This window comes from Athene noctua, chromosome Z, assembly GCF_965140245.1.
Source record: "Athene noctua chromosome Z, bAthNoc1.hap1.1, whole genome shotgun sequence".
Classification (NCBI taxonomy): Eukaryota; Metazoa; Chordata; class Aves; order Strigiformes; family Strigidae; genus Athene; species Athene noctua.
Window position 1 is genome coordinate 72,319,712 of NC_134077.1, and position 121,896 is coordinate 72,441,607.

General features: G+C 39.1%; 1 protein-coding gene across 3 annotated transcripts; it reads left to right on the forward strand.

The window, feature by feature from the left end:
• The first annotated feature begins 31,985 nt into the window (after nucleotides 1–31,985).
• TNPO1 (transportin 1) lies at nucleotides 31,986–120,451 on the forward strand. 3 transcript variants are annotated; one of them, XM_074933103.1, is made up of 27 exons: nucleotides 31,986–32,282; nucleotides 60,948–60,968; nucleotides 63,019–63,169; nucleotides 63,391–63,504; nucleotides 67,013–67,088; nucleotides 82,296–82,445; nucleotides 87,984–88,090; nucleotides 89,561–89,694; nucleotides 92,033–92,114; nucleotides 92,834–92,956; nucleotides 96,215–96,333; nucleotides 98,676–98,736; nucleotides 99,380–99,548; nucleotides 101,651–101,803; nucleotides 102,938–103,163; nucleotides 105,825–105,996; nucleotides 107,204–107,290; nucleotides 108,089–108,196; nucleotides 108,400–108,558; nucleotides 108,647–108,734; nucleotides 109,592–109,690; nucleotides 109,901–109,996; nucleotides 112,837–112,912; nucleotides 113,698–113,797; nucleotides 115,187–115,261; nucleotides 117,201–117,343; nucleotides 118,854–120,451. In XM_074933103.1, the coding sequence occupies exons 4-26, from the start codon at nucleotides 63,400–63,402 to the stop codon at nucleotides 117,306–117,308; spliced, it is 2,673 nt and encodes an 890-aa protein (XP_074789204.1). In that variant the 5' UTR covers nucleotides 31,986–32,282; nucleotides 60,948–60,968; nucleotides 63,019–63,169; nucleotides 63,391–63,399; the 3' UTR covers nucleotides 117,309–117,343; nucleotides 118,854–120,451. The 3 variants fall into 3 exon arrangements, with proteins under 3 accessions (XP_074789204.1, XP_074789202.1, XP_074789203.1); XM_074933101.1 differs by lacking the exon at nucleotides 60,948–60,968; XM_074933102.1 differs by lacking the exons at nucleotides 31,986–32,282; nucleotides 60,948–60,968 and adding an exon at nucleotides 45,725–45,852.
• The last annotated feature ends 1,445 nt before the right edge of the window (nucleotides 120,452–121,896 follow it).

Sequence of the window (121,896 nt, forward strand, 5' to 3'; positions counted from 1 at the left end):
TTCCTCTTCCCTGAGGGACTAGTTGTGATTATATTTATTATTTATAAAGTAGCTAAAGTATCTGAAGCATCTCTCAGAGACATAGTTTCTCCTATCAGGAATTCACAGTCTAAATAATGAAGCCTTGGGGCCAAATCCGTTGCGGACACAGGCAGGCACTGTTCCACTGCGTTCAGCTAAATTGCACTTGCATATTCTAGCACCAAATACTTAATCTTGTGTTTGCAAAATCATATGTTGCTACTGAAAATAATTTTGATTTAGTGAGTTTGATTAAGTGATTTTACAGCAAGAGGAAAAGATTGCTTTGCTCTGTAAGTGTCCTTGTTTATTTGAATGGGGTTTGATTATTAACATATGAAACTATTTTAAAAGCCAAACAATTACTTTTTTCATCAGCAGCATGTAACTTAAAAAGCAAATTATCTACATTGTACTCCTCTTTAAGGTGAAAAGCAAGGGTTAAAGATGTACAAGGTAAAAGAAAATGAAGTTAAAACAGCATAGTCTATGGCTCCAAGAGCACATTCTGTGATGAGTTGAAACTTTCATTTCTCCTGAATGGCTCCAGCCATCTTGACCTGTCTTTTAGCATATCCTTCTGCTATTAACCTGATAGAAGCAAAAAGACTTTCTGTCCCTTATATCCCATTTGTAACTGTTACACCCTTAGTATTGCAAGTATAAGCACTAAACTTTGAAATGTGTTGACAGTTGTGGGAATTAATCTCTTCTCGGCATGCATACCACAGATATTTCTTACTTGTGGTGAAAATACATAACCATAACTTTCAGGACTGATGCCTTCATGAGAGAAAGAGTAGAATGAAGACTATATATTTTTCAGATCAAATCTTCACTCTTTGACAGCTTTGGACAGTTAGGTCCTCAGTTTATTTAGTAAGTATTGTCTTTTTCTGGATAGGAGAACATATTTTCTTTGTTTCTTTTTATCCAGTTTTGTACTGAATTTCTAAGCAGTGGTGTAAAAGGACATCTAAGCCAAACTCTGAGAAACTATGAAGTAAGTGTTAAAGGAGAGCTATCAACATCTACCTTATTCTAGTGTAGTGGCTTTGGCTGGCTGAAGAGGTATTTGGGAAATCAGAAACAGTGAGGGGATCCAGGGTAAGATGGGGGAATGGGGACAGACCAAGTCTGGGACAGGGTGGGGGCTTGGTTCAGGGCCATGTCCAGGCATGGGCAGGGCAGCAGGGATGGAGCAACCCCTGAGGCCAGGGTTGCCATGCCAAACATGGACCCATGTTCCACATTCAAATCTGCTGTTGGGGAAACATGGTCAGGGCCCTGACAGCAAGAACCATCCATATCTGTGTTCAGTACTACCAAGTGCCTCAAGGTGAAGTAGTTTAGGAAATCCTGGAAGACATTATGGATGATATTTCACAGAGCAATTTCCCCATCTTTTCTTTTTCTCTTCGCTGTGAAGAGCAAGAAGGATCCAACATGCAGCCCAACCTGCAGAAGAGCCCACTGAGGATATGGCTGAATTGTCAGGAGGTACTGCCACAGCAAGACAGTTCCATGGGGAGCAGCTAGCTGATGCTCTGAACAAAGGAAAGGAGACTTACATAAATCTAATTTTCTCATTTTTAGCGCACTTAGAATAACTCTCATAGAATAACAGTGGATTCAAAACCACATAGCTTTTTCTCTGGTAATCGGTGTCCAAATGATGGGGACTTCTACTTCTAAGCCCTGAACTGACAAATTTAGTGCTTATATACACTGTGTATATTTTCGGCCACTTCTCAGATTGTCAATAAACTCACCATATGGATATTGGGTCTTTTTTTCTACAGCCATACATTAAATCAAGAGTGACAAGCCTAATCCCCAAATTATTTCAGATTCTTCTATCATTCCCACCCCCACTAGTTTTATTAATTTCTTTACTGAGCATTGAAGTAGGACATTAATTATGTAATGCTGCAAAACTTACTAAATGAAATTAAAAACACTAGTAACAAAGATTTTTCTAACTCTTTTTTAATTACAAAAAGTGTAAATTTATTGTCCTGAGATCTACCATGCATATTTATGTTCTGCCAGCTGCTTTTATTGGAGGCTTAAATAGACCATAACTTCTGGACCTCTCTCCCAGTCTGTGCTGTGCTGTGGGGTATGCCTTCCCTCAGGCCCGATCACCAGAAAGGTGCTCTGTCCGTAAGGCTGGTTCCAGCATGGATCTCCTACTTTATCCATCAAATATATTGAGATGCCAGTGTCCTAAATGGACATTATTCAACACAAGTGAGATCAGCAAAACCTGGCTCTGAATCAACTTAGTCTTTCTAACAAGTATACTCACCAAGGACCTTTCTGCATCTCTGGGGACAAAGTCCCCCTTGGTGCAACTCCATCCATTTAAATCAGTCCTGCACTTCCTCATGCCCAGCCTGAACTTGGCCTATGGTCAGGTTAGTACTTTACCATAAAGCCATGACCAGATTTCTACTTCTGCAACTGTGTGCAGACTCTGTCCCACGGGTTGGTGAAATCATCACATTCCAGACAAGTTTTTAGATCATCTCTCTTCAAGAGTTTAACATACTTGGCACCTCAGCTACGATTTTTTTTTTTTTTAATTAACAACGAATTTGGAGATTAGTCAATACTACTATTTGGCCAGCATGTTGTCATTTAGACCAGAATCTGATCTACTGCATCACAAAGTTTCCAGAGTAATGAGCTCAAAGAGGTTTGGAATTGAGCAACAAACATGTATATGTAAGCATATTTATACATATTCTGATCAACAAGTGTTTAAATCATATTTGAATTCAGTTCTCCTGTTTGTATTCTTAATGTGACTGGTAGATACATTATGTTACTAAATTTCATTTCAGGTTGTGCTTTGATCTATACATGACTTCTCCTGCAAATTAGATCAAAGCCTACAGGATCAGAAACAAATCTGAAAAAAAGTAGAAAAAGTGGACTGTTTTTGTTAACATTTTTTCCATTATTATTTCTACAGTCAATTTATTTGATGAGGTAGGGAGAGGTGTTATGCGTACACAAACAACGTATACATACAACTTACTCATAACTAATTGGGGGTAGAATCTGACTCACAAAGCTCAGGAAAAACAGCAACATGTAAGGTCTCCTCTTACTTATGCGTAACATGTTGTACTTTCTGTTAACTCCTAAAGAAAACAAATACCATTTTCCTGTAGAAATCTTGATGGACTGGAAAAACAATGGAGGGATGAACAGAAAAGAAAACAAATTCCACCAAGTGGATGTTGATTTTACCTCTCTCTGAACTGTGTCCAGGAATTACATAACTGAACCGTGATGTTATAGCAAGTAGCTGGAACGTCTTAGACCTAAATATAATCAAATTTGTGTCCATGTGTTTTCTAACCTACAGACAAAAATGTAATTGAATGAATAGAAGTAAACTCTCACAGAAACATATTTGAGTTTTTCTTTCTAGCAACACTTTCAATCCATGACCTGTTAATCCTCAGGACTGGTGGGCTATTGCTACACTTTCTGAGAAAAGAAGTTAAGGATGGTGGCTCTGCAGTCAATAGGCTTATATTCACTCAAATTCCCTGGGAAATTTTTAGGTATCCTGAACCTGCACCCACTGGAACCATAATTTTCCACTTTATGCTACTTCAGAATTAAGGTATCTCATAAGAGCCACCAGAAATTTTCCAGTGAAATCATTCAAAGGTTGAGGTTTTGAGCACTGGAGGTCCATTTTTTAAGCAACAACGCTTGGATCAGCATGTTCACCCCTAGGGCAGGTTTGTACAGTGGTACAAAAATCCAAAATCCCCACATAACCCCTGTGTGCTGCCCTCCTGCTTGCAGGCAGCAGGATGCATACTCCTGCGTGTATGGCAGGGTCCTCTGCCAGTGGGCAGGGTGCAGCTTGGGGGCTTTTGCAGGTCCCCTGTTCCTTTCTCAGGGCCTCATGTCCCTTTTGCAACCATCTCTGCTAGGGCTCCATCCCAGCCAGGTTTCCTCTGACCTCTCATGTCCTTCCCTTGCCAGCACAGGAGAATAGAAGGTTTCAGCCTGTTGGATATTGAACTGGGAGTTAATGCACTAAAATGATGGTAGGTTAATCAAGATTCAGTTCTCTCTCTGTGCGGTACAGGGACACCAGCTGTGAAGGCCTCTCATACTGAGTGTGTCTGCAGCATGTGATTTTTGTATTCCACTTCATCTTGGACCTGTGAGGCCTGGCCAAATATCAGAGTAGAGAGTACACAAACAAATGTACAGATAAATTTTTTTCTCTTGTATGTCAGAGCTATAACAGCTGTGTTCATGTTTGCCCAGCATACCTGTGACTGTATTGCAATGATTAGACAGTTTGGGAGGGTGGTTCTTTTTTTCTTTCTTTTTTTTTTTCTTTTTTTTTTTTTTTTAAATAAAAAGGAAAGAACAGCTTTAACTTCCCCTAGGAACACAGGAGCCCTTCTACACTCCTGTTGACCATGCATCACTGCTAGATTTTTTTAAGATTCTTGAAGCACATAATCAGATTTCTAAAAACAGAGCATTATTAAATCTTACACACTTTTCCAAAACACAGGGGGAGTTCCCAGTGTCAAGGAATGGCATCAGTGACTAGAAAATGTGACATTTTTAGAGTAATTGTTTTTAATATGGAAAGAAAACATGCTGCTGTACACAGAAGGATCTATGTAATGCTTATGCACTGATGCTGTAACTTCATGGATAATATTTTTCAATTACTTGGTTGTTATACTCTGTTATTTTTTAATGTTGAAAGGGAAAGAGAAATCCATGTTACTCACTTTCTGACACAGAGTAATAATAAGCTATATGCTCCTTCCCAAAGGTCTTGTTTTTTTATGTTGCTTACTTTTAGTGTATTGGTACTAATACACTAAAGAGAGGCTCACAAATCATCTGTTACCCAAGAAAACTGGTAGCACTGACAATTAAATTAGCCTTTTCATGGTAAACCTCAGTTTCTGCAAAGGACAGTGCTGTGGAACACTTCAGCTCAGACTTCTGAGCTGTGTGGAAAGCCATCCCTGTGAAAGCAAGATAAAATTGAACTGATTCAGGGGTGTATCCCCTCCCTTCTCATCACCTCTGCATCCTCTTCAGAGACAAACAAGATTTTTGTGTGTTGAGCTCCTTCATGAGAACAATGCAGCCAGCACTAATCTTCTGAGAGTGTTTTTTACCCACTGCCCATAGAGGAAAGATTGTAGAGTACACCTATTTTTCTTTTTAAAATTGTGACCTAGACTGAACTCCAGCTCTCTTATGTTACCAAAGCATTCTCATTAATACTCTTTCAGCCTACGTTTACTTAGTTGGTAATAACTTATTAATTTGAGTGCATGTTCAGATCAGATATTTGATCCTAGCTAAGAATTAAGTTCAGGAAGACCTAGGCAGGCAAGAATAATTAGCATGTGTGAATAATTATCAGTTCCTAGAGTGCTTCTTTGAAATAGAAGTTCTGTTGTTCTAGTAATTTTAATATATTTTTTTTAAATTATAGTCACTGTGAATCTCTACTTATGTGTTAGAAGCATTTGTCCAAGGCATTTTTATCCAAAACAGTTTAAAAAAAATGTTAAATACTATTGAAAGAAAACTTTGTCAGCATTTAAAAATAGTATCACATTACGCATATTATTGACTACATGGTAAGTGAATGACATAAAAACAGTAGCATGAGATTCTTGTATTCATTGCAGCACCTGGAAGTACTGACTGGCTTTGTCCTCTGCATTTTACATAGCATTAGTACCATTGAAGGACGAATGTTCATAATTTAACCTAATCTAATGGAAGTGAGATTAATCTCATAGGTATTTTTAAAAATATTTAATTCACAGAAATACACGCAAGACCACACACAGAGGAATATTTCTGACATAAGATCCATTAGATCACATTATAGAGATTACTTTTTTAGCTCCTATTATTAAAAAATAGTAAATTTATTATTCTGTGTGGGAAAAAAAAAATCACTGAAAATTTGAGTTTTCATTAAAGACCAAAAACCAAAAAGTGTTTCAAATAGATGAGCAAAAATTCAATTTTCTGTTTATATGTGCAGAGGAAAATTGCTATATTTTGAAGGAAGCTGATTATCTCATGAAAAATAATGGTTGCAAAAATAACAAAAAAAATGACTAGAAAGTAGTGATGAATTTCTTTAAAGGAGAGCTACAGTAATTGAGTTAAGATAGTGATTTACAAGATGAAAGTAATTGCTGATATGTTGTGATATTCCAGAAAATGTGGATAACAGAATGACCCTTAATAAACTATCACATAGCACAATTTAGGATGGTTTTGAGTTCTAGCAACTATTTTTGTGAAATTTTTTTCTTTTTAGATTTTAGGCTTATATATTATCAAGAAGTTTATACTGAATTTCTGTGCAAGTGATCTGTGTTGCCAGTAAGACTCTACTGAAAAGCACTTTCAACCTTAAATTTCCAAATAATTTTATTTGTGAATCTTCTTTTAGACTATGAAGTCCATTGACAAAATGTACAGCCTGGCTAATCTATTAAACACTAATCTACAAGGGAAATGCTTCCTCCCGTTGCCCATGTTACAGGTTTTATCTGGTAATGTTAGCTAGGATCTCCATGCTCTCCACCTTCTGTGCTTCATACAGAGCTTGTCCAGAAGATTTACTAGTCTTGAGAAGACACTCTGCTTTTCTCGTCCCCTTTGGCAGAGTAAATTAAACCACACAAAGGCACCCTTGATGCAGCATAAATGTGACCACAAGAGGAGCCAGAGCACAGAAACTGTTCCACTACACCTATTCTGGACTGTTTTCTCTATCAAGGTGCCAGACTGAGCCTTGAAGTTGCACAAGCCAAGGCAGAGAATAACCAAGGGGAAATCAGCAGGGTTCTGCACGATGGGGTTTTGCAGAGCTGAAAGCATTCCCAAGGATGAGAGGAGTAATGTGATCTGCGAGTTGAGGAGAGGGACTTAAAATCCCCGTCACCTGAGGACACTTTTGAAAGCGGTGTGGCCTTGAACCTGGTGGCTCAGTTATGTTCCAGTCTACCTATTTTTGTGATGCACGGGGCTATGGCATTGTATCATTCCTATTAGGATCGTTGTCTAATGTGTTGTGCTGATAAGGCCCCAAGACTCAAGTGATAGGGTTCTAGGTTGTTCATCTGCTTCTGTGACAAATTTGTGTAACCCTACAGCCCATGATGAATTTAACATGGTCGCTACTGGAGTATTGATGAACAGCAGTGGAGCTGTTGGAGGACCCAGGGTTCGTGGGAATATGAAGACGACTCAGTAGCAGTTTTCTCAGGGCTGCTTCAGAAGTTCGTATCACTGTTTCTCCTCTTCAGCTGGGGAAGAGCTTTCACAATTAAAGCACTTCATTTTGCCCTGCTAGTGTAGTCAGCCTAGCAGAGATTCCTTCATAACACTCAGATGATTTACAGCAGCAGCAGCCTTGACTGAACTGGACTAAATCCAGAAAACAACTCTTAAACCACTTTGTGTAATGGCAGCCAAATTCCACATAGCAGTTAGAAAATTCACACAACATAGTGATCATCCAAGTGCCTGACTGTTCTGATACTGACAAATATATTCAGTTATTCCATTTTAATTTGCTGCAGAGTCTTGGCAGAGCTTAAAATATATTCATTTCCAGACTCAGAGTCACTACAACATGGGGTAGGCAGCAGATAAGGCTTCTTTCACAGGATACCTTTCAACACCATCTATATTTTTCTTTGAGTTGTGTTGCATTTAGGGTGAGAATAAATTTGGTAAGAGATAAATCCCCTTGCGTTCTAGTCAGTCCTCAGAGATTAGAGGGGCTAGGGGCAGCTGGACTTATCTCAAATAGGTATGCCAGTTGGAGCCGTAACTATAGGTCTGACCCAGATGCCCGAACAGCCGGTATGCTGCAGGTCCGGTTGCATTCAAAAGAAGCTGTCAGATTCACAAATAGTGTGGATTAGTGGCTGTCACTATAGGTCTGACCCAGACCAAACAGCCCAAACAGCCCATATACTGTAAGTCTGGTTGCATTCAAGAGAAGCAGTCAGATTCATGAATAGTACAGTTTATTTTTATGCAACTTCTACAGATTCTTTAAAATTCACTACGATAAATGCACAAACTGAAAGTGAGCTATATAGCACTACACAAAAGAAAAACAATTGCAATCCCACACACACAGTTCCCTGGTAATCACTTGGCATAGCTGAGGAAATCTTACCAAATGGTGTCCCTTGGGGGGGCGGGGCGGGGGCAAGAGCACAAAGCCATCGATCTATCCCTCACGACTTGATGTCAAATTATTGTCCCTCCAAACAACTTGGTAAAAACTTGGGGTACTATTTATCTTGGTTTGTATGTGTGAGTGGCTGGGACTGTAGTCAAGCCATTATCTTTTGAGTAGACACAGCACATTCCTTGGTGCCAGGGGTACAGCTGGTTTTTTGGGGAAAAAAGGGAGGACGAGAGGCAAACTTGGCTCGATGCGAGGGTGCAGCTGGGTTTTTGTGAGAAAAAAGGGACGGTGAGGAACAAGGCCGGCAAGCTACTGCCAAATTCATCCCTTGAGAAGAAAAAAGTAGAGCAGGAGATAAATCTGTCCTTGAAATGAGTGGAAGAATGGGACCACACGGCCTCCACCTTGCTTTGCATTCTTCCTTGGCACCACAACAAACACAAATCACTGGACCTCCATCCCATCCTGTGCTTGTTCTGGGCACCCTGTGTCAAGGAAATGTGTGTTTTACGGATTTCTCACTGTTTTGCTTTTCTCAGCTTCTAACACCTAATAGGTTGTTAAGATTTAACTTGACTATAGACTGAGGATTGCCTGTTGTCTTTAAGTTTTAATGGGCTATTTATTATGTGAGGAGTAGGACAGATTCTCTGCTCTCATTTCACTGCTATCATAACTTAGAAAGATGTGCTGCTGATACAAATATACCTTCATCAGAATTTCACTTTACACAAAAACTGAACTTTTAATTCATGGATTTCCTGACAATTTTGTTAGACTAGAAGCACAAGATGTATCTTGTGAAATGCTCGTATCTTGCCGTTACAAAGAACTCTGACACTGTGATATGCACCAGTTGTTTTGAAGGAGCTGTTCGGGACCTGAGTGTTCACTTTTCATTACTAAAAAGGCCTTTTTTATTATTTCCATGTCTTATTGCCCATACAATACAATCTCTGACTTAATGTTCAAAGTGCTATTCATTTCAAATCAGCTCTGCACATTAGGCTATTTTTAAAAAGAAATAATTTCAGTCAAACCATTATAATGTAACAGCTTTAGTATCCCAGCCAACACAAAGGCCCCATTACATCATTGTACTTGTTAGGACAGGAGGAGAAAACTCTGCTATGAAACTTGGGAACCAACATGTTTAAATATTAACTCAGATGTAACCATTTAACTATGCAGTTAACACAAACACAACATAAACACAAACACTTTTTTACTATGCAGCTAATGGGGACTGTCCAGTTAGGTAGATTTACAAGTCTCATTTAAGAAGAACCCTGTGTGGTACAGTGGCACAGGAGTCACATATTAAGGGCCATGTCAGATGTGACACAATGGCAGGTTGTGATTGCAGGGCCTATTATATTACAATAAATATGGGCAATGTTACTTATAGTTATATATATACTTACATGGTGTTGTATATATATATGTAATCATGGTTGCAAAGAAAAATGTCATCTTCTTAAGTTCTTGATAAGAAACACATGACCATTGAAGTTAAGGCAGGCCGCTGACAGGGAAAGGATTTGCCAAGATATCAAGCAGCTTCCTGATTTGGTTTCCTAAATGGTAACAATCTTATGCTGAGCTATTTTGAAAATTGAGCCCCATTACATAATATCTACACTTAGAGTCTGTAGGAGCCTTTGCAGGTTTACTCAGCACAACAAACGACAACCAATAAATGCTGGCATTTATTTCCCAAGTCATGCAATTCCCTTCAGAGTTGTGAAAGCCAACAGACCTTTGCTGAGTCACAAAATGATTGAGATTGGAAGAGGCCTCCTGCTCAAAACAGGGTCACTGATATCAGGCTGCTCAGGGTCACAGAGTTGTGTTTTGAATATCACCGAAGATGGAAACTCCACAACCTACCTGGGCAACCTGTTCACTGACCTGTGTATCCTATAGAGTTTGTTATCCAAAGTAGAGGTTTCACTTAAGTCCCTAGTTTATTTACTTCTAGTCCCCATTGATCTGAGATGGGAAAATATTCTGACAGCAATTGATCTGAGATAGTGAACAGCCAGCTAGAAAAATGGCATTGTCCCCAGGCATATATATTACTAACAAAACATAGGAACTGATTGGCAATATTAAGTGCTTATTATTAGAAAGGTTTTTTTAAGAGGCTGGGTGGGAAGGAGCTATAATACATAAATGCAAAATATATGATTACTATCATCTCATTTGACTGATGATACATGGCACCAGCTTTAACCTTTTAGTTTATGATATTCTGTGTCTTTTCAGAGCTGTTTTATTCCCAGTCCAGTCAGTTTTTGATTAGAGATCTGCAAGGAAAAACTTAACTGTTTTCTACTAAAAAGTATGTAATATGATGGCTAAACCCTCAGTCTGTTTCCAAATCTTCAATGTTTCAGCTTTTACAGTTATCATAGCAATCTTCTGGACAGTACAAGCAGGAGTGGTTTAAACACTCTGTCCTTAAAAGCTTTTCAAAACCAATTTTTCTCTATTATCATTGTCCTGGAATTTGATAGTGCTTTGCAACAACAGCAACAAAACTCAACTCGTATTTCTCAGCCCTAGGAAGGAAGGCTTTGTAGACTGTTGCTATAGCTCCTGATAGCGAGAGCTTAGTAGAAAATACCAGCTTTCGCTCTAGATATGTAGTGCTTATTTATTTAAAAGCTACTGATTTTTAAGTGTCATTTGTTTGAGGTTTTAATGTCATTGCTAGTTATAGCCCGTTCCAGAAAAAAGTACTTTTGATATAGCTATTTTTTAATTAAATTTAAACAAAATAAGCCATAACACACTATGTATGACCAGAAAGGAATCCTTTCATAGTAAAATGGATTTTTTTCTCATGAATCAGAAAAAAGGGAGGTTTTTGCATTAAAATCACAAGTGAAAGTTTGCTAATATTTTCTGATGAAAGAATTTTTATGTAAATTTCTCAGATTGCCAAGCTGGTTAAAATTTCCTGCTAGTGTTTTCTAAATCTGCAAAGAGAATGACAGCATAAGAGATGGAAACTTTCCTTTTCAATCACAAGATGTAAAAATGGTATCTAAATCCATTTCAACCGGAGATATACCTGAACATAAATACCTGTATCTGGATCACTGTTCCCAGTACAAATGTCTTTCTACAGTAAGCAAACAACTTATACATGAAAGGTTTTCAATTGCATTAAAAAGAGGATCAACACTATGTCTGTCTTCTGCTGCAGACTGTAACAGCCCCCTGTAAAATGGCTGCTGATCTCTGCAGAGCAGACCTCAGAAACAGAAAGCAGCAGCATACTAAAGCAGAAGCAATCATTGTGACATAAATCACACTTGCTAAATCCAAATAGGAGGAGTTTCAATACAATTATATTTTAGTTCTAATTTCCAGCCCTCGAGGAGTAAATCCAAAGTTTTGGAGCATGTGTTTATGTGGGCATGATATTTAAACTCAGCTTTTACATCTGAAGTTTCAGTGCTCGTGTCCAGTGTAATCATTTATGGCCATTTGCTACTGCTTGAAAAAGCCTTGCGGTTCTTCTTTTTTTTTTTTTTTTTTTTTTTTTTTTCAGCTTCAGAATACGGTGAGGTGTGAAACCTAATTTTTCTCACAGCTCCTGCATGCCAGTAGTTTGCCACTAGAAGAGCTATCGAACTGAATCATTATGCTATTTCCATCATCAAAATGAAAAAAAATGCTGTAGGGGTTCCTCTTCTTTGAACAGATGGCAAATGTTTCTGAGAAATGCAGAACAGAGTGGTTCAGTAGCATAGGGTACTACAGAGTTTCATGGTCATTGTTATGTTTTGTGCTAGCAGTTGTACTTTATGGTAGTTACTCACAAAATCTATCAAAATTTAAAGTCCTGTTGGAAATAAATAGGTGCTTCATTTGGACATGACCTCAATTTGTAAATTATATGTAAAATTCTGTAAGCAATTTTGGCAGTGTTGGCTACTTTATTGTTAGTGCTTTCATCTGAACAGTGGTACTTCAAAGTTTCAGATGGTGGAGAGCCACAGCAACAGTAAGAATTCACGAAAAAAATGTTCTTTGTGTGTGTACATGAGTATATGCACACATTAGTGTGCATGCGCATGTGCAAGCAATCGGAGCGCCCTATAGCATGAGTCTGCTGAGAGGTGGTTTGGTGTCTGCTCCCACAGGTTTTGGCCAGACCTGGGCCAGCTCTGTCACAGCCTGGTGAATTATGTCATTGATGGTAGCTAAAGCTGGCATACCCGGTGGTGACCCATGCAAACCCACATCCATTCTGCTGGCACTGTGGATGGCAAGCCTCCAGCACGGAGGGACAGGGTTGGACAGCTGGGGGAAGAAACACCTGAGATTTTTCTGGAGGTTATTGTGGTAGACCACATCTGCCAGAATCCTGCTTGCAGATATCCCTTTGGAAAACGAAAAAAGTTGTCAAGGTTTTACAGAGAAGAGTAACACCTCTAAAAATACAGGCCCTGCATCTCACCTCAAGGACATGCTACTAGGAAAAACACTGTTAAAGACAGTCCTTGGTGATATAGGGGTTATATTAGTCATTGGAAGTTAAGTAAATACTTAAGAAACATGCTATTGAATGGTAAAATGCACATCCTCCATAGCTAAGAGAGTTTGTGCACTTTCAACTCATTAGTATCTGTGTAGGCTCTTCAAAACTAGTACATACAAATTCACCTTTGCTCAAGATCAGGGGAAGAGTGAGGGGCAGAGAGAGAAGTTGAGATGAGACAGAGCAGCTGGAAGGGGATCAAGAACATTATTACCTATTTGTAGACACATTTTAGGTTCCTGGTTAGTGACCTCAGAAAAAACCAAGATCCCAAAACCACAATCCCAGAAGTGAGAGAGAGCCTCCAACTCCTTCTCAGATGACCCTCCTGTATATACTAAGCATGACGTTACATGGTATGGAATATTTCCTTGTCTAATTTGGGTCAGGTGCTGTGGTTGTGCTCCCTTCCAGTACCTTGTACACCTGCACACAAGCAGAACATGGGCAGCTGGAAGGTCCTGGATCTCTTAGAAACAGATGAAAACACCAGCGTATTATCAACATTCTTCTCATACCAAATCCCATACTGAATCCAAAGCACTGCACTATCCTAGCTACTAAGAAGAAAACTTAACTCTATCCCAACTGAAATCAGGACAATCAGTATGAACAACGAACAATGTTTAATTTGGCTCCAACACTATAAATTCATCTGCATTAAAAAAAAAAAAAAAAAAGAAAGAAGGTGTAAAATAGTTTCCCTGTCACCACATACCAAACAGATCTCCAGTGATAAACAGCCAAAATTAAGGATTTCATAAGTTCCTGTATCAGGACAGATAAGAAGGGAAAAGTTTCTATCCTGATTGTCCCAATTATAGTTTTTAAAACACTATTTTTAAAACACTAGGCATTGTTTCTCTCCTGTAACTAACTACATATATAAATTGTCAAATTTTTTTATAACTACATTGATTATGCATTGCATTTTATGTATAACAGAAATTATGTATGATATCTCATGATCATATTTTTAAGGTATGTGTTGTCCAAACATGCAAATAGATACCTAATTTAGTAACCATTTTCAGAGGTACTAACACAGTAGTTTACATACTCACTTGCCTGTGCATCTCGGCAAGGGCAGTGATACAACGTCTATGTGTGTAAATAACTGCAATATAGTGGCCTGAGACTCTGTAAAATTGATGAAAAATATATAGACAGATGTAAGACAAAGATCATGCAGCTGTGGGGTGGTACCAAGCTTGCTCTTTAAGTGCTACAGTTTCAAGTGTTTTTTACTTCAGTATTTTGCAGACAACAGAAAGACAAGTGAAGTTACTGCAGCAGAAAATAAGAAATAGGAAGGTTAAGAATGTGCCACAACTTATCCTGAAAGGAAATATTCAATATGTTTCTGTTTCATGAGAAAGTCAAAGCTTATGGGCAAAGAATCTCATTTACAAAAGAGTAACATGCGTCTGCATACCCACACTTAGATACATACATACACAGACACACACACATACAATCTACACACAGAGGCTGTTTCATGTGATAAGACGTTAACTTAATCTGCTTACCCTGATGAGATAACGTGGTGTGGTAGATGAACTCATAGAAGAGAATTTGGAAGAACTGCCTTCTCATTCCTGGCCCTGATACAAGGCATTTTGAAAGTCATTGCGGTTTCCTTTTACTCTTTGTTTTCTATTTAGATAATAATGTAAATCCTAAGATCTTGACAGAGCCTTCTGCATATCTGCAGAATGCTTTACTCTGTAGGATCCCAAACTACTTGAAATTTCTTGGCTTTGACATAATAATAACAGATATACACATCATATAATTTTCATAAATGCAAGTACATTTTCAAGACCTCAGTGTCACACTTTCCTGGATGTTTTGCAGATGAGCTGTGGTATATCACCCGAATTTAACCTTATCTCAAATTATGGATCCTTGCAGGACTGCTCTGGAACCACAAAAGGTTGGACCAGAACTTTTGAGATCCCTTCTGAACAATGCTGTTCTATGATTCCATGATTTATCAAAGGAAATTTGAACCACTGTATGGCAAGTGACTGCAAAGATTGAACCAGCTGGCCAAGTTTATCCCTCAGGTGGTGGATTTCAGTGGAACTGTAGAGCAAGTTATTTGGTCCAACATATTTGGGTCTTACATTTGCTATGTTATTTTGGAAAATGTTCAGTGGAATCAACAAGAGGACTTTACAGAGTAATGTATCACTTAGAGCAACAACGTGAAGCAGAATGGGGACCATCATACAAGGCGAAATATTTAACAAAACACAACTTCTCTAATCAATGGTATTTTTCCATTGAGCTTAATAAGTGCAGTGATAAAGGTAAAATTTAAACCCTGAACAAATTTGTGTGACTTCAGCATTTCACTCTCTGAATAATGAATTGTGGTTTGCTTTTTGTCTTTTGCTTTTTGTCTCTTTGCTTATTGCCCCTTAACAAGGGGCTTGGAGAGCTAAACAAGGCAATGTGATTAAATTGAAGACTCAGTAAAAAGGAATAAAATAAAGTTGGAACTGATGGAATGAGGGAGAAATGAGAAACATTCTTCTGCACCTGAATCTTACACACTCTGAGCCTAAAAGGAGATAAAGGTGGTAAATCTTTAATAGCTCTCATACAGCATCCTCAAAATCTTGAGCAGCTGGTGAAAAGCACTGTAAAGGAGACATTCAATACTTTCAAACCCAGACTGTTTGAAAACAAAATCCAGATGTGCAGCTTAGTAACTCAACAAACTAATTGTCTTGTTTTTCAGATGCACAGATAAATTACCATAACCTTTCACAAGAGTTAGCAGCCATGATAGTTTCAAAAATATTCTTATGTTTAAGTGAAGGTATCTTCATCAGTGAAGTCGTTATATTAACCAGGTTTAACATGTTATCTGCAAATCAGATAGGATTTAAACAGTTTGTGTTTTCATCGCCTCTTTGTATGGGTTTTCTCTGTGAGAAAAAAAACGTATCACAAAATGTTTAAGACAGCTTTAATTTATGGGTTTGCGATTTGAGTGAGTGCTTGGAAAGCCAAGAATGCCAGACTTCCTCAGACAGAAATGCATTTTCACAGGCAATGCAAATGACTACATTTTCAGAAGAAAGAGAAAGGAGTATCAGAGGAAATTGTTCCATATGCTGTCTTTAATGCAAGACCTCTCTCATGTCACCTCTCTTTTGTCATTAGGCAAAACCAAAAGTTATCATCACTGCACCTAACAGCTTGACCACTATTTCTTCTTCATCTTTGCCACTAATACCACATCTGGCTGCAGACGTCAGGAGAGAAAGGTCTTCCTTGCCACACATGATCCATGGCACACATGGCCTCTATGTTACTTAGTAAGCTACACTTGTTTCATTCACAATTTGAAATAATGCAGGACACAAGTCTGTCTGCTGGTGAAGACCAGGGCAGCGTTGAGAGCAGCTTCTGTCTGCAGACAGATATCTAGGCAGGACTGTGGCCTCCAAACAGGACACTGAGCATGTGCCACTGCCTGAATGTGAGGGATCTGATGCTGCTCCACTTGGTGTTTTTCTGCAAGGGTTATCCTCCAGAAGCACTGTGCTGCAAGGTATGCCTTACCTGGTGGCTTTGAGCACACAGAGCTCAAGCACAAGAAAGGTACTCTGTATGCACAGCTGGTTTACAGCATGCTTTCTTTGCAAGGCTCACCTACATTATCCACTGAATTGCATGAGATGGAAGTACCCTAAGCAGATGTCATCTGCTGCTCCATAAAGCTCAGGGCAAGAGTTAGTCTAATTGATACATAAATCTCCAGGTCTCAGCCATGTTCAGAGATCCTGAGTAAATGTGCAGCTAGGCGTTTGGAAACACCAGGCACAGGGATTTAAATTTAGACTAGGTGAGCAAGGAATTAAGGTAAATTCAGACAAGGCAAGAATGGCCAACTTTTCCTGTATTTTCAAAAATTGAACATGGCTGTTGTCTGTACCAGTGATGGAATTAAACTGAGATGATTTGTGGGTTTCGGTAATTTGATGCTAGTTGTAATGATGCTAGCAACACTGCCACTGCGGTATTAGATAATTGACTTGTCATTTAGGCTATGAGCAACTGGCTTTTTGAGTTGTTCATTCAAGTGGGCAGAAAGCCAGTTGCTTTGATAAGCATGTTGTAGTCCCTGACTCTAGATCAGTATGCCACTCTATGAGCCTATAGCTGGAATATGACAAGATAATCTGCTTTAAATTAGCCCCAATTACAGATTACTTTCTGTTAAATTTTAATATGCAACTTGTAGAAGGTTGCCACTCTACGGCACTTTGTTTGGTACAGGAGTCTTTCAGCAGGCACAAACTACATACTGAGGCAAAGATTAAAATGAAGAATTAGGCAAAGCTGTATGCTACTAGGTTGTGTGTTTTCTTCATTTGCTGCTGTTGGCAGGGCTTGGTGTTTGCAACAGCATAGGCCACTGTAAATGCCAAGGCTGCAAGCCGATTATGATGTTGGAGCTGTTGAACAGTTTCCAGCAAAGCTATGTCTGCAACTGTTGCACTATTGCACACCTGTTTGGGATTGTCTAGACAAACTGTTCATTCTTTTACTCACGTGTTACTTAGACTAAGCAGCAGTTTATTCTTCAAGTGCTCCTAATGTTTTCATGGGGCTACTCAAGGAGTAAATACTACCCAGGATGATTAACAGCAGTACAGTTTGGTCTTCTGTGCTCAGTGGTATTTTGCAGCTTTAGAAATGTCTTCTATTAAAATTATGCAGACACTGCCTAGCCAGCTTTAGCGTGACTTGATTGTGTATTAAAGAATTCAAAATTAATGTGACAATATTGAAAATTCTCCACTAACACTGTGACTATGTACGAACTCTATTCAACTCAAACCTAGAATTTTTTAGAATACTCCCCAAAGATGTTTGAAAAATTCATCTTTAGAAAGTCTTACCATGTATGTTTGGTGAGTTACTTTATGTAGCTGCTTTTTGTACTAGTTTTGACAGACATATAATGAAATTTGTATTTCTGCCCAGAATGCAAAATAAGTCCCAGTTCTCAAACTGGCTTTCTCTCATTCCGTTAAGTTTTTTCTCTTCATGATTACTGTTACAGTACTCTGCCATAACTTTCATGTGAATCTACCGTATATCATAAGGAAAGTTTCAAACCAATTGTAATTACATTATTGGTCTGCTTTAACAGAAATTCTACTATTAGAGGGTCTTTCATATATTCTTTTGATCTCAAAAATTGGCTCATTGATTCCTGACATTATGTTCCTGGACCGTTCTCTATAGCTCCACATAAAATGCTACTTCTGTAAATTTCATTATATTTAATTTAAGAGATGCCACAGAAGGAAAATATGGGAGCTGTGACAGAGAGGGCAGTTGTTTTCTTGTTGAACTATAAGCGGAGCCACAGAACTTTCTTACCACTTACAAATAGCCCTCTAGCAGATGATTTATTTCACAGAACTTAATTTCTGCATGTAAAATAACCACATTACACATTTTTAGATAATTAACTTCACCCAAAAGATGTTATACTCTGACCTGCTGTTGACATAACTGCAGGAAATCAGATTTTAAAAGCAACATTAACAAAACAATTAACAAGTAAAATAGAAGTTGGGAAACTGCAGCATTTACTCACATTGACAAATTCAAATTACTTTCTGTTTTAGCAGGGAGACTTGAGGTACAAAAATGCAAAACTGATGACAATTTGTATGAAGTCATACTCTTCCATTCTTTTTACTGAAGACTTATTGCTGCATAATTTTTCTTTTTGCTGAAGACATGTACACTAGTAAAACATTCTGGCCCATTCAAAATACCAAGGCCAGATATTGGTTCATCTTGTATACATTCTTGCCAAATAATAGTTTATATATAGAGGCTTTTATATTTCTATTTTGGTCTTTGTAGATAATGCCCTGAAATAATTCTTACCAAAGTGAATTCAGCTGGGGAAATTCTGCTAAACAAAGGGACTGAGGCATATAGTCCAGTGCACAATGCACGGAGAAACCCAATTTCTATGCCAAAACTATCACTGACTTGCTGGTTATGAGCAGAGACTATTCGGTTGAGCCACTAAGCATCGCAGCAATACAAATAGACAAGATTAGCAGCTGGCTCTATCTGTTCTCGCTATGTGTTTCAGGAACACGATATTCAGTAAGCTTTTCTGTGCTAGCCAGATACCTTATTGTATCTAGATTCAGGATGAAAAACTTGTTTATCAGTAACCCAGATAAAATAATCAAATCATGGCCACAGAGGGTCAGTTTAACTTTTCTGCTAGATGAAGTTAGAAACAAGGAGGAACTTTCCCTGGAGCGTTCTCAATCTCTTCTGCCTCATTCTGACACTTGAGTTTCAAAAACCATAAATCATAGTCAGAGCTTCGAGGGTATTCTCCTTTTGAAGAGTCTCACTTAAAACCTTGTAAAATTTTGAATGAATCTTCAGTCTAGGCAGTGAGCCAAGAAATGATTACCAGACAATACTGCAGTCCAGTTCAAGACCCCAAATACAATTCCAGTGGATCGCTAGACTATGCTGGTACAGACGCAATAGGATGGCTGGGTGTGCAGACACAGCTCAGCCAGGGCACTAAGCAGATGTCTGGGAGCCAGGAGTCCTTCCCCGGAAGAAGGGACAGAGTACCTTCTTGAACATGTACACAAATTCACAGTACATGACTGAACAACAACCCAGGAGGCAGATTTCCCAGGGACATTAATAACTTCTGGTGTTTCCTGCACAGGCATACTTCCCTTTATATTCATATGGGAAAATTGTTCTAAATAACCAAATTATTTCTCTTTTGTTTACGCCACTTGTGTCACATATATTATACCATCCTAGAGATAAATCTTAGCTTTGAATTAACTTTCTAATGCATTGGGTTTTTTTTCAAACTAAATCTGAATATTCCATTTAAATGTATTCAGCCCCATCTCAGATCACATTTGATACTCCCTACACTCAACATGGAGTTGTCAAAGGCACTGGTGTGGCTGACTCTTATTGCCTTCTGCAGTTTTCTGTCTCACTGTCTCCGTCCATGTTGCCTTCTTGCCTTCCTTCTATTTAGATCTTTTCCAGAGACCCATATTATCTGTGATCTCACAGACACATTAATCAGCTGTATTCACCACCCACATGTTTAAGATTAAGAAAGTGAAAAGAAAAATGGTGACATTTTCTACGTGAGTGTCAGAACATCCTACTTTGTCTGCATTTATTTCCTGAGTAGTTCAGACATAGACACCTGGGTTTGGGTTTCTTGTATACAGCAGTAACTTAACAAATACAAGTAACAATAACTGAATTACTACCTAGTTCAGAACAGCCTAAAAATGTGTCAGTTGTATGCAGCATGCATGTTACATTCATATATGTTGCATAAAATACATATTCTTTTCTATGCTGTGAATATATAAAGGAATGCTTGTCATGAAACTCCCTGCCTCTGAGAGCTTGTAGTGTGAGGCCTGTGGACACTTGCTTCCTGTTATTTCTTTATTGATAAATATAAAAATCCATGGCTTTAACACCAGCCTAACAAGGTTTTTCTGGGAAATAGGATATGCTGAGCCAGCTGAGTCAGTGGAGACTTCCTCACCAAAGCACTTGAAGAGTCTGAGAACCTCTGGGCATTCAAAGCCTGCGAATCAATGTATCTCTCTTCAGTAAAAGAGGGCATAACTTTCCTCTTGGAGAGAACATTATCACAGTTTCTAAGGACCTGATGGGAATATTACTATCAGTAAGTATACGTGGTGGTGGTACTGAGCATATGTTTGTGGGACATTCTGCACCTCCCTGCAGCTTTATTTCATTGCTTCGTCAGGCTCAAGCAGCACCCTGTTTTCCTACTTGCTGGAGATGGCACCAGCGCTAGGTGTTTCTGCTGACAGCATGGACGACCATTCGTTTGTAACACCTCCGGCTGCAGCAACCCCCGTCATGGCTGCAAAGACAAGGCACCCAAAGCAGCTGTGCATCAAAACCTTAAAACACAAAGTTGATAGTACTGTAACTTACTTGGAAAGTTCTTTCTCCTATGGCAACAACACAATGTGCTATTCTGGGAGATGGATGTTTTCCCAAAGTGTTCTTGTTTGCCTAATGCATTTGCTGAAAGGACATTATCTGCCTACGCATAAAATGCAGGAGCGGTGTTATTTCTCCAATCTGCATTATTCATCCAGAACGAGAAAGCTTTTCTTGTCAAGAGGAAGCTTGTTGAGCTGGCTCTGCCTCTTATTAATAAATAACTGAAACATCATTCTAGTCATTTAAACATAGAACAATTCATTTTATTTGTTTAAAAGCTGGAGCCAGGCAAATAACCAAAAGTTAATTTTAATAAAAAAGAATACAGTAAATTCTAGAGGGTTGAGGTTTTTGCAACATGCTTTTACCTGTAGAAAGGCAAGGAAAAAATGAAAGAAGAAATGAAGGAGGAAAACAGAGCTCTGACAGTTTAGGGTGCCAAATCACTGGTTTTGGAAAATGCCCTTTGTGAAAACAGCAGGCCACGAAATGCAGACAAGAGAAGGCCAGGATCAAGCCAGAACATGAACAGAGCCAGGAAATGGATTGCAGAAAGGGCTCTCAAGTGTTCATTGTTACATCCTCTCATGTTGGACTCTAGCAGCAGCTGGATCCCCAGAAGTTCAATACATCTCATTGGGCTGTGACATCTGGCTCTGATGGGCTTAACATGCAAAGTATGATTTCCACATTGTAGAGAAACATGAATTTGATATCCCTCAGCCTGCCACAGAAACTAACTGCATAGAATTTAAATGTTTCTCTTTTTGGTGTACTATATTTTAACATCATTCTACTATTCTGCTTTACCTAATTAATTCAGTGTCAGGGCTTGAAGGTGTGGGAAGAAACATTCAAAACCACAAAATGCAACCCTTCTCCAACATTATTTAAGTGTGGCTTTGCTGGCAGTCAAGAGAGACCAGCAAGGCTTTTGTTCCCCTAGTTGTACCCATTCATGTAGTGGTGCAACCTCCCCAGCACCGCTGCAGCAGTCATATCCATAGCACAAACTTCTCAAAGTATGGGAAGAACAGAACTATTTCTATCTGTGGTGACAATGATTGGTGACACTTTGGACAGTTCAGCCTAAATCTATCTGTCTGCCAGTTTCCCTTCACTAGTGTTGAAAAAAATCTTTGTGAAAGTGTTTGATATTTTAAAAGGTAAGAGAATTATATGAAGTATTTGTAATTATTATTTGATACTACACATGCAAGTTTAGGATAAACTATGTTGGCTAAGCATTTTGTTCCTAACATGTTTGCCTTCTGTATTTCCTACAATCTGGGTACATATATGCTTTTGTAGTTACGGTTGTAGTGATATATTGCAGTGACATTATGCCTGTTCACAAGTTGTTGTGCCAGTTTTGCATGACACACATGACAGCAAATGATTGGATAGATGCACAGTCTGCCTAAGCCTACTTGCGCCAGCTTTCCAGTGGGAAGTCCCTTCTGTTTGGTATTAATGTCACCGTGATGTACTGTGGCTTTGACTGTAGCTATGAATATTCATGTGCTATTATGTATCTGTACTTTGGAAGGTGCTGAACTCATGGACTACAGATGATTACAGATGACTACAGTTTGTTTCTTTGGAAAATCTGGGAAATCTATTAAGAGAAACATCAAAATCAAAAGAAACATCTCAAAAAAAGAGAAACATACATAGAAATTCTGCAGAGTATGGCAAATCTAAGCAAGGGTAAAAAAAAACAAAACTCAGCTCAAGTGCATAAATCCATGAGTTACACATTCACCTTAAAAACTAAATATACACATTTCCCATAACTTGGCATTTGATATTTAATACTTTTTAATGAGATGTTAAAAATGGTATTTTTATATTATGCCTACAGCACACACATTTTTTAATGCCTTGAGTGGAAATAAATACATTTTTATTTTAAGAAAACAACGGAAAAGGGTACAGTGCAAACATGTTACAGTCTGTATGTTCAAACACATATAGTGGCTGATGACTGTAGTGGCAAGTCTAACTTTAAAGTGCACATAGGTCATTACTTCTTAGTGGAAAATGGGTAATGTAAGCAGGGGTATGTCAGAAGTCATTCTCACAACAAAGTACAGGTAAGTTTTTTTGTTTCAGCAGAGGAAACATCTGTGTGGGGTCAGTTACCATGGCATCCTTCTGGAGTGGTGTGGTGGTGCAATTCCTACCCCTCCCTGCCGTCCTTGTTGGGCTGCTTGGTGCCAGGTGTGATTCCATCCACATTTCCCCAAGCCATACACCAATCTATGGAGATAAGGACTGAATAACCTTGAGGAGCCTGGCTCCTGCCCCCCCCAGTTGCTCGGAAAAGGTTATAATGGCCCATCATCTCCTGATGGCCTGACACACCTGTGCCTGGGATGTGGTCAGATGGAACAATAACAGGGTTGCATGTTATTCAAATTCTTGTGCAACTGCCGGAAGGCACCAGATAGTATTTGACAAAAGTCAGTTATCTTGGATCCTATAAACTGCGACCACCAGAGAGACCCTTTGAGCTCTCCTGGATCGCAACGGCCTGTGACCAGCATCTCCCCTGAGCTGGGACGCCTCTCAGGTACCAAAACACTTAAGGTGTTGTCTGCTCCAGACGGAAGGCCAGGGTGAAGTCTACCCACTCGAGTCTCAATTATCACCCATTGAGGAATGCCAAGGCATTGTGAGTATTTGCTCTAAACTCGAGAGGGAAATTTTCTTTGAGCTAGCTTCTATTTCACCTGTTTATTGGTGTGTGTGTGTGTGTGGGTACGTACCCTTACCCTTGTTCCTGTGTGTTTGTCCCTTTTGTGTTCATTTTACCGAATCCAAACCCCTTTGTTTCTGTATGTATATGTCTGGTTTGTGTATGCACATGTACATATGTGTATAAATTAAGGTACTGTTAAGTAAGTTAGAGTGAATATTGTCATTTTAGAACCTGAATAAGTCGCTTTTCTTTCTGAATTATTTTGTATTGACAAATAGCTGTTAGTTATTAATAAATCTAGATTATTTTTCTAAATCATTACCGTGTCAATACTTTCATCCGCGACAAGTGGCCTACCTTCCAGCTGGTAATATCAGGGGACTAGAGCACAGTTACTCCAGGGAAGACTCACTGCTCACCAGAGGCAAGTCACCACAGACTCCTTCTAATCTGTTGGGGTTTTTTTTCATATGGCAGGAAAGATTTCTTCAATGTCCCCACCCCAAAAATTCATCCATACTGTCCATGTTTTAGACAGAGATTCACTTTTTTGTATGAATCTTGAGTGAGTATATTTCCTCATTGCCACCATCCTTACAGTTATACTTTCCATGCCAAATTTCATTAAAAAAAAAATGTTTTTTAGATTCTAACTACCATTTCAAAGTTGTGTCGGGATGTACCATTCCTGTACATTGATTTTTTTGTTAACTACATATTAATTCATCTGCCTGGGCAACTGGAAGCCTAACTACAACTGCTTTCTATGGTAAGACCTGAAAACCCAGACATGGCTGAAGAGAAACAAAATGCTGGCCATGAACCTGATGCTGTTCTCCCCCATCACTGTGTGTCTTTCGGGTATTGCTGATCTTTTGCTTCCTTTTACTATTTTATCAGTGTTGGTGTCTCCTTCTGCTTGCCTGACTTCATTGCTGTCTTTCCCTTCATCCTGGAGTCTCTTTTGCACGTGACCTTTGTAGCTACTTGACCTTCATCCTTGCCTCTGACCACAGCTCCTGAACTTCTTGGAAAGGTGCAAGTTTCTCCACTTCCTTACCAGGAATCACCCTGATTTATCTAGTGGCTTCTGGAGATCTGTCTTGTCCTAGCATGTTCCTTATCATTGTCTGCATCTGTGCATATCTAAATAAATCTTGTCCTGCAACAGGAAGAAAGTAATGGTGTTACATCTGCCATGCTGAAAATGCTGTAGTGAGTGTTTTCCCTTGTTCCTTTTTCTTACATAAACTTCCAGCTCAATGTAGCTAAAGGAGTTAGCTGTTGGAGCACCAGGTACAATATGGAGTGAAATGTGACTGTTGACAGGCCAGGGAATTGTCTGAACGTTTTTTTTAACACACCTCCATACTCTTCAAGGCAGAGTGGGAGTTGAGATGCCTTTCATCACCGTGAAAGTCCAAAAAAGGTAGTAGAAACAGACTTTCTCACTGCAGCAGCTTTATTACCCTTCACTGGCTCTTCTACTCTTTCAGACATTTTTGATGGGAGATTAACAGAGAGAGGAAAGAAATGAACAGAGGATGGTCTTTCTGGCACCAGATGATCAAGAGGCTTTCACTTTGCTATGAAACCTTAGCAGGGTCTCTAGAACAGAATTAGCTTCCGAGAAGTTTCTGAAGCAACCTTGCATCTCAAAGGATTGATCCTCTCATTTACTTCCTTCCTGCTCCCCCTCACTCAGTTGCACAGATCTTTGTCCATCAAGCAGCAGCTTCTCAAAGCAGGGGGCTGGCTGGCGTGATAAAGTACAGCGGAGATACCTATCGCAACATTTCATTACAGTGAGTGTAACAGAGCAGAGCCCTATGAATTTAGTTTTCACTGAGTACCCAAATCTCTCTTCAAAAGAGCACAGCAAGTCCATGTCAGAATTTCTGCAGTCAGAATCACATTTCCCACCACGGACCGGATTTGCTTGACTAATGAGATAAGCAGCTAGAGCAAGGGTTAGGCTGAACTTTTCTTTCTTTTTTGAAATAGATAAGAGGCATCTTGTAAACACTCAAGGCACTCTGTCAGACTGAAAGAGGTCCTCTGACTTATTAACAGAGTCTAACCAAGGCAATTTAGTGATGAGAAAGGAGTGAAGGCTGCAAATTGAGAAGTCTTCCTTTCCTGCTCATCTTGTGTAATACGACCATATGTATATGAAGGAGGAAAGAATTCACACTGTCTGGCAATTTGATACATCATCGATGTGTCATTGTTTGTTGATAACCCCAGAGAAAGAATTTTGCTAGCCTGGGTGTGTCAGCAGTAAGGAAATAAAATTTGGACTTGCTATTCTGCTTATTACAAAGAGAGATTTTACTATCAGAAGCTAGCCTCCCAAATACTCATCATTTAAACTAGCACTTTCATTTCTTTCACAAACCAGACCTTTTCCTGCTGTTCAGCACTCCTGTTTGTGATTTCTTTGGACATCATAGGAGGCAGATATTTTGGGAACTCTTTTGGAAGATAGTTTCCGAGTGTTTTGCTGCATACTGCTGACTCAGAATTGTCATCGTGAAGTTCCAAAAGACAGGGAGAATATAGGACATACACGGAGAAGGTAGAAAGAGGGTAGATGAGTATGGGACAAAGGAAAAGAATCTGAAATAACTTTTTAGGTATTTAACTAGACCTGTAGCCTTAGTCAGCAGCTGGTGGCTCATTCTCCCAGTAAAGCAAATATGTATATTATTGTTTTGTTGAGTCTAGGTAATTATGTACACCCATCACAGTCTGTCTAATTTGTTTCCAACCATACCTTTTCAGATGGAACTTTCCACAGTTGAATGGTTTATAACTTTAAAATTTTCACTCTGGTTCCATTCAAAACCTCATCAGCTCATCTTTGATTGCCCCAGAGGCTCAATTAATCCTTTAGCACAGGGCCAATGCAAACTTTATAAGTAAAGTAACTTAAAAAAAAAAAAAGCAATTTGTCTAAAACTGCTTTTTCATTCTTATGCTCCAGAGAAGCTTCTGCAGATGATGCTACATCATCATTTTAATAATTAACCAGTCATTTTAGTAGACAGACTTGCTTTGGTTGCCACATTAATAACCATATAGCTATAAAATAGGAAAAAAAATTGCTCTTATCAGCATTTAGAATTTCAGCAAGCACTTCATGATATCACCACTGCAATTTTCTATCCCAAAATTAATAATGGGAATTATACATTATTGTATGTCACAGAATTATGGGTAAACTGTATCCTGCTTTTTTATTATATTTTCCATGATACCACTTTCCAAAATACATCTAGACATTTGCAGATCTAAACACTGTTTTAAGTTTCTCAGGTGCCTGTTGGAAGAATGTTTTTGAGAAAATAGTTGAACTGTTCATCCAAGAAACAAACCACAGAATCAATCTGTCAGAGCTGATGAGATAATATGGATATTAACACAACTAGCAGGAAAACAGCAAACCACTTAAAAAGATAAATTGGTTATTTAATTGTAATCTCTTTATCAATAAAATAATGCAAATCTCTTGTAATAACAAAATGGTGATTCTACTCTTACTTAACATTTTTGAATGTGTTAATGTTTCTAAATCTGCCTCTAAAGTTAGTTTTAAAAAGTAAATGTCAGCCGTTTTAATCTTAGGAGCTAAATGGTATCCAAAACATTAGGCTAATGTGTTTGTGTTGGTCTAAATGAATATTTTAAAAAATGAAGTTGTTTCTTATCCTATTGCCAAACATTCTCTTCACCTACTCACAGAGTAAAAGAACTAGTAAGTAGCAAAAAAATATGCTGTATAAGTATGGCATTCTTCAACAGAGGAAACGGGACGAGGGGTCCCATTATAAATAAAAGACAATACAGTTGTGTTGCTGTCATCTGGCCTTCCTGATGGGCTACTTTCAGCCTTTATTTCATTAATTCATTATTAGTATAAATCTATTTTTTTTTACAGTTGGGATGGGGAGCTGTGCCTTTTTATTTATAGTAAAGACCGTTTTCTTGAACTAGTTAAAAATAGCTTAATCAATGGACAGGAATGCAGAATACAACACAGTGCAGTCTGGGTTAGGGTCATCAACAGATTAACTTCAGATTATCTGGATTATGCGATTACTCCTGTGAAATGTAGGTGTGCTACAAATTTAAAATTAATCAGATTTCAAAAAAAACTATTATTAAGTCAAGATAACAACTGTTGGCCTAGATGTATTTAAATCATGATACATTTTAGTGTGGATTTCATCATAAATAGAGCAAAGTGTGAAAAGATTAGTAAAACTCAAATTCTTCAACTAGTTTAAAAAGATCTTGTGATGACTGTACCAAGTACTCCTGGTGTAGGGGTTTTGCTGTTGTTACCCTGTCCACTCCCAAATGAATTTCAAATATGTCTTTATCTTGACCATTTTCCCCTCCTCCAACATTCCTCCAACAACTTTAACAAAGCCAACTTCATTTTCACTTGGCAAGTTGGAGCCTTAATGCCTCCTGGAATATACTGCAGGAAAAGGCCCATGAATTTTATCAGCTATACAAAATTTAGTGTAATGGGTCAAAACTGTACCGAAGGGAAAGAACTGGTCTGAATTTCCTCTTGCAAACCAAAATTCCCCTTCTACAAGATCTCTCTCATGGTCCAACCAGAGGAAGCAAGTCCATGCCAAGTGATTCTTCAAGGAAGTCTGACACATAAAATAGCCCTACTCACCAGCAGCCAACTGCAAAATCCACAAATCCCTCTCCATTTCTTGGAAAGAAATATCTTTATGAAATCATAGTGAAGGCACAGTCCTGCACTGTGCACATATCTTAAAATCTGTATACACAGGCATTGAAATCCTTCCTGCATGTATCATATAACAGAAGTTACCCTTTGACTGGGGGCCTGGAAAATAAATCAAAACACACATTCAAAATTAAGTGAAATTTGCTTGCACTCTTCACCAGGTACACCGTCCACATCACGATGGCATTGTTAATATCAATTTGAAAAGGATATGTACAGGAAAATATAAGCACAGAAATGGCTAGTGCTGCTCTGAATGCGTGCTGTAGGACCCTAGCCCACTAGAGGAACTAAATTAAAATGCTGACTTAGAAATGAAGGGTCAAATTTAGTTCAATCAAATTCACATTAAAACAAGTGTGAAATCAATACAATCACTCAGAAAATAAAGTTGAATGAGATGCAAACTATATGAAAATAGTATCTTTCTGTTCTTAATCATTAAATACACCATGTGAATGGAACTGTATTTCTCCTGCCCAAATAATGGCCACCCATAATCTGTAGGTTAGCAAGGTTAATACAGAAACACACTAATGGATCATGAGGGAGACAATTTGAAAGCTCTTCCATGCATGCCTAATAACTACTTGCTATTTGTAACACCTATGTGTGATACAATATTTCATTATTTGTAATGCAATCTAATTACCAGTTACATATCTGCCATTGAATAATCTTTCTATTATGTGTTTTAATTTCCATGCTACCTATTTTTTTTTTTTTGTCAACATAACTTCTATCACTCAGATGTGATGATTAGGAAGTACTCTGTCAAAGACAACAGCCATCAGAGCAACCTCAGAAATCCTAGGAGACACCAAGAGGGTCACAGGTGGTTCAGGATGGATTTGCACCTGTAACATCCTGGTAATTAGAATTATTTGTCCATTATTATGTGCAGTCCTGAAAACCATGTCCTCAGTGTATTTTGACTCATGGTCTTGCAAAAAGCAGGCTGCAACTTTCTAGTTATTTAAGACTGGAAGTCTTCTGTAGATTTTAATGAGTTAGGAGCCTTCAATCTGCAGTGTCATAAGCTGTCTTGAGATGTTCAAGCATATACAACCAGCTGTTATACACTTCTATGGAATTTGAGAATGCCAGCATATTACTGGATATATGCAGAATCTTTCATGTCTGCCTCTTTGTGCATAAAAAGCCTAAGGGCCTGGACTTTATTGGCATATTTTTTACGTTTTAGCTTTAACAGAAAGAAAGGCAGTTATATATTTCACCATTATAAAATATTAATAACTGGAAATAAAACATCACTTTTATATAAAAATTTCTATCATCTCTTAATGTTGCTTTCATGATTAGGTTTTTTTACTAAAAGGAAAAATACTGGTAGACTTCTTCTGTGATTCTTTAATTGCAACTGTGGATAGGATTACTGATACCATTTCACGGCACCAGCATATATGTCTACAGGATTTATTACTCAGTTCATGTCTGCTCTTTTATGGATTTCATCCAAGAGATGCTTGAACACCGAGCTCTTGAAATGTCTCCCTTGTGGTGGTTCAACTGCACTAAGCTGCATCAGCAAATAGCATTGACACTCACGAAGGCAGCAACTGTTACATTCCAACAGAGTTTGATTTACTGTAGAATTTTTATAGATGTATTCTGCTGTAACCCTTTTCTATCCATTACTTGATGCAAGACAGGTCTAAAAATCAGTTTAATGGAGTTTAAAAGACTCTGGTATTCCTCTGAATTTTTATCTTGCAAATATGATAAATACCAGTACAGATATGCTCCATCATGTGAAGAAAAATCCAAACACATAGTTGTTGAGGTTTTTTTAAGTCATGCTTAACCACTAACAGAAAAATAGTTAAAGAAAATAATCGTATTTATCAAAATATTTTTAAAAAATACTTCAAAATATGTAAAATCAAAGATTACTTCTGGAAGGTGAAGCATGGGTTCTCTACACAGCTAGCACCTATGTCCACATATTCAGTTTCAGTGGTGGACTATGGAAATCAAATAATTTTCAGTAAGCCTGCTGCATGTATAAAGGTACTTATGAGTGAAAAATTGGATGTGGGATTATGGAAATACCATTAAATATTTGTCTCTAAGCTTTGCACTGCTCTGTCAACTTGCAGTGAATATAAAGCAGGTTAAAGGAAGAGGTCAGTACACTCCTAGTTCACTAATCAGCCACTGGCCTCTTACCAGAAACAGCACTCAAATCTCATTAAACTGCTCTTTATCTAAGTGGGGGAAGAATGTACATCAGCTGCCCCACTGAAGGACAAATGGCATACAAGTGTTAAGGCTCTTACTGCTCTCAGTTATGAAGGGGAAGAACAAAAATGTAAACACAAGTAGTATCTGCCAGGTGTTATACTGTGATTGTTAAATACTGGGCAACTCTAGAAGAAGAAAGGACAATGGTTGAAACCTGGTGACAAATAAGAATGAGGAGTCCACAGTTTTGTGATTATAAAGGACAGGTCTCAGAGATGGTAGATTAAAGTGAGTCTGGTAGCTGTCCCAAAGAACTCCTGGGTGATGCTGCCAAGTTACCTAGGCACTCATTTTCAAAATTTTTCATTTAGACAAGCTTGAAACAAACAGAAGATAGAAATTAACAGCAACTCAGAATATCTTGCCCTAATTCTCTCAAAAAAGGCCCCCAATACAGGTAGACTCCAATGCACTAAAGGTTAATGGACACCAGGTAGAATCTCTATTACTTGAGGTTCCCCACCTGTAAAATGGAAGCAACTTCAAGTTAATAAACATGAGTCAACAAACATCACTGGGACTGTCTTCACTGTCTATTGCCATGACATCATTCTACTTGATCTGTATAATTTCGATTTATACTGCTTGACTTCCTTAGAAATATTTATCAAAACCCCAAACAGACACATTTTTGGTAGCATCCTTCCCTTGTAAACTCTCCTCCCTTCTGACAACAACACTGCAGAGAGTCATGGATGAAATGAACAGAGAACTGATGCTCCTCTTGGTTCATTACAATTGTGTAACCTCCTCACTTTCTGTGCTAGCTTGTCTTAATAGAATTGCAACTAAAAGCACAACTTGCATTTGTAAAATTGACCCAGAGGAGTGAGAATATGCAAGACTGTGCCCTTAGAAGTCCACTACCTGTATGAACACCCAAGAGCATGCTACTCCATCTCTGTTTTCTTCAACACCCTCCCATGGCACAGATTTCCAAAGCATTATATAAATATAAAGGCAACATTTCAATGTGCTTCTTAGTAATAATTCATTCATGAACTCTGTTCTGGGAAATTACTAGTTGTGTTGAACTACAAAGCTAATGCACTAGACGTGGGGTATTATTTGGAAATTATCTCAAATTATGTACTTTGGGTTAAATAATGAAGTAGATCTTGTCATGGTTGATTTTAGAAAAATCACTGCCATCACATTGTTGTTGAGAAAAGCACAGCAATATCAAAAGGAACATCTTAAACATTGAAAAAAAAGGTATTTTTCTACAAAAAAGTCCCTAATAAATACCGTGCAAGAAAACAGTTTGTTATTTAGAGCCCTTGCTGCAAAGGCTAATGTATCCTGGGCTGGATTAGAGGAGTATTGCCAGCAGGTCAAGAGAGGTGATCCTTCTCCTCTACTCAGCACTGGTGAGGCTACACTTCAAGTAGTATGTCCAGCTGCTGGCTGTCCATTGCAAGAGGGACATGAACATACTGGAGAGAGCCCCATGAAGGACCACAAAGATGATGAAGGGACTGAAGCATCTCTCCCATGAGGAAAGGCTGAGACAGGTGGGACTCTTCAGTCTGGAGAAGAGAAGTCTCAGGGAGGATCTTATATATAGATATAAATACCTGAAGGGAGGGTACATAGAAGACAGAGCCAATCTCTTTCCAGTGGTCCCCAGTGATAGGACCAGAGACAGGAACACAGAAAGTTCCTCCTGAAGGTAAGAAAACACTCTTTTTTTTTTTTTTTTAACTGTGACAGTGACTGAGCACTGGCAGAGGTTGCCCAGAGAGGTGGTGAAGTCTCTGTCCTTGCAGATCAAAAGACATCTGGACCTCGTCCTGGGCAACCAGATCAATGTGGTCCTGCTTGAGCAGGAAGGTTAGACCAGATGACCTCCAGAGGTCCCTTCCAACCTCAACCTTTCTGTATATGGATACATTATGATTTGAAAAATATCTCCAAAAGAAAATAAAGCAAATTATTAAGTTTATACGGAATTATATTCTGTTGAGTTCAGAAATTAGATTTTTCTCACCTAGAGCTGCCATATGCTTCTGTCCTTGACAGCAAATGTATTGTCCATCAGTTCTAAAATCTGGCATACCAAAGGAATGAACAAAACTATTATATTGGCTTATTGTACCTAAACACATTTTCTGTTTCATAAATATTTTTTTTTTTAAATTTATATGTTTTGGGTTTTTTTATTTTTCCGAAGGGATATAGCACAGTGACAAACACAGTAAATCAGTCTTGAAGAATTATATCTATAAAGAAATCATTAGCATAGCTTTTACAGATACAAAAAGAAACACTTCTCCAACCAGCAATAATATAAGTATTTTGCGGGAGGAAACTTCAGTAATTTTTTTTTTTTTAATTGCTAGGGAAGTTAAGATGTTTGATGAATATAAATGTTATTTAAAGATGACAGACAGAAAGGATGCTCACCTCCCTGTACAGAATTGGGAAACAAATAGGTTCATTAATATGCAATATTTCTTATGGAATAGGCATGTTGGTTGTCGAGCTCTGCTACTAGCTGCCGTCTAGGGAAATTATTTCCAAACTGAAACTACTAATGATCCATGTGATTTCGATACTTGGTCATAGGCTTATAGGGAGCAAGATAAACCAGCAAAACCCAAAATGTGGCATTTAAAAATTTAATGTTAAACTGTGAAAAAAAGGCTACAAGAAAATTTGAAGGTTGGCAGAAGTCTGCCAGATCAAGGCTGTGGGAAAGAGTTTTCAGTAATGGCAGGAAATTGATACAGAGTCTAAGGTCTACAAAATTATTACAAGCTCCAAAGTAATCTGATGTCCCTTCATGACAAAAGGAGCTACATATAAACTAAATACACAGTCTGAACATGACAGATCATGGGGCACTTAAAGAATTTCTCCATGTAGAACCTTCTGGGACTAGTGACCATCTGTTAAGAACTTGGAGAATTGAAATAGGGTTTTACAGCCATGAAAGTATTCATACTAGAAATTTTAGTGTCTAAGTTTTTCATGCTTGTATTAATTTTTTAATAGAAAAAAATCCAGAATGATAAAATTTTGCCAACTGTGGCTGTCTGTTTTTCCTTTCACCAACACTAGAAAATAGCACTGGATGAAGATCATGGGAGGCTTTTATTGTAGGCCAATGAAAGAGAGCCACAGACTCTGTATAAAAATAGATTAAGCGTAATAACGCAGTGCTGCTAAGACTGAAAGAAATAAACAGCTGACTTTCATCCCTTATGGGGCACATTCCTTTTCTCAGCTCCCACATCTCCAAGGGGAATGTCCCTGGTGCAGTACAAAGTACCTCTCTGAAAGCCTCTGTGTGCCTTCCTGGAAGTACCCTTTCCAATGCCCAGGCTTGGAGAGGCAGAAGGGAGAGAACCACAGCTATCATGTCCTCGCCATTCCTCCACGTTTGAGATGGAAGTGAGAACTGACAATATTCCATGCCCGGAGATACACTAAAGGAATAAAATGACATCAGGTAGCCTCCACCCATCCTTTTATATCTGCAATAAGACACAATTTGGTCACAAGCAGTGAAATTATTACCGCTTTCAAAACTGCAACAGTGAATACAAGAAAGGTTGTGCAACAAATGCCTTCAGTAATCTCCAGGATGACTCTGGCCAGCAGTCAGAATGCCTCCAGGGATCATGAAGAAATACATGCCAAAGCAAGAGCTCTGCTGCCATTCAAACAAACTTAATGCCTCAAAGACTGTTAATTAACTTAGCTCAGTTAATGACTGTTTAGAACAGTGAGATTTTTTGAGGCTCATCTCTGATATTTTATAGGGGAATATTTTGTCCGGGAAAGGTCAGTTAATGTCTTTTGAAACATGTTTCCTTAGCAAGAATGTTTACAGCTTGTACAGGAACACTTTCCAGGGATCTTAGTCCTTTGATAAATTTCCAATATCTAAGTAAACACAAGTCCAGTTACTCATTCTTTCTTTCAGGGACTTAAGGAGAGAGAGTAACTTTTTCTCTCATGCCTAACATGTTCATCATTCTCCTTTTTTTAAAAAAAATAGCTTTGACTTTATTGTTTCAACAGCCATTTTTACTGTGAAGGAAAAAAAAAGAGTGATGCTTTTTAAAATATAGTGATGATGCCTTGCTCAAGAGATGCTATTAGATTTTTCAAAGGTGGCTATCACAGAAGTACTGTAATCAGCCAGAGTTCCTTTGGAATAATTTCTTTAAGTTAAACATAAGCATTTTACTAAATATTTGACCTCATGATAATGTAAGTGGATATTCCCATATTTTAAATGTTGGTGCCCTTGAGAAATACGGGTCTTTGGCCTTTTGGTCTCCATTGGGCAGTAAGTGAAATCCTAGCACCACATAAGAATTCTGCCAATGCTTTTGATGAAGTCAGAGTTAGAGACAATGTCATAATTTTATATTTACTATACAAATTTCCTGGTTATCTAGACCTGGATATGACTTGGATGTTGTAATATATTTTAAGCTGTAACCATGAAATATATACAATTTCTTATTTATACTCTATACCTGTAAGCATAACAAAAAAAATTAAAGCAGAAGAGAAAAGCAACCTAACCTTGTTTGTAATACTGAGATGTTTCATAATATAGTTCTTAGACTTCTTGCAATTTACATTTGTCATGTCATCATTTTGGCTTTTAGTATCAAGTTACTTACAAATATGACTTGCTGGAATGTGAGCAACCAATTTCTCTATTTTTATGTCATCATGGCTGAGCACTTTGAGATCATGTATCCTAATGCATCAGTAATTGTATTTCTTCTTAAGCATACAGTATAAGAAGACACACAGAAATCACAGCTGTGTCAAAGCTAGCACAAATCTAGCTAACCTGATTACAGATGGAATTTCGTGTTTTCTCATTCACTAGATGAGGATTCGTTGCCATCTCTTTAAGCAGACATTTAAGAAATAATGAAATTATTATATTATTTGGGCAAAATACCGCAATATATATTTTTATCAGAACATTTTGGGACACATACAGGTGTGTCTTTGGGTCTCCTTTGTATCCAGACCTTTGAAACTTCTCCTGATTCCTTTTTAAAGGATTTGGTAATCACTCTGGATGCCACAGACAGTGCACTCTTTGTGCATGGGACTTCCAACGATCACACAAACAAAAAATAACCCCTGCAACATCTAGGCCAGCCTTTCACAAAGTCTTTTCACCAAAGACACTCTGAAAAATTAGCAGTAGATCACAAAGTGCTTATTCAGTCTCACATGCCTGTCATCACCTCACCTTTGCCCTGCCAGCCGTACCGCTGGTGCTGGCAGAACTCTCACCCAACCAGGCTCACCGGGCAGGCAGGCCCCTGCATCAGCACTGCAGCCAGCTCTGCCCTGGCTCCTCAGCACACTCGTCCCAGGAGCAACAACACCCAGGCTGCTTCTGCAGGGCCAAGACAGCTTCACCAGGTACACTCCACACCTCACCATTTGGAAAGTGGTGCTTTAGGATATAACAATTTATAAAAATATCTAAAATTTGTATAAATATAAATTTATAAAAATATAAAAACAAATCAAGGAGCAACAAAGTAAGTTATACAACATTTTATTCTAAGAAAGAACTTGGTAAATTAAAAGGAGGAGGAGAAAGCTGGAAACCCTCCTTCTCTTCCCATTCTCTGAGTCCTTTTTATTTCCAGCTCCACTGCTCACATACCTTGGATACCTACCTGATACCCTCACTATCTTTTTCTCTCTTTTATAACCCTTCTCTTTCTTCCAGTGCTCTGTCTTTCTCTAGTTCTTCTTCACAAAGTTTTTTTCATCTTTCCCAACTTGGCCAATCTCTAACCTCTCATAGTATTTTTTTTCTTTTGAACTCCTCCGTCACCACTGTCTGGGAGATAAATCACATACAGACTTTCAGAGCTGGTTAATGTAGTCACCAGCACTGCCCCTGAAAAGAAGAGGGGCTTTCACCACTTCTTTGCTGCTGTTGCCTTCACTCTCTGTAAAGACAGAAGTAAGTGGTCTATGCCTGTGTCTCTACAACACTCTTTGTAAATCTTTTCATCCCCAGGTAATAAATCTTTGCCTGGTAGGCACTTAGATCTTTTCTGCTGGTTCTACTACTGTCACTTCTCCACTCAGAAGAAAGGAATTGAAAACTTCTGTAAAACACAGTGCTAATGGCTGTAGATAACATTCCCAGTGCAGCTTACTCAACTCCTTCAGATGATCTCCAATGATTTTTCTGCCTATGAATTCCCATTGTTTCCAGATGGACAACAAATAGCTTTATGAAACAGGAGTCAAACAGGATCCAGTGTTCAGTAAAAAAACTTGGGTGGGCAACCAAGAACATGAAGATGACAGAAAATGTTCATGAAGATTTTTTCTGTTAAAAATGGTACTTGGACAGATGATGAATTTTTTTCTTATGTCTGCAAGTGACACCAGCCTTGGTTTACATGTTGATGGCCTGCTTCACACATGTTCCCCATTCATTTATTTAACATACCAGCTTTTAACCTTCCTGACCTTCAGCCTTCCCAGTGAAATTAGATCCTTAAAGTTTATCTTTCATTTGTTTTAGTTTAAACACACTATAATCAATACACTTCTACCTTTACTACAGTGCATTTATATTTTAAATTCCACTAAAATGTGTTTGGCATTCTATGACTAATCTCAGAGGAATGGCTGGTGTAGATTGCTTGAGGCAATAACAGCTTTAGTTGCTACTGCTAAGTTTATCTTCAATTGTGAATCAAAACCTTTAGGAAGGCAGTTTATTCCTTTGTTGTGATATGAAATAGAAACTTACTTGAGATAGATCTCAACAGCTAACACTAAACACCATCTTGACTGTATGTAGTTGAAAAAAATATTTTCAGTTTAGAAAAATGTGGATCAAATTCTCACAAGCAGTAACCCAAATATAAGAAGTTCATATGTAATTTCTTTTAACAGTGAGTTCTTTCAGTACCCAGCTTAAGAGAGATTGTTCATAACTTCACTAAAAAGAAATACTCTTTAGATAGGTAAAATGGCAGTGGTATTTTTATGTTCTTGTAGACCAGGAAATAGTTAAGTCAGTAATTTTGCACATACTGAAGGTCAATGGAAAATTTTGTTTATGAAATTAATTAATCTTCTCTATTAAATGAAGTGATCTGTGATATTTTTGTCTGAGCAGCACACCCAGTTAATCGTGTGTTTCTCACAGTTACTGACCAGGTCTTCGCCAAGTTATTCATCTTACTTTGTTCTCACATCTAATGCTTCCAAAAGATATAAACTGCATATTGTTGAAAAAATCCTGCTATATTTTACTACAGTAATTAACTGTACACCAGTATACATTTCATTAACTACTTAAACCTTCCTTCCTTCTGTCTGCCCATCGATCCATCCATCCATCCATCCATCCATCCATCCATCCATCCATCTTATTCTTCTTACTGCCTTAAAAATAATGTATTAATGCAAATATATTTGCAATTTCTTCTCCCTTTTTAGAACAGCAGCTTTCTGTCAGAGGCTCATTTTTTCCTAGGTTTCTTCATCTCAGCCATTTCTTGTCTAGGGACCACAGTAACTGCTAATACTCTAACAAATCTACCAACATTAAGCAAGAATAAACATCACAGGTACTAGATGATGGAGAATCACAGTTTTGGGTTTCCCCTGACTTTGATAGTAATATTAACATTTAAATATGGTCCATGACCACCTAAGTTGACATCTCACTGCTATAAATCAGACAGTAACTGTTCTTCCACCTATTGTTTTGAAATGTCAAACTCAGACAAATATCACAACAGCTTTACATTAATTTTAAGGTTTTATTCAATTATAACTTTATACTTACTGTCCTGGTTTAGCTAGGTGTTTTGTTTTTTTTTTAGTAGAGAGAGAGGGGGAAGGGATCTCCAGCCGGGTTATTCATACCATGCTGACGTCAGGTCCAGGGGGGGAGCCTTTTTACTTTCGCTTCTGGTTTTGGGGGTCGCTTACACGTGGCGGGCTTGCTCCTTGATCACCTAGCGGTATTTCTCTGTATATCTTTTATCTGGTTCACTGTTATTGCTGTTCATTGTTATTATCATTGCTACTGTTGTTGTTCAGATTGTTCTATCACTCTGTTGTATTAAATTCCTTGTTACTTTAGCCCGGGTCTGTGCCTAACTTCCAGCTCGACCGGCCGCGGGTAGGGGAGGGGCAACGGCAACGTGCTCTCCAATCCTGGCAGGAGCTAAACCTGCACAACTTACTTACAAAGAGAAGACAAAAAAACCTGGAGCAATCACAGGACACATTACCACCATCCATAGAACACCTTATGTTTTTTCCTATTTCTCTATTCAACAAACCAAAATTCACTTAAGTGATTGTTTGCAAGTTTGCAAACATGGAGGTTTGAATTCAGTCGGCAGCCAGAGTCCACGTGTCTGGCTGTTCACCTCCCCCTCCTCCCTCTGGTAAGATAGGGGAGGGACAAAAGAAGAGAATTCATGGGTTGAGTAAAAAGAAAGAATTTACTAAATATAACAAGAGAACAACAGTAACAATAATGAGTTCAAAAAGAAAATGGGTAAAACGCAACAGTGGCTTACTGGGAGCGGCAACCACCCCCCACAGCAACAACACTGCCTGATGAGCACATGGCGCACATGAAAAACCCCCAGCAAAAAGCCAAGAGAGAGAGAGAGAGAAAGAGAGAGAGAGAGAGAGCAGCTACCTGGGCATGACATCACATGGTGTGAAATACTCCAATTAAAATTAACTCCATCCTGGTCGAAACCAGGACAGTATCCACCTCTTATTCCATACCATTGACGTTATGCTCAGGTTTCCAAATACATTTTAAGGAATAACCACACTTTTTTTTTTTTTTTTTTTTTTTTTCAGGTCTCACAGATATCATTCCCTTAGTCTATGAGCCATCCTTTCACAATGTTTTCTGAGTTCATTTAGTCCATAACTTTGGGTTCCATCTGTTATGACAGTCTATAAGGCTGAGGAATGAGGCAGAGTTGGCTCAGTCAGTGGAGCAGGAGGCTTTGGATGTGGCACGGGGATGTTGCGAGGCACCAATTGCAATAACAGGGTTATTTGATAGTCCAGTTCATTGGCTATTCTCATCTAAAATCAAATCTCCCTGAGGCACACATCGGACTTCTCCGTCCTTCTGCATCACCCACCAAGTGCACTCAGGTCCTTGGGCAAAAGTAATCCCACACACGGGTTTACCTTTACCTGGTACAGGAGTAACCCAGACAGTCTTCCCTGACATATTCCTAATGCTCAGTATGGGGGCTTCATCCCTAACCCAGAATGTAGGAGGTTAGATTGAGCAGGGCCAGCTTGCTTGGCACGTCATCTGGGACTGACTAACCAGGTGGCTTTTGCTAAATGCACGTCCCAGTATTTGAGAGTTCCACCACCCATTGCTCTCAGTGTAGTTTCTATTTAGCTACTCATTGTATCTCTCAATTTTCCCAGAGGCTGGTGCATGGTAGGGAATGTGATATATCCACTCCATGCCATGTTCTTTGGCCCAGGTGTCTATGAGGTTGTTTTGGAAATGTGTCCCATTATCTGACTCAATCTTTCTGGCGTGCCATGCTGCCATTAGACTTTCTCCTCAAGGCCTACAGTGGTGTTCTGGGCAGTGGCATGGGACATGGCATGAGTTTCCAACCATCCAGTGGCTGCTTCCACCATTGTAAGCACATAGTGTTTGCCTTGCTGAGTTTGTGGGAGCGTGATATAATCAATCTGCCAGGCCTCCCCTTATTTATATTTTGACCATCATCTTCCATACCACATGGGTTTTAACCGTTTGGCTTGCTTGATCGTAGCACATGTCTCACATACCTGGATTACCTGTGCAATAGCATCCATGGTTAAGTCCACTCCTCAGTCACGAGCCCATCTGTATGTCACATCTTTTCCCTGATGGCCTGAGGAGTCATGGGTCCAGGGAGACAGAAATTGTTCACCCTTATGTTGCCAGTCCAGATCTGCTTGAGCCACCTTAATCTTGGCAGCCTGATCCGCCTGTTGGTTGTCCTGATGTTCTTCAGTGGCCCGGCTCTTGGGTACATGAGTGTCTACATGGTGTACTTTCACAACCAGATTCTCTACCCGAGCAGCAATATCTTGCCATAATTCAGCAGCCCAGATGGGTTTGCGTCTGCACTGCCAGTTGCTCCGCTTCCACTGTGTAATCACCCACACAGGGCATTTGCCACCATCCATGAGTCAGTGCAGAGGTAGAGCACCAGCCACTTCTCTCACTCAGCGATATCCAAGGCCAACAGGACAGATTTCACCTCTGTGAACTGACTTGATTCACCTTCTCCTTCAGCAGCTTCAGAAACCCATCGTGTGGGGCTCCACACAGCTGCATTACACCTTCTCTGTTTCCCCACAATGCGACAGGACCCGTCGGTAAACAGGGCATATCGCTTCTCGTTATCCAGTAGTTTATTATATGGTGGGGCCTCTTCAGCATGTGCTACCTCTTCCTCTGGATCCATTCCAAAATCTTTGCTTTCTGGCCAATCTGTGATCACTTCCAATATTCCCAGATGGCTGGGGCTCCCTATTCGACCCCTTGTGTGATTAATGTGACCCATTTACTCCACGAGGCATCAGTTGCACGGTGTGTAGAGGGGACACTCCCTCTGAACACCCAGCCCAGCACTGGCAGTCGGGGTGCCAGGAGGAGCTGTGCTTCAGTCCCAATCTCCTCTGAAGCAGCTCGAACCCCTCCATATGCTGCCAGTATCTCCTTTGCAGTTGGAGTGTGGCAGTCTTGTGATCCTCTGTATCCCTGACCCCAAATCCCAGGGCTCGACCCCGAGTCTCCCCTGGTGCTCTCTGCCAGACACTCCAGGTAGGGCCATTCTTCCCTGCTGCAGCGTAAAGCACATTTTTAACATCTTGTCCTGCCCAGACTAGGCTGAGGGCTACTTCATGAACTATTTCTTACTTAATTTGTTCAAAAGCCTGTCGCTGCTCTGGGCCCCATACAAAATCATTCTTTTTCTGAGTCACTTGATAGAGAGGGCTGACAGTCTGACTGTAATTTGGAATGTGCCAGTCTCCAGAAATCCACAACACCCAAGAAAGCTTGTGGTTTTTTTCTGTTAGTTTTTGGGGACATAGCTGTTATTTTATTAATCACCTCCATTGGAATCTGATGATGTCCATCTTACTCCTAATGACGTCCATTTTACTCCTAAGAACTGCATCTCTTGTGCAGGTCCCTTGACTTTACTGCGCTTTATGGCAAAACCGGCTCTCAGAAGGATTTGGATTATTTTCTCCCCCTTCTTAAAAACTTATTCTGCTGTATTACCCCATATAATGATGCCATCAGTGTATTGTAAATGTTCTGGGGCTTCACCTTGTTCCAGTGCAGCATGGATCAGTCCATGGCAAATGGTGGGGCAAATGTGTTTCCACCCCTGGGGCAGTCGATTCCAGGTGTATTGGACACCCCTCCAGGTAAAAGCAAACTGTGGCCTGAACTCTGCTGCCAGAGGGATGGAGAAAAATGCGTTGGCAATATCAATCGTGGCAGACCACTTGGCCACCTTCGACTCCAGTTCATATGCAGTTCCAACATGTCTGGCACAGCAGCACTCAGCAGTGGCGTGACTTCATTCAGGCCACGATAGTCCACTGTCAATCTCCACTCTCCATTAGACTTTCACACTGGCCCTATGGGGCTCTTAGAAGGGGAGCATGTCTTGCTTATGACTCCTTGGCTCTCTAGCTGACAAATCAGTTTATAGATAGGGATTACATGCACCATAACTTGGGTATTTTTAGTTCCCCCCCCCCTGTACCCACTAAACCCTCTGTGTCACCATGAACTTCTTCACACATCTTTGGACCAACAGCGGGACCAGAAACTGTATTATAAGTCTCATTTTAAATTACATATTTGGGATGGACTAGCCAACAAGTTGGTACTGATAAACTGGCAGGATAACAAACATACTGTCATAGGATACTATGCCTTCTTTCTACACCTTCCAACATTTCCTTGTTAGTACAGTTCATCTCCCCTACCTGGCTCCCTGTTGTTTGTTGCAAGATGTGAACTTCATTATCTTTTGGAGACCTCCACCTGTCAGATCTGACTGCAGCTGACCGACAGGCTGAAAACTGTTAGGAAAAGAATAGCAGAGGACTGGCCATTTGGGCAAACATCAGAATCACACAGCATTGTGTCAGGAGGAAAGCAGGCCAGCATTCAGCTGATGCCATAGGAAATTCAGATAGGTATCTTTTGTGAATGAAGTATAGAAGCATGAAAGCTGTGGTTCCCTGGATTCAAAGTAGCTGCTGTATTTGCAGTGTCTATTTAGATTTCTATCTCGGGTTTTGTGCATTAAATGTGGAAAGTGAAAAAGTTAAATGGGTCCATTTCTCTTACACCTTGTAAACGTTTGCCATCTATCACCATATAAAGCATACAGTTTATAATGTGCAAATATACTGTAAACGCATTTTTATTGCCATACTGTTTAAACTCTTTTTGATTTAAATATTTGTTCTGCTTTTTTTTTTTAATATAATAAAATATTATTAAACAATTTAAAAAATTTCTATCAGCAGCTTTTACTCTGACCTGTCAAGTTTCATGTTTTCAATACAAGACTTAAGAATTTGGCTCTTAAGTCCTTTTTCCCAGCCACAACAACTGCAGCTAACACATCTGTACCCTAATGTTATGGCATCTTGCCTTCTGTAGCTATGGTTGGTATGTAGACCCCCAAAGCCAGAGGTAAGTTATAGAACTTAGGTCTCTCTTCTAGTGAAGGCTGAACTGGAAGACATAGCTCCACGTACCTACTTTCATGTTAGCTGAGAGGCTGGGTTTTATTGTGAGGTTATGGATATACAGTGATTATTGCAAGGTATAAGTATTAAGCTATAAATCAGTGTAACAGAACTAAATGCAGTCTAGAACTACAATGCAATCTGCTCTGAACGTTATGCAGTAAAATAACACGGGAAAAATAACAGGTATTTTATTGGATTGTGTGGGTAGGCCTTTTAATACGGGGAAGCAGCCTTTTAAATGGGCATATATAGATCTTTCAGCACAAGGAGATTTAGATACAGTACTGAAGCATTAGTAGTTGCAAGATCATCAGACGGGCCCCATGAAAATCAAATTGGCATAACTGTTGGAATAATAGATGACAGACTTGTTATGGGTATAAACTTCATTCAGTCCAGTCGTGTTTTCAAGTTTTCCTCTGCAACAAAGAGGATTAGAAAATAACCTTTAAAACATATTATAATGATGTTTTAAAAAAGTGGTAGCAGCCTGGTGCAATGCTAGAGCTGATGTAACACAGCAACATTATGGTGCTTAGACAAGTGGCTGTGAAAACATTCTCTTTATGGAAGACAGTGTCAATGAATTTCGATTATTGTGAAATCATGGTAGTATGCAGGGGGATGGGAGGGGGATGTGCATGCCTAAGAGGCAGACATAGAGGATTGTCTGGGTGAAGAAAGTGCCCAGGTTACCAAGTTTGTCTCAAGACTGTGCTTTTCTAAATGCTCTGTAAACTTTAGAAATTGGGTGAAAATGTTTAGCTTTCTTTGTTTAATAAAAAAATACCTAATGCTTGCTGTCGAAGAGTTAGGATTGCAGTGCAAGTACAGGTCATTGCTGTAAGTTGTTGGGGTACCTGCAGCCATGAATGAATGTGCAGTGGTCTTCTTGCCAGGACAGCTGGCCACATAAGTCATAGAAACATAGAACCACTGAATGGTTTGGATTGGAAGGGATCTTTAAGGATCAACAAGTGTAACCCCCCTGCCATGGGCAGGAATATCTTCCACTAGATCTGGTTGCTCAAACCTCTGTCCAAGCTGACCTTAAACACTTGTAGTGATGGGGCATCCACAGCTTCTCCGGGCAACTTGTTCTACCCTCACCATACAAAATTTCTTCCTTATATCTAACCTAATCCTCCTTTCTTTCAGTTTAAAACCATTGTCCCTTGTTCTGTCACTATCAGGTCTGGTAAAAAGTCTGTCTCCATCTTTCCTGTAAGCCACTTTAACTATTGAAAGGCCTCAATAAGGTCTCCCCAGAGTCTTCTCCTGGCTCAACAACCTCAATCCCAGCCTCTCTCCATAGGAGAGGTGTTCCATCCCTCTGATAAATTTTGTGGCTGTCCTCTGGATCTGCTTAAACAGGTCCGTGACTTTCCTGTGCTGGGGACCCCAGAGCTGGACTCAGTACTCCAAGAGGTGTCTCATGAGACCTGCGTAGAGGGGAGAGTCAACCTGCTGGCCACCTTTTTTTTGGTGCAACCCAGGAGATGGTTGCCTTTCTGGGATTCAAGTGCACATTGTCAGCTCATGTCGAATTTTTCATCCACCAGTAGCCCCAAGTCCTTCTCCACAGGGCTGCTCTCAATCCGTTCACTCCTAGAGAATTCTGTGAAGAACCTGGCTATGCATGTGTGTTGCCTACTCAAGATGCACCCCAGGGTGCTGTATCTCTGTTGCCTAGCCCTTAGGCTCATTTTTCATTTTTATGGTTTTTGACATGTGTGTCAGCCACCTCCTGTGAAGACACTGCAGCTCCCATTGGAGTGCGTGGGGGAGAGCAGCCTGGCTTGGGGAGTCTGGCGGGTCCCAGAGGGAAGGGGACCTGTGAGGGGCAGGTTTGTGCTGCGTGGCAGAGGGACAGGTACTGCTGGGGAGTGAAAAGCACTCCCTATGGCGAGGGTGGGTGCTGTCCGAAGGGCTGGCGGCCTTTTGAGCCCCTCTGAGGGATGTGGTGGCGGGTCGGGAGAAAAGGCGCATCCGAGGAGGGCAAATGTCCCCGCAAGTCCTCAGGGGGATCACTGTGGGAGGCGGTGCCCGGGCAGCGGAGAGCCGCGCGAGAGCAGGGACCCGGCAGGGACAAGCGCGCCTCCGGGTGCGAGCCCGGGACAGGCGGAGGGCGGGGGCCGGGACGGCGGCTGAGGTCCGGGTGGGGCCGGGCGGCCATCTCACTGCCGGCTCCATCACACCCGCGGCCGCGGGCCGCAGCCACCGTTACCAGGGTGACCGGCCAGTGGCGCCCCCGCCCTCCTCCGCGCGCCGAGCCCCGCCCCCCGGCCAATCGGAGGGGCGGTGGCGGCCGAGCGAGGGTCCCTTTGTTCGGCCATTTCAGGGGCCGGCGCGGGCTCGGGCGCGGAGCCGCGGAGGGAGAGGACGGGCGGCTCCCTCGCCACTCCCCTGCCGCCGGGTCTGGGATGGTGTGGGTAGGTGTCCGGGCTGCGAGGGGCGGGCTGGCATGTCCCATCCCCGGCAGCCGCGGCCTGCCCGGGGCGTTAGCTGGGGCCGGCCGGTGTCAGGGCCCTCCGCGCCGCCGCAGGGAGGTGAGCCGTGAGGGCCCGGCCGCGGGCTGCAGCTTCCCCTGCCGCCGTCGCCGTGGGCTCTGCCGCCGCGTGCCGGTGGGTCGGTGGGTGGTGAAGGGCGGGCGAGACGGGTGACGGCGTTGGCCTGAGGGGCGGCCGGGGCCTGAGGGCCCACGGCCTGAGGGCCAGGCCCACACGCGCCCTCCATCCCCACGGGGCTGCGCATGGTGCCGTCTCCGCAGGCGTCCCGCAAACTCTGGCACTGCAGCGAGCCGGAAAGTGAAAGTCGCCTCGGGATATAGGAACGTGGCCATATTTCTTGCGTTCTTTTCTGGAGTGCGTGGGGTCTCTGCTGTACAGTTTTGGCAAGGTGGGATATAAAAAATTTTTTCCCCTCCAAAATATGAGAGGAGACAAATGTCTGTCTTGTACTTTTGTTTGCTTGCTTAGGGAGGTTGTTAATTTAGGTACTCAGTGGAAATAGCCAGTGGAACTTGGAAAGCTTTTGTGGAGTGTGACATTACAAAGGGCAGGAACGTTTTTAGGGTTGGTATAAACGGCTTGATTAGTCTGTGAGTTATTTATCTTCCTGCTCTGAGGGTAATAATTACCCTCACTTGAATTTCTGCGCAGGACCTGAGAGATCCTCCTGCTGTGAGGATTGTTCTGCAATGTGTTCTGGCCAACACTGCTTCATAACTTGTTTGCCTTCTTGAATGTTTAAGTAGTCTTCACAGATGTTGTTCAATCCTTACAACACTCATTGAACAATAACTTGATTTGTGTATCATCTATACATGAGTAATTGAACAGAAAAAAATAATCACATACCTAGGATCATATAAGGAGCCTTTGGTAGAACTGGAAACAGCCCATATTACTAATCCGGAGTCTCAGCTATGTTTGAAAATGACAGTACATGGTCTGTTTCTAAAAGCCCTCATTCTGCATCTGCTGTGTGAACTATAGTTATTTTTGAGTTTTATGTGGGAGGATGGAGGAAAGGAGGAAAATTGGGAAGAATAGTTTCTATATGTTCAGAATTATTTTAGAATGCATTTCTTGAAAATCTAGTTACCTTGTACTCAAAGCAGCATAATACAAAAGGATAATTATAATCCTGCAAAAAACAGAGCTAAAAAAGCAGTTTATTGTCTGTCTTAAAGGAGGAAAGCTTTCATTAGAATTAATATTGACTAAGGATCATGTTTACTGTTGGATACAGGCAGTGACACATATTTCATTGACCTCAGAAACTGATAACAGATGTAAGCATAGCTGCTAAATTGAGGTAAGCATAAGCATGTCTTGTGACAGGAAGGTGAAAACAACACTAATGATGGGTTTATGAATGTAGGTTTTTATTGGATTCTCTGACATACTTATCGTATTTATTTAGAATCCAGTTGAAGGATCCTTGTATGTGGATGTTCAAGAGAACAATAGATATGTGTGCTTAATTTTAGGTTCAAAGTGGCAACCCCAGAGATGGAGCTACCTTATCAGGTGATACGTATGCACAGAGCTGTCCAGCAGGCTGGCAGAGCTGGAGTAGTGTATAATTCAATCAAGTTTCCCTCCTGTTCCCGCTTTAGGCACACTTAGATGCTGTGGCTGCAGAGGAGGGTGGCAGAAGGCCAAGTATAATCCTCCTTCATTGAAGCTGGTATTCAGAATCTGAACAGTTTGAAGATCGGGGCTGAAATCAAGACAGAGATTTTTATCTTTGAAATGTCTCATTGGTAGAGATCTGCTTTTGTAGACCCAGTGTCGTCACATAAAAAAATTTGTACCACAGATTCATGAAATTGGTACGCACTGATCCATGCATTATTGTCAATGAAGTTGTGCCAGTGACATGCAACAGGGGGGATGATTTTTCTCTTTGCTTTGTTTTTGAAAGGGTAGGACTGTTTTTCCATTATTTTCACGCCTTAATTATGTGGCAACTTTGATTAGTTTTGGCCACAGAAGTTAATTTTACCAGTTAATTCAGTTCCAGGTCATATGAACATTTGAATGCATGTAACAATAGTATGTTTTGACTACCAGTTCAACTTCTTTGCACTGTTTTATAGTATTAATTTGGATGGTTTGGGTAGGTTTTCTACATATATTTATAGATTATATATGTATATAAAATATGTATTTTATATGTGTATTAATAGACATAATATATAAAATTATACATAATATACAAAAAGATGTTCATATAGGTATAATACGCAATTAATACTAAAATTTTATTTTTTATAATCGATTTTTAATAGATATATATATACTTGTGTAGGCCCAGTGTTGTCAGGTTTATGTATGTGATCTATCATATACATGATAAAACAGTGTACATAATAATGTTTATGTGTGTACACATGGGTGCCATGGAATACGGCATCCTTTATGCTAGATTGTGAAATAAACTTCCAAGTGTCACTTTTAGCCTCTAGAAGGTTTTCCTTTCCAAACCAGACTCCAGAGTGAAATTTAAACATTTAACAAAATTCCCTGTTGATTTCCTGTGTACTGAACACTTTTGAAATTTTGCGTTTGTACGTATGTGTGTATATGTGAGTCAAATATGAAATAAGGTATAAAATCAAATAAAGTTTTTGTTTAAAGAAAACTTACAGTTTTTAAACCTTGAAAATTGAATAGAAAGTTACTCTTAAATTATTCTAATAAGTAATTTAATTTCGTAGTGCATTTTCTACAAGCCATTGTGAGATACCCTTAAACATTCAAAATGTGCTGCTCATGACAAGCTTGTCATTAAGTGTATTAATTTAAATACTAGATCAATGCTAAAGATAAAAGCAGAGGGGAAAAGAAAATGGTTTTGACGGAGAATAGAAAATATATATATATAGTAGGTGAGTAGGTACAAAGGTGCAAGAAAACTGTTATTATATCAGAACCCAGAAAGGACACACTTGCAGAAATGATGGTGAGGTAGCACAGACTAGACGTATCCAAACCTAGCTAGTGGTATATGATCATCATCCATGACTTCTGACATCAAGGGTCACATGCTTTTTTTAACAATGCAAAACCAGAGGCTCATCTGTGGCTCTTCTCCCAGATTTCCTGCTGCATGTTTCTGTTTTCCAAGATGGCATTGCAGTCCGATGCTCACACTTAACCTTCCCTATCCCTTCATGCACCCACAGAAGTTTACTCTCATTTCAGATTTCAGCCACATCCAAAAAGAGAAGTCCTGCACACAATCAAATCATGAGCCTTCACTTCCAGTGGAGACAAAGCAGAACCTTGGCTTTCCGTGTGTGCATGCTATCTCCCTAATCCTTTTCTTCTTCACCATGTCTTTGTTGTCTTTCTGTATCCTGAACCAGAAGTGCGGGTATGCCTGGGGGCAGCAAAGCTATTAGTTATTGTTGAATGCAAGTGGTGGCTGCAGTAGTTCCTAACTGTGCTTACACAGGTTTTGCAGTACCTAGGAGGCAGTTACTGTACTGCCTGTATAAGAGCAGTGAGACCTAGAAGCTGTGGCTCAGTTCAGTATTGAGCAGAGCATGGACGCAGACTTGAGTGACACGTGCACTACAGCTTGGTCACCTCTTACAGAGAAACAAGGAAGGTCAGTAGCAGACAGGTGTGGGGAAGTGAGTCTTAATTCTCATCAGAGACTGAAAAGCACAGGTCTGCTTTTTATACCAAATAAGCTAAATCAATGCAAAAGTCCAAACAGATACCTCGGTTTATGTCTGTTGAGCTTGAGTCAGTTCCTCGGGGGAGGGGGGAAAAAAACAAAAACATGTCAACTTTCAATTAAAATAAATTGTTTTACACAGGATTTTCCAAATTGAGGTACAGGCAAGTTTAAGCAAAATTGGTCTAACTTTCTTGTGCGGGCAAGCCCTGAGCTCTGTAGCTGGAAATCAGGAGTGACTTCATTGCACTCCATTAGGTGTAATGTAAGAAAATGGAGTTGGCGTAAGAAGTGAAAGTTTCAGTTGTTGAATGTGGCCTGTAAGAAGTAGTTAAAAACAAACAAGATGAGGTTTGAATGGAGCTTTTGAACAAATGGGAACCAACGGCATTAAGAACACAAGAGTCGTTACATTCCTCACTTGCTTGTGGGAAACTAGTCATCAACTAGGTTGAAAGCACTGGAGTCTGAAGCACAGATGCTTTTGGAGCCTCTTGGGAAAGGAATTAAAGTAGGCCAACTGATAAGAAGAAATGGATGGTTTAAAAAAATTTTAAAATGTATCGTAATTTCATGATTCTTACACAGAAGTGTATACGCTAATGTGCGTATGTGTGTGTCTGTGTATCACATCTTTGGATATCTGCTTATCTTAAAATGCTTTAACCTTTTATATTTAAAAATCCGCATTGGTGGATTTTTTGGTCACATTACCAAATTACTTAAGACACCTTCCTTTCCAAAATCATCCTCCAGTTTGTAGAAGACTTTCTAGTCTTCCTCTGTTTCTCCACTAAAAACTGGGTAACGCACTATAATTTCACACTGTTCTGAGAAATACCCTATTCTCCCAGAAGAAAACCCTATTGATTCTCTGAGTCAATGAGTACTGGTGATATATCTTACAATTTATGATGAAAATGTCTCTCAGTTTAGCAAGGAAACCCATTTTAGTTAGGCACTGTCCGTTCTAGTGATTCTCTTAATTTCTCCATGATTGCACAGAATCAAAATAGCAAACAAAAATTAAATAAAGCACAATTGGCAGTATTCACAGCTTTCCTGATTTGCAGTGTACATTTCAAGTTATGCTCTGTTTTGTTTGCTAAATCCATTTGTAATCTCTTAAACTGTGCGTTCGAAAAGATACTGATAAAGGAATTCTACAAGAAAGAGGTTAATCTTGCATGTAACCACCACAGAGTTCAGTCTGGTATTTTTATTAATTGTTGTACAATGTGTTTGAAAGATGAGATAGGTTTCTTTTAGATAAGAAGAAAATTAATAGAATATATGAAGCTGAATGCTTTAATATTTTCTCTTTTTAGAATATGGATTTTTATATCAGCGCATGAGATTGAGAATCAGCAGACGCTGACATTACTGCCCTTGCTTTGTTTCTTTTATGCTAGGTAACAGGGCTAATGGACCATAGTGGGGTTTTGATAATCTCAGCTCTGCTGTGTGTCGTGTCCCCCCTTCTTTTTTGAAACATAAATAAATAAATAGGATTAGCAGAGGCTGCATTTGAGGATCTCCTTGTAGGTCTTGCTTTGAATAAATGTATTTCAGAATGTTTGTAAATTCAGGAGTAATGCAGATTTAATTGGATGTCATGGTAATTTAAAACTTCTTTACCACCCTTATTCTTAAAGCTTTGGAGAAAGAGAATATTCTTGAAAACAAATAACTATCCTAAATTATCTGAGATCATATGAGTTGGGCTTATACTTTGATAGAAATTTAAAAAGTTGACCTGTGAGTTATTAGTAATCTGAGTAGCTGTTTTCACAAATAAAACATGATACTTGAAATATTTGGTTCTAATGTAAAATTCTATAGGTAGGAAGAACAATAATATAAAATAACATTTAAATTTTTCATCCAGTTTTCTTGATGCTCTTGTTTTACAGAGGTAATAGCAGAAATCATAAGGAAGTGTTAGAATTGAGAGATCTAGTGACAAATAAGGTATTAATTTCGGAAGTTACCCACTAAAGGAGAATTTGCTATCTGTGATAAAACACTACATCTGTCAGTAAGAATTCTAGAAAAAGTGCTATAGTATGTGCTTTTGAGCTCTGCAACATTCTTTACACCATATTCTGTAGAGTTTAGAAGAGGTACCTCAAGTTCAAAGGAAATTCAACAAAGTGGTCACATGGAGTGTCACGTTTTCATTGCAATTTAATCCTTAGGTCCTTCAGAAGATTATGTCAATTTAAGATAACAAAATTCTTGACACTGTTGTGACAGTATTGTATGGATTAATTACTTCAGCCTTGCATCTGCAAAGACTTGAATGGAGGCAAGCAAATGTATCTTTTTACTTGAGTGAAGTTTAGCTGTTCTGTCAACACTTTCCATAAGTGTATGTGAGAGGAGACTGTTTATTATGCAGATGTCCTTTAAGATTGTGCTAATTTAGTCATAATTGTATTTGGGACTGAACTCTACATTCCTCACTTTTAAGTTCAATTTTGATATCTATAGAAGATACTTCAGTGTTGGTCTTACCCATGCTGAGCAACTTTATTGTCACTGGTATGCTGTGATGTAGGACCAAGTTTTACAGATGTATTTTTTAATTTTATGTGAGACACCATTTTAAAGTTGATACATTGTCAAATACTCAATTTTGTTATTGAAAATAATTTGAAAGAAATTTATTTTAAAAAAGAAACAAAAAACTAAAAGAAAAAATTGGCTGCCATGTCATGCAGAAAATGGCCCAAATCTTTTTGCAATTGAATGTAATATTTTGTAGCTAGTATTAGAGTTACCCAGGAGCTCCAAATATGAATTAAGGCTCTAACATGTTAAGCAAGTGTAACAAAACAGTGGTCTTTTCTGCATATGGCTTACAACTGCATTATGAAAGAAAAATGTTCTACAATAGGCAGATACAGGGAGAGCGAGAAGTATGAGAGAGACTTAACACACCGGTGAATACTGCACCAAAGAGAGAATTTCCACATAAAATGTGAGAAAGGGCAGAATGTATCTTGTAACGCCTTTCACCTTTTGCATTTCATTTTTTTTAAGGGCATGGAGAAGTCATGAGAAAGCATGCAGCAGGTCAGTAAATTGAGCCTCAAGATGAAGGCCGTAAAATGACTAGCTGGTGTATAGGACTGCAATATTAACTTACTCTCTTGTCTGTAGACAGTTGGACTGTGGCTTCAACTCTTCATAACTTTACAGTTCATCTAGTGATTAGATTATTATTTTAAGACATGGGTGGTATGTAGAATGCCAGTAAATTTATGTAGTAGAGTTGGTGAGGCTATTTGCAACAGGTTTTTATTAAAAGTGTATTAAGATGGCCTTAAAGTTACTAAATGACCTGTGCATGTAAGGTAAATTGAATTATTCTAAATCACAGTTTCTCCACTAGATAAATTTCCTTTACCTTTGGACAAGGGAAAAAGAAAAACAAACCTTTAAAAACCTTGAAATACTTGTTTTGTATTGGTTGTATTATTAACAGCATTTTAAGGGAATTACTTTATATATGTAGCTGTTTAGACTAACAACTATTCACAGCCATCAGTCTCTGATTCGAATACCATTCTGATACCAACACTGATACAAACCAACATTAAATTATTTAAATGCGTAAAATATTGAAAACTTAAAACTCAAGTAAGAGTGACAATGAAACTCTTCATCAAATTACATTTTTACATGTTCAGATTCCTTTAGTCTATTTGGCTTTTCTAATCTGAATGTGTAATGTACTTCTAATTTAATTTTTCATTTCTAATGTTTCTTCTTTTGGCATGAAATACTGTGTTTGAACTAGAAAGAGGTAAACTGATTACTAAAGGAATTGGTAGCACTTTTGATATCTATAATTTTTGGCTAAGGCTGCATTAACTCTCCCAAGGAATTTTACCTGATCATTCATCTACACAGTCTCCATCTGTGTAGAAACAGTAATGTAGCCACTTCAGTGCACAAGCGTTAGCTTAGGTGCATTGCATGCAATCAGACTTGGCTTGCAATTTGTTTTACACTGGTTCAATAATGCTTCAAAGCTGGTCTTACAGATACAGTTGTGAGAATGCTGTGTGAAAAAACAAGGGTAGAAATGAGACCATACAGTAACAATTAGACCATTATACATTACTTTTTTAATTACTTCCTGTATTTATGCCTTTTTTTAGCCACACAGTGTAAGCTCACCTGTCTACCTGGAATTATTCAGCGATCTCTTAATACTTGTTGCTGGAAAGAGCCATGAAGGTCCGTGTAGAAAACTATATAGGCTTTCTTCTGTGATGTCTGTTGGCTTCAATCTGTAGCAACTTAAATATCTTTAGTTGAAAGTCCAGGACTTCTCTTAAATCTCATCTTCACATGTCGTGTCCAAGAGTATTTAGAATATGACTGAATATGCTTAAACTAAAAAATTTGAGGCATTCTTCTATTGGAATGTTTGTTTGTATTAGATATTCAGTGTGCATCTATTAATTGAAATAGTCCTCACTGCTAAGATTATGCTGTTTTCCTTACCGGATTATCCAGTGAGTTTTGTTGCTCTGGTCAGGTGAAAACTGAAAATTTTCTAAAGGAGTTTTTAATATTGTTTTAATTTTAATTTATTCTTTTATATTTGTCTCAGATAATTCCTGCTGAGTGAATGTTGAAGCACTTGAATCATACTGGGTTTTTTATTAAACAATAATAAATTCAACTCGTTATTTGCCATCTAAAAATACTGATAATTCAGAGGAGGTAAAAACATTGTTTTTAACGTGTCTGCAAATTCCACTGTGGATGTATATGTATGAGCAATTTGGGGGTGGCAGGGAGATGTCTGTACTTCTACCTTTACCCCTTCATTCTTTTTTACTCTCTTCTTCATCTGAGGCTTGCAAGACGAGGAATGTCTGCAATCATTCCTTACTGGGCTCAGTAAGATCAATTAAGTCCTGTTTGGTTATTTACCTTAAGAGTTTTGCTCCTTTTATTGAGGTGGTTAGGGCATCACTTTTGTTTATGTGTGTGGTTGGAACAGTTAGTTCCCCTCACTGATGATCACATGCATGGCTTTGTCTCTCCTGGAGGGAGCTCCATTGCAGATCAGTAATTATAATATTTGCACACTCTTTTCCAGGAAGATGTAATTTCAGAAAATTTATCTGACATTAGTGTTTAGAGAAGGCCAAACAACTGTAATCAGACTCACAGGATAAAAGATTGAGTTCCAGTTTCTGTCTGAAGCTTAAGTCTTTCATTCATATACCAATTCATATATGACTCCCATTAGTCCCTATGCAGGGCAGATACCAGTGTGCTGGAGTGACACAGGAACTAATATAAACCCAAATACTGTCAGTTCCTTGAGGCAACATCTTAAGGACCTTAGATAAGCCACTTACTGCAGTAAAGAAATTGATAAGCCATCTAGGGAACAATAGACTAACCTGTTACTATGACCAGTGGTGATGGTTTAGCCTACAGTATTGCAAGTATCAGAAAAGCACCAGTGTTGCCACCACAAACAGATCTGATGGTGGCATGGTCACTGGCAGTTGCATGTCTTAATGCATGTTCTGTGTGTGAATGTTTAATACACATTCAGTATTCAGAAAAAAACAGGGAGGAAAGTAGATGAGTGTGTGATTCTGAATTCTGTGCCTCCTGGATGCAAGATACTTTGCCAAGAAGTAAAAATAAAACCTCATCCTGATTAATCAGTTCTTAGTGCTCCCAGTATCATTTTTGCCTTGACCCCTATAATAAATTCCTAATAATGCCTGGTGAGTTTTGACCAGAGGAGACTCCTCAGTTTTTTTGTACTCATTTCTTTACAGCTGGTGCTGGCGCATACTGTGGAAGGACAGTGGTCTGATTTAAACAGTGTAAAGTAACTAATTTAACTCAGAAGGCAAAAAAGTTTAATTTTGTGTACTTGGTTTTAATTTTCTTTACATTTGTAGCTTTTTTTTTCCTCAATAGATCACACACATTTATTTGTCAAAACATACTTGCAAATAAATACACCATTTGCTTTGTATTTGTTACTTCTTTCTACTAGCAAAAGGGCCCTAGTACCTTTACATTTCTTATTTAATGAGATTGGTATATTTTACATTAAAATGCAAAAATTAGGAAAGTTGTTTCTACTGCATAATTATTTATTATTTTTAAGATGGTGTTGTACACAAAAGCATTTACACTGGTGTACTGTTTTGTGGGGTATAAATAAGTGATTTATACATATTTTGCATTAAAATTGGTTTATTAAATATGTATTGACTACAGTTAGAGAAATGATGATGTATTTTTGTTCATCGTGGTGCAGATTTTTCAAAATCAGTTTAAAAACAGATCACCACTTATTTAGATTGTTTTTTTAAATAACCATAAATAACTTAATTTTAAAGAAGCAATGCACTCTTTGCAGGGCCAAGAACTTCTGCAAATTTGGCACTACACCATGATGAGGTGCTTCCCTTTGCATTTGCTGTGGTGTACTTCTTGTTGTCAGAGCAGGAGATGGCTTCCTCTCTGAACATGTTTGAAAAAGAGAGATGGAAGAGGCACCATGGAGTCTCTCATTCTATGACTTTCCTTGCAAGGTTTGCAAGGGCTAGAACCCCTTTCTCAAACATGCAGTAAGTGGAGAGATAGGAATCTCATTTCTGTTTCTTTGTTTTTACTGTGCTCTTTAGTTGTTAAGTATGAGCACATTACTGAACAAAAGTAAATCCTGTAATTTCAGGGACTGCATCTCTTTTCTTGCAGCCTGATACCATTCTCATCCGTAGATGTGGCTTTTTTCACCCATAACTTCATTTTTAAATTATATCTATAACTGTTCTCAGGTATGTTCAAAAGTCTCAGTTCAGATCTATTAATGAAGAACAGGTTCAAAAGCTGTGCATCATTTTGGTTTTATCTCTTTCTTGGAGCAGCCTTGAATCATCAGTTACAGAAACTTAAGTTCAACCAAAATCCCACAGCAGATGCATCTGCTTTCATCCTACAGCTAAGAGAAATATACTTAAATAGGAAGTTGAATAGGATTCTTATACACCTAATGCTAATCTTGCTTTAAAGATTTTTTAATCTCGCAAAAGACACATGCTGAATTACAGACATGAAATTTGACAGTAGAGTTTTAAATAAGAGTTAAATAAATCTGGACCCTCAAGAATGACTCCTGCCTTTGCATACGCACTTACCCCCTCAGAACAGATTTAGCCTGTTACAGTAATGAGTGGGGCTTTTTACCCAGGGCAGAGCATTCCGCTTTCACCTTGCAATCCATAGTTAATCTTGTATTTTCCATGCCTTCAAAAATCTCCTTAGGCAGTTACAGAGTTTTGTATGTTCATGTAGGAGAGCTAAGTGCTCTAGAATTTGGAGAAAGAAGCTTGTATCCTGGAGGGGGGGAGGTTTTACTATTTTAGACTTCAGCTGATAGATCTGATATCTTCTGTCACAAATTCAGGAGGTGATGATTTTCCCAAACAGCCCTCCATTCAGTTTCAGTTTGTTTTATGACTGCCAGCATTAAGAACATGTACTGCCATTTTAATATCCAGTATGTGTGATTACACTGAGGCAGATCATTAGCAACACAATATTCTACCAGTTGGTATCTCTAGCTGTGGAAATGAAATAACAGCAAGTTTGAAGAGATGATGCTTCCAAACATATCCTTGTCCAGAAGATTAGTTGATCAAAGGCATTTTAAATTCAGAGATCTTTGTGGTTTTGCACTATGTCTACCACTTTTTCAGTCGTCTGGACTTTAATGAATTATGAGAATGGTGTTTCATCCTGTCAAATTAGAATTCAAAGCACTTCTGATTTCGAAATTGGTGAAAGCTTAATGGGTTTTTGTCTTTGCAGCTGACAATGTCAGGTACCTGTTTGAACCCAACAACATCAATAGATTTGATTTTCAGTTCTGGCATGTACGTAAGCCTGTGGTACGTGTTGATGTTTGTAAACACTGAGTTTTAATTTTTCTACGAAACATCAAATATTAGTGTATGCTCTGGACTGTCATCCATTTTATCTGCTATGGTGTGGTGGTTTTGCACCTTTGTATATATGGAAACTATATTGCTGTACTCCTTTCCTCTATGCTCATTGGATACATGAGGAGCAGAGGTATTCATTACATAAAGAAGGAACATACTTCTGTCAGAAGAGTGGAATTACAGGCTGCCAGGTTATCACACATAATATTTTATCTGCTCAATGAGATTCCACAGTGCAGTCTTTTACAGACATTATCTGCAAAAAGAAATGCTGCTCTTCACCTTTGGGAAAAGAAACCATGAAACTGTGAAAAGTGATGCCACAACAATGATGAGCCAGAACGGCTCTCCCTTTCTCACAGGCAAGTGTAGCTGATTTCCAGAGCAGGTGCATTATTACATTTGTAGGTACTCTTAGAAAAAGTCCATCCTCAAGCTCATATTCCATGGAGAGCAAATAGCATTACAGATTTATTTGCCTCCAATATTGAAATGTCCCGTGTTCCAGGAAGTTTCAGTTCAGCATCATTACGAGGTGTCGTACTATGGGATCAGTTGTACACGTGCACAATTTCTAGTATGATACGCAACATAAGACAAAACGAATTATAGCTAGAATTGTCTCAAGAGGGTAGGAAGCTAGCATAATTTCTCTTAGTTTCTTCAGCTTCCTGTTCTGCTCCTAGACCTACCAGCCACAGGGAATGAATGGATGACAGCAGGAAATGAAGGTAAATTAACTGTACCCAAATCTGAAATTATATTATCTGAAAGCCTGTAAGTTTGCTGCTTTGAATGCTGCTATCAAATTGCTCCTTACATATAAGAAATTCTATGCCTAGATAGAAGAAAAAAAGTTCAAGATAATCTTAACCCTACCAATGAAGCAAATTAGTTTGGTACATTCACATAACTTTTTACTTTAGTCCAAGGCTTACCATTGTACGTTGGATCATGTTGGATTTGTCTTATCTTCTGTTACGTGGATTTCCTGTTGGTACTATCTTAGTCAGCCCTTTGTCATCCTCTGACATCTATGAACTCTTTAAAAATGTTTTTTTTTGTATCCTTAGTTACCAGAAAGAGATTCTACTCCTGTATCTGGGAACTTAATACCATTTGTGCAGATCTTACCATTAAGCCCTGTGTTCAACATAATTGTGCTTGTAACAGTGAAATTAGTTGCTATTGCATTAGCCAGAAAGTAGTGATCCTATAGCCTCTTCTGGCTAATGTTTTTCTGAGACTCTCCACAAATACAGATTAATGTTGAGATCCCATCTTAAAAATAATTTTCTAAAGTTTCTTCAAACTTCTGTTTAAAACAAATCCTTCTATCATAATAACCAATCAGCTCTGGAAAAGTAGAAAATTAATTTCATAGACATTTCCATCATGGACAGAAAATCATTTCAGATTGTCTTTTTATCTGTCCCCTCAGTAACCTCTCTGGTGCTTCACAGGGTCAAACTACCTTCTTCTAAAGACTATTCAAATAAATCATTGTGTAATAAATATTAATCTTGTGTCATATGGCTGAACTCAGGAAGACTGCACTAAATGTTTTAGAATGCATTTTCCTTTGCTATGCTGGATGTGATGACTGCCAGTATTTTTTTAACTGAAAGCTTAGGGCATGTCTCCAGGCAGAAGGCATTGTAAAATAATGTAGGAGTAGCTATTCTGCATGAGTTCTTTTGCATAGACACATTTATTCTGTGTTACGAGAGCTTTTTTTCTGTTTAGCTTAATCCACATTGCTCTTAGCCTGAAATAAGAGGGTTTACACAGGAAGCTGTTATGGAATATTGGTTATTTCCTCTGTGCATACAAACCCTCTATATATAGAGAGACACTATAAACAGTCTGCATGCAAACTTGGAAGCCTGGGTTTTAGCAATGGATTGAATGATTGATTCCCATTATTAAATACCAGTTTTACAGGTAGCATTACCTGAATTTTGTGAGAAGAAAGTAACTCATTAGAATTATCTCTAAAACGAAACAAAACAAATCCAGTAATGCCAATGTAGTAAAACTAAAGACTGGGAAAATTTTTCTGAATGGTCAAGTGGCTGAAACAGGCTAACAATTCTGAATTTAGGACATTTATTATAATTCATTTTGATAAGAGAATAATTATTTGAAACTAGTTTCAAAATGACTAGCAATGAGAAGTTGTACTTCCCAAAAGTACAGCTTAGAGGGCAGGGCATTTGAGGGACATTTTCGTAGTAGTGCAGATCTTTTTCTGGGTGGTTGTTGGGAGGGTTTTGTACCAGTCTCCTCTTTCTCTTTTCAGTGCACTGAGACTGCTGGAGGCGTGGGGAGGGTATTCTGTTATGAATCTCCTGTTTGTGCTGTCTACATTTGTCTCTTAAGTATTAACTGCCAATTAATATATGGGTTGCTGAATAGAAGATGGTTCCTAAGCCAAGTTATTGTTAATATCTGTTTATGGCATAATGGAAAGTAACAGGAGAGATTAAAAGACCTAGCATCAAGTGCAGTCTAATGTGATGGTAAGGACACTTTCCAGAAGAAAGATTTGAGTTCATCACCCTAGGAAGAAGCAAGAATTGAAGTTTGCCTCATGCATTCAGAGCTACTACTCTAGCTACTGGATTTTGAATGAGTTGGCACCGCTACATAATGTAGCTATTCCTTTTGTTTCCTTGTATGACAAATACCAGTTATGACTCATTTTAGCTTGACCTAATGGGACATTCTGAGAGAAAAAGGGGAGAGAGTATTGGCAACAAAGCCAAAGATAAATTTACTTCTGGGCTTTTTGTGGATACTTGAGTAGAACATCTTGTCTTGTGGAGACAGAAATGAATTAAAGATACAGATTAGTGTTTGGTTGGGGGGTTGGTTTTTTTTTTAATATTACACATTGTTGTGATACCAGCGTATTCTGGCTAGTGTATGACATCTGAAGCTTGTATAATAGAGAAGTCAAAGGTTAGTTTCAGCATTTGTGCAAGGCTCCTATCTTCAGTGAACTTTTGTCTTCTTAATATGAAGGTGAAGTGTTTCAAATTTATTTCTGGTGCATTCTACTGATTGAGTGGGATGAACCAGGCCATATTATGTTTTGAATGGTACCTTTCATGCTTCTGCCTCGTACTTTGTTTAACATCGATTCTGAATTTCTTTCTACACGAGAAGATTCTTGCTTGAGGGAAACAAGTAGTAGAAAACAAAAGAGGCAATGGATGGAGAAAGAAAGAATTTTCTCATTTTTTTCTGTGATGCTCTTTGCTTTCAATATGAAGTTTTTTTCTTGACTCAATTAAATTATTTTCTCCTCTTCTGCTTCCTTACAGAATTTAAAAGATGAGAGATAGGTAAGAATAACTTAGAGGTAATGATCTGGAAGAAAAGGTATCCAGCAAGGTGAGGTATCTGCTTTGATTTCTGTATATGCTGAGTAGTTCCCCAGTGGCAAAGGATCCTGTATAGAACCTTAGAAGGAACCTATCTTGGAAGATGGTTGTCTAAAGCATTGAGATGTCCCCACTAATTGCAGAGACTCACATTTATACTCTGATTTGTAGGCCTTTTTCTCTCATTTTCACTGCAGGAAGATCTTACCAGGATTTAATTCTGGTCACATGGAAAGGGAGCCTGTGTTTTTCATAGTTACGGATCCATGGCATTCTTTTCCTGCTTTTTCCTGTTCTGTCTGGCAACCTTCCTTTCTGGTCTTTTCCATAATTTCCCATATTTAGTGTTCTTTTTGTCTAGCGCACTTGGTTTCCCGATAAAATTAGACAAATGTAATCCTTGTGTGGTAACTTCTGAATAGTAGCTTCTGAAGCTTTAATTAATTTCAAATAAACTTGATACTGGGCCAGATGTCTCAAAGATAATCAAGCTTCTATAACCTTCCTGGTAAGGCAGCAGTTAGGGGAATGAGGCCCAAATTAACACTTTCTTGATTTGTTGGACCTCAGCTTTCATCTGCTCCAGCTGTGCAAGCATCACTATAGAGAGCTCTCCTGCCCATACAGTGTGAGCCATGAACGTCCGTTTTAATGGCCTGGGTTCACATCCTTCATTCTGACATTTTCTTGTACTAGAGGGAAACTAGTGGAGATTTGCCCTGATCACAAAAATCTCGTATAAACCTTGTGCCCATCCTTTCCTAGTAACTGTCGGCACGTCTTTATGCACCTACCTTACTGACTCCATCTTGTAGACATTTCAGTGTGATAATCTCTCAAGAGATAAAGCACTGCTTCAGTAGTTTGGCTCCCAAACAACCCTGTGATAACTACGATTGTTGCTTAAATAGAAGAGTTTAAGAAACATGTCCCATTTCTTGCTTTTTTTATAAGCTGTTTTTGTTCCCATTGGTTTTGTCCTCTTGTGTGCTGTGCTGCGCTGCGTACTTCTCTGCTGTTCAGCTGCTCCCTGCTTCTAATTCCAGTGTGCATGCTTTCCTGATTCAAGTACCCTCATTCACTGTTCTCATTATCCAGATATGTAGATATTATGATTATACTACCTCTTACTTGTTGCCTGTGATGGTTCCTTTTGGTGTTTTGCTGGAGACTGTGCAGTACTCTGTCTCCTCCTTCAAGAATGGTGGTTCATAGTGATAGAAGCAAAGTTAGTACCTGAGGCTGGACAGCGGACTGTCAAGGGTTGGGGCAATGAGACAAGAGCCGCACAGCCAATACCTGGGATGCATCGTTAGGAATTGCTAATGTTCCCTGTCCTCAATGCCTCTGAACACTTGCTAGGCCTGTGATGTGTGGCACTCACTGAGTTCTGTACTGCACAGAAGCAGCAGAAAGTGAAACTACTTTTCATGTAGTCAAGCAAGATGCTTACAAACACACTGACTAAAAGTAAGATCGTAAAAAGCCAAGGAATTACTGGTTTTCATTTTCATATTTTAGATCAGTTTTAAGCAGCATATGTATGTAATGTGTATGTATTTTTAATATATATATATATATACATATGTATATATGTATCTAAATTGCTAATTTTAACGTGAGGTCTCCCCTGATGTATTTTGAGGCTAAGATACAGTAGGTATTCCAAGCAGTTTGAGTTACTCCCCCCGTCCTTCTTGTGTAGTTGGTCCTGTTCCCTCTTTACACGTGGAACGGGGAATTGCTGAGATGTGCTCAGCACTCCACCAAATCAGGTAGAAGTACAGCAGACAGCAACGCAGGTACTGACTCCTGGGTCTGCTTTGGCACCCACGCCTCCCCTCCGTGGGCAGCAGCCTTCCCGCTGCCTGCCGGGCGCTGGGAGTGCGCGGCCGGGGCCGGGGCGCCGCTTTGCCCCGCGGCTGCCGCAGGCTTCTCTCCGTTCTCGGGTGGGTGGCGGTGGCGGAGGCGGCCGGCCGGCACTGAGGGGCTCGCGTTTTGTCGCCCCCAGGCTCCTGGCGGCGTGGGACGCACCGGGGGAAGGCTGACGGCGGCCGGGGGCGTGTCCGGCTCCAGGAGGACGAGGGGCGGGCCGTCGGGCCGCATTACGTTCGCCGTGACTCAGTCTGCTCGGCGCGGAGCGCAGCGGGCGGCGGGAGCAGGTCGGTGTCGGCCGTGCGTGCGGCGGCGGGGAGCGGGCCGAGCGGTTGGTGGGGGGTGCCCGGCGGGGTGCGCGCCGCGGGGGTGAGAGCCGGAGCGGGCCGGGCGCCGCCGTCCCCCCCCGCTCCCTCCGGCCTGCCTTCCTTTCCGCCCTCCGCCGGTCTGGGCCCTGCCGCGCCGCGTTGGTTCTAACCGCGGCCGCCTGTTGTCTGGTGTTTTCCAGCGAGCCAAGATGGAGTACGAGTGGAAGCCCGACGAGCAGGGGCTCCAGCAGATCCTGCAGCTGCTCAAGGAGTCCCAGTCCCCGGACACCACCACGCAGAGAGCCGTGCAACAAGTATCCTTGGCGAGGCCTGCGCCGCGCGGGTGGGGCGGGCGGAGCGGGGCCGCGGCGGGCCCGGGCGGGCGCTGGGGAGGCCGGGGGCGGCGGGCGCGGGGAGCGCGGCCTGCGCGGCAGCAGGCCGGCGCTGCGGCAGGCGGCGTCGGCCGGGCCGGGCCGGGCCTGCTCTGCGCTGCCCGGGAAGCCGGCACAGCGCGGTGGGCCGAGCCTCCGCCGGAGCGGGTGGCTGTGGCGCGGCGTTTGAACCGCCGAGGCGGTCCGGGGGCCGCCTCCACCCCGGCGGGGTACCCGGCACCTGTCGCAAGCCCGGAACCGGGGGAGGCTGGGGTTTTTTGGGTGGGGCATTTTTCGGTTTGGCTTTTTTTTTTTTTTTTTTTTCCTTCCCCCTTTTTAAAGCTCGGGCTCTGGTGCGGCTCCTCGGGTTCCTGCCGCTTTCCCGGGTTCCACGCTGGGCCGGCGTGCGGCCCTCGCCCCGGCGGATCCCGCCGAGGGGGCCGAGATGCCCCGCGGCCCGCCGCCGCCGCAAGGGGTGCCCGTCGCCCCTGCGGCAAAGCCAGGGCGGTCAGGGGCCTCCTGAGGTAATCCGGCACCGAGATTCAAGGCGAAAGCCATATCTGCTGGGGGGAGTGCCCCTGGTGGAGCCGCTGCCTGCGCGCCCTCGTTGGCCTGCCGGCTCTGACACTGCGCATTCTGCTGCGTTGTGAGGATGTTTCTGCTTACCGAGATTAAGTAATTATTAATTATTATTAGCCTGAAATACTGCTCGTTGCACCCCTTAAAATTTACGGAAAGGGGGAAATCTACTGTGTGTGGCTTCGTGTGCTGCTCTGCAGTGCGTTTGCTGTTTGTCTTAGGGGAGTAAAAAACACAACAATCCACAAGTCTCACTTGATTGTAGAAGTGATGAAATAGCCAGGTTTTAAGGAACAAAGATCGAGAGAGTAAAATTGTAAATTAAGACTAGCAGAAGCATAGGTCTTGAAAAATAAATCTCTCCTCTACTGTCCCCCTGCCCCTTGAACTAGCCACGTAAGTGCTTTAAAATATCTAGAACTCCTGAAACTCTATGAAGAATATGAGTTTTATCATTTTGATCCCTTTTTATTAGAGGCATTTGCTTGAAGGTCTTCACAGAAGGCAGCAGAATTTAAATTGGTAAAAACATACATATGTGTATATACATTTACATTATTTTAAGAGTTTAGCTTGAAGCCAAATTTGCTTTATTTCTAGTCTTTCGGAACAGATGTGGTCAACCTTAGGAAGGCTTCTGCTCTTTATCTGAAAGGTGAAGGTAGTTTTCATCTTGATCATCCTGTTCTTGCAGCTGTGCTTCAGATTTTTAAGATGCTGTTTCTTCCTTTGAAAAATCCGGCAGTGTCCAATCAAGTAAAGTGTTATGATAATACCCCAGATGTAAACTGATGTTCTTCAGTATTTAACATACGAGAGTGTTTATAGCAACAGTGTTTACAGTGTAGCTTTAATTTAAAATTACATTTTAAAGCTCTGCTTCAGATAACAGCATCTGGGTTTTTTTTATTGAAAAACAGCACTGTATAAGTGGGATGAGCAATATCGCTGATGCTGTCTGTCTTGAAGATGAGTAGAAATAGTCTGAACAAAAGTGCTGTTAAGTGATGTTTGAAATTCTTTTTAAGTAGTAGTGGTGACTCCCTGCTCTGCTGAGATACCTGTGCTTTCAAGGAGGTCCTCATATGTTAGCCTGTGAAGTTTAGAGAAGTGGTACATTTTTACCATTGTATTATACGTCATTTTGGGAAAACGTTCTAATACAACTTGACAGGACATGTCCTATAATTAAAAAAAATGTAAAATACATATGTATATATATGTCCTTTGAGATTGTTTCCACAAAAAATTTCTGATGGCTGTTGTATTGTAGGATGTGACTTTGTAGCACGTCCAAGCAGAGTGGTGTTTAGTGATTTCAAATGTAAAGTACTGTCAGTCCATAATTTTTTGTAAGATTATCAGTGTGTTGATTCTGTCACGGTCTTTCTTTATGACACTGTTTTGGCACATTTGGGTGCTTAAAACTCGGATATAACAAAGTGGGGAGTATAGGTTAGCCAAAAACCTTTGTTAACAGTTATGAATTGGTAAGGCTTCAGATATTTTTTAAATGAACGTGTTAGATGTTTCTTTGAGTAAAAAAAAAAAAAGTGGGTGAAGAAGTTAAGCAAATACGGCTATAAACTATTCTTTGATTCCTAGACCAGATAATCTCATGAAGTCTCTATTAAATACCGCTGTTCAGTTTTTTCTGCTCACTGCTGGCTCCTTCTTGTTTGATCCAATGAAATTCACAGTTGTTACTAATGTTCAACTGACTGTTCTGGTGATTATGCTGTTGAAGCTTGGAGAACAAAATATTTTGCAACACGCTACCCTCTTCTTGGCTGTTCCTGAAAGAGCTCTTTGGCTTGGCACCTTTGACAACAGTCTTTGGGTGTGTGGTTTTTAATTTCTAGTCTATTTAGAGGCCATTATTTTCACTTGCCCTGACCATCCTCCTGCTTACATTCCATCTTCTGTGTGTTTCACAGCAAAGGAGCTTGTGGCTGTGATAGGTATGCTTTACTGTTTTGCTAAGTGGAAAAAGGGCAGGCTTGTCTATCGAAGTTACTACTTGAGATAAACAGCCTGACATGGAGTTTCTTGAGTTTGTAATTGAGACACTGGCTGTTGGTCACTGGAAGGAAATGGATCCTTTAGAACTTTACTGGGCCATCAAGTCCTAACATACATGTGTTTAGCTAAGATTTAGCTACTTCAAATGTTTAGAGATTTAGCTAAATGTCAAGTAAAGTAAATGTCTAAGGAGCAAATAATCTTACTTCTTCTAAAAATCGTTCTTTGTTAAATGTCTTGTTTGGCATACTGATGGTATCTAGTAGGTGTAGTAATTTAGAGGTGACACTACACTGACTTAAAATAGGTTTTCATTGATGAAAGCTCAGGCTGTGCCTAGTTAGCATCACAAACAAGTATATGTCCAATATTAAAATGAGTAGCTTATCAAAATCATAGCTGTTGCATTATGCTGAAATGCTTTTATGTATTTTGGAGGGGGTAAAAAAAGCTACATTATGGGATTGTGTCTCAGTGTACTCCTTGGGTTTGGTGGGCTTCTCAGTGTAGATATTGAAATCTGAAATGATACAGAGGAAGGTTTTTTTTTTTTTATTGGCTTCACAAATATTTTTAAGGATCTGTAACTTTCTGTCCCTGGATTATTTTTTTTTTTCGGATGTTCCCATAACTAAAAGTTATTGCTTCAGTAAGAAAATTGTAGAAACTTGGTTTTAGAAACTGTTTTTAGATTGCTCATACTCTATGTATTGTGAGCTTATAGTAGCTTATAGTAACAGCTGCTTGAAATGATGCAGCAGTACATAACTCATTTAATAATCTTTGTATCCGGAAAGCTATAAATGCTGTGTGTGAAGATTCGACTTTCCTTAACAGTTTCTTTCTTCAGAAACTAGAACAACTCAATCAGTATCCAGATTTCAACAACTACCTGATTTTTGTTCTTACAAAGTTGAAGTCTGAAGGTAAGTTCTTGAGATATTGACTGTTTTATTTTCCCTTTAAAAAAAAAAAATTAGATTGAAATAGGAAGCTTATGCCTGTAGTCAGTTTGCTGGTTGGTTGAGCTCCATAGTCATGTAGAATTCTTTTATCCTCCCAGGAGTCTTTGTGGAAGAAAAATCTGATAAATTATTGATGTGTAGTTTCAGCCTTGGAAGAGATTCCATTCTAAATGTCCTATGAAATATTCCCAGAAATGTTGGAGCATCATACTTTTATCAGAGTGCAGTGAAATTGTGGAATAACTTTGATGAATTATGACTCTACAGATTATAAAACATGCTGCTAAATTCAGTTATAATAATGATCTCCCTAGTAATGAGACTCTTGAATATTTTGAAGATCACATACTAGAGATGTCCGAAGATGATGTCTGTCAGAATCTGAATTTTGAAGTCTTATTTATAGTAAAATGCAGAAATCAGCTGACTACTTACTATTCTCATGGACTTCACTACAAACTGTGTATGGTGTAACCTATACTAGTTGGTAAATTCAGACAATTCCTTAGTAATGACGATGGTGTGTGAAAGATCGTACAGTGGGTGGTGAGCAGTTGTATTGTGCATGGCTTGTTTTGTATATTCTTATTACTATTTTCCCTTTTCTGTCCTGTTAAGTGGTTTTTATCTCAACCCATGAGTTTCAGGTTTTTTTACTGATCTCTCCCACTGTGGAGGGGAGAGTGAGCAAGCAGCTGTGTGGTGTTTAATCACCAGCTGAGGTTAAACCACTACAATTGAGTCTCATGTGAGACTGCTGAGAAGCAGCTGTTACTTCAGGGATACTCTTGCCATGCATCAGTGACATTTTCAGTCATCATCTTTTGTCCAAAACAACTATTTTTTAATTTAGTATTCCTAATTTTGGAAACTTGCAGAATGTTGAAGGTGCCATAACTGAGTCTTGTATTGGTGCTTTTCATACTATTTGCCAGATTCTAACTATCCTGTTACTTTGCTTGGGCAGGACTAATGAAGGATGGTGAAAGACTGTTGGTTGGATTTGAGTCAAATCCAACCAGCAGTCGTCCGTCATCCCTCGTTAGTTCTGCTCAAGCAAGGCAAGGAGTCTGTCAGAACTGCTGTTCAGTAGCTACGAGACTTTCACATCCTGTTTTGGACCAGTGATGGACATTACAGCTGAGAAAGACTTCTTTCCTTTCCCCTCCTGAAGAGGATTCTGTTGGCAGTCTGTCCTACAGCCTTGCCAAGTTAGTTGACTAGAGGAAAGAACTAGAGTGCTTTACACCGTGGATCAAAGCATACTGTTGGAAGTTCATGCTTTTGTTATGGCCATACCATCCTGGCAGAAGGAGGCATGGAAATAAGTTTCAAACATCACTGACAAGCTTATTCAGTAAAAATTAAGGTGTTTTGATAGTGCATGAGAAGAAGAGCTTGGTTTGATAGTAGATGGGACTAACCTGTGGTTCAGTTTTTGCTGCTGTTAAAACCACTGCTGAAAAAGCTGTGCTTAAGGATACATTTAGGTGACAGCTCCTGAACGTGGAAATTCTGTACTGGTTGATTGATATGTGTGTTAAATAGCCTCATTTTACTGCAGTAGAGGTTGTACCAAATTATTTTTGGCCTTGCTCTTACGCCTCTGAAGGCAAATAACTTTGCAAGCAGACTTCTTTATTTGCAAGCAAATAACTTTGCTTGCAAAGCTGGCTGTTTCACTGAGGCCTGTCTCTAAGATACTTGGGTAAACCTTATGTGTAGGCAATTTGCTTTGTTTTCGCACCCGAGGTGTTACTTTTCAGTTGCAAAAAGTGTAACTTTTTTCCATCCACTGTTAGCTTCATCAGACTTGTGTGTCTGAATGATTTTGATGTACTGGTTTTAGGTCTATTGTGATGTTCCTACACATATGTAGTGGGTTTTTTGTTTTTAAATTCTGTGGTCCTTGTTAAACTGTCAAAGCTCATTAAATCTGGGTCTTCCTGGAAGGAGGTGTTGCCCTGCCCTTCCCATTTCATTAGGGAAAAATACATTGCCTGGCTTTCAGCTGTGGCATACATGCTCTAGCTTTAAGTACTTGCTTTTTCTTTTTTTCCTTTTATCTAGTGTGCATTTCTAAGGACAACATTGTGAATCTGGGCAAACCCCAATGTTACAAATACCACAGAATATAAAAAAATGTCTAAGAAACTGCATTCAGTCCTGGAAGTAAGACAGTAGACAGGGTGATGGGACAAAATACAATCCTAAACTGTTAAAGACTGAGGTATAGGTCTCTAGAATGTACTTCCCCAGAGGTGTGGTGCTGGGTGAGGTGGAGTCCAGATTAACTGAAAAATGTCTGAATGAAAGAAGTTTAGTTTCACTAATTTATCTGTAAATTAAATTATTACTCAGATGCTGTTAGTGTAACTGTTCCTTCTTGATTTGGCATGTATAAAACCTCATAGATAATGTAGTGTCACTGCCCTGACTTAGTGTTGGTTTTGTGGGTTTGTTTTTTTTATCTGGTGTCCCCCAAGCTGAGCTCAGAATCCTGTAGGCTTCTGTATTCTGTTAATGAGTTGTTTTCTGGAGTCTGTACATGTTGCTGCTGTTTCTCGGATCGCTTTCTGTATTTTATGTGCAGTTGACTGAAAGAGTCCAGTGCTGCAAGGAAGTACCAGCTTTGCCTTTGTTGTTGCTCTCTTTGCTTACCTGCAGCTTCCCTTCTCTGTTCCAAGTCATGTATCTAAATTTTATGTTCCTTTTCTGGCATTTTTGCTTCCTTAGTCCAAGTCTGTTCCCATGAAGGAAAATATTAGAAAGTATTGTTATAATTTAAGCCTCCTTTCTGTCTTGCCAAGACCAGTTCTATCCTCTAGTTAAGGGAAGCTGTCTTTATATGGGGTCAGAATTATTGTGGTGTTCTACTTGGCTTAATATGGCCTTCATGTTGGTGGATGTTTTGGATAAAAATTGCAAGAACAACAATGTTAGGTAAGATTTGACATACCTAATGCCACTTCATGTGGTGGAAAAAGAACAGAACTACTGATGTGATACCTATTCTAGTTAAGATTCAGACTGTCCATCCTTACTGCCAAAACACATGTCCTTTCTCAGATCTACCTTTTACCCTTCTTAGACAAGAGACAAAGGGCGCGATTAATTTGTGTGCCATTTCTGTAACTTTGGCCTCCCTCTGACTTGTCTGCTGGGCCCTTGGCAGGACCTAGGCTAGTGGGAAGATACTGAGACAAATGCGTGCTGTTCCTAGTAGCTTGTTTTAGTGGCTGACTCTTCACTCCAACCTAATGTGGGAACTCTGTAGTCTTTGTTCTCAACAGTATTATCTCAGTGGATTGATCATGGCCTGATGTAAGGCTATCACAGTCAAGGATCAGAGTCCTTGAGATGAATTTTTAGTCTGAAGGTGAATTAGCTGGGATTGACAACACTGCTTTAGTATACTGCCTTTGTCATAGGCTTCAAGGATGGTCTTTTAAGCTAAATGCTTTGGAATTCTGTAAACCAGTTTAAGATAGAGCAGTGTCTGCAGCTCTTGATCTTGTTTGTGTCATGACTTAGCCATTCATAGTACCTTACTTTGGCATGGAACAGTACCATGGAGGAAGGTCCTGTCCCCACCTCCCCCAAGTTCTTGTTTCAACAGAAATCTGCAGAGATGCTAATTTGTTTTCTGGTAATAATGAAACTAGTAACTCATACAGCTCTGTGAGAAGAATTTGAAATGGCTTTTTATAAACTGTTACTGGGATGCAGAGAGGTCTTGTGGGTTTGATGTGAACGTTTTCTGATGAGTGTTGGAATTTAAACTTGATCTGGACAGCAGTTTTCAAGAGTCCATTCCGTTGTGAACTTTCTTGACATGTTGGTATTGAAAGATCTTTGAAGCTGAGCAAGAAAAAGACCATTGTCTGAGGTCAGGTTCTAATTCATGAGCTATCAGTTTCACAAAGGTATTGCTGAGCAGGATTAATCTAGAAAAGTTTCAGCAGCTTTAACTGTTTAATTAAAACAGGTGCCCCAGATTAAAACAGAGCAGCATGGTCACGTATCAGAGTTCTTTAGGTGGTACTCTAACTAGCAGAGAATTGGTTCATAGTTAGAACTGTTGTATAGCCAAATAGTAGAAAACATTTAAGTTTCTAAAATAATAGAAGATGGTGCTGTAAAGGCAGCCTATACATGTGTGCCACCACATAACCTTCTGTTAAGCTATACCTATATGATATAGACAGATGGAGAAATAGTAAAAGCTTCCACAGCACAGTACCCTATACAACACCAGTGTTGGTGAGTGTCCTGTATTTTATGCTCCCAGTACTCACTCAGTAGTCTAAACAGCATGCTGAATTATTTAATTTGATAACACAGCCTTACTTTACTCATCTGATTAATTCTTCTGTTCCAACGGCTATTTTTAGGATATTGTCATGTTTTAATATATAGCATTCACCTTTGATAATTCAGAGAGTGAAAAAAGATCTATTCATAGGACCAAGTAATTTCTTCAGATAGATTAATGACTCTAAATCCTAATTCATTCACTGCCGAATGCTGTCTAAGGAACTTCTGTTGGGAAGCTCATAATTTATTTTCCGCATGCACTTAGTGCAAAGGTACTTGTTGCCTGGCCTCCACAACAGTGAAATGCCAGAGAGATGACACTACTTTTTAGATGTTCTCAAACTGCAACAGTATCATGAGATTGTTACATAGTTTGGGATCTTGTAGTGAATCATACTCTCATCACACTGAATTTCCATTTCTTAAGGATTCTTTTTCTCTTTATAATAAGGGTTCTAGCACTGATTTAACTACAGGATTAGGAGGTGATCCATAAAATGGCATTAGAGAGGAAAGGTGCTGAGACAACCAGTTTGAGGTGGTGTGATAGAAAAGCTGAAAGTAGCAGTGAAACCAGAGGATTAGTTCTTAAAACTTTTTGATGTTTTTGCAAGCTTGTAGAGATGTACAGATTTTAGCATTCTAATTGACCTGTGGTCATTATTAGTTAGAATACTGAAACTTCCATAACTAACCAACAAGCTAATTATTGGTCAGCAGTTCAACACCCTTCCCATATTGTCCATGTCTTAGTTTTATTTACACCACCATCTTCAGAAATACAGCTGTTTCTATTTACTGTTCAATGAATACGCAACACTCAGGGTCAGTGGCACATTTCCAGCTTTGTTTTGGTGTCTTGCAGACATTCCTAAACTTAGGCAGTTGTGTCAGATTGTTTTCCATGACTCACGAGTCAATTGAGCACTGATTAATTTCAGACTAACCACTACATTTCACGGTCATTTATGTATTCAGATTCACTGAGCATTTTGAAACATTGTTAGTCCTGCTTCTGATATGATAGTAAAACATACCAGTTTAAGCCAAAAGTGTTATATTTCAGGTTACTTAAAAGTTCAGGATAAAAAAAAAAAAAAAAAAAGTAGGATCTTTTTCTGCTAGGAAGCTCATTAAGGGGTCTCTGTATTGTATTCTTATTCATTAGGACAGAAAAAATTATTCCTCTTCTGCTTCCCATATGACACTGCTCTGGTGGGATCATTATTTTTGGTTTAGCTCTTTTGAGATACTCAGTCTCTCATTAATGGATTAGAAATCTTCATGCACAACAGTGACTCCCCCACTCTCAGACCCGACAGGCTGGAAGCAGGCACAAACCGTGAGGCTGAAATAAGAAGAGATTTAATACAACAGTGTGATAAATAACAATCTGAAGAACAACAGTAGCAATAATAACAACAACGAACAGTAATAACAGTAAACAAGACAAAAGATACACAGAGAAATTCCGCAGTGGTTACAGACAGGCCATTCGGTGTGCTTCCCACGACCAAAGCCACAAAGGAAAGCTTCCTGCACTGTCTCCTGACCTGACCTCAGCATGGTATGAATAACCCAGCTGGAGATCCCTTCCCCCTCTCTCCTGGGGAAACTTAACCCTATCCTAGCTGAACCAGGACATAATCCACCCCTTTATTCTATACCATCTGTGGCATGTCCAGCTGCCATTTAGCAGTTAACAATAACAAAATAACAATTTACACAGGCACAGCATAATTCATGGCATGTTCTCACCCAGAATCAAGTCCCCCTGTGGTACACATCAGACCTCTCCATTGTCCTGCATCACCCACCAGGTACACCCAGGTCCTTGAGCAAAAGCAGTCCCGTGGATGGGTTTGCCTTTGCCTTTGCCTGGCGCAGGACTAAACCAGACCATTTTTCCCAATACATTCCTCATGCGCACCACAGGGACTTTATCCCCATCTACAGCACGTGGAGGTTTTGACTGAGCCGGGCCAGCTCGACGGGCAGATCCTCTTGTGTTGACTAGCCAGGTGGCCTTTGCTAGATGCATGTCCCAGTCTTTGAAGGTCCCACCTCCCAGTGCTTTCAGTGTGGTTTTTAACAGTCCATTGTAGCGCTCGATCTTCCCAGAGGCTGGTGCGTGGTAGGGGATATGGCAGACCCACTCGATGCCGTGTTCTTCTGCCCAGGCATTTATGAGGTTGTTTCGGAAGTGGGTCCCGTTGTCTGACTCAGTTCTCTCTGGGGTGCCGTGTCACCACAGGACTTGGGTTTCAAGGCCCAGGATGGTGTTCCGGGTGGTGGCGTGGGGCGCTGGGTAAGCTTCCAGCCATCCTGTGGTTACTTCCACCATTGTGAGCACGTGGCGCTTCCTGTGGCGGGTCTGTGGCAGTGTGATGTAGTCGATCTGCCAGGCCTCTCCATATCTGTATTTCAGCCATCACTCTCCATTTCGCTGGGGCTTCACCCGCTTGGCATGTTTGATTGCAGCACACGTCTCACATCCGTGGATGACCTCTGCAATGGTGTCAATGGTGAGGTCCACCCCTCGATCTCAAGCCCACCTGTATGTTGCATCTCTACCTTGCTGGCCGGAGGTCTCGTGGGCCCACCGGGCTATGAACAGTTCACCTTTGCGCTGCCAGTCCAAGTCCACCCGAGCCACTCTGATCTTAGCAGCTTGTTCTGCCTGCTGGTTGTGTCGATGTTCATCAGTGGCCTGACTCTTGGGTACATGGGCATCCACATGGCACACCTTCACAACGAGGTTTTCCACACGGGCTGCAATGTCCTGCCATACTTCAGCAGCCCAGACGGTTTTACCCTTACATTGCCAGTTGTTCTGCTTCCATTGCTGCAGCCATTTCCACAGGGTATTCGCCACTGCCCACGAGTCGGTGTAGAGGTAGAGCCTTGGCCACTTTTCCCGCTCAGCAATATCCAAAGCAAGCTGGATGGCTTTCACCTCTGTGAACTGGCTCGATTCATCCTGTCCCTCAGCAGCTTCAGTGACCCGTCGTGTGGGACTCCACACAGCAGCCTTCCACCGTCGATGTTTTCCCACAATGCGACAAGACCCATCAGTGAACAGGGCATATCGCTTCTCCTCATCCGGCAGCTCGTTATATGGTGGGGCCTCCTTAGCACGTGTCACATCCTGTTCTGGTGACATCCCGGAATCTTTGCTCTCTGGCCAGTTCGTAATCATCTCTAGTATCCCTGGGCGGCTGGGGTTCCCTATTCGAGCCCGTTGTGTTATCAACACAACCCATTTACTCCATGTGGCATCGGTTGCATGATGTGTGGAGGAGGCCTTTCCTTTGAACATCCACCCCAGCACCGGCAGTCGGGGTGCCAGGAGGAGCTGTGTTTCAGTGCCGACCACTTCTGAGGCAGCCCGAACTCCTTCCTACGCTGCCAGTATCTCCTTCTCAGTTGGTGTGTAATTACCTTCAGAGCCTTTGTATCCCCGGCTCCAAAAGCCTGGAGGTCGGCCTCGGGTTTCCCCAGGTGCTCTCTGCCAGAGGCTCCAGGTAGGGCCGTTCTCCCTGGCTGTGGTGTAGAGCATCTTCTTAACCTCCTGCCCTTCCCGGACTGGCCCCAGGGCTCCTGCTTGGGCACTCTCCCGCTTAATTTGTTCAAAGGATTGTTGTTGCTCAGGGCCCCATTCAAAATCGTTCTTCTTACGGGTTACGTGGTAGAGAGGGCTCCCAGTCAGGCTGTAGTTGGGGATGTGCATCCTCCAGAACCCCACAGCGCCCAGGAAAGACTGAGTCTCCTTTTTAGAGGTTGGTGGGGCCATGGCTGTTATCTTGTTTATCACCTCCATTGGGATGTGGCGACGCACATCTTGCCATTTTATCCCTAGGAACTGAATTTCTCTTGCAGGCCCCTTAACTTTCTTTTGCTTAATGTCAAAGCTGGCCTTCAGGAGGATTTCAATTATCTTCTTCTCTTTCTCAAAGACTTCCTCGGCTGTGTTCCCCCATACAATGATGTCATCAATGTGCTGCAGGTGTTCTGGAGCCCCACCTTTCTCCAGTGCAGTATGGACCAGTCCATGGCAAATGGTGGAGCTGTGGTTCCACCCCTGGGGCAATCGATTCCAGGTGTACTGGATGCCTCTCCAAGTGAAGGCAAACTGTGGCCTGCACTCTGGCGCTATCGGAATGGAGAAGAACGCGTTAGCAGTGTCAATCGTGGCGTACCACTTGGCTGCCTTCGACTCCAGTTCATACTGGAGCTCCAGCATGTCCGGCACTGCAGCACTCATTGCTGGCGTAACTCCATTCAGGCCACGGTAGTCCACAGTCAGCCTCCATTCGCCATTAGGCTTTCTCACTGGCCATATAGGGCTGTTGAAGGGTGAGTGAGTTTTGCTGATCACCTTCTGGCTTTCTAGTTGACAGATCAGCTGATGGATGGGACCAGGGAATCTCGGTTGGTGCGGTACTGCCGCCGGTGCACCGTCCTGGTAGCAATCGGCACTCGCTGCTCCTCAACCTTAAGCCGCCCCACCACTGAGGATCCTCTGAGAGGCCGGGTGAGGTGGACAACTGTTCAACCTCCTCCAGGGCGCCTACACCAAAAGCCCACTGGTACCCTTTTGGGTCTCTGAAGTACCCTCTCCTGAGATAGTCTATGCCCAGGGTGCACGGGGCATCTGGGCCAGTCACAATGGGGTGCTTGTGCCAGTCCTTCCCAGTCAGGCTCGCTTCAGCTTCCAGTAGGGTCAGCTGTTGGGATCCCCCTGTCACTCCGGAGATGCAGATGGATTCAACCCCACTGTAGCTCGATGGCATCAGGGTGCACTGTGCGCCAGTGTCCACCAAAGCCTTATCCTCTTGTGGGTCTGATGTGCCAGGCCATCGGATCCACACTGTCCAGTAAATCCCATTATCCCTTTCCTCTACCTGGCTGGAGGCAGGGCCCCTCTAATCCTGCTCATCATCACTCACTTCTTGTAAGAATGATTTACTGGTCCCCTCCAGAGGGTCAGACATAACGTTGGCCATTCTGTTCTGTCTGGGGGATTTCTGACTGGACACTGGAGCTGCGCTTTTCTTGGAGGACTCCCCTTTTGTGATGGTCTTCCCTTTCAGCTGCTCTACTCGTGCAGCTAGGGCAGCAGTGGGCTGCCCATCCCACCTCCTCATGTTTTCTCCATGGTCACGGAGGAAAAACCACAGGGTGCCTCGTGGTGTGTACCTTCTGCTGCCTTTCCCTTGGGTGGGGAAACGTTTACTTCTAATGGCTGAGACATCGGCCCATGCAGGTGGAATGTAGGACATGTCCTCTTCCACTTTCTGGACCCTCTGAGACAGTTCCTCCACAGCTGAAACCAGGGAATGTTGAGATGAAGGGAGATTTCCCTCATATTGCCGGAGCTTGCCAACCACTCCATCCACTGTTAGAGTGTGGGTGTCTGTCCACCAGGACACTATTGCCAATGCTTTCGAGTGTGCTTCTGGTGCGCTCTGCAGGAACTTTCGCCAGGTGTGTGCAAGGGGCCTGATCTGGGTCCATGGGTGACTGCTCATCATTCAGATCACCACAGATCATCTCAAACACAGCCAGTTCCCTGAGGTTCTGGATGCCTTTCTCAATGCTGGTCCATTGGCTTAGCTGACATAGGATATCATCCTTGTAGGGGTGCCTCTCCCTTACACTGAGCAGGAGTCGCCTCCAAAGGCTGAGGGTTTGAGTCTGTTTCCCTATTTCCCTATCAATGCCAGCATCCTTGGCCAAAGATCCCAGCTGCTTGGCCTCTCTCCCCTCCATCTCAAAAGCACTGGCTCCATTCTCCCAGCATCGGAGCAGCCAGGTGCAAATCTGCTCGCCTCCCAGGCGGCCGAAATCTCTCCGCATATCTCACAACTCAGTCGGGGATAGAGATCAGATGATCACCTCTGGCCCTTCCTCCTGTTCCTGTGATGGGCCTGGCTCATCCCCATCCCCCACTTTGCGAACTGTCTTTCTGGTATATTTGGTTTTCTGTATCGGGGCGACTGATACCGGCACTGGCTGGCTCTGGCTCAGCTGCTGTGCTGGTGGAGGCGACTGAGACTGGTTCTGCCTGTTCCCCCGGCCCAGCTGCTGTACCAGTAAGTTCACTCTCAGATCCTGCAGCCCTTTCTCCCCCTTGAGGGCAGTGGGTGGTATTAAGAGGACACGGTAGGCATGGGCAAGTCCCCAACACATTGCAGCGATTTGTGTCTCCTGGGTTTTGCCCGCTTGGTAACACACCCTTTCTAAGCACTCCATCAGCTTACCAGGGCTCTGCATTTGTTCAGGAGTGAAATTCCAGAGCATTGGAGGTGCCCACCGACTCAGGCCTTTGCCCATCTTTTCCCACACCCCTTGCCACTCACTGTTATCTGACCTCGGGGCAGGTTTCCGGGCACTGCTATTGTTAGAGAAGTGCCGCATGGCCAAAACCAAAATCAGGCAGGCATTCAGAAAGCATTGTGCCACAATCGCACTGGCCTGCAGGCTCCAAGGATAATTGAAACTCTGAAAAAACGAGAGGATCTCTTCCCCTGGCTCACCCATAGAGGGGGTGAGACCCCTAACAAGAGCCCAGGCAGCAAACAGGTACCGGCCCACCCCCACACACAGTGATACAAACACATTATAAGCAGTCAGGAACCAGTATGACAAAACAATTCCCTTTATACATTTTCCACCGATAACAAACACCAGCACTGGGATCATACACTGGATATAAGGATTAATCCAGCCCCACCACGCAAGCAAGTGGGCCAGCATTGCAAACATTTTCTTATCAAACAAATACAGACAGAAAAGTTGCACCTAACAGATTACTCTAACACAGGCTGATCAGGGTCTGTCCCTTTTTGGACCTTATTTCAATCCTCTTGTGCCCCACATTGGTGCACCAAAAAGGCTGTGGTGGTTTAAGCCCTGCCGGGACCGGAGACCACGTTGCTGTTGTCCCTCCCCCACCCTCAGACCAGACAGGCTAGAAGCAGGCACAAACCTTGGGGCTTTAAATAAGAAGAGATTTAATACAACAGTGTGATAAATAACAATCTGAACAACAACAGTAGCAATAAGAGCAACAACGAACAGTAATAACAGTAAACAAGACAAAAGATACACAGAGAAATACTGCAGTAGATACAGGCAGGCCATTCTACGTGCTTCACGCGACCAAAGCCACAAAGGAAAAAGTTCCCATGCTCCCTCGCTGGACCTGACTTCAGCATGGTATGAATAACCTGCCTGGAGATCCCTTCTCCTTCTCTGCTGGGGAAACTTAACCCTATCCTAGCTGAACCAGGACAAAGTCTTAACAGCTTTAAGAGTGAAATCAGCAGGGCAGTTTTGCTTTAGAAAAAGTTTCACCCTGACATTTAAAGTTACCAGTCACAGTCTGTGAGTGCTACTACCCTCATCCCAGTTGCTTAGTTCTTTTAGTAAAGTAGGGAGTTATGCTCTAAGGAAGAGAGGGTGAAAAGGCATGGTGAAACAAATGCTCACCTGGACTTGCAGGTGAGCTAAAAAACGTAGGTTTTTTCACATATGCACCTTATGTTATTCAAACCCTCATTAGAGGAAAGACAGCTGTTTGAGCACACATTATAGTGCTTAAAAACAAGCACTGTAGTAGCCGTAAAGTGATTGAAATATGTGTAATGTGGGTATGCATCCATTTGCTCTGTCTGTAAATCATTGAAATCTGGATCTAGTATTAGTCTTTCAACAGAATTGATTTACTGAGAACTGAATGATGATTATGTGATATGACTTTATTATCAAGTGAGGCAATGTGAGAGGGGGATCTTCCACTGATGAAATGATTTGGCACCAAAGATGATACTAAATGCCAGAGGTTTGCTTCACTTCTTTTTCTTGTACTACATGTTCTTGTTAACTCTCTGTGCTTCCAGCTTGCCTGAGATAGGAGGTAAGTCTGTGATCTTTTTTCATGGCTGCAGCATATGGCTGGCAGAATTTCCCACAGAATCTATGAAGACTAAAGGGTGTCTTATTCAGTTCTTAGGCCATCTGCCTGTAATCTTGGTGTTACAGCAAGAACTCCATCTAGACCTATATTACTGTCTTTTGACAATGTAGCTGTGAAGTTGCTGAACACCCTGGATTCCATAAATATCCTTGTGCAGTCATACCATAAAATCTTTTTCTCAAATTAAGATTTTGATTATGGTGTGGGGTTTTTTGTGTTTTTTTTTTTAATGTCTGCATATCATAGAATCATCATATTATAGGATGGTTTGGGTTGGAAGGGACCTTAAAGATCATCTAGTTCCAACCCCCCTGCCATGGGCAGGGACATCTTCCTCTAGACCAGGTTGCTCAAAGACCTGTCCAACCTGGCCTTGAACACTGCCAGGGAGGGGGCAGCCACAGCTTCTCTGTAGAGTGTCTTCCAGTCTCACTACCGTCACAGTAAATAATTTCTTCCTTATATCTCATCTAAATCTACTCTCTTTCATTTTAAAACTGTTATCTCTCATCCTATCACTACACTCACCATCTTTCCTGTAGCCCCCTTTAAGTACTGGAAGGCTGCTATAAGGTCTCTCTGGAGCCTTCTCTTCTCCAGGCTGAACAACCCCAACTCTCACAGTCTGACCTCACAGGGGAGGTGTTCCAGCCCCTTGGTCATCTTTGTGGCCCCCCCTGGACCCACTCAAACAGGTCTGTGTCCTTCTTATGTTGGAGCCCCCAGAGCTGAACACAGTACTGCAGGTGGGGTCTCACGAGAGTGAAGCAGAGGGGGAGAATCACCTCCCTGTACCTGCTGCCACACTTCTCTTGATGCAGCCCAGGACACAGTTGGCTTTCTGGGCTGTGAGCGCACATTGTTGGCTCACAGTCAGTTTTCCATCCACTAATACCCCCAAGTCCTTCTCTGCAGGGCTACTCTCAATGCACTCATCGTTGCCTAGCCTGTGTTTGTGCTTGGGATTGCCCTGACCCACGTGCAGGACCTGGCACTTGGCATTGTTGAACTTCATGATGTTTGCACAGACCCACCTCTCAAGCCTGTCCAGGTCCCTCTGTGTGGCACATCCCTTCCCTCCAGCATAGCGACTGCACCGCACAGGTTGGTGTCATCAGCAAACTTGCTGAGGGTGCACTCAATGGCACTGTCCATGTCATCGCATTGTGGGTGTTCTGAAAGGCTTGGTGTTGTGATGCAGTAACTTTTGTCTGAAAATGCTTTCTATTTGAAAGTTGTGTTTCTTAATTTTGCTTATCCTTATTTCTGTTGGGATGTTAATATTTTTAAAGGCCTGTGTCCTGGTTTTGACTGGGATAGAGTTAATTTTCTTCCCAGTAGCTGGTACAGTGCTGTGTTTTGGATTCAGTGTGAGAATAATGTTGGTAACACACTGATCTTTTAGGTGTTGCTAAGTAGTACTTACCCTAATTTAAGGATTTTTCAGTTTCCCATGCTCTGCCAGCGAGGAGGTGCACAAGAAACTGTGAGGGAGCGTGGCCAGGACAGGTGACCCGAACTATCCAGAGGGATATTCCATACCATAGGATGTCACGCTCAGTACATAAACTGGGGGGAGTTGGCTGGGGGGGAATTGCTGTTGCAGCATCAGTCAGCGGGTGGTGGGCAACTGCATTGTGTATCACTTGTCTTTTCCTGGGTTTTATTTCTCTATCATATTGCTTTTCATTACTATTATTATTTTATGCTTAACCTGTTCTTACCTCTACCTATGAGTTTTACTGTGTTTTCAGCTTCTCTTCCCCATCCTACTAGGAGGGGGAAGGAGTGAGTGAGCAGCTATATGTTACTTAGTTGCTGGCTGGGGTTAAGCCATGACATCTTGGAATAGATCAATGTATAAACTGATTTTGACTGAGAGGAACTTCAAACATCCTTATTTCTTGTCCAAATAAGGGCTTCATACAAAAAATCTCAAACAGCTGGCTAAAATGCTAATTAAAATTTCTGTGGTGATTAGGGTTGCTGTAAACTTAAATTTCTTTACTATAAACTAATCCTTTCTATGCAGAACATCCAGATCTCACTTTCAGCCTATTTCAGAAGTAATACCAAGTTACTTGTGCCCTTCATTGAAGAAACAAATGTGAGTCTGCTGCAATGTAAATGAAAAAACTAGGCTGTTCTTTTTCTGTTCCTCCTCTTGTCCCGGTAATTTAGAGAAATTTGTGGACAAGAAGAGCTCAGTGAAGAAAACTCTTAACTGTTGCCTAAACTTAAATTCTTTTTGAGTTCAGATCAGTTTTGGTAGCTTTTTTTCTTATGGGTCACACTTGTATAATACGTAACTGTTAACGTTGTTTAACGACTCTTTTTACTTCTTCCTGTATTTAATAGATCAATAGAACAGCTGGTATCTGAAGGGATTACATTACCATATTTTGTAGAAAAATTGAACACTGCATTTCTGTGGGAGTAGGTGGTAGAAGATTTACTGCATAGTCCCTACATAATTTCTGTATTTTAGTATGGTGAAAGCAGGTTTGCCATCAGTTTCTTAGAGTATCAGTGTTGCAGCAAGCCAGTCAGTATAATCAGAATGTCTGAATGACCAGTTTCTTTCATTAGTCTCCTATATCCTGTGACTTCAGATCTATTCCTTGCCTATATCTCCATACAAATTCTATATTTCAAGAGAAAGTTTTGTAATACTGATATTCTAATTTTTAATAAAGAGAAATAGTGAACTCTGAATCTGAAAACGTTTACTATGTGAATTGATGGGTGTAGCTGGAGGAAGAGATAAGGAAATCAAGTTAAATATCTCTATATAAGCTTTGCCCTTGCTGCATTGTTCTGGAAATCTGGAAAGCTTCTTGAAGGTTGACTGTAATTATTTTCTGTTGCAGATGAACCAACACGTTCCTTGAGTGGTCTCATCTTGAAGAACAATGTAAAAGCACATTTTCACAACTTTCCCAGTGGGGTAACTGACTTCATAAAAAGTGAATGTCTGAACAACATTGGTGATTCCTCCCCCTTAATTAGAGCTACTGTAGGTAAGTTTGCTCTTATTGCTGTCTTCTACATACTGAAAAAGTTTACTGATACATGAGAGCTGCACTAGTGGCATAAAGAGTTATTAAACTTCTAAAACTGCTTTTGGTAATTGTCACAACTCAAAATGTTTTAATGCTGATATTTATCTTTAGTGTGAATATACTGAAGTCATACTTTTCTTCCTGTTCTCTTAGAACTGATTTAGCAATTCAGTTCATATCTCTTGAAATTTAACTGAACATAAGCTTATTTGAAACCACTAAAATTGAGCGTGCTGCCAGTTTTATACCTAAAACCAGGAACAAGGTAAAGGTCTGACTTCAGAATTATTTCAGTACTCTGCTTGCATGTTAGCTGTGTTTCCTTGTGTTTCCTGTGTCCTGCCCCCCATATGCACAGACATCCACATCCCTTCAGGGAATCATCATACTATGCATAACACACTTACATAATGAGCTTCTGGTTTTAAATACCTTCTGTCAGAAAACAGTAAATAAAATGTGGTGTGCAGAACATCATAGAATCACAGAATGGTTTGGGTTGGAAGGGACCTTAAAAAAACTTCTCATTGAATTAGATGATCTTTATTACATGAATTTCTGATTTTATAGATACTTTAGTACATCTCTTCCATAAAATATGCATATTTGCATTATTTTTACCTATTTCTAGGTAAATTCCTTTTCTGTCTGTTCTTAGAATATGATTTCCTCCAGCTACTGCAATCATTGTACTAGTTTTCTTTGTCCACTCAAAAAAATAGAAAAAAATAAATACATTTTTGAGTACAGTAGAGAAAATGGGTGTGTGGGTGTCAGTTCAGAAGGAAGTTCAGCTTGTATCAGCTGACTCCTCTTATAAAATAACCTGCCAGTTACTGCTTCTTTAGAATCCTTTGCTTTTTCTATAGGATTCTTTCTCCAGACATCTGGGTTATAGACCATGAACTAGAGAAAAATGCTTATCTTGGCTTTTTTCTCCTGTCTTATTACTTGTGATGCTGCTTTGCTATGAATTTTATTAATCTTCCCTTTTCTTGATGAGAGTAGAAGCAAGTCTTTGAGCAGCAGGTATTTTTGTGGTTTCAGGTTGTAGAAGAGTTACGCTTGCTTCTTTGTTCATAGGAGTTGTCAGTGGAGTATAGTGGAGTTGACTGAAGAATATATTCTAGCACCCTTTGGATTGCTGTTTTAGGGTTATTTGGTGACGATGATTTGGGGTGGGGTTTTTTTGGGGGGTTGACGGAGTTGTTAGTTTTTAAGCACTTACTCTTTCTCTTCTCCTAGTACTCAGTTACTGTTCAGCTTTAAGTGATACTTGCAGGGATTATTCAAGAATGTATATGAATTCTGAAGATGAGTAGCAACTGATGAAATGCATACTTGCATAGAAGTTGGTGTTTAGCACATGCTTTGCACCCTGCCCTTTGAAGTAGTTAAAAACTGGATCCTTGTAGCCTTCTCTCTTAATAGTGAAGTTGGTCCAGTACCCACTGGTCTTATGGTATTAGCTAGGGGTAAATATATTTCTACCTACCTAGGCTGCCTTGTTAGCGTATGAGTTGGCACATGCTAGTTTGAGCTGCTCTTTGAGATACTTACGGTTTTTGCAGTTCAAGGACTATCAATTTCATTTGCGAATTGCAAATAGAATCTCTGGAATTCTGAGAGGAAGATGAGCAAGTACATCAGTATAGCATCAGAGAAGATGTAATGCAGCATTCCCTCTCCTTTGTGGTCACTAGCATCTAGTGCTGACCAGACAAAAGCTGATACCTTTTGGCCAAGATGGAGGCAAGCTGATTAATCCCATTCTCAGAAGACACTTCATTGAGAAAAATGAGCATGGCAATAGAGTTGATTTTAGAACTGTGACTTGAGACCAAATAGTAACTACATGCTGTTACATCCTTACTTACCTCTTCCCTATTGCAATCCCCAAATGGGTAAGAGTGTGGAACTTTGCTGTGTGGTACAGGTTTTAAAACCCCATGTGCTAATGTTGAAATATGGATTCAAATTCAAAAAAGATTGCTGCATGTGTTGAGGACACACAAAACTTACCAGGAAGTGTATGCATCTTTTTAGGAAGTGTCTGTTCTTAAAACTTTCTGGAGATTCTAGTCTGAGCAGGACCTTAGTGTAACTACTGCTTAAAAGGAAGCAATGGAAATAGTTTGAGTGTTTAATAGCAGTGACAGGACTGGAGAGTTTCACTGCAGAAGGAAAGTGAAAGCTGATTGCACTGTGAGGGGGAATTTTATTAGGAAGTTCAGCTTTTTAGAATTAAGGAGTTCAGAAATCAACTTCAAGAGCTACTGAGGCAAAATACCACCCCAAAAACCCCAACCTTCCCCCTGTCCTGTTATTAGCATGTAAGTACTGAAGCATAGCTGCTTTTTCTTTGTTTAATTATTTTATTGTAGGACTGATGCTGTAAACTGGGCTTGCATTTAATTGAAAAAGTGACATAAAAGATGCTGTCATGCAGTTCCACTTATGTTTTTAACAATTTCTGACATCCCTCTGGAGTTTGTTCTCTTGTATGTTTACTGCTCAATTAGCCTAGCTGCTATATTTATTAGATATCATATTTGTCAAATGAAATATGAACAGATTCTGTAAAACTGTTTTGACATTCATTGCAAATCAAGACCATCTTTAGACTTTTCAATTTCAGATTTCTAACCTTGTAGCTGAGGTTGGAAGGAAGGGCCTGTTTTAACTGTCAGCTCTAGCCCAAACCTGTGAAAAAGCTGCAAGCTACTACATTGACTATTTCTTTACTTTGATTATTCTTCTGATGTCCATCTTTTGGTGTCTGAAGTCTTGTAGGGAAAGCCACAAAGCCTAATTTCTGGTGTCTTCTGTTCCCTGCTGGCCTAATAAAGCCTCAGGTGGGTGGTAGAAATTTCACAATTGAAAGAAGATGAAGTTCATTAGAAGCTCATGAAGATTCCTTTTAACATGAACATAAGTGCCTAAAACTTCATTTTATGAGGCTGTTTTCTCATTGTTCTTAAAACCTTCTGGAAAGCTTCAGACGCTATAGCTGTTGCCTCTTGTCCTGGTTTCAGCTGGATGGTTAATTTTGCTTCTTAGTAGCTAGAATAGTGCTGTGCTTTAGATTCAGTATGGGATTTGGTATGAGAAGAATGTTGATAATACATTGATGTTTTCAGTTGTTGCTAAGAAATCCAGGGTTCTCCAGCTGCCCATGTCCTGCCTGTGCACAGGTGCACAAGAAGCTGGGAGGGGGCACAGCCAGAGCAATGGACCCAAACTGACCAGTGTAATATTCCATATCATGTCATGTCATGCTTTGTATATAGAGCAGGATCAGACAGGAAGGATGGAGTTCTCTCTTGCTTCTTGGGATTGTAGTTTTGAGATCTTGCGTTTTTTGGGATCTCTAGCCGGGAACAGGCTGGATATCAGTCAGCAGGTGGTGAGCAATTGCATTGTGCGTTACAAGTTTGTACTTTCTATTATTGTTATTATTGTTTTATTTTATTTCAGTTGTTAAACTATTTTTATCTCAACCTACAAGTTACTTTTACTCTTCCATTCACTCACCCATTCCCCAGGCAGGGGAGGGTGAGTGAGCAGCTGTGTGGTGTTCGGCTGCGGACTGGGTCTAAACCACAACACCTCTCAAGTTGTTGATAGTCTCTTTGTTTTGGAATTTATTTTTTTTTTTAATCCTCACCAAAGTGTCTCTTTATCATTTCCCGAACACCACCATAATGTTAAATGGCTTCTCTGCAGACCTGTACAGAATGTCTGTAATAACATGTATAGTCTGAACTGCATATGTCTCTCTTGCAAGGGGCGGTGGACTCAGGTCACTTCTTGGCTAGAAGAATTTCCTGGAAGTATTTCCTCTAGGTTATCCTGTTGCTGTCTGGGATAAGCCTTTTGGAAGAACACTTAAAGTGGTTTTCACATAGTCTTTCCTTCAGCTGTGAAAGCTTACACATATTACAAGTATAGCCAGACTGTGTGTCATCTGAAACCACTCCTAGGACATTGAAAAGATCTTTAACCAACTCTTCTCCAAAACTAACTACCCCTTTGAAATTTAATTTCTGTATAACTTCTGTCACATGCTAGTCCAGAAGAGTTCCAGAAATTTTGTTCTTATGTTTGTTTCGGAACCCATGTTAAGTCTACATACAAGCCTGTTTCAGGTATAAATTAGGGATTATACAATTTTGCAATTTAAGTACTTTGACTAGGAGGCAAGAAAATTTGTTTAGTTTGCTCCTTTTGTGAAGTTCAATTTGATTAAAAAAAAAGGGGGGGGGGGGATAATTAAGATCCAGCAACAGTAAAATAAGTATTTTCTATTCATGCATCTGATATTCTTTGCAGGACCATAATATTCAGGAGAAATGCAGTCTTTAAGACTCCATAGATCTCCATAGGCTTTTGGGAATCTTTTCTGTTCAGTTGCAGTTCTGAACACAACTGGATGCAGACTAATTCTGGAGCCGTAAAATTGTGGTTTACCTCTGTCTTAATTTTTGCCCACTTTGTGGCTTCTCCAGCCTGTTGCATCAAAGGAAGCATCATGCAAAATATCTGTTAGTTATTGTGTGTGTTGTTCAAAATGTCCTTTGCTCTGTAATGTTGTCCTGTATTGTGATGTATTTAACAAATTTTAGCATTTTATTCCAAAGAAAAATTATAGTGATTAGCTCAATGAAAAACCTTTGGAGAGCTTTTTTTCATCACTTGTCACTTGGGAGATGACTTGTAGTAGTATCTTCTGTGTTCATAGTCATTAGAAATAACTGTAGCATAATGGATTATGCTACTGCTTCATTTTGTCATCAAGCAAAATGGACTTACACAAAGTCAGACCTAGTTTATAAGGGGCCTTCCCTGTTCCTGTCACTAATTAGTTTTTCCTGGGATTTCAGTATGTGCTGGAAACAGAATTAGTGACTCTTTCAGCTGACCTATCTGTTTGCTGGATTTCAGTCATCCAACCCCTAGATGACCTGCCATAGTGTGTAAGCTCTTAGTAGGTATCTTGGCCTTAGAATGTGTCCTTAATGTTTTGTGTAAACACAGTAAAGTTGTGAACACGTAATTTACCACTGGCTTGTAAGTTTATTGATTGGCAGATTCTCACATTCATGCTTTTCACAGAGTCATTCAGGCTTGGGATCATGAAGTGCAACCATCAGCCAGACTCTACAAAGTTCTCCCCTACACCATATCCCCCAGCATCTCATCTAAACGACCCTTAAAGACATCCAGGGATGGTGACTCCACCACCTCCCTGGGCAGCCTTTTCCACTCTCTGACCACTCTTTCTGTGAAACTTTTTTTCCTAATGTCCAACCCTTTACATTTCAAAGCCTTTTAAATACCATTTGTAATTAAATGTACTTCCTCTTTTTATGCTTGCTAGTTCTTAATAAAACAAGAAATTTCTTAACTCCTTAGATCTTTGAGGGGAGAAAAATTGGTATGAAATATGTGAAGGTATGTGAGGTCTCATTTTCTTCATCCCTCTGATTCCTTTAGGCATTCTGATAACAACCATTGCGTCAAAAGGAGAATTACAGAATTGGCCTGAACTCTTACCAAAGCTTTGCAGCCTGTTGGATTCTGAAGATTACAATACCTGTGAGGTAAGGAGACTTACAGAAAATAGAAGACTATCACCTGAATTTGATTATTTTCACCTCTCTTCATAGACGCTATGTTTATATATAGTATTGTGTGTGTATATACATGTACGTATGTTCTTGTTGGAACATTGGCTCAAATTTGCTACTTTTTCTTCTACCTGTGCTGCGTGTTCTTACTGTTCGTGCAAATACATTTGTTCTCTTTACATAAAAGTAGAGTAAGACTGCAGATGAATAGTTGTAGCATCTCAGCTGCTGGTTACCTCTCTGTGCCTATCTTTCAGACATCATCACCATCATAAAGTTGACCCTGAATTTTCTCTTACTTAAAAATAGTGTTCATTCTTCTTGTAACTTAATCTGGAAAAGCAATCTGTTGTTGCTATATCATGGTGAAATGAACAGTTCTGTTTAGTGTGTATGAAGTAAAATAAATACCAATTTAATGGTTTTAAGCTATGAGGAGAAAAAAGCCTTGTCAAATTAAAAAAATGAAAATCTGTGATCACACGATTTTAATTGATACTGTCTCCATGAAAGTGTGAGAAGCATTTTATATAAAATAATCCTCTGAGATAATATAATGGTCCAAGATGCCAAGCGGTTATGTAGTGGTTTTGTGCTGCTTGCTAGAAAAAAAGCACTTGAAAATGAAACTTAAATTGACCATCATATCCAGAGTTCTCTCTTGCCCAATAACAAATCATGAAAGGAAATACAATTATATATGTAATTAAATTGGATATTTGTGCACCTTGACATTTACTTCTGTCCTGGTTCAGCTAGGATAGGGTTAAGTTTCCCCAGCGGGGAGGGGGAAGGGATCTCCAGCCGGGTTACATGGTCCGGGCTTGGGAGTGTGGGAACTTTTTCCTTTGTGGCTTTGATGGCCGGGAGCATGTGAGCGAGCTGTCTGTTTCCATTGCGGTATTTCTCTGTATATCTTTTGTCTTGTTTACTGTTATTACTGCTTACTGTTGTTACCATTGCTACTGTTGTTGTTCAGATTGTTTATCACACTTGTATTAAATTTCTTCTTATTTTAACCCGGGGTTTGTGCCTCACTTCCAGCCTGACTGGCCAAGGGTGGGGGAGGGGCAATGCCAATGTGGTCTCCGGTCCTGGCAGGGCTTAAACCACCACAGTTTCTCAAATAAGAACTAGCTTTCATGCGTTTTTTAAAATATGATTGAATAGTTGAGCACTGAATGCTAAAATTAAAATTACCACTTAGCCATTACTGACTCACCCAGCTGGAGATCTTACAGATGCCGGTATAAAGTGCTTAAATAAAAAGCCTTTAAGGATGTTTCAGTTTAACTCCATATTTAGTTAGATGCATTTACTGTGTTAACTAGCTACATTTACTGTGTTGTGCTGAAATGAGCTATTCTGTACAAAACCTGAAACTTTGCTTTCTTCAGAATGTGGAAGAAGTGTTTGTTTTTTTGTTTTTTTTTAAAAAAACAGGGCGCTTTTGGTGCTCTTCAGAAGATATGTGAAGATTCTGCTGAAATTTTAGATAGTGATGTATTGGACCGACCACTCAATATTATGATACCTAAGTTCTTGCAGTTCTTCAAGCACAGCAGTCCAAAAATAAGGTAGGCTTAGGCGTTGTAATACAGTTGCCTGTTAAAATTTTATTTACATGAGCAGCAAAGTTGCTAGTTTGTAGATCTGTTTAAAACATGCATAGTTCTGTTTAAATGATCCTTCAGAGATCCACAGAGATTCCGTGCATCAGTAATTTCCATATTTATTTGCTAAGTTAATACAACAATCTCACCTCTTTATACGTCTTCCAAATGTACAAATCAGCCTATGATCTTGAAAATCAAACTGTTAAAGTTTCTGCATATTGCGAAAAATTCAGTGCTGTGGTTAGAACTTAATATTCTTATGAGAGAGAACAATTTTGCTTTCATTTTATAATGATTTCAGCAATAGGAGAGTCAAGATTCTTACGCTGACAGTAGTTTGAGTTCTCGCAAAAAAATTTTCTGCTTTAACTTCACTAAAGCTATTTATCGTTCAGCAGAATCAAATTAAATGGGTTCATCATCTTTTCACTGTAAAACTTATTAATATCTCCAAAGCAACAGAAGTATAGAATAGAAGAAAAATCCTAGAATTTAATTGTTATGGCTGATATTCATTACAAAGAACAATAGCTTTTACCCTGAAATGAGTCAGCAGTGTGGCCCTCCCACAAAGAAGGCTAATGGTATCCTGTGCTGGAGGGTTGCTAGCTGGTTAAGGAGGGTGATCCTTCCCCTCATATTCCAGGTGAGGCCACACCTGGAGTAGTGTGTCCACTTCTGACCTGTACATTGCAATAGGGACATGAACATACTGGAGAGAGGTCAGCAAAGGGCCATGAAGATGATGAAGAGACTAGAGCATCTCTCTTATGAGGAAAGGCTGAGAGAGCTGGGGTTGGGGGGAGCTCATCAGTGTATATAAACACCTGAAGGGAGTTAAAAAGACATGGCCAGGCTTTTTCCAGTGGTGCCCAGTGACAGAACCAGAGGCAGTGGATGCAAACTGAAACACAGGAGGTTCCCTTTGAACATCAGTAAATACTTTTTTCACTGTGAGAGTGACCAAGCACTGGCACGGTTTGCCCAGAGAGGTGATAGAGATCCTTGGAGATAATTAAAAGCCATCCAGACATGGTCCTTGGCAACTGGCTCTAGGTGACCCTGATTGAGCAGAGGGCTTGGACCAGATGATCTACAGAGGTCCCTTTCAACCTCAACCATACTGTGATTCTGTGAAATGTGTTTTTTAACTCCTGTTTGAAAATTATATTGAAAGATTGTACAACTTGGAGTTGGCAATTCTTTATTGCCAACAGTAGTTGATGATGAAAACTGAGAGTATAACTCGGAAAATGTGATGATAGGATTCAAGTGAGACTTAAAGAGTCATCTAGAATAGATGCGTACGAACAAAAATATGGAACAAAGCATGAACTTCTTTTGGAAAGGTGAGGAAACCCATGCTTTTTTACTTATACAGTCTTTCAGTTTTTTCCTGTGCTGCAATATTTGTGGCTTTGAGACTGTTAAACCAGTTTCAGGTTTAAAGCAGGCCACTTGCTTACCTGCAGCCTCGTTTCAGTACAAGTGTTGAAGTATGAAAACTATTAGTGGTGTCAGTAAAATACTTATATTTAAATTTGTCAAGAGACAGCTTTTGAACTACATTTTTATGAGACAGTCTTCCAAGAAATGTCTGAACAGAATAGAAGTTTGGAGTTACATTAGTAAAAATACTTTAGTGGATCTTGAAAGGCTTTCACAGGTAGTTTTGCCTTGTGCCTTTACTTACAGAATTTTGATTTTTGGATCTCTGAGAATGAAAAAGGCCTGTAAGTAATGGTTTAGCATGAAATGGAATAGAAGAAACAGTGCTTCATTTTTTAGCATGTTTCTACCACAAATGTTTCAGGATGTATCCTACTACAAGTGTGTGTTTGTCCTAAGCCATAGCTATACTGTTGACACATATTGGTCTCTAAATACTAAAAACACTGTAAAGGCAATTGTATACTTAACAATGAAGAAGAGTGTGCTAAAATATCACCATGCTTACTTGTGTGGAATTGTTAGTATCAGAGAAGGTCAATAATTATAATCTACTCAAAGAATATCCTTACATACTCTTCAGAACAAATGTGCCAGGTGTAGTCATCCTACTCTGGTTTTTATTCACTGAATAATTTTATTTTTAAATACTTACTAGATAGAGTATAAGGTGATACTTAAAATGTGGTTTAGTAATTTTGCTTGGCAATACTTAGATGTGCAGGTTTGTTCCCTCTTGCTTCTAGATGTTTGGACAATGTTAGTTGCTTTGTAATGTTTATGCCTATGTACAGTTTAGAAAATGTTTTTAACTCATGAAAAATGTGTATTTTAACTGTTCCATGTGTAGGTCTCATGCTGTTGCATGTGTCAATCAATTTATCATCAGCAGAACTCAAGCTCTTATGTTGCACATAGATTCTTTTATTGAGGTGAGTGTGTATTCTTGGTTGGGGGGATTAAGTCAAATTATGTATCTGATTTATCAAGAGTTTTGAATTATGTTTTACAACCACCTCTACCCCCAAACTTCCCATTTCTGGTTGCCTGTTCTTAGTTTCAGTCCAGCTGGATTGAAGTTCATTCTTTATGCTTGTGCTCAGAGTTGATTAGTCTAAGCACTCTCCAAGCCCAGAAAATAATACTTTGAAAGATGCTTCCCCTTCATAAGTAGTGGAAACTCCTGTTGCATAAAGGTGTAAAAGTAATGGCAGCAGTCTGTCACTTACCTGTGGTGGAAAGTGCAGTACAAGTATCACCATGTCACTAAAGCCATCTGGGTGTCTCTGTATACTGCTACTGAACATGGATTAGAAGGGTGGCATTGCGGGTTATCTGCAGTATTTGATTTGCTGCTGTTACGTACTGGTGGAGTTTTCTGGCTTCAAAATTTCATTTACGTGTAGGAGAAAATACCCAGGAAATACTGTTCTTGTGCCAGTGTTTTGGTTATGTGTACCATATACAGTGAGAGTCTAAAGATCTAATTTACTAAACATACATCTTTAAGAAATAAAATGGTGTTCCAAGGTGTGGGATAGGAGGGTACAGAAATATATATTTGCATACTTTAGTTTGCCAGTAATGTCAACTTAAATACACGCTGTCCTAGATGAACTGAGTCTTTTCAACGGGGACTATTTTCCAACAGAATCTCTTTGCACTGGCTGGTGATGAGGAGCCTGAAGTACGCAAAAATGTTTGCCGTGCTCTGGTTATGTTGCTGGAAGTTCGGATGGATCGCCTCCTTCCTCATATGATTAGTATAGTTGAGGTGAGTAATTTCCCAGGTTGCATGCTGAAAAACCTGTCTGCAGTTGCAGAAATAATAACAGATAAAAAGGATTCATCAGAACAAGTTGATTAATTACCCTTGCACTTGCCTATTCTTCATTTTCATTCAAGACTGAAATTGCAAAACTTTCCTCTTAGCTATTTGTCAGCTTGACATTGTGTTTGACAGGCAGTGCATATGGCAGTTTTTTATTCTTCATTAAGTTAATTGATCCTGAAGTGAAACAGCCAGGCATTGCTTGACCCCAAGTGAGAAGATCATGTTAAAAATTTAGTGCTAGTCCTCATACTGCTACACTTTACATATAGAAGCTGTTACTTTTTTTCAGATGTGTTGACCATAAAAAGGATAAAGCATGTTCTTTTATATAGCTGAGATGCTCTTTGAACAACATGGCCTCCCACTGAATTTAGTTGTAGAGGTTAATGTCATTCAATAGTTCCATTACCATTCTATATCAGTACAGACTTGTCTACCTGAGAACCAATAAGCTCTGGTTTTTTTGTCTGCTTAACTGTTTGAGCTGTGAGTAATTTCCACATTTCTGGGATATATTGGCAGTTTCTAGGTAGCATTTACATACACTACTTGCCAGACTGGAAATAAAACGAAGATCATGATGTTTCTCCTGCAGATTTCATGTGGACAGCTGGGTCCACATAACCCAGTGTCAAATTCCACAAGGACTGTGTACAGACAAGACAAAGAAGGTGTTGAGGTTTTTTTGCTCCTGTACACAGGCATTAGAGATGCATAAAACTGAGATGACCCTTGACAGCCTTGGCCTGCTGACTAATCTTCCTCTGTGTTGTCTGGGATTCTGTGATACCCGTGTTGGCAGACATGCTCTCATACAACATAGGACAAACAAGGATTGCTGGTGTTTGGTTGGTTGAGAGATTTTTTTTAAAATTTTTTTTTTTTGAGACAGAATAAAGCTTTGGAGATGATATTGTCAAGAAGTGATAACTTCTCTGGCTCTTTATCCTCGTAAAATCAGTTAGGAACTTCTGGACTTCATAGATAGAAATTATATCACCTACCACAAAAAGATCTGAGATTGTATTCTGATTGTTTCTAGTATTTTGCTGTTGGGAAAACTGCTAGGCTTCCTTTCTACAAAAAGCAGTAGTAGCTGACCTTCTATTCTGTAACAGAAAGTTGAGGTGCTTCTTTTTTTCCTGTTTTTGGACTCCTGTGTAGTGTTGCTGACTTCCCCAGTTCTGTATACATCCTGGTATGTGCAAATGTAATATCCCAAAACTGACTGTTCAGCGTTCTAATGAGACATGTTTTGCACCTTTGAGGCTTTAATGCCTCCAAGCTGAATGCTGCTGCTGATGGTTGCTCTAGGGGAAGAAAATATTAAAGACGAGAAACTTTTATCTACATTATGTTCTTTATGCTCATGAAGAAACACTTCTAAAGTAAAGAATATTAATGATACGCTAGTGATTCTAAGAAGGTCTTGCTGAACATAATGCTTCTGAAGCAGACAAGTTTAAACTCTGTTGCCAAATCTCTGGAGTAAAGGAATGGCTGGGTGTGAATTTCATGGGGTTTTTTGAGCATACGCTTCCAGGTGACCAGAAGCAGATGGTTTTTCTATTTTTTTTGTCTGAGAACTTGATAACAGCACGTGTCAAGACTAGACTGACCTAACATTTCACTTGTACGCTCATGGAGCATATTTATCCAAACACATGGCTCCTAAGATCTTTCTCAGTAGAAATCCTGACTTTCACATCCTGTTGCTTTCTTCAGATAGACATGTCTGTTACTGCTCAAAGGATATGTTGTTCTCAGTACTCTGTGTATCCCTTTTCTTGATGGTTGACGTAACAAGACTAACACAACATTGTATACCTTACAGAATACACAAAACTGTACTGAATAATCTTCCTATGCTATTTTGTAATCTGTTGTGACAGAGCAACTATATGCATTGCCTAAAGTCAGTAAGAACTTTATAGCTTATCATTAAAAGTACTTATTAAAATTTAGCATGATAGTATTTTTTTAAAAGCCTTTAAATACTCTTCCCACGTTTTGCTTTGTTACTAGGCTCAGTGTTATTGCTATGATTATCAGGCTGTGTATATGGCTATCTTACACCACCTTTTCAATCTACTGTTACCTGTCTTCATAGATCATACAGTATAGTATGTATAATAGATACTTAAAGAGGAAATGACAGTGTGAGGGGCATCTTCAGTCATTATACTTCTTGTCATTCTGTTTTTGTCTTCAACTTTTCTGAGCTGCAATCTGTTGACAACTTGGAATAGAGACGTATTTCTGTTACTGTGAGTTCTTAATCACATTAGCGAACCTTTAGGAAAAGATTAAGATCTAGTCTAATTCTGTAGGAAGGGGTGCTGCTCATGGCAAGTCTTGCATCCCTGAAATACATAAGGATGATAAAGGTCCCCCCATTCTGTTTATAATTTTGAGAATAAAATGGTATTCTGAAGCAACTGAAGAGGGATTTTTTTTTCTCTAAATTCATGTATGAGGAAAGGTAGCTGCATGGACTTCTATGAGGTTTTCTAAAACAAATGGAAGAACGAACTGTTTCAGAAATAAGGGCTGGCATGCAAGAATGCAGAAATTACTATTTTGGAAGTTGCAGGAGTCTTCCCTAAATTGTTTTGACAGTTGTGTCTAAAACTGATGTAGCAGTAGTCTACTTGGACTTTCTCTTTATTCAGGTGTTTGATTATTTTTGGTTGAAGGATAATTAAATTTTAATAGCAAGCTTAAAAATTGGGTACTGAATCTCTGAATTACCATTCATGCTAGAAAAATGTGAAGGTTTTTTTTTTCCATTACTGGTTCTACGTAATTACATCCTGTCACATAGTCAAGATTTGGAAGGGAAGCTATTCCATTTTATTAAGGTTATAGTTGTACCTTTTTGCTCAAAAGTGCAAAGGGGGAGTAAAAAATAAATTTAAAACAATCTGTTCAGAGGAAACTGTCATTTGTTATCTTGGATCTCTGCAGTTTCTTGGTAATAATGTTCTCACTTAAACAATGAAGAAATTTAGAACCTTAATCATTAAGCACTAAGTAGTCTCTTAGCTTATTCTCAGGATAGCCTTAAGTAGTCTCATGCCTGTTTTGTTCCATGGTAGCATAGTCTGGTTTTGTGAACGCACTTTGCAATGTTGGTAGCATCTTCTGGACACTTAAAACTTCTATCTTATACAATTAATTTATTTTTATATTGTGTAGTACATGCTTCAGAGGACCCAGGACCAAGATGAAAATGTGGCTTTGGAGGCTTGTGAGTTTTGGCTGACTTTGGCTGAACAGCCAATTTGTAAAGATGTATTATGTCGTCATCTTACTAAGTAAGTATTAAAAATTACAACTCCTGTTTATTTTGAAATAGTCATCTTTAAACTTCAGCTGACTTTATATGATTGTTCTTACAGAGACTGTATGTAGCTTGCAGTGTGCTTAGAATAATTTTCCTGTAGCTAGTTCTTGTGCAGAGTAAAAATGGCTGTAGCACAGAATTCACTGAAAAGACTTCTGAGGTTTTCACACCCAGTGACCTTCAGAAGCAACCTAAACGGTCACCATGATGCTTTACCTTAAGCTGAACAGGCTGTTAAGCTTCACATAAATGAATATGTGCTAATGTGCTCTTAAGATCAAACACTCGACATGATGTTACCTGTAATATCTGGTGTATCATGAACATGTTGTCTTGACTGTTGGTTATATAGGCATCTCTGTGCAATGATTCTGTGTGCAGAGTCATGCAGGGTTCCCTGTTTTATAAACAACATAGCAAAGCAGTATGACATCACTTGGATTCAGGAATCTATTTTATATCAATTGCCATTGCAATTTAAACTTGAAAGCAAGTACAATGTGTTCCTTCATACTTCTGCAGTCTGATAGTAGTTTAAGTTTCAAAAACTATGTTTTGTAAGTTTCCAAATGTTATCCTTGAACTCAAAAGATGGATCTTTGGTTGGGAATAACTATCCACGTTTGAGACACAAACATCTGCATGTCTGCAACAGTGCTTGTAACTTTTTTCCAGACTAATCTGAAGTCCTTTGCAATAGGAAATGAATTCTTCAGTGTTCTCAGTGAAAGGATACTCTTTGTTTTTATGTATACATGGAAGGTTTTTGAAATTACCAGGGCAGTTCTCTCAAGATCTTGAGTGGAATAACAGAATCACAGACAGAAGAGGCACACTCTCAGTAAAAATAAACATTACAGAAGTGAAGCAATTCAAAAAAGCAAAATTTCAGTTTTTATAAGCAATTAGAAAGTAGAGAATTGAGATTAAAACACCCACTGTAGCAGTGTAGGAATAGGAGTTGAAAATGGGAGACCCAATGTTATGAGAAATAGTTTTAAAGTTTTAAAATAGTTTTATTTAATTCCAACTCTTGTAGCTCAAGACAAAAGAATTGATAGCACAATTCTTGAGTCTACCCACCCCCTTCCCAACATACATGATGTGTTTATACTGAGAATACGAGTTAACTAGTTGTATTAATCCTCTTCTGGCCTACATGAACATTCAAACTGCAACAGTATCATACTCAGGCTTTCTATTTTTTAAAAAAAAAGCTTTAAAATTTCTAGAAAAACAAATAACACTACATTTCTCTCATGGTCTTTCAATATCATGTTTGTTGAAAGCAGCTTATTTGTTTGACTAGGGAGCTATGTAAGTTTGTCAGCACTTGAGGATGATCTTAAATTTTTTTTGTATTAGATTAGGTGGGACAAGATCTTCTGAAAAACCTATTCATGTGGTATCTTAACATCTTGTTCCATTTTGCTCCTGTAGTCTCTCTTCCAAAATACATAGTTCCTGCATGCTTCATGAAGTATGCTGCAAAAATGCCAATAAATTGGTTAAAATGGGAATACTTACTATTCCTTCATTCAGAGTTCAAAATTCATTGCCATTGCAATGCATCAATATTATTGATGGCCTGATACCTTCAAAACCAGTAACTTCTTAGCTGCAGAATAAAGAGAGATTGAGCCTGTCACTGGTGCTGGGTCTGTCCATGGTCATCATTACCTTGATTTGACTTGTAATATATATTTTAATGGATTTTTGTTTGTGTGTGTGTTGTGTGAAGTATTAGACTTGTTTCCCTTCTTACATTTTTTTAGCTGTACATTTCTACAGTTGGGAGCAAGTCCTATAGTCATAATGACTTTAACAACAAAGTAAATCCCAATACAGATTAGTCAAGATCTCTGCAATGTTGAGGACTTGTTTTACTGAAGTAATCACAGAAGGGTAGGAGGGCTTAATGTAGTTAGGCTTCAGTCTTAAGAGTAGTGAGTAGTCTTCAACCACAGGTAAATAGTGACAAGTGCTATTGGTGAGACCCAGTTTGTTGATCATGCATTATAATGGGAGTTCGTATTCTTAAGTTTAAAATTCAGTTGTGCCATCTGGCTACCCCTAGTTAGAAGTTTGCTATTTGAAACTAACACTTTTTCACATTACAGAGTATTGATGAACCTTATGATACGGAGTTTGGTTTGAGTACTAGTTTTTGTTACCAGACTAAGGGTTTTTTTTTTTCTATTATTATTTTGGGTTGGTGGGGATGAGGGTTACAACCAAAATTATGGTCCAGGTGACTGAAACTGGTTTGCTTTTTTATGTATTATTTTGACATGTACCGATATTTCTTTGTAGGTTGATACCTGTGCTGGTAAATGGTATGAAATATTCAGAGATTGATATTATTCTGTTGAAGGTGAGAGTCAGTTTCTTTTAGTCTGTAAGAATATCTGGCTAGCTTCTGATTTGTAGATCAGTATGAGTCAGATCAGAATAGATAGATCTGGCCTACCATCTGTTCAATGGAGAATTAGACTTCTGGATCAAGGTGTGCTCTTCCAGATACTAAAAGCAACTGCTGCCATGTTTTTTGAAAATAATCTGCAGGCTTTCCTGCTTTGCCCCTGCCCCCTCCAACCCAGCTTAGCAGATGCTGTTACTCATGAACTACTGCAACAATGCAGCCCTAAAAAAATCTTCAGAATTAGTTCTAATGCCTTCTAGATTGAATAAGCAGCTTTTTCCATGACTACATTTTAGAATGTGTACCAGAATTTCTTTATCACTACTTCTTTCTATTTCATTCCCACCAAGAGTAATTTTTTAACAATAAGTATATTTTGTGCGTGAGCTTACCTCTCTTACTTCTATCTTCCTTTCATTTTTCTGGTAAATGGGGCAGCAGAATGCAGGAACAATAGCATTTTTAGTTAGCGGGGCAGTGCAAGTGGGATCTGAATCTTCTATATGCTTACAACATCTTGAACTAAAACTACATTCTTAACTTTCTTGAGCAATATGGTTGGACTAGTTTATCTAATTGAACATTCTGATGACAGGGGGATGTTGAAGAAGATGAAGCTATTCCAGATAGTGAACAGGACATAAGACCTCGTTTTCATCGTTCACGGACAGTGGCTCAGCAACATGAAGAAGATCGTATTGAAGATGATGACGATGATGATGATGAACTTGATGATGATGATACTATTTCTGACTGGAATTTAAGTATGTCAGAGTAACAAAATGTTTTATAACAGAGCTACTTGTGTAATACAAGGACCTCAGTAAAAAGAGGACTTCTAGGAATGCTGAGACCTTGCTTTTGAAAACAAAAAGAACTATCTGCTGACATAATTGGTGGATGAGGTGGAGAGGTAGTCTTTCAGGTGACACTTAGACTATGTAACTGTATTGGCAAAAGATGGCCATCTGTCAGCTTGTTTCTTATTTCAAATACAACAGATTGAGCTACAAATGTTTACTGGATGCAGTTCAACAGAACTTCTAAACTTATCTTGTAGAATGAAAATCCTGAAGAAAAGTCGCCTGTTTAACTTCAGTTTTTAAAAAAACCTCTTACGGATAGCTGGAGGAATCTTAATGCTTTGTTTTACTTCAGCCTTCCCTCTAAAATCAGTTTGTGTTTTGGTTTGTTTTTTTTCCATGTGAACATGCCACTATGGACAGCCTTTACACTAAAAAACAATTAAAAAAAACCAGTAGGGATTTTTTCTGTGTGAGGAATTTGCTTCTGACTATAGTACCTTAGTTATAAAGAGAGAAGATAGCTATTGAGGATACCACAGTTCTGCTGGCCTGTGTATGGGTCAAAGGACCTTTAGGCCAATAGGCTATGTGGTAAGGAAAGAAAACACCACAAACTGATTTTTAAGCTCAGTGATAGAAAATAGCTAGTGAAATTCTGACAAATCAGACTTAAATGTACTTTGCAAGCAGCCTCATTGTGGAATAATGTTTTGAGATTTGGACACATCCACATACTGGTGTTTTTTTTTTTTCCCAAGGCCCCAAGTTTTCACAACAGGTGAATGTACCTTGAAGCTTATGGTCAAACAATTTTGAGACATATCTAAATTCTTTAAATTTTTATCATTGGTGTTGTTTTCCTTTTACAAGAAAATGTGCGTATATGTTTGTTTCCATAAAACCTCTTTTTAAAAAAGGTACAGTGCTAGATTCATAATGCTGTTCTTGTCACTGCTGTGTGTAGAGATGGCAGAATTAAATACATACTTTCTGGAAAAGATAGCTGAAATGACAGAGGGTGCTCTGTGGTTCACAGATTTAAGATGGTGAGGAAGCTAAAGTTGCCCAGGAATAGTGACCTGAAAGAGCAGAACAGTTAAGAAATCTGTATTGACACATGTTACCTGGATTTGAGATAATTTGGTGTATCTGAAAATCAGAACTGTGTGCCCTATTTCTTTCTTTTCTAGTGTTCTATATTTGACTTCCCATTTGAAAAGAGAGGAAGCATCAGCGCAGCTTGACAATTAACAGCATTGCTTACTAATGAGAGCAGTTGGATCCTTTATGACAGATTAAGAAGGAACTGAGATCATAATAAGCAAAAAGTGCAGTATAAATTCTGTAATAAAATAATTCTTTATAAAATCCCCTTAGTTTTATTTTTTCTAGACATGACAACACCACAGCAGAAAACCAGTAAGGATTCTGAATCCTGTTTTGAAGTTGTTCCTGATTTTTCTTTCATGAGCTTCTGTTTGCTAAAAACATGGGATTAACACTTTCAAAGAAATTTTGAGGTGTATCATATTGGTGCATCACAGAATCAGAGCAGAGGCCAGCAAGTTTCTTCCAGTCTCCAGAATTGGATGGTTTTGTCTTTTTTTTTTTTTTTTTTACTTCGACACATAGATCATGTTTGAGTATTTCCTTTTGAATCAAATGCTAGTATTTTTAGGCCATTTCTCCATTCTCCTTAGTTTCTGTGTTACATTTATGTCACAGATGTTCCCTCTCCCTTAGTGTTCCACCATCCTGAAAGCATGTAGTTTATATAATGTTGCAATATAACGGTATTGTTCCTGTCAGTGAATGTTTTAATACCCTCAATGTATATGCCCTTTCAGTGGCTATTTAAGAGCTGCAAAACTGGCTTTCTGAGAGCTGTGGCTTTGTACCAGAGCACAGTGGATCACTGTGTATTGCAGTGGAATGGAAGTATCTTTCCTCTTAATGCCTTGAGACTCCACTGGCAGCTCAAAGTTAAAATGAGGATTATATTGCCTAACTGCGACTACTTGTGTAATAAACCCAAGATTAACACTGTTAATTCCCCTCAGGGAAATGTTCTGCTGCTGCTCTAGATGTCCTAGCCAATGTATTTCGTGACGAACTTCTGCCACACATCTTGCCTCTTTTGAAGGAATTGCTTTTCCATCCTGAATGGGTAGTTAAAGAATCTGGTATCCTTGTTCTTGGAGCAATTGCTGAAGGTAAGACAACAGTGCATATTAGGTTGCTGAACTTTTGATTGGTTCCAAAGTGGCTCTGTGATTCCTTCCTGCTGAATTTACTTATACAAAAAAGTAATGTCATTATCTGGTTTGATTTTGGTGGTTAATGTCTACATCTACTAATTGGTGATTTCAGTTTATTTAAGTTTTCATTTTCAAATCTATCCATGTTTGAGAAGCTAAACATCTTAGATAATTGCTTTTGCTTCTCCCTTTATTAACTCTGCAGCCTATATTTATTGGTGTCTCATTAAATATTACACTGATTTTATGGAAAAGGAAAATTTAATAAATTTGGGCCTTATATTTCACTGAAGTTTTTCAGAAATGGAGAAGACCATTCCAGTGACTTCAGTGCCCTGAGCTGCTTTTTGTGGATGGTTCTCCAATTTAAATATGATAACTCTGTTACTTTGCACTTAGTCTTGTTTGGCTTTTTGCCTGCATTTCCAGCATCTCTGTCCCTTTTGCAAGCTGAAGGAACACATCTTGGTCCATGCCTTGACTACTTTCCTTTTCCCACAGTGCCTAGTGAACATAATTTTTTTTCTTTGTTACTCGGAAAATTTTGGTTTTGATTTCAAGTCAAGCCAGTTGAAAGTTAGTACTTCTCACAGATCTCCCTGTATTATTGCCCTTGCTGACTTGAAACGTCTAGTTTTTATAGCTGGTCAGTATTTCTATGATACTAGGAGAAAACAAGAAATTTAATTTCTGAAGGATTCCTTTCAAGTAGTGTGATGATTTGTTGTCAAGACCGGTTCTTTCTCTACTTGTTGTCTTGGTTACTCTGAGGAGACTGATGTAGGATCTCCAAGCTTTATAAATTCACGTTATTAGGATTTACTTGCCATACTCCATTTAGTAAAACAGAATTTCTGAGATTAGGGAAACACTGAAGTAGAAGTGTAGTTGAAATTAATGTAAGTTTAGTTGGGGATTTAAATTATTGTTTATGTAAGGTTTCTTTTTAGGACTTAATATTAATTAGGTACACTGTGTATTGTTGAAATGTATTCCTGTGTGATAATGAAAATGTCCCTTCTAGGAAACAGAAAACAATAGAACTTTTTGTTAATTCTGGTACTGCAATAGCTATTTTTTGCCTTCTAGGCTGCATGCAGGGTATGATTCCATATCTTCCTGAGCTGATCCCTCACCTTATTCAGTGCCTCTCCGACAAAAAGGCTCTTGTGCGCTCCATTACATGCTGGACTCTTAGTCGCTATGCACACTGGGTAGTTAGTCAACCCCCAGACACATACTTGAAGCCATTAATGACTGAGTTGCTAAAGCGTATCCTGGATAGCAACAAGAGAGTACAAGAAGCTGCCTGCAGGTAAGCCAAAACTTAGGCACAAAGCACTCTCCGTAACACTGCTTTTTTTCATGGGAAACTATTTTAATGCCTTTATCAATGAATGCGTGAGTCCATTTATAGCTCTTAATGTATTTTTCTCTTTTAAATTAGAGTAGATGCAGCTTCTTCTAGAGTAGTAACAAATTACTCCAAGTTGTAATAATATTTAAAAAGTTAATTTGTATTTCTCCTGTCCGGTTTGTTCTCAGAGTATATGAGTCACCAAACTAAATAATTTATTGTAGTAAAAGAAATTATCTGTTTGTGAAACGTGTTTATTTTCAATGTGATATTTCACTGACCAGAAATCTGGCTTTTTTAAATAAGATCAGTACTGATTGCAATGGAAGGTTATACTAACATTATACTAACATATTTAGTTCAGGGTTACCAAAACATTTGGCTTATGGTTATTTCAAGAGATATTCTCTTGAAGGGAGATCCTGGGGGATAAGATTCCTTTCTCCCACTTGTCTACTAATAAAAAAAAATAAAAATTAATGGCTCCTTTAATGGACAGAGCACTAATGGAATGAGTGCACCTCTTGTACAGGAAACTCATCAAATAAAATTTTTACATGTCAGTTTGTGTGGAGCGGGAGTCTACATGGTAGACTGCCAAGAAGGTTTCTTGGTAAAGTAGAGTTAGATATGTATCTGGTTGTATTCTTAACACTTGAAACATGCAGGTTTTTTTAAAAGTAGTAGCATTGTGGTTACTACTACTACTACTATTATTATTACACACCACCCACAAATACCAGTAGTGCCTAAGGGCATGGTTGAAGTCAAAGATCTTGTGCTAAGCTTTGCACAAAAGAGGTAGATGTATCCTTGCCTGAGAACAGATACAATGAATTTAATTAAATATACTTGGTAAGATTTGAGTATTAAACACTGTTTCCTCTTTGTCTCTAAACCTTTTCAGACATTGGGCTTGCAAATTTGTTGGGCTTTAACATCCGCTTCATTCTGTCTTTTCATAATGGTAGTCTTCTATTGTAGACTATTGTTTCCCACATTTCTAGATCCAAGGAATCAGATTATGTGCAAATTCGATTAAAAACAACAACCAAAAAAACCCCAACTCCACAAACAAAAAAGCCCCCACTAACAAACAAAAACCCTACACTTCTGTTCATACTTTCCTTGTACAAAACATGGTTGAAATGTGCGTGTAGTCGAACACAGCTGTGTTGCAGTTATTTAATAAACTCATGCGGGGCTTATGAAGGAAGTGCAGTGAGCAGTGAAAACTGTTAAAGTAGTAAGAAAGAGTTAAAATGGAAATACTAAAAAATTACACCTGATTTTTCTTCTATTTAAAGTTCAATAGCAAATTTATAGTGTGTTTTGAAATGCTTTCTTTAGGGCAGACATTCATTAAAATTACTGTTGCAGCTTAAGAAATAAACTGTCTAGGAAACTCCACTTTAAGGAAAATTTAGAGCGGTTACAAGTCAAAACATAATTCATAGCTTTCTGAATTGCAAGGAAATGCGATGATCCTTCTTGGAGAGGAGCAAAAAGCTGCATCCCTACAGTTGCACATTTTGTTTAAGTCTGCCAAATTGAAAATCGGTCGTAGGAACTGTGTTTTCATCACTAAATTCTGTATCATAGCAGATGTCTAATGTTCATTTCTGTACTGTTGAGAAACTGCGTCTTTAGTTGGTGACACCCAAAAAGGTACTTACTGAAATGTGTTTTCCTGCTCACATCATATGCCTTTCTGAAAGAATACTTCAGAACAATATGATAAAGTAATAAATGAATAAAATAAGAATGCTGGCCACTTAGTGGTCACAGTTGTATTGTGTTAAAAAGGCATTTCTGGTTTTGGTAGCATGCTAGGAGATTATTCATCTCATGCTGTGATGCATGTATTTTTAGTGCAAGGACAGGCTAATAATAATCTTGTTGGCATAAGATAGACCAGTAAATCCTCAATAGCTCATAATTTTTTCCTTAATGTTTCTCTGAAACAGCATGTCTGGTGCATAGGGTTTTTTTCTTTGTTGTGGGTTGGTTTTAATGCTGCTGTTCAAACTGTGTGTCAGCACCTTGCTGACAGACAACCTGAAGAGTTTCCACAATGCTGTCATACGTGATTTGACCAAGGCTGTCTGAAATTGTTTATGCCCTGTCTTTGCTTTTAGTTTTCTCTGTCTTTCTGTATCTGTTTTTCTATCTAGTGAACTGCTGAGCATACAGGCTGAGTTTGGTGTTGTACTAGCACAACAGCTCTATGGCTTCTAGGTGCTGCTACAGCATGTTAAAGACAGTGGGCCTTTTTACCTTAAGTAAACTGATTTTGTTATGATTCCTACTACTTCAGTTAGTATATTGTAACTTATGTACAGTAACGCTTTTCTCAGTGGGGGCTTCCTGTATATGCATAAAAGAAGTTTATGACAATATTTTTAAGTTTTGTTCACCACAATGTAAGAGCTGAATCCTTCCGTGCTCAATCAAAATAGACTGAGGTTCTCAGTAATACCATTTTGAAAATGTATCTTGGATGAACTTGAGGACTAATTAGAGTTTTATGTTTAAGCAGAAATGTATAGTCAGGGGCATTTTGGGGTTGTCTTGTTTTGTTTTTTGCAAGATACTGACCTGGTTTTTTTGTCCCATCAGTGCCTTTGCTACTCTGGAAGAGGAAGCTTGTACAGAGCTTGTTCCTTATCTTGCGTATATACTTGACACTTTGGTCTTCGCATTTAGTAAATACCAGCATAAAAACCTGCTCATTCTTTATGATGCTATAGGAACTCTAGCAGATTCTGTAGGACATCATCTAAATAAACCAGTGAGTATACCTTATGTTCTGTACAAGTACTCATCATAGCTGGAAAACCGGTTCAGTGTTTTGTATTTCTGCTTTATATGTTATCAAACAGAAAGGCTGATATTTCTGTGTGAGTTTTGAAAATACTAAATATTTACAGGTAACATACATAGACTGCATATCATTTTCCCACTACATGAATATTTGCTATCTTGAATAAATGTGTGTTGTGGCTTGTGAAATGTGCTTCTCATTGTGATTTTTTTTTTTTTCAAAATTTTTCAGCTCAGAGGAAATACATATATCAGTATAGACATGAAATGGGACTTCAGAGAAATTGGTGGAATGTGTGTTTTAATTTCTAATAACCATGCTTTTTTTAATAATCACTTGAAGTATAGCTAAGCTACTGTGTGTGTCTCTTTCCAGTGTACTGGAGCACATTATCGCTAGAAATTGCTTTATCAGAAATTGAGACAGGCATTCATTTTATATGTTAAAGCACATAATCCTTTGGACAAAGTACAGATAACACTGGCAAGTATAGTGGAGTGGTTTTGGTGTACTTGTATTACTTAATAGAATATGCATACATGTCATGTGTGCATCTTATGGTTATTGAAATTTGGTTTATTTATAGTGCTTCACATGACATAGACACGCTAGAATAAAACAGTTTGAGTTGTTTCCATGGCATTTTACTTGCAATCTGAGACTCCACACCATCAAAGGACCTTTTTCAGTCTCTCTGGCCCTGGCTACCTTGACATTTGACAGTACCAGGAGGAAGCAAAATGGGAGCTCATGGTGATGGTGGGACTTTCTTCAGTCACTTAGAGTTTTATATCTTTGAACACAGCATTAGCTGGCAGCACCTCTTGGCTGTTTAGATACTTTCTGGAGGAACAGCGTTATAAGGATGCCTTGCTCAGTGTCCTTTTGACTGGATATATAACAGCCCAGGCAGCTAGACTGATATCAAACCTAGAGGAAAAGATTCATTCTGCAGAGGTACTTATGTGCTTCAGCAAAAAATATTAAGATGCAAATTGTAAATATTAAACTACTTCTATGCATTGCAACAATAATTGAAAAACAGTACATCCAAGATTTTTTTGCTGAAAAAGTAAAATATGTATCAGTTCTTAATACATCCATTTTCTAGCTTTGAAATAAAATAGTATGCAGTGAAGTGTTTCAGCAGCTGATGCATTTTCATCCTAAACAGGAGTATATTCAGATGCTAATGCCTCCATTAATCCAGAAGTGGAACATGTTGAAGGATGAAGATAAAGATCTCTTCCCATTATTAGAGGTAAATGATAAAAAAATGGAAAATTTAACAACATATTTTAGGTATTACACTTTACTAAAGATGCTCCTGCTAGAAAGTATGACTATAAAAGCTGTTAGTATTAGATATTTCCCATTATGGAGAAAATATTCTGTCTCTAGTAAGAAAATTCTGTGACTGAGGAAATGCCAGTTTTAACAAAAATATTTTAGATTTTTTTTCTGCCATTCCAGAGTGTTTTCTTTGATGGGTTTCTTTTTAGAGGGGGAAATTGTTCCATCCCTCTTCTATTCTTATCTTCTTCCCCTTGCTCTCCCTTCATCCCTCCACTAAAACTGTTGTCAGGTAAGCTGAAGGTATGAACCAGATCATGTAGTCTATTCTCTGTACTTTTGAAGTGTAAAGCGGGAAAACATATCTAGAAAAATTATTTTCATAACTCTTAAGTAATGTGAGGGCTTGTACATGGTCAAGATACTGAAGCTTAGTGCTGGCTGAATTATCATAACTGGTTTTGTATATGCTTTCTTGGCTATGTCTAAGAAGATACTGCTGCTCAGAAATATTCTTAACTGGCATATGTAGGAGAGAGTAGCAACACTCAGATTGTTGCCTTGGCTCAACTAATTGGTACTGCCTTTCTAGGTCATGTTTACTTAATCAGTAACATGTGGGTATGTTTAAAATGCTGATACCTTTTAACTTGCTTCTCCCAGCTGAAAGCCAGTTGAGAGATGTGAGGACAGGTAGTGACTGTTTTCTCTCTGTTGTTTGTTTGGTGGTTTGGTTTTTTTTGTTGTTTTGGTTTTTTAATTCTAGTGCCTGTCGTCAGTTGCTACTGCCTTGCAATCTGGCTTTCTTCCATACTGTGAACCTGTGTACCAGCGTTGTGTAAATCTGGTGCAGAAGACCCTTGCACAAGCCATGGTATGTTTCTATTTTATTCCACCGTTTTCAGAGTATCTCCTTAAACTAGTGTATTAACTATGTAAAGTTAGGGGTTTGCAGGGAGATTTGTAGTGTAACCATTGAATATGTAAATAAAGCTGCAGTTCTGAAACTTTTTCTTTAATGCATACCCTTGAGAAAATATAATACTCATCTCGAAAACATGTACTTGTTTGTTGCAGTTGCATAATGCTCAACCAGACCAATATGAGGCTCCAGATAAAGATTTCATGATTGTGGCTCTTGATTTACTCAGTGGTTTAGCTGAAGGACTTGGAGGCAACATTGAACAGCTAGTGGCTCGCAGCAATATCCTGACACTAATGTACCAATGCATGCAGGTGAGATGAGTAACCTGTTTGATCCAAGGATTTTCTTTCTTCATCAGAAACACTTGTAGAATTGTAATATTTTTCTTCCTCTCTTTAGGATAAAATGCCTGAGGTACGGCAGAGTTCTTTTGCATTGTTAGGTGATCTGACAAAGGCCTGTTTTCAGCATGTTAAGCCTTGCATAGGTATGTTTCTTTTACAGATTAAACAATTAACTTTGTTTTACAAACTGGTAAGAGAGGCTCATTTAACCATTGTTAAACTCCCTGTTCTGTGAGTTGCCTTTTCATGGTGTTGTGAGTTTTCATTCTTCATCAGCAAGGGCCTGTAGTCTTTTCTCCTTTGCATTCTTGTGTTTAAAAGATATGTTCTTATTTTTGTAGACAGTGCAAAAGTTCATTTTTGACCTTGATTTTATAATGTAACAAACTACCTGTTGTGGTGGAATACAGCAGAACAGATTTACTTAGACTTCAGTCGCTTGCTTTGATGAATTCTTGAATTTATACCTTTTTTGTCATTCTTGAATTTATTGTTAGATGAAATTACATATTGAAATGCTGAAATTAGAAAACTTGGCTAGAAGGTAGGATTTGGTTTACTTTTTTGCTTTGTTTTTAATTTCAGTAGGAAAGTAGCATCAGTTATACACTTCCATATTTGCTGTCTCTTTCTAGAGATACACTTGCTAAATGAACGCTTGGGCAGGCTTGGAATTTAAAATTTGGCAGATGTTATAATTATCTCTGTGACTAATTTTTTCTTAAAATTTAATCCAAGATGTGATTGCCTTCTAGGCTTCATTGTTTTTTGAAGCATAGCTGATTACATAGCTATCCAGATGATTTCAGGGTTGTTCGACTGTATTATAAAACTACAAGTACTTGTTGCTGTGGTTTTTTTCTTCTTCTTTCTTAACCTCTCTCCCCCCGCCCCAGCAAAGAAAGGGGAGAAAGAGAGTTTCTATTTTCCCATGATCTTATAATAATGGGACAAGATGGTTGTATTTTGTGATGAAATTTTAAAATCTTGTTCTTTCTAGCTGATTTCATGCCAATTTTGGGAACCAACCTAAACCCTGAATTCATTTCTGTGTGTAACAATGCCACCTGGGCAATTGGAGAAATCTCCATCCAGATGGGTAAGATATAATTTTTTCTTTGAATCTCTGCATACTTAGTGTGGTTTGTCTGTGTGGTTTTAGGGGTGTTTTTAGTGATACTTTCATGTTCAAAATTAAATTAAATTTGAGATTTTTGTCCTTGGTAGTAAGTTCAATGTAACCAGTCTGTTTAGATTATGTATATTAATGGTCTTTTTCTTCTGAATCTTTTTTTTTTGGCTGTTCCAGGTATAGAGATGCAGCCTTATATTCCAATGGTGTTGCACCAGCTTGTAGAAATAATTAACAGACCCAACACACCAAAGACGTTGTTAGAGAACACAGGTACCCAAAAACTGAACCATACATGGTGAAAGGAATTAGAGAATCTTTTTATAATTATTTTAAAAATTGAATAGGGGAACCACACCAGAACTGATTTTATTGCTATGTATTTGGCTTTTATAAGCAAAAGCAACTCTGTTTTGCAGAAGCTCTTACAAGTCTCAGTCTTGCAGCAAAGCATCTATCATGTATCTAGATTCTTAAAAATTGCTTCCTCTCCTTTATAACATTTATTATCATCTGTTTAAATATTCTAATTTTATTTATGTATTGAATATGACAAATGTATGCAGTAACACTTAAAAGACTTAGTTCAGACATTTTAATAAATGCATGTCCTTACACGTGTACTGTATATATATGTCTAGTGTTTGAAACAAATGTAATTGGCATTTATAAAACAAATAATTATTTGAATTTACAAAAACTACTAAGATAAACTTGTAATATCATGCACAAAAATCTAGATCTGTGATGGCAGTTTTACCACCACATAAATGTATACAAATGAAATTATGTTTAACTTATATTACCTTAATATAAGTACCTAATAACAGATTTCTGAAAAGAATTCAAATAGCGACATGCATGTTTTATGTTCTGGCCTACAGCTTTGCCTTCCAAATTAGGAGCAATCCCCAAATGCCATACTGAATCAGAATTTCTGAGGCTTGTTTCTTTTGCATTTATAGAGGGCATGTTCTGGTATTGAAGAGCACCTTCCATACTTGAGCAAAACTTCATTAATAATTCGACAGGCTTACTATTTTACTAATTGAGAATCTTTTTTTTTTTTTTTCTATTTGAAAACTAACTATCTTCTAAGAAAATGACAGTTTAGTCTTTATACCTGACATGATTGAAAATTATGCAAATTCAGTGATACAGTTATATTTTTGAGTTAAGCAAGAGAAAAATTGGAGAGCAATTATCAATGCATATTTTCCCTCTGGTATTCTCTAAACTTAAAAGCTGCACTTTCATTGCTACCCTCCCCCTACCTACATTTAGTATGGAAGGTGAACTTGAAGGAAAAATTACCTAGTTATCTGGCATATTATCGGTACTACTCTTTGAAAAGAGAATTTTGGAGGAAATACCTTCTTGTGAAATATACCATGTAATAGTACAGCAATATGAATTTTCTTTCCCTCCACCCCTGCCCTGATCCCCTTCCTCTGCACAGATGGATGTGTAATACCTGTAACTGAGAGGCATCCAGTACATAAATGTTTGCTTCCATCATTGTTAGAGAACTTTTGGAAGCATCCAAACACTGACTTTTTTTTAATTCTCTTAATAGTTACTTTAAATGTGGATGCATAACTGCAAATAAATGTTGAGTGTGGTGTACTTATAATAAGTTTGTTGTAGGATATTGTGCTGCATGCCACTAGTATGAGCAAGAATATTACTGTTTTCTGCTTTCGCTTGCTATGTAATGAGCTATGAAAACACTTCTGTGGAAACATGAGACCACCCTAAGTAATTGCATAAAAAATAACCAGTACATGCCAGAAAGTTGAGCTTTGACAGAGATTACTATTCCTTGTACAGACTGTAGCTGTGAGAATTTGCAGATAAAAGTGTATTTTCATTTGAAAGTAGCACTTCCAATGCAGTTTTATAAGTTAGACAGCTGAAGATTTTAGACACTGCATACTGCGGTTGAATAACATCAGGGTGAAACAGTACATTAACAGTGAACTTCAACTTTCATGGAATTAGTATGTTTTAAACTGTTAGTATATCCTACACCAAACTTTCATTGGAAAAAGCATCATCTGCTTTATTGCATGTTTCATGAAACTGTTCACAAATGCCTGTTAATTAGAGTGTTGCATAGTATGTCCCTTGAACATAGGTTTCCTTTCTCTGCTTCATATAAATCTGCTGGATTTTAGTATTATTCATGTATTTTGCTTCAAGTAATCCTGATACATTATTCCCCACCCTCTCCTTTTTCTAAAGATTAATCTTTCGTGAGTTGAGCAAACACCATTAAAACACATTTGCATGATGATATTTTCTTCAGTCTGTCCCTCAGAACAAAGGACCAAACTACCTAATCATGTGATGAAGCAACTTGCTTTTTATGTGTCCTCATGCCTTGGTATCAGAAGTCAGATTTTTACATGACTTCTATGAGGAAGCCTTTTGTGAACAGGAGAAATATTGGGATTAAAGAATTGATTTTCTGCAGTCAGTTGCTGTGATTTAGGAACCACTTTAAATTCTCTATGAGATTATGAAGTTGACAGATATTTGGTGCTCTTTGAGAAGTTTCATCTGCTTAGCCCATTTAGGTAGACTACAGTATTTTCCATGTAAAAGTATGTATAAGTGTATTTTTACTGATAGAGTAGGTATATTAAAATCTTGAATTCTAAATATTACCAAAAAAAAGTTTTTAGAATACTTCATACTAAAACTGAAAATGATTAATTGCTTTTTATCAAGAGTATCCATAATAGTACATTTGAATAAAAACTTCAAAATGTATGGTAGGTAAATCTACTGTAAGAGATTCCTCTGAAGAGGGCAGAATGACTGTTTATATCAGAAAGCCTTTGGATTTTAAATCGTGTTTTTGGTGTTCTCTCATTTACTTTAATTTTTCTTTTACCCTGGAGAGTATACCATATATGTTGCTGCCTCTTATTTAGGGGGTGGTAATAAACAGCACTGGTGAAATCTTATGTTTATTATCATACACGGATTCTGTTGGTTTCTGTTTCTGAGTTATTTGTTGTTTTTTCTTTATTTTTTCTCCTCCCCCCTCATTTGCTCATGTCTTGGTTGGCGTTTGGTGGTGTATAACCGTGATTGCGTTACCTTAGCAATAACAATTGGTCGTCTTGGTTACGTTTGTCCTCAAGAGGTGGCCCCCATGCTACAGCAGTTTATAAGACCCTGGTGTGTATTATTCAATCTTTTTTTTTAATTCATTTTTCTTCACTCTCTTTCTTTCTTTCTTCTCTCTATCTCACTTTTAGATATATTTTCAGTTGGTTACAAAATCTCAATCCTTAATCATTGCCAACCATGTGACTAATCTTGTCCTATCAGGTTTGTGAGTTTTTAGTAGCACCGTCATGTATTCTTTATGTTGTGGCTAACGACTAATTTATGCATGGGATAAGATTGTCACATGCTTGCTGTGTTAAAGCTTGACTATGAAAGAGCATTTTAAAATCCACCAGAATGATAATACAATGCATGCAAATACTGTAAAATTTAAACCGTGCATTACTTTACTTAAAATTCAGTCTGAGGCTTGAATTGCTGTAAGGAATATATGTTTATAGATTCGTTATGTATAAAATAGCTTGCTTGCTGCTGTAAAAGTTAAATAACTGTTCTGTAAGTGGTATCTGACTTAATTCATACTGTGATAGTATTACATGTTCCGCTTCTAATAATGATAGTTTCTATAAATATTTCAGATATATGTTTCTTCTGTATTTAATGGAATACAGGTCACACTTTCTGAGTGTATATAGTGCAACAGGAGAACAGGATTCTGGAGACGATGCCTAATGGGAATATGCTAGTAAAGACAAGTGTTTTTCTAAGTGTTCAAAATAGTGTTTCAAATGATCCTATCAGTGTGACTTATTCCATCAAATACTGCCATCTAGTTCTGACTTGATTGAAGAAAAAGTAATAGTTTGCTAAGTTTTGCTCTCCCAACTTGCTAGGTGCACCTCTCTGCGAAACATAAGAGACAATGAGGAAAAGGATTCAGCATTCCGTGGGATATGTACCATGATCTCGGTCAATCCCAGTGGAGTAGTCCAAGTAAGATACGTGAATAGATTTTAACTTCTTTTGGTTTGGTTATTCATGTGAAATTTAGTGAAAGCTGTATATGGACTATGAAGAAGTTTAGCTTTATATGATTACCTGTATTACGTTGTGTAGCTTTACTTTGAGGTCAAGGAGGCCAAAATGTCTATGTTGCAAATGATGCCTATCGTGATGCTTCAGTAATTACCACCTAGCAAAGGAAAGGAGAAGAGCATTGTTAAATTCAGGTTTTGTCTTTTACTTACAAAGTATGTGTAAATAGTGAACTTTGATTAAAATAACTATTTGGATGCTTCTGTCAGATTGCGGTCAGGATCTGTATGAAGATACAAGGCAAAAGCTACTTAAACCTGTTTTCCAAATGTAACCTAGGCTTTTAAAACAAGAAACAGAAAAAAAACCAGTAACCACCCCTTCAGTCTTAAAACTTGGATAGGGAAAATTCTGTTTCAGCCTTGGATATATTGCTTAAATAGTCAGTATGTGACAAGGAACATGCATCTCTTTAAAGTAAATGGTATATCTGAGGAATAGAATATGATTTGCTCTTTAGTCTCCACACCTCCAAAGTGAAGCTGAAGATGTAATATTTTCTAAGAGAAAAATGAAGGTTGACTTTTCCCTCCCTTTCAGGAATTACTCTTCCTGAAAATACTTAGCATTTCCCTCTTCTGTTGTCCATTTGTTCTTTCACGTAGTTTAAGGGGAGGAGATAATTAAGGATGCTTTTCATTATCCCAGCTCGCCTTTGCTCTAGTTGTTATCCTCTGTTCCTACCCAAAACCACATGCATTATCAACTTAATGATTAAAGACAGGTGTTTTAATGGTGTAGTAGAAGGTACGCATCACAACAGATGGACGAAATACAGGGGTTTTGGGGTAGCTTTAGTTTTGAACCTGCATGATAAGCATTCTGCGTGTCCCAGAAAAAAATTCTGGCTCTGCTTAAAGAAATAGCAGAGCTTTTTTCCCAACCCGGAAATGCATGAGAGAGTGAGTGTTCCAACTGTGGTCTTGAGTTTGTTGGTTGTTATTAAGGTGATTAGTCCTTGAGCTTGGTATGTGTACTAGAAGAATTAACATTAGACAAGTGTGGTGTGGGAGTAGAAAGTTGGTTACTTTTAAACTCTAGTTTTACTTAATCAAAAACCTGATGAAACAAAGCTATTCCTACACTCAGCTATTTCTATTTCTGAACACTTAGGCATACAATAACTTACCATTATTTTCTGAATCAACTGGCAAATAAATACATAAAAGTAAGACCAGTTGTGAAATAGAATGAAAGACCCTGAATAGTTCATAGAATGAACATCAGGCATTGTTTTCAGATCTGTAAATCGAGATTTCTAACCTATGTGATTATTTAATCTTATAGGACTTTATTTTTTTTTGTGATGCCGTTGCATCATGGATTAGCCCAAAAGATGATCTCCGAGACATGTTCTGTAAGGTAAGGTTTCTAATACAACACTAACGATGGTTGTTTTGGGCCCTCTGGGTTTTTTACTTGCTTTCTATTTCCACTGTTAGCACTTAATGTGTTTGGTCATGGAGAGTCATAAGTATTCAGAAAAAAATAACATAAAAATCCTGACTTTTTTAACCTGTATTTTCTTGTATGCATTTGTGTTATTCCAAACTTTTTTTAAGTGTTGAAAAATTCACTTGAGATCTTAATTGAACAGATGATCATCCTCAAAGAGCTTTCCATAATGTCCAGCCTACTATGTGTTGCCTGCATTTGGAAGAACAGGGGTTTTGTAGCAGATTTCAAGATGTTTTTCTAGAAAATAGATTTCTGTGGCTTAAGACTTTTTTTCCCCTCAAAGATGCCTACTTTATTTTGGAGAAGTATCTAGAAAATTGCAAATGAAAAATATTCCCGTGGTATCGTGATCTTTTTCTCTTACTCTTGCCAAAAAGTTTTTGGGATTGCTTAATCTTCCTCAAAATCCTTCTTGGATGAGCAAGTTTCAAGAAATTAACATACAGTTATACCCAATAATACATCCCTAGACAAAATGTCAATAGAATTTAAGGGAAAGGACTGTTTGCCTTGTGTGAAATAAACACAGAGACTCCACCCAGAATGGGATGTTTGGCACTAGTGTGTTAGATTTTAAAAAAAAAGAAAACGAAAGAAACATTTCCATTTCATGAGCGGATGTTGTTTTATTATTCAGTAATGTGGCTCCCCTCATAAGTTGTAAAGTGAAGTCTCTGTTTTTAGGAAGGATGTGTGTCAAAAGTTCATGATAACTCCTCTCAAAGCAAAAATTGAGCATATTCCTAAGTACTTACTAGGATCATGGATCAGTATTGGCACTTCTTCAAGTAATGCCATGATGAGCATCAGAAGCTAGAAATTTATTATACCATCTTTAAGAGCAGAAATCTTACTGTTCTAGTTAGCTTGTCAGATAACTGGTCTCCTTCAAAGGAACATCACATCCAGAAAATGCACAGCTGTGATTAGTCTTGTGTCAGCGGAAGGAAACAGCAAATACTTACAAGCTTAAAAGAAAGTCCAGGATGGTGTCTGATGATTGTCCAGGGCAGTCTCAGTGCATGTTTCTGCACTGGCCCTTCAGCATTTGAATACTTGTTTCAGTAAGTTAGGCTCCTCTTTTTCAGATTATTTCCAAGTTATCCATGTGGAATCTAATGCATTCAAACTAGACAAATGGTTCTTGGCATAAGGACATCCTTGCTTTTTAAAGCTTATTCTTTTGTGGTCTTTGCCATGCAAGAAAGGAGGCAAAGCTTTCTTCAAGTGATGTCATGCATGGTTTTTAGATTAGTTCCTCATGAATATATGATTACTGTACTCCAGTTAGATGTTGTTTCCAACAGTAATTATGCCTTTCAGGAACAATGGGAAAAAAATGGATTGTATAGTGTGTGGTGGTTTGGGGTTTTTTTTGGTTTAGATTTTAGCACTATATCTATTTGTGCTAGAAATGGACAGGTATTCATTCTGTCAAATGCTGGCTGCAGCTTTGGCTCAGCTTTCTTCTCACAGCATATTATGCATTTTAAAAAAGAAATGTGAATATGGTAATCTTAACATATATAAACTGTGTCAAATGATAAAGTGTTTAGCATTCTGAAATGGACTAACTCTAGGTTGCAAGTCACCTTACTCATTAAAAATACAGATACGTATGCACTAATTTGTGTATATTTTGTACATCAGCCTTAAAAGAAAAAAATTTCAGTTGAGAAAGATATTACTAGATTTCCTTTGTTTCTTAGTAGCATTTCAGTATTGGAGAATTCAGATGGACAGATGGTACAGTCCAGCAGTTTGTGGCTTACTGCAAATATTGGTAGTAAATAATGTATCCTGTGTTTAGTGATTATCTTGACTTCCCTCCTCTTGTTTGTAGATTCTTCATGGATTTAAAAATCAAGTTGGGGATGAGAATTGGAGGCGTTTCTCTGACCAGTTTCCCCTTCCCTTAAAAGAGCGCCTTGCAGCTTACTATGGAGTTTAACCTCATGCACTGTAGCTGCAATCCCATAATTGGAGGTAAGCACACAAATCTTACTTGCTAAACAGAGCTGTATAACAGACTTCCTCCCTGTTTGTATTATATGAAACAATTAATTCATCAGACTAGAACTTTTTATGGATGCTGGATGAGGTATCTCCTTCCTATAAGAAAGGATAAAAACCAGGTACGATAGTATACCTAGATGATGGTATCTGCAGCAAAAACAGTCGTCTGACTCTGTTATTTTATTTTTACAGAGAGAAAGAAAGAAAAAGTGACTGTTTAATATGCACAGTGGTGTGTCAAGATAAGGTTGGAAGTGTAGGGATAACAAAGTGCCAATTCAAGTTTAATAAGCAACGTGATAAATATGATCCTCAAATCATCATACTAAAGACATAGGCTTGTAGATGGCAGATGTGGTCTAAGCAGGAATATTCCTCTAGGTTAAGAAAGCAAGCTTTTTAACACACTTTAGCCATAAGTCCAATATACTCCTAACCACATCTTTGCACTGAATAAAGGATATTATGCTAATCTATAACTACTGTAACTGTAGACTTGATGTTTTGGGGAGGCAAATATGTTTATTATTGCTATGTAGCATTTTGTGCACCAATTCAGAATTGTTGCAGTTCTGTGTGGAGAATGATTCAACTTCAGCAAAGAACAGTGATAGTGCATTCTAGAATTTGTTATATAAACATTGTTATACCACTTTGCTTGGTCTGTTACCTGTGCACACTGTATAAAGCAAATTTCCCATGTGTGAAGTAATGTGTCACTGTGAAGAGATTATTATACTACCCTATTCATTCAGTCTTTATATAAATTTGGTACTTGCTGTAAATTTTTTTGTACCAAAACTATGGGAGTGAATCATGCCATTCTGTTTTATTGTTGAATGGACAACTACTTAAAAAGTCAGTCTAAGCTTTTTCAAAGTCCTCTTTGAATTACATGTTTGAACTGAACAGTGGATTAAAAAGAAACCAATTTCAAACATTTGCGTGTTTATCAATGAGGGCCTTTTAGTTCTGACAGAAGGGTGTTTTCTCCTTCTAATGAAGAGGAATATAAAGTGATAAAATTCACCATTATTCTCAGTTTGAACTGAGAAGGCACTATGGCTGTCTCATTTAAACCACCTAAAAGTGAAGTTGTTAGGTCAGTAGCAGGTAAGTTTAGTATTCTTTCTCAGTGTCATAACTGCATCATAATTTTATGCTAAAACCAGAAAAGCTTGTTAGAATAGGTAGGACTGCTTTTATCTTAAATCTAAGCTTAGCCACTCTAGTGGAACTGTCAGTGTAGCTTTAAAGCATACAAAATTGTTTCATGACTAATAATTTACCTGATATAAGCAGGCTCTTTTCTTTACAGATTTAAAAGGGAAAATCTAGGCATAAATTAGTCTTTAAGTTAAGGGCTGGCACCTACTGCTTAAAAAAGAAAAAAAAAAAAAAAGCTCTTTGTTTATGCACAGATCTGTCAGTTAAGGTTTAAGGTAAGTTATAATTATACCTTTATCTTTTTCTTTTACAGGTCCTTCAGTCTGGGAGACTATGAGGGAGCCTCTGCACCCAGGGAAAATGTTACCCTTTACTGGGGGGAAGGGTAAACCAGTAGGGAATACAGTACAATCCCAACCCTACTGGGAGGGGCGGGAGGGAGGTGTTGCCGTCACTGTATTAAGTCGATGTTGGGAAATGTTTTAACATCTGGAGCCTTTGTGGGTGGAAATCTGTCTCCTATTACAACTCTGCACTGGATGTGAAGAAGAAAAAAAAAAAAAAAAAAAGAATCAAAGAATCTAGTCACAAAACAGCACATTCTGGAATATAGTGGGGAATTGTACCAAAATAAGAACCATTTAATTGAACCATAGGGATACGTAAAGAGGAAAACTACTTTGCGCACAATAAAGGAAACCTAAGAATGGGGGTCACAAACAGTAAAAGGCTTTCTTTTTTCTTTTATGTTTTTTTAAGTAAGGGTTTTCTACATTATTTCATCCTGCTTGATGGGATTCCTGAGTATTTGCATGTTAATGAAGAACTACACAACTGAAGTTAGTACAGTTGAAATGCAGCTTGTGTCTAGGAGCAGGCACTTGCAGTGCATAATATAGAAACCCTATCATAAATTAATAAAGGTTAACTTGGACAAAATGAAGCAACCTGCAAGCTGCCAAGTGAGTCACTCCTTTCATTTTGGGGCGAGGGGAGGGACACTTCAAAGGAAAGATTGACATCTTAATTTCTACATTAAAAAAAGAGTTAAAGTAGTGGATATGATTTGATTATTGTACTTAATTAGATTTAATTTCTAGAGTAAGGCATTATTCTTAACGTGCAGTTTAAGGTTCAGGCATGCGTTCTGGCTCATAGTGATCAGAAGTCATTTAAATTAGTGGGAAAGTAGCATGCTTGCATCACATAGAGTGAAATTGGTATACATTTACCTATGTTGCGCCAGTTTTGTGTTGCAGTTTACCAATTCAATATAGCCCTGCATTTAAAATTCCTTTTTAAGATTCTGTGGAACTTACTAATAATATAGATATAAAGTACTGTAGTAAACAATTAGGCCTTGAAATACCTTTCTAGGATCTGTTAAGAATAAGATTGATATTGTATTGTGTGTAACCTGCACAATGTGGAAAGCTGATATAGCTGTGCAAAATATTTGCCTCTGTGCTGTCAGTGTGATGTGCTTTCTGCATGGTTATATACTAGTGATATTATCAGAATCTTTAAAAATGAGTTACATGGTAAGACCCGTTAAAGGCTGCATAAATGTTAGTTGGCACGTAAAGACAATTGTAGAAGTTGATGACATGATTGCTGTATTTGTGTTTATTCCCACTCAACATATTACCTTCTATGCTTTCTTTTTGTTCAAAGCATGATCTTAAAGAGATGTTTAAGTTAATGGATGTAATGCAGGGTATCTACACTGTATCGGCGCATGTTGGTGGCCCTTTGTGATGTAGTTAAATGCACAAGGGTGCAAGTTTAAAGCTACAGAGTGAAAGTTGGTTTGGATCCTCTTCATTTCATTTGTTTAGCTTTTCTGTTGTGTTTTTTTTTCTCTACTTACATGTATTCCTGTGAATAAATCCTTGTTAAGTTAACCCTTTACTTTTCCTTTCATGTGTATTTTCTTATGTACTGTGAATGTGAAATCCTAACTGGTACACTTGATCTTGTGTCCATCTGAAAGTGGCAAGTATTTAATAATTTAGATTGCCTAAAGAGTATCCCATGATGATAAAGGAAAATGGAGAGATTTTTAACTCTGCTGGTCAGAGGAGAAGCCACACCTTTCCATTTTTCAAGTGCTGTGTAATTAATCTGCAAAACAAAATTAAGCCATAACAGCCTTTTTGTAGATTTAGTTTCTCACCTTTGCGTTGCAGAATGGATACTGGATAACAGTTTTGGGGATTTTTATTTGGTTGAGTTCTTTTTAAGAACTTGCTCTTCTTTGCATGGTTCTGTTCTTTGACTGTTGAATGATTTAGCCATTGCACTGAAGTTTGAGCTGTGTGAGTGTGAACTTATAAATGCTGTTTAAAGAATTTTGATTTTTCTTATGCATGATAGAATGCACGTTTTACATGCCCTCCACCCTCTTTTATTTTGGCTTTGCAAATTTTAATGGATTATGCCTGAAGAACAGTTTGAACATGTACTAGATGAAATACATTCAGTAATGCTAGTACATAGCGCTTATTTGATTCGGTCAAAATTGCATGCAATAACTTGCTTTCAAATTACATTGCTTTGGTAGCAAATACAGAATTCCTTCTTAACTAATAACTCTGGGATAAATTAGTAATAATAACTAAAAACACTTTAAAACCAAATTCTGGGAGGAAAAAAACCCTAAACCTTTAAAATTTTGCAAGGTGGGATACTACTTTAGACCCAAACTTGCTTTAATTTTGAGAATGTTTAAACATTAGGGGAGAGTTTCAGAGAAACAACATTAAAAAATTTGTAGAATAGAAAACCTACCCAAATAATACTGTAGCGAAGCAGCTAGAATCTGAGTTTAACTAAACTTAAATTTCAGAAAGGCCCTTTATCCAAATAAAACCATTCCACCTCACCTCGGATTAGCTTAGGATGCCACTTTTGTACATAGGTATTTTAATAGGTATTTGTACAGATGTGAACTGATCTGGTATAACAGCAAGGAAAATAAATAAGGCAGAAATAAACAGTACTGACAAAACAGTCTTTCTGTCAGTAAGTTCTCTCATGGTATATTTTAAAGCAAATAAACCATATTCGTAATGCATAATGTAGTGCAGAGATTTGCAGAAGCCAGTTAGGGTATAATGTGAGGTAAGAAAAGTTCTGAATCACCATTAACATTTATAATTCAATTATTGCATCATGGGATATATAAAAAGCATCTTAATTCTTGTGGTGTAGTCTTGACAGTCCTTGAATGTTGACTGAATGTTTATACTGGTAGAATTGTGAGTTTGTCTTTGTTACATTCCAGTGTTTCTGCCTCTTGGCATGCTAAAAGCACGGCTTACTTCATTTGCTCCTTACACACTGAATAAAGTGCT

Bases quoted from the DNA above. Each gene is read 5' to 3' on its own strand.
- TNPO1 (XM_074933103.1), top strand. From the start codon at position 63,400: ATGGAGTACGAGTGGAAGCCCGACGAGCAGGGGCTCCAGCAGATCCTG. The intron at 108,559-108,646 runs GTGAGATGAGTA...TCCTCTCTTTAG, and splicing joins TAATGTACCAATGCATGCAG to GATAAAATGCCTGAGGTACG. The intron at 108,735-109,591 runs GTATGTTTCTTT...TGTTCTTTCTAG, and splicing joins GCATGTTAAGCCTTGCATAG to CTGATTTCATGCCAATTTTG.